Below are 114,038 nucleotides of genomic sequence, written 5' to 3'. Positions count from 1 at the left end.
AACACCATTCTCAGACCCTGTGCATCTGGGTCTGTCTGTAGGAACTATTCATCAGCAGTGCCAGGCAGAACCAGGCACATGCCCTGACCCACCCGTGGTGGAATCTGGTTGGAGTACATTTGAAAGAAAGGCATGTTGGAGGGCAGATCTTTTGGTCACTAGCCCTCTGGGCTGGAAGGTAGTTCCCACTGTGGTTGCCCCCTTCCCCTGTGTGTGGAAGATGCAAATCTGAAAATAATCTAAGGGGGATTACAAGCTGCCCCCCTGAAACCAGAAGGCTGCAGAAAGCCTTCTGCTCAGATAGGAGAGTTTGAAAGAGGGATGTTGAAGCCCAAGAACAGATGTCTTAGACCCCACCTGGCTGACCCCATCAAAGTGGGCCTCCCCTTCTCTAATCAACAGGTGGGGTGACTGTGTTCTGGAGTCAGACAGATCAAGTTCCCATCCCAGTTCTGCCACTTGCTGGCTGTGTGACTTGGGCAAGTTACCTAAACTCTCTGAGCCTCTGTTGCCTGATTTTTTGATATGAGAGCAAGAATATGCAAATTATCAATATTGTGGTTCCAATGAAAAGGTCTGGCCCATCTTTTTTTTTTTTCTCAGCCTCATGTTCTGCATCTCCATGCTTTGAATAGAATTATGTTTCTACAATATCATTTACGGCTTCTGACCTCCATACCTTTGTTCACGCTATTCCCTCTGCTAGAAATTCCCCTTGCTTGTCCTACACCCTACTCACCCTAAGACTCAGCTGGGATGTCTTCTCCAGGAAGGTGCCCATCTCCTCCCTGCTTCACTGGAATCCCATCTATCATCCACAAGGCCAGATTAGGTGGCTCGTCTCTGTGCTCCCTCAAAACCCCCTACAGACTTTATTTACCACCCTGTCTTCCCTGCTGCACCAGAAAGCTCATCTCTGGTCCCACTGCTGAGCAGGGCCTGGTACAGAGCAAGGGCCTTTGTCTGGGAAATGCAGCCTCCCCTGGCGTATAGTCTGAGCAAGTTCTCTCTGACCTCCGTCAAATCCCACTTGAACTCTAAGTGGAGTTTCAAAATTCAGGAGGCAACATTCATTCCAGTGTTTTATTATGGGAAACACTGATAAGAAAGAGAAGAAAACATACCTGTACAGGGCAGCCTGACCTGCCTGCATCCATGGGGTCACCAGGTCTCTTACCTGGCTTCTTGACCTGGGAAGGGGAGAAAAGTCGAGCCTGTTTAGATTTGTCTAGAGCCCCAGGGTGGGAACAGGGATGTGGAGTCATAAGCAAACAGAACTGAGCAGCAGACAGGGCTGGGGATTTTCCTCATGCAGCGGAAGGAACAGAGAACTTGCACCCAGGCACCTCTCTCGGGAACTGTGCTGCACAAACACGATCCCTTTCGAACACCATCTCCTTCACGCTTCTTAACCCTGAGGGGTAGGAGATATCATCTCCAATTTTCAGATGAGTACACTGGGGCTCTGAGAAGTGACTTGTTCAAGGTTGCACAACTGGTGAGTGGTAGCTCTAGAGTGAGGCCTGGCTCCTGGCCCAGAACTCACAGTGGACACAGGACCAAGGACACTGCAGGACACCTGTCTGCCCCATTACAGTAGGCCAGGAAGGGAGAGTAGAGAGGAGCAGAACCTGGCATTTGGGACGCCCCCTTCCTGGGCCTCCCAGACCCTCTCCCCTCAACCAGTGCATGTTCCTGCAGTTGCCTTCCGTCTCCCCTAGAGGAGGAAGCTCTGGACAGGCTCAGCTTCTATCAGACCCCTTCCAACAAGCAAGTCCTCTCTCACTTTTGACCTGAAGAGATTAAGCTTCTTAAAGTTTGCCACAGTCGGAGGTCTACTGGAGGCCCTAGAATAAATTCATAGGTTGTTTTGAATCCAAAAGGCACTTATTTATCATCTGCTCCTCCCTCCAGCTTCAAAAGGTGATTTGCCAAAGGTGACATTGGGCAACTAATGACAGCAGGTCAAGATCCCAGATTTCCTGACTCAAAAGGGTCATTTATTTTTAATTCCTGCCCTGCCCCCACCCGCAGGCTTGGGCCAGTGTGTTAGGGCTACTCTCAAATGGGAGATTTTAAAACAATGCCCTTTGTTCTCTATCACCTTTTAGGGTCAATGATAACCCTAAGAAGTACCTGGGGTGGGACCCCTCCCCTGGCCTCTGGCCCTGACTGATCAATAATTACTGGAAGGTGCTCTTTATTCCCTGAAACCTTCCCCCTCCCCTTTCTCATCAGCCTGAGAGGAGGTTGACATTCTGTGGCCCCGCCAAGGTATAAGGGGGTCCCTCTGATTAGCAGAACTCAGTGTCCTAGGTCACTGATACCTCCACAGAATCAAGACCCAGCCAGGGCCAGTGACCTCCACCTTCCAGGGAAGACTTCTCCACCGTCACAGTGGAGGGTGCAGCAACACCAGCTTTGGCAAAACAGCAGTCATGCTCGGCCCATTCCCCACCTGCAGCGAAGTTCAGTACATTTTCTGTTCCATTCCCCCATTACATCGCCAGCTGAGTTTACCCCCAGAGAAGGGATTTCTAGCACCATTCTCAGAAAGGGGTTGTAAAATTTCTCCCCTTGTAATATTTACAGTGTTATGATTTCATAACTGTTTAAAAGCACAATTAAAATTCAATATGGAATTACCATATGATCTAGCAATTCCTTTTCTGGGTATATATACAAAAGAATTGGAAGCAGAAACTCAAACAGATATTTGTACACCCATGTTCATAGTTATTTAATGATCATTCACCTTATTAACTAGAGGTGAGAGGTTTTCTTACAGACCCTGAGATACTGGAGGATGTGCTGCGAGAAGAAAAACAGAGCTGTAAAAAGATAAGAGACACCTTTGGGCCTGGATGGGTCCATTGCTCAGAAAAGAGAATACATTTTGAAAACAGACAAAGGGCAGGACGGGCTTTGATTTGGTTGCTGTGCCTGGACCCTGACCTCCTCTAGGAGTTGCCTCAGGAATGCTAACCATTCTCTGGTCCCAGGAACTGGTGAGCTGGGTTTTAGCACCACTGAAAATTAACTAACTTGTTGGACTTCAAGATCCTGGAAGGAGACACTCAGACCACAGACCCTGCAGCCATCCTGCCCACCCCCACTCCTACCCCGCTTCCCCCTTGCATGCAGCTTTCTTCTTCTTCTTTTTTTAATATAATTTTATTGATTTCAGAAAGAAGAAGGGAAAGAGAGAGAGAGGGAGAAAGAAACATCAATGATGACAGCGAGTTATTGATCGGCTGCCTCCTGCAGGCCCCCTACTGGGGATCGAGCCCGCAACCTGGGCATGTGCCCTGACCGGGAATCAAACCATGATCTTCTGGATCCTAGGTCAAAGCTCAACTGCTGAACCACGCCTGACTGGGCTGAATATGTTTTAAATTACAGCTCATTATATTACCTATAAAATGAACAGGTTGCAATAGAATTTGGTCATTAGCTACCCTTTGAGGCCCCTTCTAGCTCCCTGGCTTAACAGTGTTCTGATTAAAGAACAATTTTCCAGCTGACTTAACAGTTCCAGCCGGGTTTGCTCCTGCTGTCAACAGTAATCTCTTGTCCCAGCCGGGGCCTCTGCAGCTACTACCCCTGTCTGCCACTTCATCTTTCCTGGAAAATATTCTAAACTTGGACTCCATGAGTTTGTTTTTGCACTTCCCAGCAGGGGCTGCGTTACACTCTGGATGTGGCCAGGAGCAGAACAGGCCCATGGATCTATAGGAGGGAGAAAGCCACAGCAGAGATGCTCAGGCCCACGTGGGCATGGGAGGCGGTGATGGGCTCAGTCAGGAAGAACCAGCCTGCACCTACCTGCGTACAGATATGCCTGCAGGTCTGCAGCTACAGCCAACCGGCTGTGGAAGAGCCAACCATTTCCTCCTTGCTTTCCACATCAGGCTCTGTCCTCCACTCTTAACTGTGGTTTATGAATGGACAGGCCCATGGGGATTTTCCAGTGCCCATACATTCTGCTCTCAGAGTCCCCAAGTTAAACAATCAAGATGCACATTCTCGCTTCCAGGCACCACACCCCAACCTCTTCCTGCAGCTGACTGAAGGGAGAGGAACAGAAGGGAAGAGCTCTGGATTCACTGAATAACTTGAGAGATGAATACAGTCATTCACCTCTTCGTCATATACAACAGTGGTCCCATTAGGTTACAGTGGATTATAAACAAAAAGTTTTCTGCAATGCTGAGAGAAAAGGCTGCACCCAATTAGATGTTGAATTTACGGCTAGCATAGGGTAGTTTAAATAGATGATGAAAGGCACCTTCCCACAGCTGGGGCCCAGCATTACCGAGGGAGCTAGAGGAATGGGCCAGGGACGAGAGGAGCCTGGAAGCCCCCTCCACCCACCCCCACCAGCCCCACCCACCTCTGCACATACACGGGCACACACACTGGAGCCCACAACCCACTTTCCTTCCCTCCATTTCTCTTTCCATTTTTCCTCCTAGTCCTGTTCCTCTCTCCCCTTCCCCCGCTCTCTTTTATTATTTCTCCTCTCGATCTTTATGTCTCTGGGTCTCATTTCATCTCTGCTTCTCTCCTCTCCCTCCACCTTCCTTCTTCCTCCTGACGTCTCTTCTTCCTCCTGTGGGGCCTCCCTCCATAGCCCTTCCTCTGGCCCCCCCAAGGTGTACGTGCACACACACACTTTATCTTTTATATTGTGTTGTACCTTTTCTATGTTTATTGATTTTTTAAAATATGTTTTTATAGATTTTTAGAGAGATAGGAAGGGAGAGAGATAGAGAGATAGAAACATTGAGGAGAGAGAAACATCATTGATTGGCTACCTCCTGCACGCCCCCTACTGGGGATCAACGTGGGCATGTTCCCTGATGGGGACTCAAACTGTGATTGCTTCCTTCCTGGGTCGATGCTCAACCACCTAGTCACACCAGCTGGGCTAGATCCACAAATGCCGTTGTGTTACAGTCGCCTAGAGTATTCAGTACAGTAACATACTATCCAGGCTTGTAGCCTAGGAGCAATGGGCTAGATCATATAGCTTAGGTGTGTAGTAGGCTATTCCATCTAGGTTTGTGTAAGCGCACTCGGCAATGTTCGCACGAGGAAATTGCCTAATGACACATTTCTCAGAACGTATCCCCAGTTAAGGCCCACATGACTGTAAATTGGAAGTTGGCCTTATTGCTTTCTTTGAGAAACAGGAAAGAGCAGTATGAGAAGGACCCAAAAAGCCACTGAGTTGGGGTAGGGCAGGCTCTCCTCTACTCAGCGGTGCCTAGGGGCTCTGGCTTATTCCCAGGACAAGGCTGGCATGCCTTGGCAGAGAAGAGGGTTCTCCAGAAACCACTCCTGCTTTTATCTCTGGCCTCATCTCTGGCCACTCTCTCCTCACTGTTTGGGCTCCGGCCACAATAAACAATGTTCCTGCTTCAAGAATGTTGACTTCACTTGAGTGTGTCGGGCTCTTGCCCTGGGCCTCACACTTAGAAAGACCACAATACACACACACACACACACATTTATTTAATACATATGGGCTCCTCTGTCACTTGCAATCTAATGCTTATTGCTAGCACAGAGCGACCCCAACACCCTAAACCTCTACTCACAGGAGTGGTAGTCACTGTTGCTACTTTTTTTTTTTTAATATATCTTTATTGATTTCAGAGAGAGGAAAGGAGAGGGAGAGAGAGAGAGATAGAAACATCAATGATGAGAGAGTCATTGATCGGCTGCAGCCCACAACCTGGGCATGTGCCCTGACCAGGAATCGAACCCCGATCGCCAAGGATCCTAGGTCGAAGCTCAACCGCTGAGCCATGCCCGGCCGGGCTGCTACTTCTTGACACCCATTCTCCCTCCCTGTACTGGAACAGCCTCAGGGGTTGATGGGATCGACCCCCACCCCCAATCCTAGGGATGAGTCCAGATTCATCTAAGCCAGTCAAAAGACCTCCCCACAACATACACACACTCACACACACATAGGGCACAGCACTTCCCTGGTTAAAGTGCTTGGTCGGGGGGAGGGCATGTGGTTTGGTCTGAGGACAGACATGATAGATGACACAGCAGACACCTCTCTCTTGCTCTGGGTCATGCTGAGTAGGGGTGTGAGGCCTGGGAAATGATATAGCCATTTTGCTGCCAGCCTTGGAACATTGCCCCCTGGCACCCTATCACCCAAAGGACAACTGGAAAAGGCTGAGCTAAAGCCCACTCACCGCCGTGTGGGCTGTTCTGATCCTCCAACTCCGGGTCAGCAAACCCTGGCCCTCATGCCACATCGGGCCTGCTGACTTTTTGTTCAGCACATTATGGATGAATCTCATGAATGTAAAAGAAGCTGGACACAAAATCGGGCAGATTACACAATTTAATTTATATAAAGTGCAAAAACTGGCAAAACGGATCTGTGGTGTGGGGGTCAGGATAGAGGTTACCTTTGGGGACATAGGGGATAGTGTCTGGAGCAGGGCACAAGGGAGGTTTCCTGCAGTGGTTACATGGATAGTTCACTTAATGGAGTTATTTCTAGGTATGTGTTTCTGAAGTTTGTTATAAATATTTTCTTTTTAATACATTTTATTGAAATATATTATTTATAGCCATGAACTGTACTAACCTTAAGTGTACAGTTCAATGCTCCACCCAGGTCAAGATACAGAATATTTCGCCCTGGGTGGTATGATTCAGTGGTTAGAGCGCAGGCGTGCGCACAGAAGGGTCGCTGGTTAGATTCCCGGTCAAGCTCTTCTTTTACATACAGATTTTCTCATTTATGAATATTATTGTTTTATTCACTTGTCTGTCCTTGGCCACTGGCCCAGTGGAGCCTTGGTGCCATGATATCGCATAAGCAACTTTAGACTTCTTTTTTTTTTTATCCCCATCCAAGAATATTTTTTCCATTGCTTTTCAGAGAGAGTAGAAGGAGGGGGAGAGAGAGAGAGAGAGAGAGAGACATCAATTGGTTGCCTTCTGCACTGCCCTGACCTGGACTGGGATGGAGACTGCAACTGAGGTATGTGCCCTCGGCCGGAATTAAACCCGGGACCCTTCAGTACGAGGGCCCACGCTCTAACCCCTGAGCCAAACCAGCCAGGGCTGGACTCTAAGTTATGCTAGAATTCCACAGTTCAAGGGTCTCCATCCCAAAAGCCTTCTACCACTCTTAGACTCTTAGGCAAGAAAGGCTAGCATTCTGGGCCAATCTAGAGCACCGCCCTCACCACCACCACCACCACCGTGGGCCCTCCTCTGGCCTCCCTTCCCATAAATGACCAGTCAGAGGGGCCTAGGGACTTGCCCACCTGGAGCCCACATTGACTCCTTCTACACCAGTGCTCCTCAAAGTGTGGTCCCTTAACTGCTACTGGTCAGCAAACTGCTTGTTACTGGTCCACAACTCACAGTGTAGAAACTGAAAACAAACATTGAGAAACTTTTATCACAATTAGACTTCGCTGCAACACCCAAGCTCCTGATCATACTCCATTTTTCAGTAATGCTGGCACAGTATGTTCTATTGTTAGTACTAATGCTACTAAAATACATTGTATTTTACAAAAGTATCAGTCCATCCCAGTTGGAAACTTAAAAAGCTGGTTATTCACCAGAAGCACTGTTTTAGACTCTGGCATTTTCTGCCCAGATAGTTCCAAGCCCACTTCCAGAGTCTCTGCAGCCTCTGCTTCAGGTGTCCTTAGGTGAGCAGACCCCTCTGCAATTGCGCACACTCGGCCCCCATAGGTGGCCAGGAACTACTATTGTTCACAGGGTGCAGATGGAGCTTGGACTTGTGAGCTGGGTGTCCCTGTGTGCATGCCTGGCCCCTCACAGGGCAGAATGGGGGAGGGGGGAAATAGGAAGAACAGGAGGAAGGCTGAAGGTTGGGGAGCTATGGGGGCAAGTTCTAAATCCTAACTTGGCCTTCCAGGTTGTTATGAAGATTTATCTGTCAGGTAGGGGGACAGAACATACTTTCATAGTCTGTTAACCTGATCTAGAATGCCTGCCTCAGTGCTAGACAAGTGGTATGCAGGCCTCCATGTTTTACCTGCCTTGGGACCCATGCTAAGGTGTCCCTGGATGGATGGCTGAAGCTGCCTTTAAACCGTGTGCGCTCTGTCAATGCACAGGAACATTTTAGTGCATAGCTTTCAAGGGGACCCTGAGCCAACATGGTTAAGAACCACTAGCTGAGATTTGGCAGACAATCTGATGAGACAAATTGGTCTGTACCACCATGCTAGTTCCAAAGACAGGGTCAAGGGCTATCCCTCTTGCTGTGGAGTTAGACCTGGAGGAGACCATAGACAGTGGTCCAGGTCTCCCACATTCTTCCAATAGCCTTTATATCTCCACAGAATAGACTTTCTATGTTTTGAGAAGCCCTCCCTTTGCCTCCAGTAACCCTCTGTCCCCTGCCCCCTGCAGTTCTCAGGTTCTGTAGAAGCTGCTTCCCACTTCTTTCCTCCCAGCGGGGTGGAGCAGCACGGAACCTGGGCCAGTGTCCAGTGTTGGTCACCCACCAGCAGGCCGGGCCTGCAAATCCCAGGCAGTGGGATGTGTGCGGCATGGAAATCAGAGTCTTGGGAATCTCTTCCTGTGAGTGGTTGCCTAACCCAGAGCCCGTGGCACAACAGCCCCGTGGGGGTTCCTGCAGAAATGCCACAGCCCAGGCCTATGTGACCAGAAGACAGGGCACCAGGAGCACCACGGAGCTGCCAAGCCGGAGGAAGAGAGTGGGATACAAAGGGAGTGGGGAGTGGGACATGGTCCTTCTCTTCCACCTGTCACCCCTCCTTCAGGCCCTCAAGTAAACCTAGGCATCCTCTCTGCCTCCTACCAGTACGTGAGCCCACATAAGTCCCTGCTGGGCCCTGGGATACAGTAGAGGGTCCTTCCCAGGGTGGCTCAGGCCTCAGTCCTACAGTCTGAGAAGTTGGAAGGTTTCTGCAGACCCCAGGCTGTCCTAGCCTAGGGGAACTCCCAAGTCCTCTGTCCGGAAACACTCATTTCTTAAGGAGAAACACCCCATCATGAGGTGTTTGTTTGTTGGTTTGTTTATTTGTTTTTATAGACTCTAGGCCCAAGGAAATGTTTTGGAAAGCCCTCCCTTTCTCACCCCAATAAGATGAAGGCCCTGGCCGGGTAGCTTAGTTGATTAGAGCACCGTCCAGATACACTAAGGTCACAGGTTCAATCCCCAGTCAGGGCATATACAGAAAACAATGAATGAATGCATAAATAAGAGGAACAATAAACCTCTCTCTCTCAAAAATCAATCAATAAAATTTTTAAAAAAAGATGAAGGCTACACCACACCCTCCCCAGCTGTCTGCTAGCTGCTCACCAGGGCAGCTCACAGCAAGTCAATGAGCACTGAAATCTTTCCATGGAGTGTTGGGAGAGTCAGACAGGAGGTCTGTGTCTCCTACTGGGGTCAGGACACAGTCCTTAAAGACAGGACGCTGAAGCCCCAGAGAAGAATCTGCCTGAAGCCTGGAACAAACGGCCTTTTCTTTCACTGGACATAGTCATAGCTACTCCACCTCCCCCATCCCTGACCTTAGGCTGGACCTTTCCAAACCCAAACTCTCCCCCACACAATGGGGGAAATATGGGTGCCGCCTTCCCGACTTTGTTCTGAGAACAAAGATAAGGGAGAATTCAGCTCCTCCCTTCAGCTGTTACTACAGGGAACCTCTTAGTAGCTGATCCCTCCTAAGTGGAGACCACAGTCCGTAGTCCAGGGTCTTTATCAGTGACTGTCTCCTTTGTACTCTAGCAGGTGACTACAGCATGAGGCTGCGGCTGCCTGCCTGTCTGACCTGAGCACCCTGGTCTCTCCCTATTTGCTCCTGCAGGACCAAGGAACGTGGTATTATTGATAGTAAATGGCTCCTCCTTGGGGGCAGAAATATGTCTATCATGATACTGCCTGGGTCACAATCACTGGAAAATAGTGGTTCAGGACGTTGCCATTTACTTCATTTCATGCTCAACGTCAAAGAGGGTGAAGTATATGACATGGAGCATGGTGGCACCAGAGCAGTGCCTGGCTTTGGTGACTGGGAAGATAGTGTGACTCTCACTGAAATTGAGGATGCAGGAAGAGCAGGTGTTGGGGAAAATAATGTTCAATTTGGGGCACATTTACTGTAAAGTGCTGGGAGATAATGCAAGTGGAGAGTTCCAGTGGATAGTTGCATACAAGAGTCTGGAGTATGGGGGTGAGGGGGCAGTAGTCCAATCTGGGGGTAAACAATGGTGACTTTCCCAAATCTCATTTAAACCTTGGGTTTGGAAGGGGCCATTCAAGGACCTTGCACAGATCAGAAGAGCCCGGTGGAGAAGAGCAGAGGAAGGCGCTCCAGGAAAGAAGGCTGAGAAGAGCAGCCAAAGAGTTAGTGTTGACACCAAGAGAAGGGTTTTGTAAAAAGCCAGCAGAGGAGACTTGTGGTCAAGATGGCAGAGTAGTGAATGCCATGCTTGTCTCCTCCCATGACCACATCAAAATTACAAGTAGAACCTCCTGAAGTCTAGCTGAACAGAAGTTTTATGACAAAGAATATAAAAAAGTCACACTGAGAAAGGTAGGAGGGACTGAGATGAGAAACAGGCTGGTTCCACACTCACATGTGTCAATTAAGAATCAGGAGGGAGCCCTGGCTGGTGTGGCTCAGTTGGTCGAGCACCATCCTGTGCACCAAAAGTTTGCTGGTCCGATTCCCTGTCAGGGCACATACCTGAGTTGCAACTTCATTCCCTGATTGGGGTACAGGAGGCAGCTGATCAATGTTTCTCTCTCACATCGATGTTTCTCTCTCTTCCTCTCCCTCTCTAAAAATCAATTAAAAAAAAAAAAAAAAAAAAAGACTTTCAGTGATTTCTCAATAGAAACTTTGCAGGCCAGAAGGAAGTGGCACAAAACATTCAAAGTGATGAAAAGCAAAGACCTACAACTAAGATTACTGTACCCAGCAAAGCTATCATTTAGAATTGAAGGAGAGATAAAGAGCTTCCCAGACAAGAAAAAGCTGAAGGAGTTCATCACCACCAAATCAGTATTACAAGGAATGTACATGGAAAGGGGAAAAAATTAAAAATATGAATAAAAAAATATTGCCAAAAAAATTTATTATGTGGCAAACACATAATAAAAGCAGTGGATCAACCAATATTAAAGCTAGTACAAAGATTAAAAGGCAAAAGTAGAAAACTACAACAGTAAATTAAGGGATACACACACATATAAATAATGACAAAAAAAGTAAACATGAAGGGGTGAGTAAAAATGGTAGTGATTTTAGAATGTGTTCAAACTTAAGTAACCATTAACTTAAAATAGGATACTATAAACATAGCTTGGTATATCTGAAGCACATGGTAACCACAAACCAAAAATCTACAAGAGATATACAAGAAATAAAGGGGAAGGAATCTAAACACAACACCATAGAAAGTCATCAACATTCAAGAGAAGAGAGTAAGAGAACATGAAAGGAACAGAAAAGAACTACAATCAGAAAACAATTAAGAAAATGGCAACAACTACATACCTCTGACATGTAAATGGATTAAATGCTCCAATCAAGACACGAAAGAGGACATGTACATATATGCAATGGGATATTAGTTGGCAATAAAAAAAGAATGAAATCTTATCATTTGCAACAGCATGGATGGACCTAGAGGATATTATGCCCTGACTAGGAATCCAACCGTGATTGCCTGGATCATAGGTCAATGCTCAACCGCTGAGCAATGCCGGCTGGGCTGAAATTTTTTTTACTTAACAAAAAGAAAGCCAGCCAGAGGACAGAGTTTCTAGGAGAAAGCAGTCAACATCAAATGACTAAGGGAATGCAAGATCAGACCTGCAGATATCCGCTGGACGTGGCCGCGTGAAGGTAAAGGGTGATTTCGGAGAAGGCATTTTGGGGGTGGGAAAGGAGAAGCCCGACTGCAGGGAGTGGAATGAGGAAGAGGGCTGAGGACATGGACACAGATCACAAAGCAGTTTATAGGGGTGAGGAAGGGGCTAAGTGAGAAAAACCTGAGCATACTTATTTTGGGAAGGGAAGACTCAACAGGGAGGGAAGTGAAGTAGAGAGGACAGTGGGTGGAGGCTAGTGGAAAGCACTGCAGTGGGGGGTAGCGGAGCCAGAGCACAAACAGTGGGGGGCCCGGGCTTTGCTTCTGCCCAGTGAAACTTGTGACAGGAAGGTAAAGAAGCTATTTTCCTCTGTGAAGTAGGAGGCAGAACCATCTGCTGAGGGTAAGGTAGGAGGTGGTGGGAAGGAGCTGAGGAAAGGTGAAAATTAGTAAGAGTCAGTAACTGAGGAGAGAATGGAAGTAACTGGACCATTCCTGGGCAGAGTGGTTCATATCAGACCATAGGCTCTGCGCTGGGCTGGGGTGCAAGCGAGAGCCCACATGAAGGAGCTGGATGACCAGAAGAAAAGGCAGGAGGCTGTATTATGTGTTGGGAGCACAGGTGACAAACGAAAGAACTAAAGGATATGGAGGGTCAAATACTGGATTGTGACATTTCAGAGGCAGAGCTGCCCCCGGGGACAGTGGATGTCCATGGGAGTGAGCTGCAATTGGGGGTGGGGAAATGCTGTCAAAATGAGGAAGAAGGAAGCCAGGGCATCAGACAGACTTTTCATCCACACTGTCGAGGAAGGCACTAGGATGGTGGGGTGGGGACCCGAGACAATCAGACAGGTGCTGAAGTCCTCAGTGAAGGAAGCACATCAAGGGAAGAAAACTGAGTGGCAGGAAACTCAGAGGAAGCATGTTTATACAGAGGTGGAAGAAAAAATGTCTAGAAGTAGCAATGAGCACAAAAGTAGTGTGGGCCACCCCCCATCAGATCTGTGTAATGGGATTGGGTGAGGGGGGAGCCTTAGCTCATTTGAGGAGCAGGGGAGAACATTCTCTCCATGGTTGAATATAACATTTCGTTTGTTCTCTGAAACATCTCTTGTAGGTCAGCACTGGGGGCAAAGTGGGGACAAAAGCACAGGCAGTGTTGAATGAGAGCGCTGAGGGTTTGCCACGGGGAGAGGTGGGTGTCAGCCTTTTGGTCCAGGAGATAGACTGGCAGGGACAAAAATGTCAGGAGCCTGATGGAGACTGATGCTAGATGATACTTGATGCCTGAAAGTCAGGGTTCCAGAAAGATCTAGGCCAAAAGCTGGTTTGTGTCCCAGGAGTCTATGTTGTCCCTGCCCTGGACTATTTCTCCCTAAGAAAACTGGTCTTAACTCCATGTCTTCTATCCAAGCTTAGCACCTACTTGGAACTATATTTTCTCAAGGAAGAAGGGGAAGAAGAGGAAGGATTGTCACTGTGACAGAAAAGACTGGTTAGGTCAGAGTAGGAAACTAGGCTGAGAGGGGAGGTGGGTAGACATCAGCAGGAGCCCCTAGCCCCAAGCTCTCCTGGGACATGGGCCTCTTCCCAATCTCCCATTCCTAGAGGGGCACTCACCTTATTTGCTAACCTTAAACTCCTGCAGTCTTGCCTAGAATATTTAGGTGCCTTGATATTCACTTCTATGAAAAGCCAGGAAGGTGTGCCTGTGAGGCTGGTACCGATGAAAAAGGTATGGGGTGAAAGCAAAAAAGCAAAACAAAACAAAAAACCCGTAAAATATTGACCCGGTACTTCCCCTGCACATGCCCATACATTTGAGAAGTGTTACAAAAGAAAGGTTAGCTTGTGTTTGAAAAAGGGACCAGTTCAAGGTCCTAAGCACCCGGCCGCCGAACACAAAGTCCCTGTGGTGTGTCAGCTCTGCTCACTGCCCCATCTTCCAGCTGAAACTGGGTCTGGGCGGTCTGCAAACAGAGGGGCTAAACCCCACCGGGTCAGACTCTGTCTTCCACTCCGCCCAGATCGACCCATTCCATTCTACTTAGGAAAAGGTTTCTCTCTTTACTTTGACCACCAGTCTTGGTTAAGCATCAGGAAAGAAACAAATTACACATTTCTCAGAAACTGAAATTTTATAAAAAGGCATTTTTCTCTTATACCCATAAAATGATATAATTTTTGCAAGTATAGAAATATGTCATAAATTATACAGAATGTTCCTTAATTACAGTTCAATGCAACTTAGTACTTTCCTCCCTCCCTAAAAAACGAGAGAGAACCAAAAAAATAATATATAACTGTATATATATATATATTTTTTTATATTTATATAATAGACAAACCAAATATGAAAAAAAAATCATTTCCTCTTTGGTATAAAAATCAGACTCTCACCTTGAGAGACGCACAAACAGACATGATGTTGGGTTTGTAAACTGTGTGGCCAAAAGGGATTTCCCTGTCAAGCTTTCCCCTCCTCCCACTGGAGGCCAACCAACCTTGCCTCACCACAGCCCACCTGCAGTTCTACAGGGCTCCTACAGAATAGAATGTTCAAGATATCTGTACCCCACTCCCAGCTCCCCACCATTCCTGAGGACCCCTCCCCTCCACGACCAAAGACGAGGAAAGGATTCTTCCCAAGACTAACTTGGTAGCAGTGAAATTGGGAAACACCTAATTTGGGGAAGAGCTCCCTAGGTATGGAGAGGCAGGATAGTTGTGCTGAGGCTCCAACTAGTCCTGTCCAGGCCAAGCCAGGCACTGAGCAGAACTTCCACCACCCAGAACATGGACTCACCACCTCCTACCAGATTCTGGGCCCAGAGGGGTGGGACCCCTTGTCTACCAGAAGGGAGAAGCAGAGGCCAGCTTCCCCGTTCAGGCCCACCTCAGGTCCTGGGGTGTAGGTGCAGGAAAACGCCAGATGAGGAAGGAGAAGGGAATTCAGAAGGGACTCTGCTCATGGACTTGAGTCTAAATTTAAAATAAAACAAAACCTTTTTTCAGGACTAAACTTCATACCCAGCTTTTGGCCAGGGAATGACAGAGCTACTTTCCCTGGCTCCAGTCCAATACCAGCAGGACTTATGGAATCCAGGAGTTGATATGCGTGTGTTCTGGGGGAAGGGACAGCTCTTCACTCTCAAGGTGAGGAAGCAGACAGAAGCAAATCCTCCTTTACACTCTCCCCACACCCTCTAACTGAAAGGCACCTCCCTCCCTGGTCAGCCTCACTGTCCCTCAGGGGGACCATCCACTGGAGGACCAACCATGAACTGTGGCTCCTCCCTAACCACTCCACATCCAGCCAGGTTTGGGTACCTGTGTGGGCCAACCTCCTTTTCCCCAGGAGAGTTAAGACACCAACCACAAGATAAAAGTCACTTAGAGGCCTCCTCCACTTGCCAAATAAAAAAGACAAAACCAAATAGACACAAACACAAATCAAGGAGAGACATACACGATGTGAGGGGCCCAGAGGCCCCAACAGGTCTCTGGCTTCCCGGCATGATACATTCTTATGTAATTCAGGAACAGGGGCTCTAGGGCCCCTGTGGGGAGTGGGAGTAAAAAAATACAGAGACTATAGTCTCCCTGTGGGTTCCCAGGCAAGGGAGGGGCAGACTCAACCTCTCACAGTTTTTTTTTCTGTTTTTGGTTCCATATCTGGTCCCCCACTGGGACTGGTTCCAGATGGTCCAGCCCTTACTCTGCCCTTGAGGACTGCCCCCTCCACCTTCCTAGCTAGTGGGAGGGCCCCTGGCTAGAAATGCCCCAGACACTTCTGGTGGGACCAGTAGGACAGAGTCTACCAGGGGAGATGTCTGGGAGAGGCAAGAAGGAAGACGGGCAGTTCTCAGACACGGTCCTCTTGGTGGCCGGCCTGCCCTGTGTGCTCTGATCACTGGCACGGGGCATAGAGGTCCCAGCCTTCATCCTTTGAGGGGCTTGTCGGCTCCTCCGCTGGGGCTGCTGGCGCTGTCACTCTTCTTCCTGCGCAGGCTCTCAATCCAGCTGGAGCTGGAGCGGGTAGTAAAGCTGGAGAGTGCCAGGGAGCTGAGTCGCATGTTTTTGCCAGACATTATGAGCTCCCCAAAGCCTTCCTGGTGGGAGAAGGCATAGCCAGAGCGCCGGGATCCTGTGCGACCCACCCGCCGCATGCAGCGGTGCTGGGCCTTCTGTTTCTTCCTCACCAGCTGGGTGTAGCGGACCTGGCAGAGGGTGGAAGAGAAGCACAAGGAAGGAGCCACCTTCAGTGTGGCAGTGTCAGACACCACCACCGAGAAGGGACCCAGAGCCCCCAGGACAGGACAGCATGGGGTGTCTGTCCCAAGGAACACCACCAACACATAAGAGTCATGAAGCCCAAAAGCTGCAGCTGCATGAGTGCTTGTGCCAGAAGGGCTTTCAGACACACCCAGCTTCTCACCGTGTCAGAGAGATCGGGCTTCAGGTTCAGCTTGAGGAATCGAAAAGCAACTACGGGCATGATGCAGACTACCGTGGTAAGCACGATAGTCAGCCACACTGTGGGCTGGGCCAGGGTGTTCTGTGCATTACCTGAAAACACAGAGGAGTCAGAGGCCTTGGGAGTTATAAAGTGGACAGGTCCCCATTTCTAATCCTGGCAGCCCCACTTCCCTAGTCTCACAACCTAAGTCATCCTGGCTTCTTGCCCCACCCTGCTCCCCAAGGAGGTATCTCCAAATTTGACTCTAGCTCCAAACTCTCCCCAAAACTTCAGACCTATTTCTTTAACTGCTTTATTTGACGTCTCTGTTGTACAACTAACAGGGATCTCAATTTCAAATGGACAAAAGTGAACTATTGCTTCCTCCACCCCAACCTGCCCCATCTTCCCCAGCTCCAGAAATGCCACCCCCCACTCAGTTGCTACAACTAAAAGCCCTGAAGTCAACTTTGACTGCTCTCTCTCAAGCTCTTCATCCAATCTGTTGGCTCCATTCCAAAATACCTATGGAATTCCACAACATTTCACTGTATTGCAAACCACCATCGTTCTCACCTGGGTTAATGCTATGGCTACCCTTCCCTTTACACTTTATTACACTTTATAAATAAAGTGTAAAGTGTTTTGTTATCGTCTACAAAACAGTAACGGTGATCCTTTGAAAACATAAATCAGTTTATGGCATTTCCCTGCTCAAAGCCTTCTTAATGGTTTCCTCTCACATTAAGGTTAAAATTCAAAATTCTTAACCTGACCTATATGGGCTTAAATGATTTGGACCAATTCTCATCTCCCCCTACCCCACTGCCCCAGCCCTAGCTTCCAACTTCCATTTCCTACACACACACACACACACACACACACACACACACACGCTCCTCCACTGCCATGACCTCCTGCAAGTCCCCACCTAAGGCTTCTGTATCACTGTTTCCTCTTCCTGGATCATCCCTTCCCTTTATTCAGATTTCTCTGTGCCAATGGTCTGTCCTCAAGAGGTCTTTGCTAACTACTCTTATCCCTCTCTACCCTACTTGATGTTTTTTATAGGATTTATTAGTCCCAGACGTTATATCTATTAACTAGTAAATTATTTCTCTCACTGAAATAGGAAACCCAGGAGGACAATGCTTTTGCCTGTTTTGTTCATTGCTGCATCCCCAGCATCCAGAATAGTAGGCGACCTATCGTAGAAGCTGACTGAAGGCCCACTGAGTGAATAAATGAAAAGATCTAAAGAAAATGCCAAAACTGTAAATGCATCTTTCACCTCATGCCTCCCAACCAGCCCCTTTGCCACCCACCATGGCCACCCGATCATCGCTTCTGAACAGCCTTACACAAAGTCACTACGGTAGTTTCTTCACTGCCCATCACTGCCAGATTCACCTTTCTAAAGTAAAGTAATCCTTTGATGCCATTCCCCTCTCTTCTCAAAAAATAAAAATAAATAAAAGACTCCTGCAAGTCTGATGCAAACCTGACAGCCTGGCATTCTGACACCTTAAATGTCCTACCTTCCATGGTCTTTCTTCCACCACTTCTCAGTGGGTATTCCTGCCCCACCCTGGTTGGAGCTCTCTCCATTCCCTAGAAACAAGTGGCCCTTTCACACTTTCAGCTCTCCAACTTTGAATTTGACTCCCAATCGTGGCGGAACTCACAGCAGACTCCTGTGTAGGACTATCCCTGACGACCCCGCATACAATCACTTTGCTGACCATGACACCTGCCACCCCTTGACCTCCCTTGGGCGCTGACCTCGTACAGCCTAGCAGGGCTAGTCTTCACTCTCATGGACATGGAAGCTCTCTGAGGGCAGCACCTGGGTCAGATACACCCAGCTATCCCCCCAGCACCTTGCAGAACAGCTGGCACATAAGGAGTATTGAGTAAATGCTCATGGAGTGCAGACTGGCTACCTACCCTGTTAGTCCCAGAATAGTCGTGTTTCCTCAGTGATTCAAGAGGAAGCCACCAAGACTCACCCACAAACCGGAACTGGTTGGGAAACATGTCGAAGAGCCCATTGCTATGCATGGCAAAGAGAATGGCAAAGTAAACAGCTAGGCTGCCCCAGATGAAAAAGTGGTTGATGGCCGTCCAGTAGCCTGTATCAAGCCCAATCTGCAAAAATCAGGAGCTGTCACAGGCAGAAGGAGTTACCACCCCAAAACCCTGTCCCCTTCCCAGAAACAGAACTGTAGTGCCCAGGGCAGCCCCAGGGACAGGAGGCTTCCTCCTTCCAGATGTAAGGGCAGCTCCTAAACTGCCTCATACCTGTACGCTGACAACAATGACCAATGAAGTAGCCACAGTGACCGCAAAGGACTGGTAGTCGGCCAGCTGGGTGCCATCATCCCGGGTGGCCTCGGCAAATACCCCATAGGGGATGAAGAACATGAGAACAGAGGTGTAGATGCCCTGGGCAATGCAGATGAAGAATTCCCGCTTGTTGAAGAGGAGGTTCAGCTGGCCTGGCTCATATAGCTTAGGGTACTCCATGCTCCGCTGCTCTGGGACATCCTGTGTGGGGAGGATCAGGTGGCACAGGAGGCCTCAGAGGCTGCCGTTCTGACACCAGCAGACCCTGTCCCTGCCGCACCCTTTCTAAATTCTTTGACAGCTAGATTCAACCTCCAGCCAACTGCCCCCAATTAGTCTATGCTCAGCAACCCAGGGGAGTTACAGGTCAGCTGTGGTTGAGAGGGAGAACCAGCCACACCCTGTCCAGCTGGAAAAACCACCTTCCCAGGGACCACAGGCAGAGGGCATGGATGTCACATGCCGACCACTATCGGTGTGACTCCTTCACAGCAATGTCCTTCTCCCCATCCACCTGACCATCAAACTCCCCCATACCTGATCAAAGACCCCCATAGCCAGGACTGGGAGGGAGGTATATACAATGTTATAAAGGGTGATGAAATACTGGTCATAGACGGTCTAGAAAGAAAATGGGGGGAGAGAAAGGAATAAACATGTAGTTTTTATTCACTACAAATCAGGCAGAGGAAGGCAGCAATGTAGCATACATGGAGACCCAAGGAATTTTCTGGAACTCTATCTCCACTACTTCAACAACCATTTTTTAAATGCGTGAACCTGGCAAAAGCTAGGCCCTAAGGGACTGAACACTGAACAAAACAGATACAATCTCTGCCCTTAAGGAACTTACAGACAGGCAAGCCAGTGGACTATGAGCTCACTACCTGGGCGGAGAAGCCGCAGAAGAAGCCAAACCAGAAGTGGACCATGGTGAAAGCAAAGTTCTTGTAGAAAAAATAGCAGAGGAACTTGCACATGCGCAGGTAGGACCAGCGCCCATGCACCAGCAGGAGGCGCTGCAGAAACTTGAACTGGGAGAAGGAGTAATCTGAGGCCAGGACAGCCTGGATCCCTTCTTGCCCACTGATGCCCACACCAATGTGAGCCGCTGCAGAGACAAGAGGGGAAAAGAAGGTGAAGATGGCTACACACCTGAGAATCCCACCAACTTACAGTTCCCCTTCCTCATTAGTCTTCCCTGGTCCCAAGGCCTCATGGCGCCTTCTGTCCTCCCACCAGCCCCCACACCTGGACAGTCCGTACTCACTTTTGATCATGCTAACATCATTGGCTCCATCCCCAATGGCAAGTGTCACAGCCTTCTTGTACTTTTTAACCAGTTCCACCACCTGTGCCTTCTGCAAGGGGGTCACCCGGCAACAGATGACAGCTTTGCAGGCACAGGCTGTCTCCAGAAACTCCAGCTCCATGTCTGCCTCCAACGCATGGGCCTGCAACACAGAGAGCCCTGAGAGATCAGCCTCCCCCAGGAAAGACACAGGAATCAGCCCTGCCCAGTCCCCTTAAAAACCACAGCCCCTCTGATGTCAAAGGAAATGAGAATAAGGTAATATATAAAAGGCATACAGAGAGAAGTGCTCTCTGGAAAAACACTGCCCAAGCAAAGAATGGCAACACTTACCAGGCTGTGTCCATTGATGACCAGGGCATACTCCCCAGCCACGGCTTCCAGGACAGAAGTAAGCTTGGAAGAAGAAAGTTGCTCATGGTAAGTAAAGCCATTGCCTATGGTGCGGGACGGGTCCATCATCTTCTCCCGGGCTTTCCTGTGAAGGGGAAATGAAACTGTGGTCTCCTGAGACAGGAACAGGGATTCAAGCCCAATCAGGGCCCAGAAAGCCCTGCCCGACCCATGTTCACAATGCAGAGCACCTGCGGTCTCAGGCCTCTTTACCTGAGCTGCTCCCGCACTTCCAGGACGGTGTGGCCAGTGACCATGAACACCTCTGACATGTCATCCGTCAGCATCTTGCAGGAATAGCCAATGTTCACAGCCGTCTCTACCAAGAGAGAATGCAGGAGCTACGAGCAGGCCCCCAACAAAGTCAGCACTCCGCTGCCTGATATCCTAGGCTCATGCAAGGACCCAATGGGGCTGCTGTCCAGATGCAATTTCCTCTGCCCTGCTGGACTCTAACCTTGTTTGTCTCCGGTGAGCACCCAAATCTTGATGTTGGCCAGTGTCAGGAGGGCTATGGTCTCTGGAACCCCTTGCTGAAGTTTGTCCTCAATGGCCGTTGCACCCAGCAGCTGAAACACCACAAGGGTCCCTGGCACGAGAGTTCTAGACACAAGCCTTCCTTGCTCACCCTTGGCCCATTCTGTAGCCCATACCATCATGTCACTTTCAATCTCCTCGTAAACGCTGGCCAGCCTGTCTTCCTGGCTGTCCTGGGCCAGGCTGGCTTGGAGTCGTCTACCAGCCCACTCCTCATAGTATTCTTCATCCAGATCCTTGTAGGCCAGTACCAGGGTCCTCAGCCCTTCCCCTGCATATTCCTAGAGGCAGAGTCAAGAAAGTTACCCCTCACCCTCTCCCACAATACTGAGAGTAGCAGAACCACAGGGTCCCTCCTCTCCTCACACCTACATTCAGGTGGTCAGTGGTGGTGTTGAGCAGCTCTTGGGTGGAGTGGTGGAGTCTGTCCAGCAGAATAGTGTCAGCCCCTTTGCAGTAGAGTCGGATCTTCCCCTCTGGGTTTCGCACTGAGTGAGGTGGGGGAGAAAGTCCCAGAAAAATTCAGGCAGGTGAAGACCCCAACATCAACATATCAACAAGGGTCACCCAGCACACCTCACCCCATTCCAGGCCTGTATGCTGCCCTGAATCCTCTAGCACCTGGTCCTGGCCTCACCTATAACCGACATCCGCTTTCGGATATTGTTGAAGTCCAGGATGGCCAGCAGCTGGTAGGTGACGGCTGTGCCCATCTCATGGACAGTGATGGTCTTGGGAGTACGAGAGCGGAATACAAAACCAAAGTTCCTGGCTGCAGTGACCAGGGCCCCCTCGTCCGGCGACTGGGCTTTGTAGTACAGCTCCCCTGGGTGGGAGGAAGAACACATGTGATGTAAGTAGCCACCCTCTCAGTCACATGTCCCACCCAGGAACCCCCAGCCAGCCACAGTGCAGAGCAGTACCCAAGCTTAAAGACCTGAGTCAGGTAGGGGAGAGCACAAAGCCAGCTCTGCAGCTTACCTTCATTCTTTTCTTCTGACATAACAGTATGACACAGGGAGAGGAGGCGGAAGAACTCATGGATGTAGGGGTCCCCCATCTTAACAGCCTCCAAGAGTGTGGGGTCCCAAAATAAGAACTTCTTGTCAGCCAGAGGATTGAAGGAGAAGTCGATGGGTTCAGGCCTCTGTGGCAGATGAGAGGGCGATTAGCAAAGAGTGGGTCGCCTACAGGCAGTATCCCAAGGACAGTGCTCCCCACCCTATTGTTTCCTGCCCTTCCAATTCTCAGTAGGGGAGTCCAAGATCCTGTCCACTATGGACCTCAAAATTCCCACTGCTACCAATTCTTCCTTAAAATATGAATTTCTTCAAGCAGCTTCCATCTCCTGACCAGATAACACATCACTCCTAACTATACCAACTGTTAATGGTCACCTACCCTATGTTTAATTGGCATACAGAATAACTGTGGAGGCTGGACCTTACCTCTCCCAATTCAGCTTTGTGCCCCAGGACATCGAACACATCACCTACACACAGCCAGGACAGAAGAGAAGCAACATCAGAGCTACAGTTCCCTCAGAGCAAGGGTAGAAACCTCCAGCACAGAACCCCCCCACACACACAGGTTCATGAAACCCACAACCCTAATCGTTGAGCAAATATCACACAGAATCACACTACTGACTCAAGGGGCAGGTGGAAACATGCACCCTGGATCCTCAGAAGCCCAGGACTAAAAATCATGGCATCTGCTGCTCCCCATCCCTGTTCTTATGACTCTGCCCCCACCTGCTTGCCTCCCAGGGCAGCTTCTATTTTACGACCCTCCCCTAAGGGCTCCCAGGCCTCCTAGGTGCCTTTCACCCTTTAGGCCTACACAACAGACAAAGCCTCACACACTGGCCGTAAGGCCTGGGTTAGTATAGAAAGCAGTTACAAGAAGGACTCTCTCTGCATAAAAGTCAGACATCACATGCCCTGCCTCAAGCCATCCCAGCAGCTCAGCCACAAGGCCCCTGCCAGAGGGCCACACTAGAAAGACCATGGTCACATTCCAGAGACTCACAAGGCCCCTGAACAGCAACACAGGGTGAGTCTAGCACTCCACCGGGGCAGCCAAGATCCAACCTGGCCGGGACACTCAGAGGCCAGTGTCTCAGGCTTCACTTCAGACAGCCAAGGTACTCCCTTACTGCCTAGAGCTGAGACCAGGGTGAGAGTGTCAGTGATGAGAGGGAAGCACTGTCAGTGTATGCTTCCTGACATGAAACACAGACTGGACCCTTTCAAAGTCCCACAGACTCCAGTAGGAAAGAAGTAAAAACCCAAATGTCAAGACAACTGTGGGATGCCCAGCTGTTGTGGCTCAATGGATTGAGCATTGTCTCATGTACCAAGAGGTGACTGTTCAGGGCACATGACAGGTTGCAGGCTTGATCCCCAGTAGGGGCCATGCAGGAGGCAGCCCATCGATGTTTCTCTCTTATCGATGTTTCTATCTCTCACTCTCCCCTTTTCTCTCTCTCTCTCTAAAATCAATAAAAACATTTTTAGCCCGGCTGGGCATGGCTCAGTGGTTGAGCGTCAACCTAGGATCCAGGCCATCGAGGTTCAATTCCCTGTCAGGGCACATGCCCGGTTACGGGCTTGATCAATGACTCTCATCATTGATGTTTCTGTCTCTCTCCCTCCCACTCCTTTCCTCTCTCTGTAATCAATAAAGATATATTTTTAAATAAAAAATAAAATAAAAATAAATTAAAAATAAAGTAAAAAATAAAAATAAATAAATAAAAACATTTTTAAAAAATAGAGCTAAAATTTAAAAAAACAAAAAGACAACTGTGGGAGCCCCAGGATCACTCTCCTTCTAGGCAAGATACAAGCCCTTTTCTCCAGTGGCACCACCTACCATAGCTGCGGCCATTGATAGAGCATTTGTTGAAGACCATGATGTTCTGGGTAAGGGTGCCCGTCTTGTCAGAGAAGATGTACTCCACCTGGCCCAGCTCCTCATTCAGTGTGGTTGTGCGGGCCTCTGCAGGCGTCCGCTTCTTCATGCAGAACATCTTCTTGTCCCAGTTGATGAAGTAGCTGTGGCCCAGGCGAATGACCTCCACACTGCACAGGAGATGGAAGTAAGGCTTGGTGGGAAGGGAAGGAGGTGCCCTACCCACACAGGCCTTCACTGCAGGTGCTCCAGCTTGGGAGAAACAAGAACAGAGTGACACCTGGGCATGGGAACCCGGGTGCAGAAGGGCAAGGAGAACCTAAAGGTGAAGCCAGCCACATAGAGCTGGCAAAGGAATCCCCCAACCCGACCCTCTGATGCTCTCCAGATAAAAAGGTGCAAAGGGTCTGGGCAGGCAGGGCAGACACAGGTAGAGGAGAAAGAGGGACTGGAGACAAGGCATTCGACCAGCTCTTACCTCAGGACTAATAATACAGAAACCATGCAGAGAAAACAAGAGAAAATATGAGAGGGAAGGAAGAGAAAAAAGAGAAAAGTAATGAGGGCGCTGCACGTGCCACAGCAACACAGGTGCCACCTCAAAAGGCGTCACAGTGGGGAGAGGAAACCAAAGAGGCTCTAAGCCCACTCCTCGCTGCCCCAACACAGCTGACACTCTCCTTCCACTGGGCTCAGGGCTCCACAACCCCAACTCTGTGGCTTTCAGAAAGAACATGAGGCCAACTCCAGAAGGGAGCGGGGCCTCAAAAATCTGGGCAATACCAGTTCACAGTGGCATGGTGCTTTGAGCATCCCAAGGTTTGTCCACACCCTCTTCTTTGTTAGGCGTTTCCTTTGGGATATGGACTGTCAGTGTTTCAGAAAGGGCTCTGTGTTTAGGTCCAGTATAGCCAAGTAATGGGGCCACATCTGGAATCCTGCTCCTGACCTGAGGCTGCTATCAGGATCCAGTTAACAGGCAATACTGAGCTGGCTGGAAATATCTTTATGGCCTTTTTCCCAATCAGCTGATCAAGCACCAACCTCAACCCCCATCTCCCCTAAACACACGCACTGTTAACTTGATGAGACTTAGAAAACTTTCCTAGGTAGCTACCACGGGCTTGAATACAAAACACAGGCAGCAATGCCCAAAGATGGAAAAAAAATTAGGTTGGAAGAAAACATTTAAATAGTACTGAAGAATCAGAGTTACAATGATAATGATGGACATGCTACCACCCAATATTTGTAGAGTAATTTAATTTTTAAGCTATTTTCCAATCAAGTATCTTATATCAAGACATCCCTATGAAGAAGGTGGGCCAGGTATTATTATTCCCATTTTACATGAGAAAGCTGAGGTCTCCAGTGATTGTGGATTTACCTGAGGTCAAGTGACTAACGAGAAGGCAGGACCAAACCACAAACCTCTCAGTCTCCTCTTAGTGTTCTAGGAAAGCCCTCAGCACAGGAACTCTATCTCCTATCACTGCCACCAGCACTAGGATCCGGGGGCTAGTGGGGAGATTTGAGGACTATCTGAGGAATCTGTATGAACAAAAAAAATGGCATATGGGAGGAGTTCTCAGACTCCATAAAGCATTTCCTTAAAAAGTTGCAGGTTCACTTATCTCAAGTGCAGGGCACTAAGTACAAAAGAAAATCTCTTTCTTTGGCGACTCTTTCTTCCTCCTCTTGCATCTCCCTTTTCCTGTTCATTCTCGCTGGTACAGCCCATTACCATCTCTTTACTGCAAGCATCCTAAATGTCTCCTTGATCCTATTTATGCACACCACTACCTGCCAACACTTCCTAAAATATTCTTAAGAATTTTTTTTAAAGAATCCTTTAATAGTTTACTAAGTACAAAGGCCAGAGGCAAAAATTCAAGACCCTCCACAATCAGGAACAAACTTATGTTTCCATCTCTCTGCCCCACAGCCAAACTGTTCTGTGACCATTCCCAGGTTCCCATATCCAAGCCTGTGTTTCTAGCCCTCTTCCCCAGGCTTTACTTTCACCCATCCCAGCCACCACTCAAAGCCCAGTTCAACAGCCACCTCTTCAGAGATGTCCTTCCTGATTAATTGTGTGGGGACAGATGCTCTTCCATCTCTCATGGCACTTTGTGCCTCTCACATGGTGTCTCAGTGTCTTACACTGTTTGTATCTCCCCTCCCCTACCAGTCTGCTGCTTTTGAAGGCAGAGGCCATGTTCTACATCTCTGCGTCCCCTTGCTGTACACATAAGACTGTAGGTAGAATGACTTCTAGAACACTTGTTCTCATTTCCTGTTATCACGTGTTTAGAACTTCCGTCCTCTCTAAAGTGCTTAAAAGGAAGGAGATTCATTCCTACATCTTTGTATGTGCCATGCACCTAACATGCTTCTTTGCACAAAGTTGGCATGCAACAAACATGTGCCAAATAAATCAGTAGTTTTCACTCTATACAGTCCGAAGCGCCTGGAAACTGTGGTGAAGTTAGCTCTGCACACAAAGATAAAGAGATAATATAAAATGTTCACAGCACAGGAAGAAGAGGACACCACATTCCTTCTCAAGGATTTCATCTTCATAGACAAGGGAAGTTTGCCAAGGGACAACCCGAGCTCCCTGGAGAGACCCCAGGCATAGAAGGCACATACCTGACATAGAGCGATATGGGCACGACGGTGTTAAGGATGATGATGTAGGACCAGAAGGAGAGGAAGCCAGAAAAAAAGGCACTGTCTACTGCCTCATCCCAGGGCAGGTAGACCTGGAAGCGCATCCCGACCTCGTGCTCCCAAATGGCATTGCCAATGGCCAGGATCACCCCCATGCAAACCAAGAATCCAAAAATCTGGGGAGGAATGAGAAGCAGAGGTGAGGCTGCCACTTAGGAAGCCCTCAAAACCAAGTGTGTCCCTGAAGGTCATCACTCATACCTGAACCCTCAAAAGCTCAGGCATCTTTAAAATGGTGGCATGCTCTAGTGGGAAGCGCCCAGAAGTGGTGACAGGTTCTAGTCTGCCACCAACCATCACATGGCCTTCTTTCTGAACATTTTTCCCATCTGGATGATGGGGAAGCTGAAAGTGTTGTGTAGCTCCCCATCTGACATCCTAGAACCCTTATGAGGCCTCAAAGGTGGTAAAAGTGGGGGAAAGCTGCTTTCAACATTCCAAAGAAGCTTACTGGAAATCACCATTTACTTGAGCTAAGCCACCATAAGCCAACAACAATGCCAAATTTCTCTCATGTTCATTATCTCATACAGATTGCCTCCCCCCGACCCCCCACTGTTTTAAACCAGGAAATAAATTGTATTTTCATAAATGTAGATTTCTTGATAGCCAAAAATCTTATAAAGCTTGTAGTCCTTGAAGAAGGATCCTAAGAAAACTTTGGAGGTTAAAAGGAAAAAATGGAGACCACTGTCTGACTTCATACATATATTTGCCATGCTGCCTTCACTCTTGAAGCTTTAGAATAAAATAGAAACCATCCTGGTGCCCAAGGACCGCCAGAGGGCAATGTAAGCCTCTGTGTGATAGACAGCCACTCTCCCTCAGGCGGGGCTTCTACAAGACCTTTAAGGCCAGGATGGAGACCGTCTCACCAGAGGCTGGCCTCAGACTTTGCAAGCTGGCATGTGGGGGGCAGGCAGCAGGCAGTGGGGCACAAGATGGGGAGGAGAGAAGGGGAGAAGAGCCTGACAAGGAGTTCAAATTTCTAGCCAAACAAGAGAAGGATTCAGGAATCGCCAAAAACTAAAACAGGAACTTTTCCTTTGGGATCCTTCGCTCTTAGAAGTCAGGCGAAAAGACCCCATTAGACCCCGTTCTTCATCCTCCAAATGGAAATTTTTCTTTTAATTCCTTCTCCATCCCCATGAAGGCCTCCTTGTCCCAGGCAAAAGCAAACAGAAGGTCACATGCTACACTAAGTCATCATCATAACTGGAATCCAGAGAAAGGAAGACTTGTTTTAGCTTTAAGTTGTTGATTCACACACGTTCCAAAGGTTTTTTAAATAATATCTTCCAAGGAGCCTGAAATAAACACTGCCTTTGAGTGACTGACCTGCCAGTGCCTTTAAAGCCAAAACCTAAAGCTTGGCTACTGATCAGGGAAGAGAAATGGGAGCAAAGGGAACTGCCCCTGGAGAACCAGCAGGGCAGGGCTGGGAAATCATATGTAGGAAGCCTTACCCAAAGCACCAGTGTATTCATTAGGCGATCAATACTTGTTCTCTTAAATTTCGTCCTGCCACTGTTCTGCATCAGCTTAGTGTCAGGACCTACAAAGGAAAAGGAAGGGCTAGGAAAGCCAAATAAGGAAACTGCCTCTGGGCTTCTGCCCAAGTCCCCAGACTACAGGACATCAGAGTGGAAGAGAGACACGGGCTGGATGGACAGGAGGCTTGAATTCAGGGCTGGAGGCTTTTTACCTTATACATGGTACCAGCCCACTCAGTCTCCTCCCACATCCCTAAGGAAGAGCTGAGAAACCAACTCTTACCCTTCTTTCTTTGGATCCTAGGAGGCTCACCTGCAAAGATGACCAGCCCGAAGCACCACTCGGTGTTCCGCAGCACGCAGCCCCGCAGCAGCATGTTCTGGTTGCTCAGGGGGAACTTGTTCTCCTTCCAGTAGAGCATTCCACTGAATTTGTCCAGCTTGTTGTTGGGAGGTTCGCAAATTACTTCACCTGAATAGAAGACAAGCATGACACTGCTCAAGGTGCAGTCTGTAGCCTGACCATGAGACAGCAAAACAGAAAAAGCAGCTGAGGGAGAGGATGTTAGGACATGGGCCTACCTAGTGGGACTGCTAGTGGGACTGTAAGCTGATGGGAAAGGAATGAGACAACATACACTAATATTAAGAATACACGTACCCTTGGACCCAGTAACCCCACTTTGGGGACTCTATTCTACAAAAATAATAGCACAGGTCACAATTTTTATTGAAGCATTATTTAAATAGAAAGACTAGAAACAACAGAATGGTCAAGGAATAGTTGAATAAATTATGATACATCAATTCTATGAAACAATATGCAGCTATTAAAAAGAATGACATAAATTTCTTTACATGGTAACGTGATAAGATAATGATGATGAATAGGTAAAGAAAGACAGGTCGCAGATTATGGTACAGTATGATCCCATTGATTTACGTTCGTATAAACATAGAAAAAAGTGTGAATGAAAACATACTCAACTGCCAGTTAACCTGATTGCCTAAGAAGAGTAGAAGTGGAAGACAGGAGAGCTTTTTCTTGTACACACTGCACAGTTTGTCTTGTTAAAAGGAACATATATCACTATTCTGAACTGAGTAAGAGTAAGAAACAAGAATAAGCTGAGCCACGACTAGTGTTGCTCAGTGGTTTTAGAACATCAGCCCATGCACCAAAGGGTCTTGGGTTCAATCCCCAGCCCAGCTGGGACATGTGCAGGAGGCAACCAATTGATGTGTCTCTCTCACATTGATGTTTCTCTCTCCCTCTCTCTCCTTCTCTCCCTCCCTCCCTTCTACTCTCTCTAAAAATTAATGGAAAAAAATATCCTCAAGGACTAAAAAAAAAAGAAAAAGAATAAGCTGAAGTTTTCTCAATAAGCACAGCAAAGAGGGGGTTATCATTCTTGAAGATCTCTTGAAATGACTGTCAATTCAAAAATAAGTGATAGCCACCTGGCATTCCTGACACCCCCACCCCCACCCCCAAAAGAGTTCAGGGAGCTGTATAATCACAGCAACAAGAAGCCAAAAAGAGGAAGTGCAATTTAAACCCTCAAACCCAACCACCTCCTCTTCCTGAAAGCTAGTTTTCCAAAATTACTCACCATCAAACTTGGCAAGCTTACTGATGTCTCCCAATTCTGAGGTGACTGGAATCGCCTGACGCACTTTCATGTTGGTCTCTCTGGAAGGACACCCAAAGTCTTACTTACCCAAAGTTTTCAAAAAGGTACACATCCAAGACCTGGGAACCCTTTTCCAGAACAAGTTTTTTTACCCCTACAGAGGCAGAAGGAGAGGTATGACAATAAGCATGCAACTCACCCATCGAGTTCTGCTGTCTCTATGTAACACAGCCCATGAGGCTCACTGCTGGAAAGTAGGAGGAGATCCGCCTAGAAAGAAAACCTAATGAAAATCCCAAAAACCCAGTCCTCCACCCCCAGTGGACTCTTTGATGATCCTTCCACCAAGCATTCTTAGCTTGCTTAGTCCCAAGCATGTGAATGGCCAGAAAGGAGCCAGTTCTAATCATACTAACATGACACAGAAGCTTCTCATTCAAGAAAGTTTCCTTCCAAGGGTGTTTAAAAGGCAGCAATAAGTCAGGGGAGACTCATCCTTTCTGCCAAAGGAAACACACTGCAGGCCCTGAGGGGCACCTGGTCCCTTACCGCCACAAACTGGTTATTTTCTAGCTTGATGATATCACCAACACAGACATTCATCCACTGCTCCTGCTGGAGGCTGAGGCAATGAGAAGACAGAGAGGAGGCTGTCAGCAGCTAGATAAGCTCCTAGGAAACCCCTTCCCCCCAAGGCCTTCAGTCACCAATAGGCACTCACATTCCATTGATCAGCACCTGAGACTGACGGTTATTCACCTGGTTATCACTCTTGTGGCGGAACTAAAAAGAAGGAAACTAAGAAAGGTAAGACACCTTTTCCTGCTCCAAGGGATTTAGATGACCAGTGGAATGCAGAGCATGCTGGGTACCACCTATACATATCTGTTCACAGATCTACTCTCTCTCTGCTTCCCCTTCCCTACTCCTGGCCAAGATATCATGAATCTAGCTGGACCAGGTAAGGGATGGCAATGAAAACAACTCACATAGTCATCAGTGGCATCTTTAACAGCTGTGATGGTGAGGACAAGAACCAAAGGCACGATGGTGGTGAACCAGGACAGGGACGAGATCTGTGGGATCAACTGAAAACAGGAAAGAGAAGGCACACCTCTGAGGCCCCATCCTATGCCTTCTTTTCCCCTCGACCTTTCTCTTCCTTGACTGTATTTGACTTTGTGAGTTGCAAAGGGTCTCCCACAGGTTACTTACCTGCAGAATGAGAAGGAACAGGAAGTAGGTATTGGCAACTTCCTGGAACTGCTCAAAGAGGTTGACAGGCAGGAAGGTGAGAATATTGTACTTGGAGGTCTTGATGCAGTTACTCTATGGCAGTGGGAGAGAAGATAATGAGGCAGTCTCCAACCCCAACCCAGAACCAGACTGAGGCTGCCTTCTCCATCTACACTGCCCCAAACCTCAGCCCCCAAAAGCCAGCAACCACAGGTGTGGAAGGGGAAAAGAGCAGAAGAGAAGGGAGCCTCATGGGGTCAATGTAACCGCATCACTGACAAGTGAAGGCATGAAAAATTCAGCACAGTAACAGATGGAGAGTGGTGAGGAGGCTGCCATCCCCTCTCCCAAGCACTCTCCCAGTCATAGGATATTCCTGCACATTTCCCCTTTCCAGCTCAGGAGAAGGGTTTGAACAGGTGGTCTAGAGCCACTCACCGCATACTGGAATTTCTCATTGTATTCTCGGTCATTGGCCCGTGCCCTCCTTTCTTCTTCTGCAACAGAATGATATTGCAATCAGGAGGAGCAAACTAAGGCCTGGACCAACAATTTGTCAGGCCCACCCCACTTTGTGGGGTTTCCACTGAGGGCCCTTGATTCTTTCCACAGTATACAGTTTTAAGGAATTAGCGCCACACCTGAGGTGTCACTAAATTCTTCCCTCTAGTCCACCTCTCACCACTAGCCGGACTGCTGGGCTCTGCAGGCATTACATTCACAGAACAAAATGCCTTCTTCTTTCCTCACCAACAACTGTCAAGGTCTTCCACTGGGGGCACTCAGTTCCTCTCCTCACCCCATTCATTAATGGTCTTAGGCATTAATGGTCTCGGGAATCCCCAGAGGAATAGCAACTGGAGACACAAAGCTTCCCTCCCCTGGGAACCCCTACAGATCTAGCCATGGTACCACCCTCTCCTAACCTGGGGGGTGAGGTGGGGTGGGTGGCACTACAGAGGGTCACAGTGCCCTGGAACTGCTCTGCGGCAGCATCCCAGCCCCACGTGCAGTCTCCTCTACAGGAGCCTCTGCCTGTCACATGTCACCAGAAGTGGCTTCTGACTGGCCCACAATGACATCACCTTATTTTAAAGCTCATCTTCTAGTAGAAGGGGGGTCAGGGATATGGGTCATGCAGACTGAGACAGACATGAAGGAGAAAGGAATGGGACGTACTTGAAACAGCTGCTCTCTGACTGTAATCTTTCTTGTGCCATCTGCACACATTTCCCCTAAATAATATATTTGTCACTAACTGAGTGACAAATGCCCTACACCTATCCAGAACCTCCACAGATCTGGAACTGTAGGCACCAAGTTCAGGTACAGAACATGGGGTCTCTTATGAAGGTTTCTCCAGCCCATCTCCCAGGGTCACAATTACCACAGGCTGAAAATGGGGGCATCCTGGTTAGGCAGTAAACACAATGCCTTAAACCAGTCCTGCAGCCAAACGCAGTATTCCACACCCCCTCCCAAGACCCCTGCAGAGCACACTGCAGTAACAAAACCTCAGACCACAACATCCTCTGCCTACCCAGAGCTCTCCTTCCTTGTCATCACTTTACTGCCAGAAACTTCCCCAGAGGGGACCCCCGGGCTGAGAACTCTTCTAAGTCACCAAAGACCATGCAAAGGGAGAGTTAGGGACCAGACCCTTCCGAGCCAGGACCTCTGGGTCTGGAAAGGAGAGGAACGGGGAAGGTTGGGGGAGGCAGAGGACACGGGAATGTAAGGGTGGGAGAGGAAAAATTATGGGCTCGGGAGAGCTGCCAGTTGCTGCCTCCCGTTACCTGTCCCCCAAGAGGGCTTCTTTCGGCTCCAGGAGGGGGGCGCCCCGGCCCGGGCCCACTTCTCTGGCATCTCCTTGGGGACTGTCATGATCCCGGTTTGAGCGGGGAAGGGCGGCCTGGTTGTTGGTCGGTCCTTGGGCTCAGCAGCGCCGATGGGGCGGCCCCCCTGGGAGGCGCAGGAGCTGCGGCCGCTCAGAGGGGAGCCCGGGCCGTCGGGCGCACGCCCCAACTGCAGCCCCAGCCATTCTCTCAGCCTCCCTCGCCCGGGGACGCCACGCGCCCAATTACGCTGCGGCCGCCAGCCCGGATGCCCCAGCAGACATCGAGAGCTGAGAGGTCCAGAGCCCCAGCGCGAGTCCCGGGCTCCGCCCCGCCCGCTCCCACTGCAGGGCAGCTGCCTGCCAGTGCCGCGTAGGCGAAAGCGCGCGCCCAGCCCCGCCTCCCCGCCCGGCCAATGCGGGTGAGGGGACCACCAGTGCTGTAGGGGGCCACTGCTTCCGTCCCACCCCAATCCCTCCCGCAGGAAAACTTGAAGGACCTGGGTGGATGGGAAGGGAGGGGAGAAAAGAGGGAGACAGGAGGTGTGAGGACAGACGGGAGATGGAAACACAGCTCCCCAGGCCAGAGAATAGGAGCTCCAGGTACCCCAAGATAAGAGTCTGTGTGTTTAGGGCTAAGGGGCAGGTACTCAGCACCTTCCCAGAGAACCCAGCTTAGGGATCATGGGAAAGAATTAGGTTTCCTAGGCTCCCCCAGGATGGGTAAGAGCACCAGTCTACCCTCCTTCAGACTTATTACCAGTTGTCCCTCTCCCTTTTGCTCCCTGAGCCATAACACCCACTCTTGATAGCCAACACCACCCCCCAACTCCTGCCTGTCTTACCTGGGGGGCGCTTTTTTGCACACAGTGCCATCTCACCCAGCAAGGTCCCAGCAATCCCATGGGAGACCCTGCAGGAAGGTGACATGTGGATCAAGAACCTGAGGGTAACCCTTCATTCCCCTCTTCAGATTCCCCTGAAGGTTCTCTTCCCCAGTTCTAACTTTGCCCCTCCATCCCAGCCTTACCCACCAACACCCCGCTCTTAGTGTCCTGATGGGTCCTTGAGAAAGGAGATTTCACCACCACCTCCCCCCATGCCTCTGCCTTGGCTAATAAGTGGGACTGACAGCTCACAAAAACCAAGACCTGCAGGGAAAGGAAGGTGGCAGGGAGAGGAGGCCAGATATTGACTGGAGGGGCACAGCTCTCAAAATACCCATTCCAGGGACAATGGATGCCCCCATGTGCCCTCCTAGAGGCAATGAGTGGTGCCTGTGTTTACTGGAAAGTAGAATTTCCACCAAAGGGTGGGGTTGAGGGAACACCAGCCAGGAAACACCTGGCAGAGCATCAGGAAACAGGGTGGGCAGGCTCTACCCTGCTCGAAAAGTTTATAACCCTCCAATCCCCCTCCCCCCATATTACTGGGGCTTTCATTATCACCTCCTCCAGAGGAGCTCACATTAGAAGCATGGCCTTCACTTTCTGCATAGTCCCCAAACCACTCCTCTAAGACTAGGTCAGTTGCCTTTCTAGACAAGCAAAGGGATCTTCCCAATCCCATGGGTACTTGAGCCTCTCTCTCCTACTCCAAGCCTAGTCCTATCAGTATGGCATTGGGTACAGGCTCAGGGAACATCAGTCAGACGGACCTCTGCTTCCTTCCATCTACCCATGTCCTTCCTTTCACCTAAAAAGGTAAAAGTTCTGGCTTACAAGACAGGGTCACAGAGCCTCACCCCTATTCCCCAGCCTGGTCCAAAGGAAACTGCCAGCCAGGTCCTGGGTCCTCTTGTCACCTCCTCTTTCTTTGTCTGGGTGGAAAGCCTTCCTCCTCCTCAGTTCCCCTGTCTACTGGGCACACCCCGCCAGCCTGTCAGCTCCAAGAGATACTAATTGCCTGTCTGCCCAACCTCTATAATTACAGACTCCGGCCACAGCCATGTCACCCAAACCAGTCCTCTCTTCACAAACTCAGACTCCCTTCCTGAACCCCAGATCAGGCAATACTGAAAGCCAGAAGTCCCTTTCCTCCCTGACCCTCCCCAACTCTGGCAGCCAAGGGTGCCTGGCTCAAGAAGAAAAACCTCATCCACATTTTAGAGATGCCAAGCCCTCCCCCAGGGCCCCCAGCCAGGGTCTCCACCCAGTCTAGTGTGAGTCATGGGAGGGTGGGGTGTGGAGGGAAAAGTCAAAGGAGAGGATGCAAGGGTGGGCATCACCAGTCCCATAGCCAGCCCCACTCTTTCAGGGAGGCAATCAAGAAACACTTATCAGCCCACAGATCTGGGTTTGAGTCCCATCAAAGAGTTAATGAAGGAGCTGCACAGCTTTTAGGAGTCAGGAGTCTGGTCACTGACCAGGAAAGTTGTTTTACCTCCAGGACCCTGGGGAGACTGAAAGCTGGCTTGGTCCCAGACCTCATCCCCTCTAGGGGGTTGCACTAGGAAGGGAAAGGGAGGGGGAGACCTGGGAACAGGGACTCCTCTCACTTCTTCTTCCTAGTCTCACATTCAGGACCATTAGCCGCCATGTAGCCCTGCCCCCCTCACCCTGCCCCAGCCCCCTCCGCAGCCACATTTGGGATAAAAATAGCCAGCTCTGGGAAGAAGGCAATGCTCCATGGAGGAAAACCGCTCCTCCTCTAGGGCTGGCCCCTGCTCCCTGCCAGCCCAAGCCCGGGAAGACTGACCCCCTTCTTTCAGAGGAAGCAGGCAGGGATATTTGTGGGCAAGGCAGGGGAACAGCGGGAAATGGAACCCAGGACCCCCAGCTCACTTGCCACCAACAGCATCCCTGGCCACCTTCCATCCCCGAGGACAGAAGCCAGGACTCACTCCCCAGCTTTGAGCACTCACAGCTACTACCTATCCCTGCACCCTTGCTTTTCCTCGGGCACACAAAGCCTACCGTCCCCAACTCCCTTCTCCTGGCACCCAAACCCGGGGACCCCGGTTACTCCTCTCACCCCCCCCCCCCAACTCTCTGGGCCGCGCTCCTCTCTCCGCTGCTCCATTAGCTGCTCCTCAGCGCTCCCGAGCCCCTTGCCTGTCTCCGCGCGCCCCTCGGCACCCCATCCTCCCGTCGTGCAGACGGCCTTCCAAGCTCCCCATCCTCAGGCACCCCGCACCCTCTTCCCTCTAGTCGCCCTCTCCTCCGTCTCACCGGCTCCCGGCTCCCTGCCCCGTCCCCCCACACCCCCCGCGGGCCCGTCCGCCCGGACTCCGCGTCGGCAGCCTCGTCTGCCTCAGCCCCTCGCCGGAGCTCCGGGGCTGCCCCGCCTCGCCCGGCCTCACCTCAGCGCTCAGCGCTCGGCGCCCGCCCCGGCGGCCCCGTCCGGCCCATGCCGGGGGCTGGGGCGGGGGCGCTCGGCCTGGCTCCCCGCGGGCTCCCGCCCCCCAGCTGCAGCCCCGCTCCCCCCGGGCCTCGGCCCGCTACTTTGTGTCAGTTTCGGCCACGGCGGGGCGGAAGTGACGGATGGGGGAGAGGGCGGGGGGCCGGAGTAGGTTTTGGGGAGAGAGCCGCCATGTTTGTGCGGGGCAGGGGGAGGGTCTTAACCCTTTCGAGGCCCAGGGGACGAGGCCGCGTCCCCGCCCACTGCCATCTCCATCCGGCCTCCAAAGCATCAATGAAACGGTCAGGAGGCGAGGCAGTTCTGAGATTTGTTTTATATGGAAGAAAGGGAACTGGAGAAAGCGGTCTTCTCTGCTAAAAAGGCGTCTCTCGGGGAGGGGCATGAGAGCAGGGGAAGCGGTGGACGAGAATTTTCCTCAGCGCCGGTCTTCCCGTGACGCTCCACTCGTTCCCCTCGCAGCCCTCTGCGCCGTGCCTTCTCTCCTCGCCCGGCTCATCTCTACTGCACCCTATCCTTGAATGACACAGCCCGAAATGTCTACGTATTGGGCTGTGCCTCCGTTTCGCCGCCTCGCTCTCCGGGTCTCTAGGCGCTTGAATGGCTGTTCCACTGCTTGCCCTCTCTTCTCGCCCCCGCCTCCCGCACGCCCTTTAGGTGGAGGCTGTTTCCCCATCTGTTCCTACTAACTAGGGGGGCGGCTGAATCTAGGCGCTGAGGTAGTGAGAGCTGGGAGTCAGGCAGTGGGGACCAAGCTTTGCAGGACGTCCCCAGGGCTATGCGCCCCACTGGACAGTCGGCCCCCACCACCCCGTAGATTCCTACGGTTTTCCCAGTCCGGCTTCCAGGGTGCGCACCCTCTGGTGGTCACTTTGAGGAATATGTTCCTGGAAGCCCGCAGGGTCCCGAAAAACGGGCTTGGGAGAGGAGAGTATGAAGACGGGACCTTATGACCTCCTCTGGGTCTGCCTGTACGGGCATCCTCCCCAGTTTAGGAGGAAGCGATGCTTAGATGAGTAAACACAGAAACTGCCCAGGTCCTGGTGTCTTAATAAAGAGAAAGAATGTCTTGTCACCAGGTCTGGGTCTCTTCAGTGTCCATGAGGGAGGTAGGACTGTTGTGGCATCTGAGTTGAGGCAGGAGTTTCCAAGTCTGAGGCTTTATACTGGGCAAACTCTAGATCCTGGGCTGGCTCTGAATCCTCAGGGTGGTGCACAGCCACCAGAAGTTGGTATGTGGCTGTGCCAAGGGTTGCCCCCACCATAGGAGCCACCACAGGCACCCACCACCAGCCATTACCAGCGCTGCAAGAAAAGGACAGAAGGGAGATATCATGGGTGACTGCCCTAGTCCTCCCCCAAAAGGACTGGAGGCAGTAACAAGAAAACTCCTTTAAGCAGTTCCTAGGGTGATGGACACCAGGAAAAGGGTGTCTTGGCATCAAAGCATAACATTTAGAGAGAAGGAGTCCCCAGGAGAGCTTAGTCCAGCCTCTTGCCTTAGGTATTATCTGAATATACCTGTTTTGCTAATGAGGTCACTAATGCCCAAAGAGGTAATATGGATCCCAGAACACAACCTCTAAACCTCACTTTTTCAGTGAAAAGGGTTAAGGGGGAAGGGCCAGAAAGAAAGGGAAAACTGAGACTTAGAGGGGGGACACTGTTAAGAGGCCAAGATAACTATTTAAGAGGAGAAATATTTAAGCAGGGAACCCAGGGTCAGTGTTTAGCCGAGGGAGATGATTGGAAGGACAGCACCAGGGGAGGCCATATCGCACCTGAAGACTTCAGGGCCCCAGCCAGCCAGGTAGGTGAAAAGCCGTGGGCCCAGGTCCCGGGCAGGGTTGAGTGGGTATCCACAGTTGGCACCCATGGATAGCCCGATGGCCAGGATCAGTAGCCCCACTGCCACGGGCTCCAGACCTGCAGGCACTCCCTTATTCCGTGTGTCCAGGATGGCCAAGATCCCCACAATCAGGATCCCAGTGCCCAGAACCTTAGAGTAGACAGATACAAAAGGGTTCCCATCAGCTGCCAGATACTCCATCTGCCCTCTCTTCCCCAAACAGTCTAGGCCACCACCCTATGTCATCTGACTTTGTCTAATACAGGCAGCTGTGGGGGGTGGGGGGGGCGGCAAAGATAGACCTAACCCCACATCCCATCCGACCCAGAGACTTAACAATAGGTTAGGGTCCCAGAGGGCAGAGGCAAAGGCCAGAGCTCTCCCAGGTCTTCCCCTCACACCTACCTGGTCCAGGAAGCCATTATTCAGGGACAGATAGGGAGCAGGGTAGGTGGCAAAGATGGAAGCTGTCTCCTTGGGGCCAGTCACAGTCAGGTTCCCATCTGTATAGTTCTGTAGGGCATCTGCAGGGGAAGGGAATACCCAGGATTTCCATCTTTCTCATTCAATAATGTTCCAAGGAACCCCTGCCCACACACAGATGCCCCAATGTTGTTCCCTCTGTTACCATAGTAGAGAGCATAAGTGGTTCCAGAGGCACAAAAAGCAGACAGTATCTGCACCAAGCAGTAAATAGGGAGCTTGGCCCAGGGGAGGCGTCCCAGGAGGCACATTGCCAGGGAGAAGGCTGGATTCAGGTGAGCCCCTTCAAGGATCAAGAAAAAAAAACCAATATCCATTAAGTGTCACTGCCAGGCACTAACCAGGTAACACTGCTACTCCTCCCCACAACTCTTTTTTTTTAATTCTTATCTGAAGGTATTTTTTCCATTGCTTTCAGAGAGAGTTGAAGGCAGAGAGAGAGAGAGAGAAAGAGAGAGACATGGATGTGAAAGAGACACATCAATTGGTTGCTTCCTGCACGCCCCGGGTGGGCCTGCAACTGAGGTACATGCCCTTGGCCGGAATCAAACCTGGGACCCTTCAGTCCATGGGCTGACGCTCTAACCACTGAGCAAAACCGGCCAAGGTAGATGTTAATTCTATAAGGTAGATGTTACCATTCCCATCATATAAATTAGGAAATTGAGGCTCAAGACTAAACAACTTGTCAAGGTCACACAGTGAAGCCAAGGTTTGAACCTGGGGCTGTGCTCTTTCCCCTACAGTGCTTGTGTCTCAAGGCTCCAGTCAAGCACAGTGATGCTGTGTGTTTCTGGGGAATAGCAGGTGAGGTCTGGAGCAAAGGTGAACCCCAGAAGGCTTCAGGTGGAGGACACAAGAGGGTAGCACTTACCCTTAATACCTTGCCACAGATCTCTAAGTGAGCAGAGGATTAATGTGAGGAAGGGAGATGGAGAGATACAAAAAGGGGAAGGGCTGGACTGGGCTAAAGGCATATCTCAGTCCAGGGCACTGATCAAGTTCAAGAAGATAATGTCCATGAGTCACCTTTCACCATAACCACACACCCACACTCATGTGCATATCCTACCATGTTTAATGAACAGACCCCCTCCCTCCTTACCTGAGACATTACCACCCACGTAGATGGCTACCACAACAGCCAAAGAGCCAGCTAGAAACATGGTGAAGAAGTTGCCTTTGGTTTCTCCACTGGTGACAGCCTGGGCCACAGCCCCTTGGGTGATCAGCTGGTGGGGAGAGGAGAGATGAGGAGCAGGGAACCAGGAATAGGGAGCCTGGTGGGCCTACAGGGGAGACAGACTGGGAAGGTGAGGGGAGAAGCCAAGAGAGGTGCACAATGAACAAATGCGAGGGATCGGCAAGGAAGGAAGAAAAGCAGAGAGAGGGAAGGGAAAAGAAATGAGAGAAGTGAAAAAAAATTAAAGAAAGGGAAGGGGGCGAAAGATGAAAAGGGACAGTAATAAAAATCAGTAAGTAGAAGAATACAAGAGAAAAGAGGAGGGCGGAAAAGATGGACAGTTGAAAGGAAGCAGGACACCAGGAGAAAGATAAGAACACCGGGGGGGCACCAAAAGCTTTTGCCCACCTCCCATTACCTTCCCCCAATTACCCTGCCTACCATGAGCACAAACACAGCCAGAAACTCTGCCAGGCACTGTCGGGCTAGGAGGCTGCGGATCTGGATCCAGCCCTTGACTTCTGCCAGAAGCTGAATATAAGCCATGGTGAGGACACCCTGTCTCTGGTCACGGCTCCCTCTGTCTGCACAAGCACACTGCTACTTCACAGATATGCCTGCCAGGGGCAAAGATAAGGAAAAGACTTTAAAACCAATTACCTCAGCTCTGGACTGGCAGCTAGTATTTATGCATATGTATATGGAAAATAGAGATAACAGGAGAATGTCCCCGTGGGTAAGCTCTGTGCATCACCAGAGCCTGGAGTTTGCCCAGTCTTCTTTGTCTTTCATCCCCTTTCCTCCCAGGAGTAGCCTCTCCCTACGCTGACAGATTGGGGCGAAATACTGGTGCCCCAAAGAGTATGGTGCCCTGACTCAGACTGTGTGGTAGGATTCCAGAGAAGCCCACCCAGGACCACCTCGAAGACCCAGACCCATGCAAGGCACCAGCAGGGAGCCACTGTGCCCCACAGGCTTCTCCCTTTGCATCCAGTAGACGTGGGTGAGTTTCTTGGATTTCTGGACCTCCTTGTTTTAAGGTAAGAGTCTGCCTTTTTTTTTTTTTTTAAATATATCTTTATTGATTTCAGAGAGACGAAAGGAGAGGGAGAGAGAGAGAGAGATAGAAACATCAACGATGAGAGAGTCATTGATCGAGCCTGCAATCCGGGCATGTGCCCTGACCGGGAATCGAACCCCCATCACAACCGCTGAGCCACGCCCGGCCGGGCTGCTTTTTTTAAATCCTCCAGGTGGAGCTAAAGGTTAAGGGTTGAGAGACCCTAGGCTAAAGATAAGAATTGAGATAACAAAGGACAGGAGGGGAAAAAGGATGGCTGCTTTTTAACTTTGGCTTTTCAATTGGAATCGCTTTCTGAGTATCTGAACAAAACCTTTTGCTGGACAGATGAGAGTCTAAACTCATTTGGCTCGAAAGATAAGGGGCAGCTTCTCTCTCCCTACTAGGCCTCTTAAACGACCAGGGCTCTTGGGACATAAAGGGCAGGGTAACAGGTCACTAGCCGAACAACTGGAGACCAGAGTAGTAGGATGAATTTTTCATCTGAGGTGATGGGAATATTAGGCACCCCTTGTATGGACAGACACAATAAGGGGAACTTCGGGTAAAGCTAGCTAAGTCTGGAGGCTGACAAATAGGGATGCCTCACTTGGGAGTGGCTTTGTGTAGAGTGGAATCCACTTGTCTGAGCGGAGTAAATCCATCGTTACAGTGCCCAGCCATCATTGTAACCGTTGTATGTACTCCACACCCTGGGTATTTCCCGGGTGATATGGAACCTGCCCTACTATGGTTCTCAGACCACAGGACAGCCCAGACTAGCAGGGATGGCTGTAACTCTCGGCTCAGAATTTATCTGTTTCTCCATCATGGGGAACCAGTCCATAGTACCTTGAGATAACCACTTTTGGGATGCATATTCGCCAACTAGGAGAAATTGGGCCTGAGTCCTTCAAGCTTCTTTTGCAACTTAGCCTGGCCCCATTATAAAGTGAGAAATGGAGAGGTTTGGCCACTTAAGGGCACCATTAAGTTTAATACTATCCTGCAGTTAGACCTGTTTTTGCTGTTCCCAAGGGAAGTGGATGGAGGATGAGGCCTCCTGAGATCGATGTGTCTTTTCCATGCAGCCAAACCTTTGTGGCTCTCAAAAATGAACCTCAGCTATGCACTACCGATAAACTAGAACTCTGTAATTGCTACAGAGCCTGAAAGAAAAATATAACTAAATGGAAAGAAACATTCCAAAAATGATTGAATGAATGAATTTGTCAGTCCTATGCCAACATTTGACAATCCTTGAGGTATTAAAAACCACCATCCTTGTTTTACAAATAAAGTCTTTACAGGGCCAGAGGTGTGGCTCCAGAACATCAAAGCCCACTGAATCCTTTTTACCTTCCCCAAACCTCGCCTATTCAGCTCAAAAGGCTTACAGATAAAGCTTCTAGGAGGAGCTTACATTTCTTTCCCTGTACCTTTGAGAAGCAAATACCTAGTCTTCTTCAAGAACTCTTATCTGAGTCCTAGACAGTTTGCTCACTGGTTAGAGCATCAGCCCATGGGCTGAAGGGTCCCTAGTTCTCTCATATGGATGTGTGTGTGTGTGTGTGTGTGTGTCTCCACCTCCCTCCCTCCCTTCCACTCTCTCTGAAAAGCAGTGGAAAAAAGTATCCTGGGGGGGGGGGATTATTAAAAAAAAAACAAAAAAAACCCACAGAACTCTTATCTGAGCCATCTTTTAAAATGCAAGTTTCTGGGAGGTAATCTTCATTGAAAGAAAATAAATTAGCCATCTGAGCAGATCAGTTAACTTGTTTCAGCTGTTAAACACCAATCACTAGGCAACTCTTTTTTTAAATAATATTTTTATTATTTTTAATCCTTACCCGAGGATATTTTTTCCATTGCTTTTCAGAGAGCGTGGAAGGGTGAGAGAGAGACAGAAGCACCTATGTGAGAGAGACACATCGACTAGTTGCCCCAATAGGGGCTGGGGATCGAGCCTGCAACAGAGGTCCTTGCCCTTGGCAGGAATTGAACCCAGGACCCTTCAGTCCACGGGCCAACACTCTAGCCACTGAGCCAAACAGGCCAGGGCAGCAAGTCTTAAGTTCACCTACTTTTGGCCTTGTATTACAAAATAAGCTAGAAAACAGATTTGGATAGTTTCTTCAATAAGTGGTGCTGGGAAAATTGGACAGGTACATGCAAAAAAATAAATAAATAAACAAGACTGCCAACTTACACCATACACAAGAATAAACTCAAAAGGGATAAAACACTTAAATGTAAGTCACAAAACCATAAAAATCCTAGAAGAAAACATAGGCAGTAAAATCTCAGATATCTCACAGAGCAGTATTTTCACAGATACATAGCCTACGGCAAGGGAAACAAAGGAAAAAATTAACAAATGGGACTACATCAAACTAAAAAGCTTCTGCACAGCAAAAGAAACCACCAACAAAATGAAAAGAGAACCTACTGTATGGAAAAGCATATTCACCAATGATATATCTGATAATGGTTTAATTTCCAAAATATACAAAGAATTCATACAGCTCAACACCAGGAAGACAAAACAATACAGTTAAAAATGGGCAAAGTACCTGAATAGATACTTCTCCAAAGAGGACATACAGATAGCCAGTAGACACATGAAAAATGCTCAAAGTCACTAATCATCAGTGAGATGCAAGCTAAAACAACAATGAGGCATCACCTCACACCTGCCAGAATGGCTGTCATCAACAAATCAACAAATGACAAGTGCTGGCATAGATGTGGAGAAAAGGGAACCCTAGTACACTGCTGGTGGGAATGTAGACTGGTGCAGCCACCTCAAAATACCATCACATTGGGGATTAAGTTTCAACATATGACTCTGGGGGACAGGCTACATTTAGTCTATGGCAAGGATCTCTTGTGAGGAGAAATCAAGAGAAGGAAAAAGTCTAAGCTCGGTTCACAGATGAAATGGGGTGGTATGTGGATAAAAACCAAATAGTACTGCCACACTGTGACCCCAGTGGTGAGGGGAAATTCTCCTAGTGAAGAGATTCGGACAGTACATCTGGTCATCCACTTTGTGTGGAAAGATAAAGTGAGAATATACACAGTCATAAGAGCAGTGACAAATGTTCTGGTTAGTTGGTCAGGAGCTTGAAAATACAAAAAGTGGGAGATCAAGGACAAGAAGTTCTGAGGATGAGATGTCAATGGACCTATAGGAGTAGTCTTGAAGTGTGAAGATCCAAGTAGGCAGGATGAGTCAGCCACTATTTGTCATCAGCCACCTAGTTTTAAACAATGGATACACTAAATGGAGTAACTAGTGGTAGGAATAGAGGCATGGACCCAAAGCAAAGGTCCGACTCCCCCAGGCTCAACTAGCTACTGCTGCTGCCAATGTCCAACCTGCCATTAATAGACACCAACACTAAGCCCTGGATATGGTGCTATTCCTTGAGAACAAGCAGCCACTTAGGGGCAAGTTGGAGACAGTAGAGTCTATCACTTTTGACTGGCATTGACACATATTCTGAGTATAGGCATACCTCATTTTATTGTACTTCACTTTTTTGCACTTCACCAATGTTGCATTTTTTACAAATTGAAGGCAGGACCAGCAAAAAGGTTACAACTGGCTTTACTGCAATACTTGCTTTATTGCAGTGGTCTGGAACTGAATGCTGAGGTATATGCCTGTATAGGTTTGCCTTTCCTACCCATAGGGTATCAGCTAGTAAGTACCACTCCCCAAGGATTTACAGGGTACTTGACCCATCAGCATGAGATACACATTACATTACTTCAGACCAAGGGGATTTACATTATAGTAAAGGGGGTGTGGCAGTGGGCATGTGACCAAAGGGTCCACTGGCTTTATACTGCCCCATTCAGAGGCCACCAGTATAATAGAGCAGTTCAGTGGCCTCTTAAAGACACAGATGAGGCGCCAGCTTCAAGGTGAAACTCTAGGAGAATGGGGCACTACCCCCTAGAACATGATATATATCCTAAATCAACAACCATTGTATAATTCTGTGTCCCCAACAGGTAAAATATGTGGACCTGGAAATTAATCACATTAATCTAGATAGCAATCAAGTGGCCCCCACTTATTTTCACTCCCAGTGAACCATATGGGAAATTTCATTTTGCGGTCTAGATGTCCTGAAAACCAAAGATGTAATGCTTCCTCCTGGGATCGAAGTAAGAATCCCTTTTGAACTTTGGGATCTTCAAAAGAACCCCTTTTGAACTTTGGTAGCAAGAGGCAAGCGGACAAGAAAAGGAGTCATCACACTGTCAGGAATGATTGACTGTGACAGAAAAGGGAGGACTACAGCTACACATGGGAGGCAGGAAGAGTATTTTGGCATTCAGGTCATCCACTCATGATACGCCCATGCTGTTTTTCATTTGTTTGTTTTTTAATCTTCACCCAAGGATATTTTTTTCTTTGCTCTTTAGAGAGAGTGGAGCCCGGCCAGGCGTGGCTCAGCGGTTGAGCGTCAACCTAGGATCCAGGTGATTGGGGTTCAATTCCTGGTCAGGGCACATGCCTGGGTTGCAGGCTCGATCCCCAGTGGGCATCATTGCTGTTTCTATCTCTCTCTCTCCCTCTCCTTTCCTCTCTCTGAAATCAATGAAGATATATTTTTTTAAAAAGTACAGAGAGTGGAAGGGAGGGAGGCAGGGGGAAAGAGAGAAACATCGATGTGAGAGAGACATCGATTTGTGGCCTTCTGTATGAGCCCCAACCAGTGCCAGGGATCAAACCTGCAACCCAGGTATGTGCCCTTGACTGTGAATTAAACCCTCGACCCTTCAGTGTGCAAGCCAATGCTCTAACCACTGAGCCACACTGGCCAGGGCCCATACTCAGTTTTAACAGTTAATAGGAAAATAGAGCAGTCACAGTCTGAGATGGGCGTGGTAACCAAGGGCACCCTCAGAGTTGAAGTTCTGGGTCATCTGACTATCCAGCTGTCTAGACCACCAGAGGTGCCCGCCAAAGGTGAGGAAAATCTAGAATCAGTGGTGCAGAAAGGCGACTAAGAAGCCATCAGAGCCTCAAAACCAACTGTAGCAATGAAGGCCATAGACTTTCCAACTGAAGCTTCTCTTGAAGTTTCCCCAAGAAATAAAACCAAATATAATGCCATAGAAGTTTTTCCCCACTGGGTAAACTAACCAGCAGAAGTATGGGCCTGAGCAGTGCAAAGTGGTGAACTGTAGACATCACAGTGCTTCCCCCAGATCCTTTCTTTAGGGTCTTGCGTGTTTCCCAACTGTTAGGAAGATCAGTTGCTGATGGCTCACAGCTGCCTTCCTAACTGGAAATTAACCTCAGTCACTCGGAACTATCTTGCCTTCTCTCAGAAGGTTTCCCACAATGATTGCCTGGTTTAAGGATACAATGTCCTGGCCCCTTTGCCTTAATTTGGAACAACTGAGAATAATTATCTCCATTCCAGAGCTCCTGCAGTAATTCCAGGATCAGCTGAGGACTCAGCTGCAACCACAGTGTCAGCTACTCGCTGTTCGATCCTGTTTTCTTCACTTCTCTATAGGTAGATCTCCCAAGAGCACTCCCAAATAAATCTTCTGCCTGAAACCCTCCATATGAGAGTTTATTTCCTGGGACACCCAAGCTAAGACACTTAGTCTTCCCAACCCTACATATTCTTTCCATTAGCCACCCTCCTTGAGCCTTTCAGGCTGAAGGATACAAAAAGTCACCATATCCCTCCTCTCACTGTCTATCACTTTAAAGATAAGTTTTGGCCCTGGCTGGTTTGTCTCAGTGGTTAGAGTGTCAGCCAGCGGACTGAAGGGTTCCGGGTTCGATTATGGCCAAGGGCACGTAACTTTGGTTGCAGGCTCAATCCCAGGGCACATGCGGGAGGCAACCAACTGCTGTGACTTTCTCACGTTAATGTTTTTCTTTGTCTCTCTCTCCTTCCCACTCTCTGAAAAGCAATGGAAAAAATTATCCTCAGGTGAGGATTAAATAAGTAAGTAAATAAATAAATATAAAGGTAAGTATTGCCCTGGCTGGGTGGCTCAGTTGGTTAGAGCATCATCCCCCACACCAAAAGGTTGTGGGTTTGGTTCCTGGTCAGGGGACATACCTAGGTTTCGGGTTTGATCCCCGTTCGGGTGCATACAGGAGGCAGCTGATCAATGTTTCTCTCTCACATGGATGTCTCTCTCTCTCTCTCTAAAAATCAATAAAAACATATCCTTAAGTAAGGATTAAAAATAAATAATAGCCCGGCCGGGCGTGGCTCAGCGGTTGAGCGTCGACCTGGGATCCAGGCGATCAGGGTTCGATTCCTGGTCAGGGCACATGCCCGGATGCAGGCTTGATCAGTGACTCTTATCATTGATGTTTCCGTCTCTCTCTATCCCTCTCCTTTCCTCTCTCGGAAATCAATAAAGATATATTTAAAATAATAATAATAAAGATCAGTTTTATTTCTGTAGTTTCTAAAGTAATATATGTTCATTATCCTTATACCACATTCATGTTTCCATGTGGAAAAACTACTATTAGACCAGATTCTCAACCAGGAATACTGCCCCCTAGCAAAAACTTTGAAAACTTGTGGGGGCAAGATTTTTGCTGCTTCACAATGATGGTGGGGGAGTTCCTAATATTTAGTGATCAGAATTAAGATATACTAAACATCCTGCAAGACACACAACAAAGACTTATTCTATGTCCTACCAGATGTACATATTGGTGAAAAGCTTGTTTATGACGATGAGCTTAGACTTTGTTTTATATATATACACAAAGTATTTTTTATTTAGCAGTTTTAATGTCTACTGAATCTTCTAGGAATGCAATCATCATGTAAATTGAGGAAAGACAGTATTTTATTTTGTTTAGAAATTTAGCAAGAGCCAGTCACCATTTCAGAAAAACCTGTTAACTAAGGCTACATTTTCATGGCATTCGGGTGGCTATATGACATACCTATATTGGTCAGGATATTTCATTATGGATTCTAGTTGTGCCTAAGCATTTACATACTGAAAAATACTGTTTTCTATAAATTACTTTCCTTTTATTTCTCCTTTATAGAAAATTTAAGAGTATATACACAGCTCCGGCTGGTGTGGCTCAGCTGGCTGAAGTATCGTCTTGTGCACTGAAAGTTGTCAGGTTCAATTCCTGATCAGGGCACATACCCAGGTTTTGGATTCCATCCCTGGTCAGGGTGTGTGCAGGAGGCAACTGATCAATATTTCTCTCTCTCCCTTTCTTTCTCTAAAAGTCAACATTTAAGAAAAAAAATTATAAAAAAAAGTATATACACACACATGTACATGTAATTGTGTGTATAGATAATGTTATCAATAAATTACGTTTCAGGATACTAAAGAGCTTTACAATTTTTGTGTGTAAAAACACACACAGCAATGGTGGGAATCCTAGGAAGATAGCAGCTGCAATGAAAACCTAATTTTTGATCCCTGGCTGGTGTGGCTCAGTTGGTTGAGCATGGTCTCATGCATCAAAAGGTTGCTGGTTTGATTCCCAATCAGGGCACATGCCCAGGTTGAGGGCTCGAGCGCCAGTAGGGGTATGCAGAAGGCAGCTGGTTGATGTTTTTCTTTCCTCCTCCCTTCCTCACTCTCTAAAAATTGATAAAAAATTAAAACAACAACGAAAACTTGTTTTTGGATTTTCTTGAATCCAAAAAGGTAGGACAAACAGACAGCAAATCAAAAACTAATTAAAAACATTTAGACAGAGGAAAAAACAATGATAAAAAAACAGAATAGAACTAGGTGACAACGTATACTTTTAATCCCTGTAATACAAATGGGTAGGGACATCAACAGCTATCAGAACTGTATAGCATGTGTTGGTGGAAGAAGCAGAAAAAAGCAATAGGGTATCTGATAGGCCCAAGAACAGGAGAACCCCAGTATGCCCCTCTGATATTCCCTAGAAAGTTCTGTAGGTGAATTTCAGAACAGCTGAAACTGGCATGGATTTTACTCCTCCACAGTATGTGATTTTTAAGAAGCCTAGAGAAGATGGTCTGAAGGCACTATATATAGCAGTCAGGTTGCCATGAACTTTTAAAACTGACACTCCTGGTCTCCATTCCAAAACAGGGCACCACATTGAGATGAAAATGCTTGTCAATGTCTACAAAAAAATTTACTAGGATTATGATAGAAATTGCATTAAATCTATAAATTTGGGCAGAATTGCTATCTTAATATTAACTGTTCAAATTCATGAATATGGTATATCTCTTTTATTTAGATCTTTTTTTAATTTTTAATATCTTTATTGATTTCAGAGAGAGAAAGGGAGAGGGAGAGACAGAAACATCAATGATGAGAGAGTACTGACTGGCTGCCTTCTGCACGCCCCCTACTGGGGACCCAGCCTGCAACCCAGGCATGTACCCTGACTAGGAATTGAACCGAGATCTCCTGGATCAAAGGCTGATGCTCAACCTCTGAGCCACGCCAGCCAGGCTATTTAGATCTTTAATCATCTCAGCATTTTTTGCAGTTTTTTTTTCAGAGAGTGGAAGAGAGAGATAGAGAGAGAAACCATCGATGTGAGAGAGACACGTCAATTGGTTCCCTCCCACACGAGCCCTGACCAGGGCTGGGGATCGAGCCTGCAACCAAGGTACGTGCCCTTAGCTGGAATCAAACCCAGAACCCATCAGTCCATGGGCCAATGTCTAACCACTGAGCCAAAATGGCTAGGGCTTTTGTAGTTTTCAATGATCAGCTTTTGCACTTTCATCCAAATTATTTTATTCTTTATTATGCTATTATGAATGAAATTGTTCCTTTAATTTCATATTGAGATTGTTTGTTGCCAATATATAGAAATTTCTTGTATATTTCTTATATCCTGAATCCCTGCTATACTCAATTACTGCTAATTTTTTTGTTGTTGATTCCTTATAATTTTTTCTACACGTTAGAAATAATGTAAATTGAATATACATTCCAGACCCCCAAATGATTCCATTTTAACCTTTCTTATATACAGTATATGTCTAATGTACTGTTTAATCTAGAAGTGAACACATTAAAAACAAAAAGGAGCCCAGCTAGGCGTGGCTCAGTGGTTGAGCGTCGACCTAGGATCCAGGCGATAGGGGCTCGATTCCCGGTCAGGACATATGCCCGGGTTGTGGGCTCGATTGATGACTCTCTCATCATTGATATTTCTGTCTCTCTCTCTCCCTCTCCCTTCCTCTCTCTGAAATCAATAAAGATATATTTTTAAAAAAACAAACAAAAAAACCAAAAAGGACATGAAATGTAAATGAAAATTTAACAAAAAGAAAATGAAATATACAATAAAAAATAAAAATCTAATAAAAATAAGTGACAAAAGCAAAAAAACACAAAAATATTCACAGCACAATTTCCTGAGATGATAAAGTGAAGTTTAGTGGTAAACTGATTCATACCCATGCATCCTCTCCTTTTTTTGTCACCTGAGAGGCACAAGCAATCATACAGGAATCAGCATGAAAGGGCTGCTGGGTTGAGAAGCAAATTGTTTGAGATGGGAGATGTTCTAGAACTGAGGTTTTGACTGTATAGGTTTTTGTTGATACCCCTTTCATGTCCAAGTGTCTATTATACCCCCACATTTAATCAGTTTACTTAGGTATACAACTCTAGAATGGAAATAATTTTCCTTTGGTATTGTAAAAGTAATGATCCATTGTTTTTTTCTCTAAAGATTCTTTTTTTAGAGAGAGAGGAAGGGAGAGAAAGAAAAACAACAGTGTGAGAGTGAAACATTGATCATGCCTCCTGCATGCCCCCTACCAGGGATCAAGCCTACAACCCAGGCATGTGCCCTAACTTGGAATGAAACGCACAACCTTCTGTGCACTGGACAGTACCCAACCAACTGAGCCACACCAGCCAGGACCTGTTTATTTTATATAACACTCTGTTCTGGTTTTAGGGATATATAATCTCATATTTCTAAGGACATTAAAGATTTGTCTCCTTGCTAAATTTTCATCTTTCTGTATAGTCTGTTTCTTCTAAGTTGCTTCTTTTGTTTGTATGAGTCTCCATCTTTCATGCTGGAGACTGTCCACAGATGTCTGGTAATTTCTGGCTGCATTTGTGTTTATGGGGGTACTATAAAGCTGATTAAAAATATCAATTGTAGCCCTAGTCAGTGTGACTCAGTGGTTAGAGTGTTGGCCGGTGCATGGAAGGCTCGTGGGTTCAATTCTGGTCAAGGGCACATACCCGGGTTGCAGGTCCATCCCCAGCCCTGGTCAGGGCACATATGGGAGGCAACCAATTGACATGTCTCTCTCACATCCATGTTTCTCTCTCTCCCCATCCCTCCCTCCCTTTACTCTCTCTCAAAATCAATGGAAAAAATAAATATCCTTGGGTGAGGATTACAACAATAACAACAAAATGTGATATGGGCACAAAGACAGACAAATAGATTAATAAAAGAGAATAGAAACACCAGCACAAGGATATATGTTATCTGTATGTGTATTTGTAATATTTGTACATATATAAGAATATTTTTTCCAAATAGAAATAAAACTGGCCCATACCATACTGATTGATACCATATATGACGATAAATTCCAGGTGGATTTAAAAACCTAAATATAAAAGGCAAAACTATAGAACCTGTAAAGGATAATAAAGGAGAGTATACTTTTAACCTTGGGTTAAGAGAGATTTATAAAAATATAAACAGTAACCATAAGTAAAAAGATAAATTTGGCTATAATAAATAAATTTCTATTCACCAAAAGATAACAAAGAGAATGAAAAGACTAAATTTCATTACTATATCTCCCCTCCTTTGTTCTTGTTATATGCCTCTTTAGAAAAATCCCTTTATTTTAATTTTAGTGGGATTTCCAGAGGAAACAAAAGTAAAAAAATCTGGAAGATCTGCTACTCAAAGTCATAGTACTAAAAACTTTTTTAATGAGAAAAAGATCCAGCAATGTTTGTGCTTAATTATAGTTTATCTAACACATATAAAAAAATAAAAGCACAGCCAGCAAAGGAAGAAATATTTTCCCAGGTACTTCCTCAAATTATCTCAGAAACTATCCAATCATAGTGCTCCCACACCAAGGGAAGCAGTTAACCCCTACACCTCCAAACACGCTTCCTTTTTTGGGGAATCTGATGCATCCCTGTCTAGAAATTCTCTTGGGATTATCTGTACTTAACCTATCTCCCCCAAAAGGAAAATTATTTTCTACTGGTACTTGACTCTTACTTATAAAATCAGGTTTGGAAGTAGAACAAAAAATTCAGAAACAAGGAGAAGGTTTGGGGCCAAGAAAATTTAGGAAACCCTGGATGGTGCCAGAAAGTGGAACAGCCTTGACAAAACCAAGACCAAGAAATTAGCATAAATAAAGGTTTTATTGGTCAGTCTGGGCGAATGACATACTGACATACCCCCAATTCACTGTTCCACACACCAAGGCCCTGAGGTGGCAGGAGGAGAAGCTAAGCCGATTGATGGTGAGAAAAGGGTGGGAGGTGGGAAGAACCTGAAGGCCTCTGAGGGTTAACAAGGCTACCGGGACCGGGACCAACGGCCTAGGAATAAATCCAGGATGGAAAAGGCATCATCCAGGGCTGGAGGTGTTGGTGATTCTGGATCTAAGGAAGAAAGTGATACATATAGACACACTAAATGAAAGAGACTGGGCAGAGGCAAAGGATGGGAATAATATTAAAGGGCAGAAGAGTAAGGGTTTCCCTTTCCCAAGGAATTAAAAGATGGATCACTTTAATTCACACGCTTCACTTACCATCTCTAGGATTGCCATCTGCTTCTTGACGGGTTACTGTGGTCTCTGTTCGGCCCTCACTGTCCACCACAGTCCGGCGCTCCTCTACTGTCTACAAGGAGAAGCCCCCACCATAATCCTTAACATCACCAAAGGTGAGTTCACTGGTTTCTTTACAAAGATCCCTCTGTCCAGAGCGTCCTCTGGCCACAGTTCCCTTTTACCCCTCTCCCGAACTCACCCCATCTGGCCTAGTGATCTTGGTCACAGAGACACTCTTGAAATAGGATTTGGGCTGGGGCTGCAGAACTGGGCCAAGACCCTCCTGGGAAACCTGGGAATCAAGATCTAGAAGGGCAGAGAGAGAATACAGGAAAGACTGAATCTAATGGAAAGGGAACAAGTGTGTCAGGAAGAAACTTTAGGGAGGGAGAACAGACAGAACTGAAGAACAACAGAGGGCTGGTAAATATCCTCTCCAGACTCACCCTTGTCCTCTTTGGCTCTAGAATGGGGGGTCACAGGCCACATATCATCAAACTGCAGAAGAAGCCAAAGTAGATGAAATGACACCTTTCAATCTGAAACTTGAGGACCCAAACTATTCCCAAGTTGTAAAACCACCTTTCCCCAGAAGAGATAATCCCATTCAAAATAGGTTTATTTACTCATTATTCCTCCTTCCTAGCTGTTTTATGTACCCTTCTACTAAAAAAGCCCTCCTCCCTGCTGGCGTGGCTCAGTTGATTAGAGCATCATCCTGTGCACTGAAGGGTTGCCAGTTCAATTCCCAGGCAGGGCATATACCAAGGTTGCAGGTTCCATCCCTGGTTGGTTTCTGCAGGCAGCCTATCAATGTTTCTCTCTCTCTCTCCCTCTCCTGTCTTCTCTCTCTAAAATCAATAAAAACATATCCTCGGGTGAGGAAATTAAAAAAATAAAATAAATAAATGAAAGTGGTAACCATGGTAAATTTTTAAAAAAGCCTTCATGAACTGATACTTTCCTGTCCTCCCCCAATAATCCTGCCTTGTCCAAGAATCATGTAGACCAGTGTTTCTTGTTATTTTTTGTTTTTAAAGAAAAAGCAGAACTCTCATCTCCCCCTAAAGAGAATCCTACAAGAATCTTAATATAGGAAACAGATAAATACACAAAGTGGAGGGCCCAGGATTTCACCCCGTCTGTTAGATTCCAACAAGGATTCTAGTCTCTGCACTCTCTTAGTTGTCTCATTTCAGGTTCAGATGTACTCACCCTATGAAAAGGTCTCTGGGAGCCCCAGTCTGGTGCTGTTTTTGGAGAGTCAGTTCTTGCATCACTCTCCAAGGTCCCCCCAAAGATCCTGGGTTGGCGACTATCTGGATATTTAAGCATTGAGTCCCGAAGCGTCTGTCCCTCCTGCAGTCTCTCACTAGGTGTCTCTGACTCAGGACCTGGAAGTTCTGCAGAAAGGTGGCAGGTGCTGGGGTGGGAAAGGGCTTGGGATCTTTTAACCCCCCTTGAAATCATCAGTCTTCTCACACTTCCCACCCCCAACTACTTTCTGCAGGCTCCTTATTTCACCCATCAACCCAATAGAAACCATAGGTTCTCCCTCAGGGGCAGCCACACACCGGGAGGATGGGAAGGCAAGGTCCAGGCCCCCATCTCGCTGAAGATGTTATTAAAATCCCGTACTAGGTCATCAAAGCCGAAGTTATCGTGGAAACGCATCCCTCCTCCAGGGCTGAAGCTGAAGCCGAAGCCAAATTCCTCAGGGGGTTGGGGACCCTCAAACCTCGAGCTCCCAGGGCCCCAGGTGGCTTCTTCTTCTTCTTCTTCCTCATCATCCTCATCTTCATCTCGAGTCATCCCTCCAAAAAAGGGATCTCTGTGGCTGGGGTGGAGGCAGATTGGCCACCAAAATTTCAGCACTCACTACTTAAACCATAAAATCAACTCATGGGTGGCAAAGTGGAACAAGAATAGGTGTCTGGGAAGCTGAGGTGAGGGTTAGAAGACAGGCCATGGGGGTATTGTTTTTAATCAAAGTCAGTCCTCACCTCTTGGCTCCCCCCAAACACCTCCCCTCCGCTTTTCTTCCGTGTCCCCCAGCCCCTCCCTCTCCCAAGGTCCTGCTCACTTGCTCACTGTCCTCTACCCCAGAGCCCCATTGTCTTCCCCACCCGGGCCCTGTTGCATCACCCCAGACTGGAGAAAGGCTTAAGCTGTTTTTCCTCCTCTTTTAACGACCTACTAGGTTACTGTCGAGGAGTGATCAATGTTGTGACTTCTATCCTCTGCACAGGAGTTGAAGGAGTGGGGATAGAGGATGTTTTTCCAAAAACAGGGTGTCTGCGATCAACCTCCCCTCAGAAGACCCCCCCCCCGTCCGACCCGGACCCATTCTCACCTCCGAGGTCCAGAAAAGCCAAAAAAGCCCCGAAAGAGGTCAAAGAGGCTCATTCCCGTATTGGGATTCGAACCTCCGAACCCCACCTGAGGCCCATTCACACCTGAAGAGTAGACTGCGCTACGCTGTCGGAAATTGAGCGGAGTTAGCTCACGCTGCCGGAAAGCAAACCTGCGACCCAGACACCCTGTCGTAAAACGACCGTAAGCGGGACGTGGACGGGGGCGGGGCAGACGGTCCTCTCAAATTCGCACGGTTTTCACTTTACAGCACCGGTTCGTTTGTTTTTTCCGGTAGTTGTTGTTCTGAATTTTCATTTTCCAATGATCACCCGTCTCCTAAGCCGATTCTCCTTCTTGCTGGCCAACCCAGTCCAATAAGGTATTTCGAGGGTTTAATGATAAATGGCGCGGATTAAGCGGCCTGACGGCAGCTCATTTGCACAAATAAACCGGTCCCAGGCCCACCCTCACTGCCGGCTGGCCACGCCCATAGACGACCAGTCTTCCATCTGAAGTCGCCACCTCGCCCCTTCCTCGGCCCCGTTTATTTCTGTACTGACCTGCTAAGTCTAAGTGGGATGGACAAAATTTTTATCAAGCTCCTTCTAGTACTGAACTCCCCAGACTTTAGTTGTTAGACATGGGGGCGCATGCACTTAACCTCATCTCTCCGGTTACTAAGGAGTTTGTCATAACCATAAAGGATTGTTTTAATTCTATGCAGGTTTTACCACCAGCAGAATAAAGGCTTTGTGAGAGACCAAGGGAAATCTAGTGAAGAGTCTTGGAAGAAATAATTTGGGGCTCTAAGTATCCCCCTTTCCCGATCATTCAGTGGCTTTCAAAGCCTCTCTTCCCCTCCACCCCTACCTCATCCCATCCCTGGCCTTCCTCTAGACTCCTTTTCAAGGGGTTGGGTATAGCTATGGGAAATGAAAGCACCCAAGCATCAACTACTGTAGTCTACTCCTAGGTAAACTGGGCCCCAAACTTCAGTTTTGCCTGCACACAGTACATGTTGCCCTCCTTTCCAGTTCACTTGTATGGACCCAGCTGAATTATACTTAGCCATTTCTTTCAGCTACTTCTTAATCCTCTCCATTTCCACCCAATATCCACTATCCCACTCCCTTTACTGCCCAAAATGTGCCTTAGATGTAGCAGTTTGTGAAGGAAATGAAGATTTCTGGTGGTTCTTTGCAGGCAACAGGCTGTGAAATTCTTAGGGGAGAAGGGAAGGGAATCCCCTCAAGGGCACAATACTAAATCATTAAGGTCAGAGGTGTTCTTAAAGGGTGAAGATTTCATTTTATTCCACTGCCTTCGGGGCCTGCTAGAGGAGGCCCAGTTGGTACAGTAATACTTATTCACCAAGCTGGTCATCTGCGAGACTGAGGATGTCCTAGACGGAGCAAGAATGGGCAGAGGCTGAAGGTAGAGGTTTTCTTTTTATATATACAAGACACATTAATCCATTAAATTTGAGGACACAGTACAAAAAAAAACCAAAAAACAAAAAACACTTCAACTAATCCATCTGACAATGCTGTTCATATTCATGACGCCATTTTTTGTTGTTGTTTTGCTTCCTAATAATAAAGGAGGAGACATAGGGCTGTTGGGCTGATATATATTTGGGGGTCCCCCCACCCCACCTCACCCATACACCACCAGGGTGAACAGGAGGAGAAGGAAGGGCAGGGCCCACAGCAAAGTTTCATAATCTTGAATGCAAGGGGGAAGGAGGAAAGGAAAGGAAAAAAAAAAAAAGAAAATACAAATCCTATAATACATACAACAGAGTGGGGATGGTATGGGAATGGACAGACATGAAGCTGAGTCATGGGGTGGGCCAATGGGGGTGGGGGGGCAGCGGAACTCCCCCACATTCCTCTCTCTCTTTGATGCTGTTTCCATAGTTGCCAGGCTGAGAAGCCCTCTCAGAAGATGGGACCAGGAAGGAGAGGGTCAGGGCCTCAGTTGGCCCCCCAGCTGTAGCTGTTGTAGGCAGACTTGTTGGTCTGGGGCTTCTGCGGGATGGAGCTGGTCTGGCTACGTTGCCCGCTGCCCGTCTGCAGGGGAATGGGAGGATGATGGAGAGGAAAAAGGTGTCTAGTTAGTGTGACAAATTTGTGACATCTTCAGGTGGAGATTTGGAAATCATCTTGCTCTCCCATTCCCCTTGCTTAGAAACTACTCTGAAGCTTCTTGACCACAGAAAATTTGGTTGATATAGCTGCTAGAGCACCTCTGACAAAAAAAAAAAACACCTTTAAATATGGGAAAGATGAAAAGAGGGCAAGATACCTTTAGAGATGAAATAGTGAATCAGTACTACTCATTTTCAATTCTACCTTCTCCCCCCACTGCCCCTTCTCTGAGAAAATGCAACTCTCTAGAGAATTATGGCCTCTTGGAGATGAGTGATCACACATGATTTCATTTTCACTGATCCCCAGGAAGGCCTCAATTTGGAAAGCTGTCTTTGAGAGCAAAGAACCCCTTATTCCAGCTCCCCAGCCACCTATGGTGGAGAGGTCATTTATATCACCCCATGGCTCCCCACCCCTACCAAATATATCGCATCTGTGAGCCCATTACAAGCAAGGTAATGAGGCCCCAGGCTCCAGATGCTGCCCCAAGAATCCTTTCCATTCCAGTAAACAAGTGTTTCCAGAGTTGAGGAAGGGCAGAAAGAAAGAGGGCATTGAGGAGGGGAGGACAAGAGAGGAATGGGAGGCCAGAGAGCTCAGCAAGGTGTTTGTGTTTGTGTATCCCGATTTGTGATCGTGCAATCTTTTCTCAAGTTCCCTAAGACTGTGGAGGTGAAATGGGGACTGAAAAGGAGTGGGTTCAAGCATATCATTCAGTTTCATTACCTGCTCCTCCTGCTGGCGCTGGCAACAGAGAATCATCTGCAAATATGGTAGCTGAGGCAGAACCAGGATATATGGAAAATAAAGGGACAAACTTTGACAATAGAACTCCACCATTATTAGAAGGGAAAGCTATAATGTGAGGGAAGGGGGAGGGCTGGGAGAGGTGAGAGGGGAGGTGTGACCCAGGTCTGATGGGATGAGGACAACTGTGCTATGGGAGGAGGTGGAGGAGGAAGGCAGCAAAGGGATTGGGCAAAATTAGGTCTCAATCTGGCCCCTTCTCTGACATCTCCTTTGCCGGCCACTTGTGTTATGTGCGCTTGTGTCTGTAATGTGCTGTGTGCCCATGGCTGGCGCTGGGGAGGATTGGGTGGAAGTGGTGGTGAGGAAGGGTAAGAAAAGGAAAGGGGAGGCAGTTTTAAGGGAAAGGAAGGAAGAGGAAGAGAAAGGAGAGAGGGAGGGCTATTACCTGGCCATCCTGCTGCAGGTGATGGTGGAGGATCTGGGAGTGCGGCTGCTGATGGGGGGTCAGAATGTGCATAAAGGGGGCAGGTGGGTAGGCAGCAGCTGTGGCTGGATTGATGGGCCCCCCACTTCCTAGGGCTGAAGGCAAGTTGAAGGAGGCAGCAGGAGTACCGGAATGAAAACCTTGTTTCTCAAAGGACTGCTATCCAGGAGGATGGGAGAGAGAGTAAAGGGGATCAGCAAATGAATCCTTGGGATTTGGGTCCAGGCTCTCCCACCCTCAAAAAGCAGCATGGTGTTAACAGAAAGAACACTGCACCTGAAGTCAGATATTCAGGTCTCAGTCTCAGCTCTGTGCTTTAATAACTGTGTGATCCTGAGAAAATTACTCCATAAGCCTCAGTTTTCTCAAACATAAAATAGGGATGGTACTGACCTCTCAGTTTTAAGGACCAAATGAGAGGATGGATGTGAAAGCACTTTGTAAAATGTCATACATGAGCATAGTAAAATCTGCTTACTACTCTTAGCACCCCCACCTCTGGAGTTGGGTAGAAATAGGAACTACTTGGATTTTTCCCAAAAGAAATGAGTAAAACTGAGGTATCTTGAGTGCTAAACGTCTTGGCCATGAAGTATTCCACCATAACACTTAATACTTTATATCAAACTTTTAATTATTTATGGTGGTGGGAGAAAAAAACAACAATGCAAATCTGTGGATAATTCAAATGCTTCACTTTAGTTATTTACGCTTTGCCCACTCCTTTCCCACTCTTTGTTATAGATATACTTACAAAGAATGGAATTAACTAGTTTTCCTTCATTCCACACTCATTCTCTTTGAAAGTTATGAAAATGGTGGGAGTGGGTAAGTAAAGGACCAGGACAGTTACACAATAAATCACGACACATTATAATTTTCCAATCTTCCTATGACATTTCTCATTTGTACCCCCGCTCCCTGAAGACTAAATTTAAGCTTCCTCAAGAAATGAAAGTCTAAAGATGAATCATTTTCTAGTAGAATGGTTTTCTTGACGCCTCTATTAGGACACCTGCTCACTTCTGTCACTGCAACTCTCCCTTCTCTATGTCCATCTCTTTCCACTGCTATCCAGAGCCAGGCACCTACCTGGGTTTTGGAGTACACAGAACCCGAGATATCTGGCACGCCCGTGTTACTGGAGGTGACTGACACACCTGAGAGAGGAGGAAACAGATAGGAGGATTAGCTCAACTAGCTGCCTGACCCCTCTTCCTGGGAGGAGGTAAGTGACATGTGCAGTCTTTCTAGCTATAGTACTGCAAGGGAATTTTGGTCTGTCTTTCCAGCTTCAGGTCAGTCCTGAGGGATAAGAGCTCGTGACACAAAGGCTAGCTAAGGGTTCTCTTGTCCTTTCCAGGTGTGTACTGAGTATATGTATAAGAGTGAGGTGAGTTGTTTTTTGGGGGACAAGGGAATAGCCAATTCTCACTAGCATATAGTTTTCAAAACACCTCTGTGGCAAAGCCCAAAAGGAATGTATTAAACTTTTAATGTCCATTTCAAATCAATCCACCCAAACTTCACACAGTCCTGCTCCAGAAGACAGGTAATTCTCTGGCTCTTTCTGTTCAGGAAGAGACACTCCTGGGCTCAAAATCCATGCTTTCACATCATAAGGTAAGAACTAGAGGAGCAGTCCAATTCTGCCTTGAAGAGCACTTTTATTCTCAGAGCTTCAGCTCACTTAGTCCAGCTTCTCCAGTCTTGGAGCTTCTAGGCTGTATACTTACGAGCTGGCATAAAGATCAAGTTCCATTTACACATTTTAAGGAAGGGGGGGGGGATAAGCAAAGTATATAGAAATAGGCTATGTCCTACAGTCTAGGTGAAACACAAAACCAAAATGTTATTTTAGTTTACAACTTTAGCTTCTCCCTGAGATAAAGGCTTTAATCCATACTCTGACAACTTGCATGTTTCCTGTTGAAAAACTCTCTACAACCACTACAACTTAAAGGAAACCAAAGTAATACAATTCCTCATTTTAATTTGTACTCCTTCAACTGAAATACACATACTCTACCTTCTGGGGCAAAAGGTCAAGGAGATAGGACAACACCATCGGGTAAACTAATCTAGTATCTTACCTTACTAAAGAAATTTTATGCAAAGATTTGAGGTAAAGTAACTCAAATTTAAAACTTTTAAAAGATATATTAGTTCTCATGAAATGAGATAAAATGAAACTTCAGAAAAACTTGGCATTTTAGTCTATGTCCTTGGAGCCTTCTCCTGTTAGGAGCACTCTGACAGAAGAGTTTTTTAGAAGCGCTATACTGAAGTGACCAAATCAAATCACAAATGAGGAATCCTCCATTAACCCACAATTCAGCAGCAATCCCCCTTCAAACTCCAGAACCCAAATCCTCCCAATGCCTAGGACAAAGGCAGCCGTCAAAAGTTAAGCCCACCTTAGACAGCTACTTTAGAATCTTCCCATTAGAAGTGGCATCTTAACCTGGAAACCCCTCCCACATCACAAGTCCAGATAGTTCCAGGGAGGAGCAAACACCAACTAGGAAAAAGAACAGAACTACAGAAAGCAAGCATGAGAAAATACTTCCCCGTGTCCAAAGTATCAACTCTACTTTCAAGGCACTGAAGTAAAAGACGGGGACAATACATGAACTGACAGGGTATTTTTCCCCCTTCCCTTTTCAAACCCCAGGTGCCCATCTGGCAAATCATCAGTAATAGGCCTAACTTTAAAAACAAGCTCATTTATGGAAAAGGCTAAGCTGATGAGGTTTGTATGGAAGGTTTGAGAGTAAAATGGAATAGACAGGATATAAATAGAACATTTTTTAGGGAAACAAAATGATGATTGATCTTTAGTGCAAAGCCTCAAACAGCTTGCTGATACCCCTTGGTCATCTCACACAAATGGGAGAAATGGCTAACTTGACACTCAAGCTGGGTGATAAGGAGCAATTTAGTTTCAGTGTGCCTCTACCTGGTGCCATTCTTACCAGAGGCTGGCCTAGCTAAAACCAGTTTATAGTCCAGAGGCCTTAACTTGAATAATGGCTAAAGGGACTGGAAATGCAGGGGGGGGTAAACAATTCTCTTTGTAGTAGTCTTAACAGCCTCAGTGAAAGCATTAGAGGCACTAGAAAATAACGGATTGGTTTCCCCACCTGCCCTTTACCAGTTATTAGAAAGCACCTCAGACTAGAGTTTTCTTGCTTTCCTTCCAAGAGTCAAAATCCCCCTCTATCCCTGATTCTCAAACATGATGGTCATACTAACACCATGTGGACGGTAGGGAGGAGGAAAAAGAACCAATCTCTCCCTTGGAAAGTTGGTCACACCCCCAGGGCATAATTACTCCAGAGGGCTAGGAACAAAGAAAGTAGAATACCTGGGTTTCCAATTAACCAAGAACGGTGTTCTCACTGTGCAAGTTAACTCTGTAAACAAAGGGCTGGTGGTGTACTAGTTGGATTGAGTAGGGATGAGAATTTCCACAGTCAAGGAGATGTCTAACCAAACCTCTCCCACACGTCCTTAGCTACACCCACAAGTGCAAAACACTAATAATCCACAATCCCTGAAGGGACGAAGAACAATGTTCCAGGCTAGCACAGTTTCTCAAGACTTTATCAAATCTCAACCAGCCACTTGGCCTTAGGGAACCAAATGTGGGAATTAAGCCTTGAAGATACTTCCCCAACAACAGCTCTGAACACCATCTCTTCTACCTTTCACCATGACATGACACTTTTTTTCCTTCCCCCCCTGCTTATGTCAGGGGCAGGGGAAGATCTAAATGGAAAGTGAAGAGCTATAATAAGCATGGAGAATCAGGGATTTTCTACAAATAATATTCTTTACCAACCAATCAACAGGTTGGAAACTGAAACTTTCCCCTCCCCCACCTTCATAAAATCACCATACAGAAAAGTTACCAGTTCTTTGGCTATGCTGGGATTTGATTGGAAAGGCCACCCTCCACCCTTCATCCACTGCACAACATTGGATCCTAGTGTCCAGAAAGACATGCACGGAAAGAACGCCAGAGTTAGCTAAAGAAATACCACAGTTTATTGAAGACTACAAATATTTTTGTTACAAGTTGAAACTACATGCCTTCCAGAAAACAAAAGCAACAGCAGGTGTGTGCATTGATGCTTCGGAGGTGCTGCACCGCTTGAACTCGAAATGGGTAAGACAGGGTCAGACACATGGGGGAGAGGGAAATGGGGGAAGGGCAAGTTCAAAAGCCCAGAAGGTATCCACCAACTCATTTCCCCAAGCCCCGCAGGCCATGGCCTCAGCTCAGCAGGCTCTCCTCAGTGGTCTGGTTTCTGAAACAAGACTTCAGTGCAAATTTATACACACACACAAAACATAGCCCCCAGCCTTGGGCCAAATTAGCTCTCTGCCGTCCAGAAATGCTTGTAAGGGGGTGGATATTTTCTTCCTAAAAGGAATCAAATACATAAAAATAAATGAATTTAGAGGTTGATGAGGAATAGGATGACAAGAACCTTCTGTGGGGTTGGGAACTGGGGGTTCTCAAAAGGGCTGTTACAGAAAGTTTCTGAAATCTTAAGGGAGATAAGAAGCTAAGATTTCCAGAATCAGGTATGCTTTCTCTTATTGTCAGTAACCTACCTCTTGAACTTCTTAAACTTGGTCCAGCTAAAACTTAAATCTAATACTCTTGGAACGGGGCCACTCCAAATCAAAAATCTTATAATCCTCCCCACGAGGGATTAGGGTGGATCTTGCTCAGTGAGAGGAATAGCCACAAGGAGCCTAGGTAATAAATCTCAATGGGTGCCTCAGAATTTCTTTAGTTATATCTTGACCTAAGTCATACAACACAATTCAAAGCTGTTAGTTCCCAGACCAACTGCCCTCTGTGCTCAGCTCAAAGTTTCCCAATTATTAAAAACCTTGGGCAATTTATCCACCTGGAGCCCACACAAGGGTGACAAACACAGATGCAGCTCCATCCAAATCATCATGAAACCATAATTGAGCAGAGATTTTTGAAGTACAACCCTCAACCCCATCCTCCTCCCCTACCCATATTCATCTACAAATCACTGAAAAAAGTAGATGGAACTGTTTTACTCCAAGACTCCTTTTCTTACTCCCTGTCCTCCAAAAGAAGAGTGTAGGTGTCAGGTATAGGAGCAAGGGATGGGCTAAGAATCTTTTAGGTCAGTACCCATTCAGAAGGTTCCAACATTTCCCTCCCTGCCATCAGATATGCAAATAGATTTTGTAAACAGACCAGCCATACAAATGAAGGAACCTAAAGGTCCAACTCTCCCAGCCCAACTCTCACTTTATTGAGTACAGGCATACCTCGTTTTTACTGCACCTCACAGGTGTCACATTTTTCATAAAGTGAAGGCAGGACCCTTCACCATCAAAGATTACAACTCACTTTATTATGGTCTGGAAACAAATCCACAATATCTCTGAGGTATGCCTATACTCATGCCCTAATCCTTTCTCTCCACATCTTAGGTCTCCTAGCTAGGGAATAAAAAGGGGTCACATGAAAAAAGCAGTACTACAAAGAGATTTAAGCTAAACCTACTGCAGCATGCTAGCAAAGAAATCATTTAACCCTCCTATTCAGTAAATATATTCCCTCTTGTACAATCAGTACTATACATATTAGCCCTTTCCTCCATTGACATCTCAGTAAAATCCTGGGGACCCTTGACCTGCTTCCCACCCAAATATTAGGACAGCTAGCATATGCTAATAGCCAATAAATGCCCCAGGGCATCCCTGTCATGAGTAGTGAATACATGGTCTAGTATCAAGCTCCTCTGTTGATGCTGCTCAGGCAGACACACAAGTAGTCAAACATTAACAATCATACATGGAGCAGCAGCACACCCTCACCAACGCTACTTTCTCAAGCAAAAGTCTTACTCCCTGAAACTCATTTAAGAACATTTCACAGACACCACTGACAGCTGGGGTTAAGGTAAGCTTACCAGTGTTGTATCCATGAGACCCATATCCACTTGGCTGTTGGAAAGGGGTGGCCGATGCATTCACACTGACATTCACACCATGCTGCTTGGAAGAGGTAGGAGCCACCTAAAGAGCAGAAAGGCCAGAACTGCCGTGAAATGGCATCAGAGTACCATTCAACCCCACCGGTCTTCCTCCAGGGACTGAGCATTCAGATGACTATCCATAGTGATGTAGGCTCACCACAGTTTGCTTAGTGAAATGGACTTCCTACCTAGCTTTCTAAAATTAGTGAAGTCAAGAAATGGTAGTCTGAAAGGGAAAGGGGCAGTAGAATGAATGGCAATCTGTGGGACCAAAGCTGTATGCTATCATATCCTTCCTTTAGCTAATTCTAAGAACAGGTAATCCCTATCCCAACACCCCCCCCCCCCAATTCCAGCCCCAACTCCCTCCCCCAGGCCAGAAACAAACTGTTCCTCTTCATACATTATTAAAAAGTCCTTGAAAGCAGCTAGGATAGTGTCCAGGGCTAGGATGATTTGCCACAAGCAAAGACCAAGCCCAGGTACTCACAGGAAACACAGCAGGCCCATACTGGAAGGTGCTGGGGAGGCCCGGAACCCCTGTATAGTATGGCAGGCTGGTGTAACTGTAGCCAGGAGGCAGCGCCGGGTTCAGGAATGTCTGCTGCGTGGTGTGGTGAGTCTGCGTCTGGTTCTGTTGGGGTTGGGCCAAGGTAGTGGCCGGGGCTGGGGAGGAGGCATCCCCACGGCCGAACTTTGTGAGGTCACCTGTGACAGAAGAGGCTAAATGTACTTGCCTCTTTCACGCTCCCATACCAATGTAGAATTACTACTTCTGGTTTCATATAATTCCAGAAAATCCTGTTAAAGTTCAATTCCTGAATTACATTTCTTTGCAGCTCCATTTAGCATTGCTCAGCACATAGCAAGCACAGTTCTAGTTAAGAACTAATGCTGAATGACTGCAATCCTGTGGCAGAGACAGGCTCCCAGAATAAAGTTCCTGCATGACTTCTTTGCCTACTCATCTTCTTTCACCTCCAGCAACACCCCCTCCATGGGGAACACTCCATGCTGGATTCAAAAAACGATAGCCACAGCTGGTTTGGCTCATTGGTTAGAGTGTTGGCCCAAGGACTGAAGGGTCCCAGGTTCAATTCTGGCCAAGGGCACATACCTCAGTTGCAGGGTGAATACCCTGCCAGGGTCGGGGTACATGTGGGAGGCAACCATTCATTGTGTCTCTCTCACATAGATGTCTCTCTCTCTCTCCCCCTTCCATTCTCTCTGAAAAGCAATGGGAAAAAATATCCTCGGGTGAGGATTAAAAAAAAACCTGATAGGTCAAGAAAATGATAGATCAGTGAGGACAATAGGTCAGACAAAAAAAGAAGGCCCATGGCCAAGTAAGGCAATGGCAATGAGACTGCCACTGTGAGTAGAGTACAGGAGCAGAGATGAGCAGAGGAAGACTAGTTCAACCACTGCATTTCTGGGAAACAGCTGGAGAATGGCTGAGGAAAACCAAGTCAAAATGTCACCTGGAATCACAGGGAGACAACAAAAAGTGAGATAAGGAAAAAGTTGCCACATGCCCATCTTGAGCAGGATTCTGAATCTACCAATACTGATTCATCACATCCACTCTATATTTCTGCCAAAGATCTTAATTGAACTGGGTCCCTTCCTGCTACTAATCAGGTTTTTGCCACTAATCTCTACACAATCTCCCTTTATCTAGTCCTATGCCAGTCCTACCAGAATAAGGGTTGCTGGCCAGGCTACCATCCCTCCCAGTCAGCGGCGTGGTGGGTGTGGGAAATGGGATGCTGTAGTAATCCTAGAAAAAAGAGCGGAGACTCAATGTTATTCATTCTCCAACATGAATAAGTATATAGGTTGAGAGGCAGGAAAATGTTGAAGTAATGCAACTTATCCAGCCACCGAAAAGGCTGGCTAGAGCTGTCACAAACTCCAAATTACTCTTGCATACACTGTCCCCCCTGCCTGGCCATGAGCACAGTCAGGCAAGGTCTACGGGTATGCCCACTGTAAAACACAGGAAGTCCATCAGGACCAGTAATATTCTCAAACCTCTAGATAATTATCCTTAATAGTCTACTACTATTGATAAAGTAAAATCTTTCTAGAATTTGAAGTATCTGAAACATACAGAAAGCATCCTGAGAGTTCCAGGGTACTCTGAGCTATAGATTGCTAAAATTTGTTTACTTCAAAGATGCCACAACTCTGATTTTTTTTTTAAGTTACCTTCTATTAGAACCACTCCCCAAGACCTCATATTCTGATATATCTTAAGTCAAAGTGTGAGTATGAAGGTATGGTTTGGGAAAGAACTATGACATCAACTGAATATTTGAAAACAATCCCCCCAACACTAATGTTAAGATTGCTTTCTTTTCCTAAGCTTTATACCATATACTCACCAATGGAAATCTTGTCTGAAGCATCTGCAAGTCATCATAACCATATACTTGTGGCTGAAAGATACAAGCACGTAACAATACTAATGTGGACTGGTCATGATGCTAGCAAACCAAGAAGCTAGGAGACAAGATTAATCAACAGAACATTCATAAAGAACAGGAGACAGATTATTTCCTTCAATTTCCTTTAAGAGGAAAGAAGTGAAGTACAAAGAGATTAAATGATTCATAAAATGTCTTGAAGTATTCCTGAAGTACATACTGGTGATTCAACTAGACTGGCCTCTGGGCAGCAGTAGAGTAGACGCAAGTCATACATGAATAGCCTGCTCTTACTTTCTGTTCCACCAGTCTGTCTCTTATGGCCTTCAAAATATAGCTCATCACTGGGCCAGTGTGGCTCAGTTGGTTGGATATCGTCCCATGCACCAAAAGGTTGCCGGTTCGATTCCCTGCCAGGGCATATGCCCAGGTGGCAGGCTCAATCCCCAGTAAGAAGCATGCAGGAAGCAGCCAGCCTATCAATGTTTCACTCTCACAGATGTTTCTCTCTTCCTTCCTTCCTCTAAAAATCAATTTAAAAAAAATCTTTTTAAAGTTTAATATATACAGTATTTTATTATTGACAGTAACTTCCATTAAAAACAGGAACAAGACAGGGATGTCCACTTTCACCACTCTTATTGTTGACAGTATTACAGATATCCCACACATTTCCCACCCTTTGCCCCACATCCACCTAGCCCCTAGAGCCCCGCCCCCAGGCCTTCCCCATTCTGTTTGTGTCCATGGGCCATGCACATAGGTTCTTTGGTTTATCTCTCTTCACTCCCCGCTACCCTGAGATATAACATACTGTTCCATGCCTCAGGACTTATTTTGTTGGTCAATTAATTTTGCTCATTAGATTCTACAAATAAGTGAGATCATGTGATATCTGTCTTTCTCTGACTGGCTTATTTCACTTAGTATAATAATCTCCAGGTCGATCCATGCTGTCTCAAAGAGTGAGAGATACTCCTTTTTTATAGCTACATAGTATTCCATGGTGTGACTGTCCCACAGCTTTTTTATCCAGTCATCTACTGATGGGCACTTGGGCTGTTTCCAAATCTTGGCTATTTTTAATAACACTGCTATGAACAAAGGGGTGCATATATATTCTTTCTGACTGATGTTTTGGGGGTTTTAGGATATATCCCCAAAGTGGGATCGCTGGGTGAAACGGCAGTACCATTTTTAATTTTCTGAGGAAACTCCATGCTGTTTATCTCCTTCCCAGAAAGGATTCGTATTTTACTCTTATTTTCTCTAATGTCCGGGTACTAAGGTAGTGTGTCATTAAAAAATATTCACCTAGACTCTCTGGGGACAAGAACAAGTAAGTGTCTTTTTAAAAATTAATAAATACTCTTTACCTAAATAGGCAATGAATACATGAAGCTGACAGAAGATATACCAGGGCAAAAAGCTACTACTCTCAGCCACCTATTTTCAGGTAGTCCCAATAGAGTCAGGGAACTCTGCTCTGACCAGGTCAGAGCCAGCAAAGACCCTCAGAGATAGGGAATCAACTAGAGAAAATAATTCTCTAAGAAACTGAAAAGGATACCAGGTAGACACTCAGGCCTTTGGCTTCTGAGGCCCGGAATATGTTTCACAGAGAAAATATACAACAGAGGGCCTGGCCTCAGTCTATCCTTCCTCTCTAAAAAATGTTTTTTCTCAACACTACAAAGATTAAAGTCTTGCTTTCATGTAACAACCACTCATCTATTCTATATTTTAATTATAGTCTTCCACCTGAACCAGAGCTACAAAAAGTAGCCACACCAGCTTTATCTTTTGGAGAAGACCTTTTCAGTCTCACTTACCGGGTAGGCATGTAACAGCCCTGGAGCCATAATATACGGATTAGGCAACAATGGCGGGACCCCAGGAGGGAGATTAGGAGGAGCTTTTCCTAAAAGAGAAATTACATTTTTATCCTATCACACAATTACTTCTCTCCTTCATCCCAAAGGGATGCCATCCACCTTCTCTACACAGGGATACCTGAAGTTGTAGCAACTGAGCTTCGAGTCGAGGCTGTGACAGTGGAGTTGCTGCCGAGGCTGAGGCCCAGGCTACTGCCACTATTGAGACTGGAGGAGACACTGACCACTGGCGGAGGTGCAGAGACTGTGCTGGACGTGGTGGAGAAAGTGCTGGAGGAAGAATGAAGATTCGCCTCACTCTCCACGCTTGTGTGCTTCAAAAAGAGGGAGTGGTAGAAGAGAGGAGGAGGAAACAGCAATTAGCCTAACTGGTCAGGAAAGATAAACAATCCCTGTTGTTGATTATGTATCATAATGTCAACTTCCCATAAAAAGGCCGAGGGAGTCCTAGAAGGTTTGGCTCAGTGGTTGGTGTGTGAGCCTGTGCACTGAAGGGTCCCGGGTAAGATTCCAGCCAAGGGCACGAACCTCGGTTGCAGGCTCAATTCCCAGCCCCAGTGGCGGTGTGTGAGGGAGGCAACCAATCGATACCTCTCTCACATCGACGTCCGTCCCCCACCCCTCCTCCTTCCACTCTCTCTGGAAAGCAATGGAAAAAATACCCTCAGGTGAGGATTAAAAAAAAAATAAATACATGAATAAAAAGGCTAAGGGAACCTGACCGGCATGGCGCAGTGGTTGAGTGTCATGGTTAGATTCCCGGTCAGGGCACATGCCTGGGTTGTGGGCTCAATCCCCAGTAGGGGTAGTGCAGGAGGCAGCCAATCAATGACTCCCTCTCATCATTGATGTTTCTCTCTCTCTCCCCCCTCTTTCCTCTCTCTGAAATTAATAAAAACATTTAAAAAAAAAAAAAAAAGGTTGAGGGAGGGTATCAGGGTGCCCTCTGCCAAAGTAGTTAAAAGAAATTACTAAATACTTTACAGATACACATTCCCCAAGAGTCATCTGACAAGAATGGTACCCAAAGACCCACTGCACAGCATCACACTGTTCAGAAAGGCAGCAGACAGAGCAGAGACAAACTCCCCAGAAACCAATACTGGTTGGCCAGTAAGAAGACAGATAGTTTAAATATGAAAAATATATCATAGCCTTCTCTCCTATACTTTCCCGTCTCTCTGTCTCTCCCTCTTCCTCTAAGTATGTCCTCACCTTAGGTGAGGATTTTTTAAAAAGGAACAAAAACAACTAGTTGGGAGCCTCATCTCAATGCTGCTAATAACTTAATTTCTTCATTAGTTCAGCACAAGACCAGTTCATGGGAGAGAAAAAAATACAAGTTCTAATAAACTTAAACCTGAAGTAGTATATTTGAGAAACAAAAGACTCCTAAGAAAGCCTTAACTCCCAATGTCTTCCCCTAGGCTTCTGACAAACCAGACACCTTTGCCCAAAATGGGTCTTTTTTAAGTTAGCTGTCTTCCTTACCATCTCAGCTTAAACAAATAATTGTTATAAATCACAAGTGAGATTAATTCTTTGACCACAAGCTCTTATCTGGTTCTACTTTCATAGGATGCTCAGACTCACACTGATTATTTTCAGGATTCATGTTCAGCATATCCCAGACCAAGGAATAAAAATGGGCGCACCAGTTAGGGATATTCTTGTGGAATTTATCATAGCATACTAAGCCCCACTCAGCTTCAGTGTTAAAAAAAAAAAAAGTCATATAAAGATTCAGGAAAGTCACTTCTAGGGCTTTGAGAATTAGCCCACAGCTCTGCAATATTTCTGGATTTTTCTGCCTCTATTGACTTCAAAAATCCTTTCACTCCTTTCCTACAATCTCAGATCAATTATCATCTTGCCACCTCAGAATCCTGTCTTAGGAGAATCTTATGGTTGGACAATTATAAGTGTAAAAAAACACACACGTTTCTTCTCTCATTGCACCATGCTTACCAAAAGAGTGGATGTCGAAGTGCGCCCAGAAGATGTTGATGACGAAAGGGTATTCTGCTGAGTAGATAACGTGCTGTAACAAAAAAGAGGTTGCCATAAACCACAGTGTTATGGTCGCCTGACCTGAAGCTTCAATCAAGAATACAGCAAGAAAATAAGGCAGAATATAGGACCAAGGATATCTGAAATATGGTCAGCACAACAGCCAGACAGGGGTAGTGAGCAGTCAAAGGTAGAAAGGATGTCGAAAAGGCAAAATAATCCTCCTGTCTTTACTTCCCATAGCTTTTAGGTCATCTACTTAGCTAATGTGTCTCTGCGAGGTAGAGAAGATAAGACAGAACCAGAGAGCTCTCACCAACTGCTACTTTACCAACTCCAACCTCCAATCTTCACCCCGAATTACCTGCTGTGTTGTGTGGTAGTAGTATTTGGAATCTCCTCACTGTGGCTCAAGCCACCCAAGGAGGATGAGTGCTGATTGTTTGTTGTCAATAAGGAAGCTGCAGATACCGTTTCACTGAGAGGGGGGATACTAGAAGTGGAAGGTGAGTCAGATTTCACTGCAGAGCCTGTAGCACCTGGAAATGAAGAAAGTAAGTCACCTCACCAGAGGAAAGGGAGTGTCTATAAGAAATGAGAGGTGACGCCCTGGCTGGTGTGGCTCAGTTGAGCGTCATCCCATGCATCAAAAGGTCACTGGTTAGATTCCAGGTCAGGGCACATGCCCGGGCTGAATCTTCAGTAGGGGGCATGCAGGAGGCAGCCAATTGATGTTTCTCTCCTTCTCCCTTCCTCTCTCAAATCAATGAAAACATATTTTTTAAAAACTCTTAGAAATGAGAGGTGACTATAGTCCTAGGCTATCCCAAAGACAAGAGTGTGAGTTACTTAATAATGGATCATTTGTGTTTAGGTAGAATCCTTTTGTTTTTCAGTTCCAAGCATTCCACAGCACTGATCTCATTAATCCAGTGAAGGGAGCCAACGGGATGGGATTATCACCATTTTAAGACAGAAAACCTAAAAGTTAGGATGGTTTGAGATTAAACAAGAAAAAACCAAGCTAAGACTATAACCAGGTGTTTTGATCACTGAGCCAGGGCTATTTTCACTACAATCCAGGATATGCAAAAATACTGAAAGGACAAGAAAAACATACTAAAACTGGGAGGGAAAAACCTGGAGAACACTTACCTTCAACAGATTGCGTGGTCTGTAACTGCGTGGCCTGCACAGAACTGAAGCCATTCTGATAGGAAAAAGAAAGGATAAACAAACTCAAGTGAACAGATTAAGTTAGCACTGACTCTGCTTAATTTCCAGAGAAATCCTGTAAGTTAATCAAAGGGTTAAATGTAGGCTAGCCAAACAAAATAAAAACAAAAATTAAAAACAAAACAAGTACATACCAACCCTGTGTGACCCAAAGCAACAGAAAGCAACCCCCAAACTGCTGAATAGATCCCAAACCCAAAATAGATACAGGAAAAGGCCCAAATCCAGTGATCCCTATGGGGAGGATATGGGAGTAAGGCAGTTCAGCCAAGCCACCTATTTTTCTAGCTGCATCTGACAGTCACTCCACATCGCCTTTGTCATATGCTATCCCCCTCATCAAGCCAAGACATAGCAAGGTGAGGTCTACTGATATGCACCCAGAACTCTAGCAATCAGCTCTTCCAGAAAGAGAAAACAGGTACTGAGACTGATTCTACTAGAGAACGAGAATGACTCTAGTGCAAAGAGAATAGTTTTCTGGTTCTGAGTTGCCAATTTTGCTAAAAATAACTTTATTTCACCAACCACAGAAATGTGCTTTTATCAGCTTCTCAACCAGCACCTCTGAGGTATCTTAACACTATCTGTCAAGAAACAAAACACTAATATTAAACGGCCTCTGCCCACTATTCTAATCAATGCCCAGGGGCTTGTAAAGCTACTACCTTTGCCTGAGTCAGGTCCTTTTGGGGCGATGAAGAGATGGAGCTGGGGTACCGCCGAGTCTGTGTGGATCTCTGTTCATATAGAGGGCCCTGAGCATTGTTTTGGGAGGTATAGGTTGTCGACTGAATTGGGCCACTCTGATAACCGGATTCCTGACTCTGGTTAGATGAAATTGTGGATGAAGATTCACTGTGGGTAAAAAGAAGGAAAATCTCAAGAGAAATGAAATAAAGCAGATTGACTGGTACCAAGGAAACGGTGGAGATTTACTAAAGTTGATTATAATCAAAAAGAAAATTTCCCGCAACAAATAAAAGAAGCCACCATTATTTTCTCCCAACAACTGAAGGCATTTCCACATCCAACAGAGCTAGGTATTTGAATTAAAAATGGAGTTTAAAACATTTCTTGTCCCCTTACATTCTGCTGTTACAAGAAAAAGAGGCTAAAGGTCAGCAGAAAGGATACACTACTCTTAGGTCGTTCATCACAGCATGAACCCTAAGCAGGAGAAAGTTATCTTTTGCTCATATGCATTTTAAAGAATTCTGAGCCCTTGGCTGTTTTTAAAACCCCATTAAATATAAGGTTACTGGTAGAACTCTCTGAGAGGAACTTTTAGGATTGAGAAAAACAGCCCAGTCCCCTAAATCCCTCCAGGATTTTCTATTGCTTCAGATGGCACTTCCTGAAGCTATCAGAGGAGATAGGAAAGTTTCCACTAGAAACATTTCTTTTAATCTGTATATCAATGCTACCTCCTTCATAGGAGTTCAAAGTTATACCCTTTTTAGGCCTAAGTTCCAAACCAAAGGGCTGAAAGTGTCAAAAGCATTTTTAGCTGTGGCAGATGCCAAGATACTTTCCATTAGAGGTACTGTACACATCTGTTAAGAACTGCGCTTGGGCATTCTAGAAGTACTCAAGGAGTATATTTCTATCTGTTTAGAGTTACAGATAATCCTAGTAATATTTTACCCCAAAGTTCAAAGAAAAAACAAGAGAATTAGAAAAAGTGGTAAAAGCCTAATAAAAGAAGTCTTATGACTGATGTTTCCTCTACCTGGCCGTGCTGGTATAGAGGCTATTTGGAGCCTGGCTTGAAGAGGCGCTCGTGGTGGGAGTGGACTCATAATCAGAAAGGACAGGCTCTGACCCAAACTGCAATGCCCCAAACTGTAGGTTTAGCCCTGAGATATCTGCTGAGCCAGGCATCTCCACAGCCAGAGCAGGAATCTGTAGAGAGGAAAAAATGTTTTATTGCAACCTTACTGTAAGACTAATAAAAAAACTCTTGCTTCAATTTCACAAACTATACCCTTACAATCTCAATTCCCAAATCATACACCCTCTTATCCTAAGATTGTATCTAAAAGTTCAAGTACCTTAGAAGTCAAGGAGGCTTTTTTCTTCTGCTGTTTCAGTTTTTGCTGAGCCGGCTGAGGGCTGGAGGACTGGTTGTCTGAAGACCCAGGAGACATTTGTGGAGCCGAGGTGGATTTGCTTGGCAGAGGAGAAGAGGGGGGTGGAGGTGCAGCTGTGGAGGTAGCCACTGCAGGTGGCTTCTCCTGAAGAAACACCTCCATCATGGTTGAAGATGGGGTAAAAGCCTGGCGCTTTGTAAAGGGGCTGTGCACTGTTGAATCATTTGGGTTCTTCAAATCTGCATGAGAAAACCCAATATGTATAAGGCCAAAAATAATGGTGAACCTGAAGAAAATGCTAGTATCCTGCTCTAGACTCATAAGCTAGGTCCTCAGGATCAGAGTATCAAATAAACAGGTCCTCTTTTAAAATATAATTCCATTTTTGTAGGTGACAATCTCTGGACCATATTTGTTCTTATGTACAGCCTAGGAGCCCAACTGAATCAACATTATTACCCTGCCTGTGTAGAACAGGAATCTAGGAACTGCCCATGTTTAGAATATAAAGTCCTAAAATGGCCAAGTCCATGAACCTTTCCAAAGGGGATATGCTTTTTTCAAACATTGAAGATATATCTAGGGAAATCCAAATAATCCTCAGGTCAACAGAAAACTACAACTATGTATATAGGTAAATTTAATGAAATAATTTACAGCCTCGACTTTTTATTATTCCTCAGCTTTCTGAAATCAGCCCATCTAACTAGGGTAAATTAGTGTGGGGAAACTAGCCAGTTGACAGCCCTTCTCCTTACTTCAGGACACATTCTCCACCCCCGACTCCTGCCTGCCTCTTGACAGTAATGCTCCAATGCTTAAAGAATTAAATTCACTTTCCATTTTTCTCACCATACTGCACCAGCGATGGGGATTGTGTGGTAGAGCCCATGTCCCAAGAGGAGGTGGTGGTGGTTCCAGATTGAGAATGCTGAGCTGCCAACTGAGCCAGGGCCTGAGCAGTCTTGAATTGCTCCAAGAACTGAGAGCCTGTGGTGCTGCCACCTTTAGCTTCACTGACATCACCAAATCCTTTCCCTAACATGCTCACCTGTAAATCAACATAGATATTAGAGAAATTTACAGTCAACAACCTTGTTCAGCTACTCAAAAAGACACTTATCCAGGGTTAGAGCCAGTATAAATGAGACAAGTAAAGATTGTCATCAGACTGAGTACACAGCATAGTCCATTTAGAGCACAAGCTCTGGAGTCAGACTATCAAGATTCAAATCCCAGCTATGTAACCATGGAAAGGTAATTTTTCTGTACCCCACTTTCCTCATCTGAAAATAGAAATAAAAGTAGTACTTCATAAAGTTGTATGAGGATTAAACAAATAATGTATGTAAAGCATTTAATATGTGCATAACACCCAGTAAATACTCAATAGAAATGAGAGCTATTAAAATTTATACCTTTATCAACGCTTCCTCCTTCCTCCATGTCAGGAATAAAGCTCTAATGACTAGAGGATTTTTTCTCTTTTTAAAGTTTAAAATCAACCTATACTTGATTATTAAAGTGAAGTTAGTATAAAATTTTATTTTAGCCATTAAGGTCCTTGCCCTTTACACTACATAGCTCAAAAGGAACAAAAACAACTAACTGGGATCCTCATCTCAATGCTGCTAATAGCTAGCATAGAAGCAAAGACAACGTTAGGGGCCATCCAAACTTCTGCACTAGACAATCAAATGAATCAATATGATTTAACTGTTTTCTCTGTGTGTAGCCAAGTTTTACAGGGTAATCGTGATAACAAAGCAAAATTTACCCTTAATGCTTTTAGGAGATTCTCCCCATTGCCTGATATACCAAGTAAAACTATCAGCCTAGTCCAGAAGATGAGCCATGTGACCTTGACTATTCTAAGAAACCTCCAAGGAGATTTAATCTCGTTTTCCTTAAATTCTTATTTAACCATATCATCACCGCCATGATTGAGCAATGCTTTCTCATACAGAACCAGTCTATCCAACTCAAGCTAAGACATTTTCTCCCACTTCAGTCTATTATCCCAAGATTATACAAACAAACAAAACCAGAAGTCTAGTTCAAAGTATGGGATTGTGGCAGAGATGATCTCACACAGCAATGATTACCCAATATTCTGCAAGTGCAAAGCATATTAAAGGCATAGAAAATTACTTAATCTTCACATATTGTACATGACAATAGGGGGCTTCTGTATTATTCACATCTGTTAAATTTTAAGGGAAATCAATTCTCTAAAGGTTATTCTCAATGGAAAAGAAACATAAATAGCACAGTGATTAATACAGGTAATGAGAACAGAATAACTTTAGTATAACATATCATATGACACACATTAAATAAAATGTTAGGGTATATGAAAGTATGTTGAAAACTTCAAAAAGGCAATTTAAATAAGAGACATAGCACACTTAACCACATTTTCCAGTCATATCTCCTAGAGGTTGGTAGTTATTTCCTGATCTGTTTCACCTTCTAACCACCTTTGTCCCATTTTATTTCTTTCTTCTTTATCTTTTTAATCCCCCATCCTTTCCGCGTCACCTCTTTCCTACTTTTTCTCACCTGTCACCTTTCACTTATGGCAGAATATCAACCACCAAATTACTATTAGCACAAAAAACCATTTTGAGACAACAGTTAAAAACTGACAGAACTCTGGATTAGAGGCCAGCTCAGCAGTTTTCTAGTTAAAATAATTACTATAACCCTACTAACGGAAAAATAAAATTACATGCACACACATGGTCTTTTGCCTCTTTAATACTATAGTGTTTCTCCACCAAAAAACAGACAAGAAAGGAAATGCAAAGAAAAATAAAGAGAAAAGACAGTACCTCTTAAGATTTACTATAAGAAAACTGGTCCTTGCATCATCTGTTTAGCTTAAATGATTCCTTTGCCATAGTTAATGACCTTGAATTTTTAAAAAATGTTCTGAATCAACAAGTCACGTGCTGTAAGTGTTCTAGGTTATTAATAAATAACACCACTACTGCCACCACATTTGTACAGCTCTTACCCATTATCTTCCTAAAGCCCTGTAAGATAGGCAGAGCAAGCACTTAAAATTTGGGGGAAAGGGGGCGGGGTCTTGGTGAGGGTGGGCAAAGTGGGGGGAAATGGGGATATCTATAATAGTGTGAACAATAAAGTTAAAAAAAAATTTCAGTTACATGTATTGGGGTGATAGTGGTTAATAAAATTATATAGGTTTCAAATGCATAATTATATAATGCATCATCCGTAGAGCAAGCACTCCTATCCCCACTTACAGAAAAAGGGAGAAACAGCTAAAAGTGGGCAGATTCCGGAAGACCCTTAGTTTCTGGAAACCTAGTCCAGAAATGTCTGGTTTAAATAAACATATATGGCAATTCTGCTCTATCAAGAAATAGGGAACTGCTACAATTCCTTATTGCAAAGGATTAAAATTTGCTGATACCATTGATTTTTCTCTCAAGAACAGCAAACAATGTTCAGCACAATGAGTATTAAATTATGTTAACTCATTTTTATAAGGTTCAGTGTGTCTGAAGCTAACTCCTCTCCTAGAGCTATCCCTAATTACCCAACTCAACATTTCTACACCCAGGGCTGCTTAAGAGGACAAAAGAGGATGCTTTATCTACCCCAAACTTTTGACTGTCAATAGAATTACTGTATATAACGGTAGGGTTTGGCAGAAATTTGGGTTAGGAAACACCATGTTTCCTACTTACCATACTGTGATGAGAAAATGTGTTCCCTGAAGCAGGCTGTGATATGGTACTCTGCTTCGAGTTACTGAACACCAGAGGCTGGGCAAGAGAAGGAGCCTGAGATGGATCCAGACTAGACGAATCATTCTCCATTGAAGATGGTGTCTTCCCCAACAGAACAGCAAGGTCAATTCTAGTAGAGAGGAGAGAAAATCTTGATGAGTAAGACTGAACGTTCTAGCATTCCCCAACACCCAACTCAGATTATGGTTAGATTAAAATGAAGTCACTCCCAGAAACACAAAGTCCTCACTGAAATGCTTAATTTATCAAAAGTAATTGACATACAAGAGCCAACCATAATAATGTTATTTAAATATTTTATTTTAGTGAAGTTAATTTAATGAAATTTCAAATGCTAGTTTTAATACAGCAGCTCAATGATTGGGCCAAAATTTACTAATTTTTTAAAACTGATTTTTAGAGAGGAAGGAAGAGGGGGAGGGAGAAAAACATCAATCGGCTGTCTCCTGCACAACCCCACCAGGGATCGAATCCCCAACCTGGGTTATGTGTCCTGACCAGGAATTGAACCAGTGACCTTTTGGTACATGGGATGACACGCAACCAACCGAGCCACACTGGACAGGGCAAAATTTACTATTTTTACATGTCATTTTTTAATATGGAATACCTGCCATTACCAATATTTAATATGTAAAACTAAATACTAGAATGCTCACATCTTCAAGTGGCTTTGCAACAAGAAAAATTTGGGGAATTTCCCCTACTTTTATAAAATTTCAAAAGTTATCTATGGTATAATAAAAATGTATTTGTACTTTGCCCCCAGTTCTCAGCACAGAGCTCCTAACTTAAAATGTCCTAAGTGATAGAGTGGTCTTTTTTACACATAAGCCCCTTTCAACTATGAGGTTACTCAGGGTGGGGTCTCCCACAGAGCTGCAAAACTGGATCTGGTGACCAGAAACACCAATAATGTGATTAGAGGATTAGAACTTTCAGTCCTACTATACTCCACCCATTTCTAGGAAGGGAGGAGAGCTGTACATTAAACTCAATCATTGGTGACAGATCAATCATGCCTACATAATAAAGCTGATTTTAAAAAACTCTTGGAACAATGAGATACAGTGAGCTCTGAGTAGGTGAACACATCAATGTGCTGGGAGGGCAGCACAACCAGAGAGGGCACGGAAGCTCTGTCCCCACCCCCCATACCTGGCCCTATGCATCTTTTCCACTTGGTTGTTTCTGAATACTGGTTATAATAAACAATGGCAAGAGAATCTCTTTCCTGAGTACTATGAGACATTCTAGCAAATTTTTTTTTTCCTAGCAAATTATTGAACCTGAGGAGGGAATATCCCCAAATTTATAGCCAATAGGGAAGTGTGGGTAGCTGGGGCACCCATTTGCAGCTGCCCTCTGAAGCAAGGGCAGTCTTGTGGGACTGCGGCGTTAACTTGGGTCTGTGCTAACTCTGGATAGTTAGTGTCAGAATTGAATTGTTGAACACTTAGTTGGTTTCTGAGAACTGTAGAATTGGTGTGGAAAAATGACAGATATTTGGTGTGAGAAAAAATACACATTACTGCTAGTAACAGCATCCCTAATACCTCATTCCTATCACACTTTAGGATCTTCTGAGTCAGCAACTATCATACCCAGGTCTAGAAATAATCCAAAAGGCTTTCAGGGGATACAAACATTCTGTGATGAGTGTATCCTCTCTACTGACCCCAATACCTAGGTTCAAGTTCTAAAAAGTTCATTAGCCACATCCTAGGGGAAAAAATGATCACTATATTCCGTGGGCACAGTAGACAGAGATCATAATTATAAAGCAAGAGAAGCTACTGAACAGTTCTGCAAATTCAGAAACAAATGAAAACATTTCCACTTTTAGCTTTTCTTTGCAAGACAAATTATATCATGCTAAGTTTTAATCAATGCCTATAATGCTTACCTATGTAATTAAATGGCTATTTGGGGGGGAGAATCAATTTTAACACTGTAATATAGGGACTTCTATTCAGTAAATTAACTATTATCAGCTCTTATAAATCTATCAATCAACTAAAGAGAACCTAAACTGATTTGGTCATCATTACTACCAACACCATGGAAGCCTGTAAAGGTCCACTGCCACTCTTCCTTACAGCAACCTCAGCAGATCCGTTTGGGAAAAGATACTGAATTTTACCACACACTTGCCTCTGACCAGCAGTGATTGTCACATTCTCTGCAGGCAGAGGCACTGAAGACACATTAGAGGCAGTGAAGATCTTGGTCTCAGAAAGCTGGAAAACAGAGAAATTAGTCACTCCTAGTGTTAGGTAGGTTATAGTCAGAATCCTTGCATAAGTAAGGGGAATTCATTTCATCAAGAAAAAAGGAAAACCCTTTGAAGAGGAAACTACTCTGAAGAATCCTGAATGGATCGACTCTGAAGCCCCTTCTATATATGCTTAATGATTTTTATCAAAAGAGAGGAGAATCAAGAAACCCAAAAATATATAGTAGCTACATAATATGTACACTAAACTTACAGAAGGTGAATATACTTGCTAGACAGAAAAACGGAGAAAACCCCTTTATATTTTCCCATTACAGTTCCCCACTCCCACCTCTATCCAAACCATAATTTATCTTCTACTATTCCTCTCAAAGAAAGGAAAATGACAGCCAAGACGAAGACAGAAATTAAAGAAAAGAAAAAAAAAGTTAATTCTTGGCTTTTGAGTAGTTAGGGCCCAAGTGCTAGTGAGTTAAGGTCTTTTCAGGAATAATTTTAACCATATGCAATTGTTGCCTTCATACTGACTTTATTACACCTAGCCTCTCCACTATAAGACACTAAAATCAGGTAAGCAATTATTGGGAATAATTCTTCATACTATTCAAAAGCTGATTTGGTTTTGTTTTGACTTTCTAAAAAGAAGGGCTCCACCTCCCCAAATACATCATTCTCTGAAAGTTGCTTAGTAGACAAGCCAAATCTCAGAAAATATTCACAATGCAATCTAGCTCAGCTACAATAGAAAATAATCACCCTGATGCTGATGCACCTGAAACTTTTAAAACGCCGACCTAGCCAACCAAAAACAGTTTGACATATCATTTCCTCTTACCATAAAAGCTGTCTTGCCTGAACATATGTGTATAAGTAGATTAAAAATGTTAGAATGGAAATTCATCCAAGATCACCGATAACTGTAATTCATAGCAAAAGCTTGAGGTGAGCAGGAATCAGCAAAATTCTTTTACTGGGGTACTACTCCAGTGAATTAACAGAACTTGTTTATGTACCATCTCATGCCACCCATCTATGAGGTTTCCAAGTTGAGTAAAGCTGGAAGATAGCCAATTCTACATATTCATCTCAACTGCACTTATAAATTTGGGCTTCAAGTAACTTAAAAGGGTTCCAGAGCCAACCAGATTATAGACTTGAGGACTTGGCACTTTAACGCTCCCTTTGTACCCACCTCCAAGCCAATTACAGGACCATACACCAATGCTTAAATGTGAATAGCAAACTGTTCCAAGTAGAGCCACGTGCCACCAGCAGCTATTAATGTGCTACCTATCTAACTCCATTTCCATTGCCCTACCCAACCACCATCTCTTCCTGGGATAAATCCAACAATCAGATATTTGGACTTACACAAGTGCACTTGCCCTTTCCATAGTCTGGTTCCACAGAGTCCTGTTCATGCCCAGTCTCCTTCATATAACATATGTCAAATGTTCTGGCTCAGAACACTATTTTGGATGTAAAAGTTTTGAGTCAGAATCTTAAGGATTAATTTTGAGGGGTAGAAACATACCCATTTTCTATCCCTAAACACCACTTAGGGATAGAAGGCACTAAAGAAAAATGACCTAGAAATACCTACATCTTCATTCCAATCTTCAGTTCCCCACTCCTCTGTTGCAGTCCTCCATGCACCTGAGAATAAAGGCAAAGCAGTGATTTTAAGTGCCAGTACACAGCATGTGCAGAAAACACTAATGTATTAACATTTTTGGCAGCCAAAAGTGTAACCAGAATTTAGTAATCAGAAGGGATTCTTGGGCTTCAGAGGGAGAAAAAGACTATTTAGAAAGGCATACCTCAGAACTACAGGGTTTTAATAAGATTACAATTTCACAGCTACTTTCAGTTTGTTACATGGCTGTACAGCAAAGAGCGAGAGCGAGAAAATGCAAGAGAGTGCAAGACCCCAATGAACCCAATGCTCTAGGCAATCTCTTAAGACACACAACCCTCTGACTTAGTGGTCAATTCAGTGAGATGGCAGCAGCCAACTTACCCCAGAACAAAACTCCTCTTATTTATCTGGTATAAGACAATACTGTAGCCAATCTGAAGATGGCAGCAGTGATAGAGGAACACAAATCGTTGCCCACATGACAGTGAAGGGCAGTGAAGAAAGCAGGCTTAAATTACTACTGACAGCACTGACAATTATCCGCTATTGGAACTGTATTTAAAAATGCATACTTAGCAGAAGTAACATTTATAAATCTTACTGGCCTAACTATAAGGAATCCCTATGGATCTGCTCTTTTCAGAAGATACCAGACAAAACCAAAAAATCAAGTATGTGTGCTAGTTATTCTCCTAATCCTATGCCACAGAATGTGAAATCTGACCTGCCGAGGCCATGGCAGACAACGGAGGTGTGCACACTCCTCATGCTGATAATAACAAAGTTGGGATACAGTTTTTGGTGTGTGTTTTTTGTTTTTATCGTATTTATTTACTATATTATTTTTTAATCCTCACCCGAAGATATTTTCTCCATTGCTTTTTGGGGGGAAAGGGAGGAACATCGATGTGAGAGGGACACATTAATTGGTTGCCTCCTGCACGAGCCCTGGTCAGCGCCAGGATCAAACCTGCAACCGAGGTACATACCCTTGGCCAGAATCAAACCCGGGACCCTTAAGTCCACGGGCCAACGCTCTAACCACTGAGCCAAACCAGCCAGGGGAAGGATACAGTTCTTACAGGAGAGATCCATAGGCAATCAAACCACCTTCCACCATGTTCCCCTTGTTTTGCTTCATGTGTACATATATCCTCAGAAAGGGGAACTGAACTTTCTTAAGGAATATGGTGAAAGTTTCAATGAGAACCTCAATTCTTCCCTTCAACCAAAGGACTACGGTAAGAAATAACCAATTTGTAGAAGGAACAAGAACACTTTATTATCTTCTCTAGGACAACAGTAGATATTGGTATATTGAATAATTTAAAGATTTCTCTCCAAACGGAGAAAGCTTCTTAGAAAAATGAAAGTCTGGCATTCCGATATTTCACTGTCTACTGTCACTGAAAAGAAATAAATTCTAACACCTACAAAAACCATCTGAAATTCTTTTAAACATTTAATAATGAAAAATCCTAATTTCCTAGAGAAAAATATGTTCATCATGCCTTTCCTAGGACAATGTTAAAACTATACCAGAGAAATTACAAACCACTTACTAATGACAATGTTCTCCAAATCAAAATGAAGTCCAATCTCAATTTAGACAAGTTACAAACCACATTTTCCTCTCCCTCTCTGGTGATACCACTCTTCCTGCCCATTGACATCCATCCCACCCTGGCTAAAGGAAACCCAAGATCTGGGTTAATGCATACACACAATCCTAGAGTTGGAAGTGACCTGAGAAATTATCTACCATTGACAGGCAATCTCTCAATGCAAGAATTTTGTTTTTTGCACTCTGATAACTATATCTGGGATAGAAAAGAGTGTAAACTCCTCATTGATCTTTTTTTCTTATGTAGGATGTATGAAAATGACTGAGAAAGAGAACTATATTGAGGAAGCATTAATGAACAGAAAGAGTGCAAATGCTCTGAACAACAGATTAGGGTTTCCACTGCATCAGCAAAAAGCACAAAGTAAATGTTAAATAGTCATTAAATGAATCAAATTTTTAAGAAGCAAAAACGGGCACAGAATATGGCAGAAAAAGGCAGAAAGAGAAAAAGCGGGAAGACAGAAAAATTACATATCCACAGATATTTCAGTTCATAAAAATCTATAAAAATATCCGGGGCAGTTAGGCGCCTGGATGTATCATACCAGGAGCAGTCTCAAATTTTCGGGGATAATTTGACCCCTCAACCCCAATGAAATCAAGTCCTGAAACAAAAAGAAAAGAAAAGAAAAAACAACCAGTGAAATTTTGCTTGTGAATGAGAACATATGCCCCCAATACACAATTCCCAGTGTACCTGTGGATATTTTAAGGGTAGGTTTGAATTTTCTTTTTAAATTAAAAAGGGAATTTGAGTTTGCTATCATGAAAACACAAAAAGAGATCATGCATGAAGGTGAGTTCATATTGAAATTAACAATAATGAGAATGCATGAAGCTATCTATACCCAACACTTTCACACTAACAAGATGACAGCAGCATCACATAATTTTTCATTCAGACACAAACCACAGATTTCTGATTCCAGACCCTCAAACATGCTATTCTCCACTTAGTGAAATAAACATACACTTCAACCTTCTCTGTTTTTCCAACCAGAACCTTGCTGAAAACAGCTAAGGTTTGCAATCCAGGACTGGGACTCCATGCCTGATTTTCTTCCGTCCACAACTGAAAATAAATCCCTTAACTTCTATCATCTTTTCTGCCAATGATAAAAGGCCAAATACCCAAGAACAAACTAGAGCTCAAAAACAGTAGCTTTTGTTTTTCAGACTGCTACCACTGCCTCTACAAAGTCATCAAGAGATGAATGAAGAGCAGTTTTTATTCCCCCAAAGTACAGGAAGTTAAAAGAGAAAAGGACATTTCATAGCCAAATGATCAAGAGAATTCACAAAGATATCTATTCTGCCAAAAACTCAATTTTAGTCTCTACCAGTTAGAAAGTTGTATTCCAAATGAATTTATAAGACAACTTGGTAAATAAAAAGCGAGTAACATTCAGGACCTGAGGTGTATGTAGCATCTTATGGACAGTATATGAGAAGCTGTGCCAAAGATCCTACTAAAGATACAGAGATAAAGATCACCGATCTTTAAAAAGGGGCAAGGCAAATTTAAATGGATAAGGAGTCAAAATGCCTATTTTGTGCTCTATTTTTAACTCATCCCCCCCTTTAGAAGAGGAAAACAGTCTCAGGTTTTGTATATGCCAGTTCAACCAGAAGGAGGTAACTAATCTCATAAAAATAAAGTACTCTGGAGCCCAGAGGCTACGCTTGTTTAAAGCAGTAAAAGCATCTTACTCCCAAACACATCTTGGTGTTTCCCAAGAGCCTAACACATCCTTAAATATATACACCCTACTCAGATAGAGGCACCAAAGTCAGCTAAGAAAAAAAGCAATCTTATTAAAATCCCATAGTACTCTACTACACCCAGAAGACTGTCCAACAAAGAGTGCTAGAAAGTCTCAAGATTTCCTTTGTGCCCAGATATTGAGATTTCCCAAAAATGAAGGGAAAAAAAGATACTATCTCAGTACCAGAAAACAAACTGACAGTGGGCTTTGATTCTCAACCCTCTTCATCTTGATTAATTCTGGATATCCTTTCACAAGGCAAAGCTAGCTACCCTAACAGAAACACGAGGAAATACAATTGGAGCTAACAGCAGCCACATGGTATAATGGAAAGAGCATGGGCTTGTAGGGTCAAACAATTCTGAGTTCAAATACTAGCATATTTCTTCACTGCTCTTTCAGTCTAAGTTTTATCATCTGGAAAGTGATGACAAATGTCTATTTCATAAAATAGTGATGAAAATCACGTGAAACAGTTTGTATAACGTGCGCACAGACATACAGTAAGTAAAGAGAACAAACAGTAATTCAATTGTGATTTTCTCCCTTTCTTCCCCATCTCTGCACCCAAAAAATATTCCTCCACTTTACATAACTATAACCTCAAAAAAATTTATTTCCTTAGGTACCCAAAGACAAGAAACGAATAATAAACAGTCACTCACTCGTCCCATCATCTGGCTCGAAGTGGCCAGTGTTGTTCCACGTACTGCTGCTATTATTGCCATAGTTATCATCAGTATTGGTTGGCTCTGCATAATCAGCTGGGTTAAAGGTTCTGGGGGTGGGGGTGAGGGTGGGGGTGGGGAGGGGGGTGAACAACAACAAAAAAGCTTAAAAGAGTCTCCAACATCTAAGCAGCACCAAGGAAAATTAACTCAAAGAGGAGAACAATCAGAATCTTCACTGACCCTTTCCTAGTACTAATCAATCATGGCTCCTTTCTATAATCTATGCTGTCAACTTTTCCTCACTTATCAGCCTACCTAAAATTTCATGGTATAAGCTCAATTTATATCTACTATCCATTTGGGGTTGGAATACCAATAATCATAATAAAATCCACAGGAAGATTTTGAGTATTAGGTATATGCATTCAAATGAAACTATGATAATGATCCAGGTGGTAAATGCTTTTCCCTAAAAAATAAGCCCTAAGTACACACCTTTCTGGTTAAATAATCTAGACATCTTTTTTCTACATTTTGGTTAAGGCTGCCTACTATTATCCTTAGGATATCAGGATATTAGCCACTCTAAAATATTATGGTGACGCTTAGGGGGGAAAAATGAAAGACTTTGACATAGGATCAATGAAACTTACCCCATTCCTTGAGCAGAAAACCTTCCTCCACGCCTACCAGAACCACCTAAGGAAAGAGAAAAAGACAGAAATGTAGAAGTTAATACAAAACTAACTTGCCAACTGAGGTAGCTCTGGAATATTAGGTGGTTCATATATCAGATGTTCTTTTTCTCATTCTGTAGTGCATCAGTTAATGTAACGTAGTAGGAAAATCATTACTATTGACAGAATGTTCCTTTGCTGATCAGACTGCCTGGTCCTCTAGCAAATACAGTATATCAACAGTAAGACTAGAGGAAGTAACATACCTCTTGTCACTGCCCACCTGGCACCTCCAAAATTTGCATGAAATTAGGTAACTAGAATCCATAAGAATTTGTTTTTAAATAATGTAGACCCTTATAAAACTAGTAAGCACCCCCAATATCCAGCTCTCCCCCCACCAAAATAATCACCTCTGCCTCGTCCACGACCTCTTCTGCCTCTTTCTGTGCCTCTTCCAGAAGGCCCTCCACTCTTGGTGCCATCTAATCCATTTTCCTGACCCCGAACTGGTGGAAACAAAACACAGATGGCCTGAGCAGAGTCAACAGAATATACGTAAACATATAAGTGGTATGTATATAAATATATAAGTGGTGTGTGTATATATTTATGTATGTGTGTACATATATATACACACACATACTGGTGGGAAGACAAAAACGAGAAAAAAATGAGCTGGAAGGATGGAACATGATGGTTACTAAAGGAATGGTGATGAACCACAACAGAGAGCTAAGTCAAACTTTACAAATGGCTACAGGATAATTTCATACCAAACTGGTAGTTGCTGCTAGAAAAGGCTAATGGTAAGAGACACCAAGGTCTCAGAAGAGGTAATGGCAAGAAAAATAAAAAAGGTGATATAATGGTTAGTAGGTCCAGCCTAGCAGGGCCTTGACACCCCTGAAATCTGGACATTACTGACCCACAGCTGGTTTTGTTAAAGCCCCATGCATACATTCTCGTCCACGGCTGGCACCTCTTCCCCGTCTTGGTGGCCCACCACGTCTCCGACTATAGTCCCTGTCCCGGTCTCGATTTTCTTTGCCTTCCTCGTTGGATTCCGTTTGGCCACCATCCTTCTGTCCTGAGACTCCCTTCTTCTTCCCGACCATCTCCCAGGAATGCTAAAGAAGGGCAGAGCATTCATATCTAATCAACATGGATTGATATCAGGAAACCAGAGATAAAAGCAGGAACTGTTAAACATTCTCCTCTCGGCATCCTAATCTAAAATACCTCTAACTAGTTTATATTTAAATGGAGGGTACAAAAAGAACCTTAAAAACAAACTCTACACCTAACACTATAAAACTGAAGTTCTTTTTGTAGGGAGAGGTGCTAACACTGCAGGGATCACTTCCAAAAGGATCACCAAGATCCCTATCCAGTTCAGTTACTTGGCATGTTAGTTAAAGGGCCTAGTTACTGGTCCCTGGCTTTCAAGTGTATTTCCTTAGCTGAAAAAACTAATTTCCTAAGGATTCAGTGATTCCCAACCTTTTATAGTGTTATTTATGTCAAATAAAGCAAAAAAAGAAAACTGAAAGTTTTTTGTTTTTTTTTAAATATATCTTTATTGATTTCAGAGAGAGGAAAGGAGAGGGAGAGAGAGAGAGACAGAAACACCAATGATGAGAGTCATTGATCGAGCCCGCAACCCGGGCATGTGCCCTGACCGGGAATCGAACCCCGATCGCCTGGATCCTAGGTCAAGGCGTAACCGCTAAGCCACGCCCAGCCAGCCCTGAAAGTTTCTAAAAGTTACCTTGAAGGTTTTATACACTGTGTTCTCCCCTACACTTCCTAAACTAATATAATCCAATTCAGCTTTCTCCAAAACAGAGTATTTTATAATTTATTCCAGAAGAAAAATTTGTGATAAAGAAAATAAGCTAAACAGTCTTATAAAACACTCATTCTTTAAGAAAATGAGTTTTATAAATTTAAAGTTTTAAACATATACATATCTTAATTTACACATATTTTTTCAGAAAATACATACAAATAAAAGTTCCAGGACAAACATCCAAACTACCAGATCTTTACTATCCCAGCTACCATCTAACTCAAACAACAATGGCCCTAATGATCAGCAACTGCTATCTAGTATCAAATAGCTTTCAAGAATATGAACCAGGCCCTGGCCGGGTGGCTCAGGTGATTGAAGTATCATCCCATACATCAAAATGTTGCTAGTTCAATCCCCAGTTCAGGCACCTACAAGAGGCAACTGATCAATGTTTCTCCCTGTCCCTTCCTCTCTAAAATCAATAAACATATCCTTGAATGAGAATAAAAGAAAAAAAGGAATATGAACCAGGTATAATATAAAATTACTACTAATTTTCTCAGGGTTGATAATATTGTGGTCATATAAAAGATGACCCTTCACCCTGGCCTCAATGGCTCAGTGGATAGACCGTCTGCCCTCACACTGAAGGGTTGCAGGTTCAATGCCTGGTCAAGGGCACATACCTGGGTTGCAGGTTCAATCCTGGATCCCGGTCAGGGTACCTGCAGGAGGCAACCAATCGATGTCTCTCTCACACCAATGTTTCTCTCTCTCTCTCCCTCCCTTCCACTCTCTCTAAAAATCAATGAAAAAATATCCTCAGGCCCAGCCACTTGAGGCCTAGGATCCAGGTCACAGTTCAATTCCTGGCCAGGGCACATGTCCAGGTTGAGGGCTCAATCCCCAGTCAGGGGCATGCAGGAGACAGCCGATCAATGATGACTCTCTCATCAGTGATGTTTCACCTCTCTCCTTCCTCTCTCCCTTCCTGAGATCAATAAAAATATATTTAAAAAAAATAAAATCCTCAGGTAAGGATTAACAACAACAAAAAAGATTATCCTTGTTTAAGGGAAGCATACTGAAACATTCAGGGAACAAAATATTATGATATCTACAAATTACTTCCAAATAATTCCAAGTATCCATCCATGGATGAATGGATAAACAAAATGTGGCATATACATATACTGGATTATCAAGCCTTAAAAAAAAAAAAAAGGAATTGTGATACATGCCACAATATAAACCTTGAAAACATTATGCTAAGTGAAATAACACACAAAAGGACAAGTATATTATATGATTTTACTTATATGAGGTACCTAGAACAGGCAAATTCGTAGAAACAGAAAATAGAAGAGGTTTCCAGAAGCTGATGGGACAGGGAAATGAGGAGTTACTATTTAATGAATACAGGAAATCTATTTTCGACTCAGTCTGAGAAATGAAAAACTAAAAATGAATAGTAGTAATGTCTGTATGACTTTGTCAATGTACTTAATGCCACTAAATTATACACTTAAAAATGGTTAAAACAGTAAATTTTAAGTATATTTTACCAAAATTCAAAGTTTTTAAGTGCAAAAACCGTAAATTTAAAATTATACTAAAAACTTATCTACATATTCTAAAGTCTACAATAGTTTACATAAGTAATTAAAAAATATATATATATTATCCACCTGGGACTCAGCAGCTCCTTGGTGCCTACTCTTCCAACCCAAGTTGACTCCACATTACAGCTGGTGGATTATTTTATGCTCACAGCAGCTTCAATTCATAAGCTATCACAACCCTATAGCTAAATCTGCATCAGAAACTGTGGAAACCAGACTCAAAACAGCTAGCTTTTAGAGTTTTTGCTAGTCTGTCTCAAAACCTGGCAAGTTTCAGAAACCTGTCACCTTTTCCCTCTGTGGTATACATTAGCTGCTAGCACCAGATGACTTATGTAAGGAAAGAGAATTACTACGATCTTCCCAAAGATACTGCCAGTTTTCTGATATGATCGCATCCACCCAAATACATCCAACATCCCTGGCAGCTGACTTTGCTTCTCATTGGTTTCACTAGTACCTGATTTATTTGTAGCATAAGCCCACATTGTCCAGTTTACTATTTTTTTTTAAAATTTTTAAAAATCCTCACCTGAGGATATTTTTCCCCATTGACTTTTAGAGAGCGTGGAAGAGAGGAAGGAGGAGAAAAAGAAACATCAATGTGAGACAGACATCAATTGGCTGCCTCCTACACATGCCCTTGATCAGAAATTGAACCCACAACCCTTCAGTATACAGGCCGACACTCTCACCACTGAGTCACACCAGCCAAGGCTCCAGTTTACTTTTCTTTTTTGATACTGTAGAAGTTCAAACTTGAAGCACAAGGCAGGAGATGCTGGAAGGTGAAACAAAATGTGACTTGTGCAAAATTAAACTCTTAAAAAGCATAAGTAGCCCTAGCCAGTTTGGCTCAGTGGTGAGAGCATCAGCCCAAGGACTGGGAGGTCCTGGGTTCGATTCCAGCCAAGGGCACATACCTCGGTTGCAGGCTCCATCCCTGGCCCTGGTTGGGGCACATGCAGGAGGCAACCAATTGATGTCTCTCTCTGAAATCGATGTTTCGCTCTCTCTCTCTCTCTCTCCCCCACTCTCTCTGAAAACCAATGGAAAAAATATCCTCAGGTGAGGATCAAAATAAATAGATGATAGATAGATAGATTAGATAGATAGATAGATTAGATAGATAGATTAGATAGATAGATAGATAGATAGATGATAGATAGATAGATAGATAGATAGATAGATAGATAGATAGATAGATAGATAGATAGATAGATAGATAGAGATAGATGATAGATAGACAGATGATAGATAGACAGCATGAGTAGTCAGTCCTACCTCTTCCCCTCCAAAAAAGTCTTGAGACAATTACTCTAGAATAAACTCAAAATGAACCATGTCACTGTTATGTGATTGTCCAGGCAATAATTTTCAAATAAAGTCAATAATGTAAAATCAAACCTGAGACCACACTTTTAAAGAGAAAAAGCCACAAATTTAAATTCAATGATTAAAAAAAGTTTTCCACTATGATTTCCCATTCTCTAAGGGAAACTGACAAACCTCCAACATTTAGCTAAAGTGATACTATAACATCAGTAAGTTGATCACTCAAAGGATGAACTCTGGTTCTCTATCCCGACTAAAAGTCCCAAATGTAAGACCAAGTAAATGAAAATTACCTCAAAATGATACACTGCTCATTAAAAAAAAAAAGTAAAAATAAAGTTCTCTATTAAACACTGCAGAAACATCCCAAATTAGTAAGGCAGAATTCTCTGTTGCAAGCACAAAAACACAGGATTCACATTACATGGGAATTAGAGGAAAAGGTAAAAGCAATTCTAAATTCTAGAGTAAGAGGTCCTCCAAGATATTCCCTTATCATCTCCAGGGATAGTCAAAAGGCTATAAAATTTAGTTCTCTGCTGCCTCAACAGAAATAAGTTCACATGATGAAAAGGTATTGGAAAATACAAATATGATATTGATGGGAATGTGCCGAAATCAAAATCCAGTAGTTTGTAACTTTGCTCAATAGCAGTAAAATAGGTGAGCAGAAGTCTTCCCTGATTAGCAGCTAAGGCTATGAAATAGCACCTCTAATTCAGACTAATCCAGTCCTGAAAACAGTCACTAGCCTAGAATGAATAATTTATTCCAGAGCAATAAGAGCTTGATTTAATCTGTTTTCTCCTGTTTATTGTACATTAATTTTAAGTATTTGCAACCTGCAGCAAACAATCTCCAAGGTAGTTCCCAGTTCTACTTGAATGAGGTACTCTGCTTTAAATTGAGTTACCCCATTTGCTATTTTTAGCATATTACTAGCATCTCAGCCAGGGATCCACTTTCTAAAACATTTTATTAGTACTGTACCGTATCTGGGTTTCCTTCCAGCAGTACATTGATGGCTCTGTTGACATCTCCATTGCAGTCATGCAAAGCAATGACACATTCATCCTGGTTCTTGCCTGTGATATCAATCAACTGAAAAAGAAAGGTCAGCAATGATGATGAACAAGTTTGTACCCCCCGCCCCCCAAAAAAAGCCTAGGTGAAGAAAAGAGAAAACACCAGCTAAGTTTGAAACAGGCTTAAAAATAAAGCAAAGCAGAATTTTGGTGTTCTAGTTCCAAAAGCAAAAAATACCTGTGACCAAAAGTGGGGTCAAAAGGATTTACATACAAAGCAAACAAACAATAAAGCATCTAACAGAAAATCAGACCCAGAAACACACAGACTTCAGCATACCATGAATTTCCACATTTCCTAGATGCCACAACCACTCAAAGTTGCTATAAAAGGGCTTCAACAAAGTCATTCATTAAACAAGAGATTAAAATTACGACAAAACCTCTGAACAAGGTATCTGCCCAAAGGGGTAGGGTAAATCAAACAATAAAAGCACTTATTTATTGGCTTAACCTATCATATTTCAGGTCATAACTCTTTTAATACCTATAATAGAAAGTACCCTGGTAGGCATCTATGCATTAATCCAGAAGTTTTTTTCCCATAGCTTACATCAAATTAGCAATATACTCACTTGTTTCACCTTTTCCTCAAAGTCAGCGTCATTATGGTCTGAAATCATCTGTGCAAGTCGAATTTGTTCCGCAGTGGCCTAAGAATTGAGACAATTTAAAAAAAAAAAAAAAAAGCATGAACAACAGACATGTTTAGAGAAAGAAGGACATATGTAGTCAATATCCACTATACCTCCCACCCCAATTTCCTTCTTGTTACAAATGACCAAGTAATAAAACACTAACAGCCCTGGCCAGTGTGGCTCAGTTGTTTGGAGCGTCATCCCATGCACCGAATGGTGGCGGGTTTGATTCCCAGTTAGGGCACAGGTGGGAGGCAAATGCTTGATGTTTCTCTCTCACATCAATGTTTCTCGTGTTCTCTCAACCTTCCTCTAAAATAAAAAAACATTTAACAAACCAAAACAAACAAAAAACCCACTAATGGCATTTAAGATGCTTAAATCAGCACAATTACAAAAAACAAAGAGTAAAGCTGGTACTAGTTCATTCTACAATCCCTAAAAAAAGCAGGAAGCTTTTCCACCAATGTTCTCCATTAAAGAGGCTTTTATATTGGGATAGCTGCACCACTTTGAAACATCTACACCTTAATTCACATTAATATATTTGCAAAGTCATGTGTACACAAACCCTGTTCCTGTTTCTGCAATAACCAATGCCACCCTCCTATTCCTAAGGCTGACATACGGTTTAGCCTGAAGATAGAGTCAGCATATCTTCTGAGTATCCAGTATATGTTCAAAAATACCACAAATTTTATTGTCCCAATTGAGACACTGAACTACTTGAGTACTAAAATTCTGATAGAAATTCACTTAGAAGGAAAATGAGTAAGAAAAATGAATAAAAGGAAAGTTCTAGTCTTACTCAATTTATCTGACCATAACCAAATGGGAAGTTAATTCATTTACATTACATACCAACACCAAACTGGTTATAGTAAACAGATCATACCTAAATCAAACTTTAAAAAACAAACAAAAACCCATAAACCTCAGTACCCAGGAGGCAAATTTATTCCTTAAAAATGAGCAATACTCTAGGGGTCTCACTGTTAATTTTGAAGGAAAATGGCAAAGATGGTAACTCCTCACGGAAAAGTAAATACCATATTAGGCCTCAATGAGACCAGAAAGAAAGATAACAGATATGTTATGAAAAAGAAGAACAAAGAAAGGCAAAAGGTGGCAAGACAAAGGTGGGCTAGAAAGATGTCAAGGTGGAAGGTCTGGAAAACAAGAAATGTATTGCTAAAACAACCCAGATGAAAGAAAGGAAATGCTATCTTAGAGATACAAAGCACAAGAGCCATTCTTTCCGAGCCTCATAATTCAGTATTAAAGAAAAGAGCATTACATCACAGCATGTCATTAGCAGTTATCAGGCCCCAAGTAAAAAGAGGCAAGTACCTGAAAATAAGAAAAACCCAAATCAAGAATCCAAAGCACAGAATGCTGCTGCATTGGACAGAAACCAGCAAGGCTACCCATGGATCCATAATCCTTGGATTCTTTACCTGTGGCCGTTGCTTGTGCTGTGTCTGGTTTTGGTTTTGAGGTTGTTCCCAGTTTCCCCGGGCTCGGTTAGTGCCCACCGATGTCATCATTTACAGTATATACAAATAACAGTATTTACAAGGTAGAATGCTGAAAGATTAAAAAAAAAAGTTTAGATGTTAAATGTGGGCAAAATATGTTTTCAACCTCTTTCATCAGCACCTTCACTGAACACTTTCATTCCTTCAAAGAAACAAACCAAGAGTATTCACCTGTTCTTCAGACATATTTAGTTTGACAAATTCCTTATGGAACTATGTATGTTAATCCATTTTGTATAATAAGATGTATAAAGTATGTGTTAAATAATGGTGTTTAAGTTATGGACACAGTTTGGTGACTAGTCCCCTATAAGCAGGTTTTATGAAATTTTGCTATCTTGATAGTAAACAATGTTAATCAAAAGCCTTCTACATAGGTAAAAATATCTACAGTCCCCTTGACATAAGGAAAGATAATCAAAGCCTGGAAACAAGTCTTCCAGGAAGGGGATTAGTTCTACACTCCAAATAAAAAAAATTTTAAATACTGTACTCAGTTCACCTATAAAAACAACCTTACCTGCCTTACAACCCTTTAACTTGAGTTGCATGTGACCTCCATCATTTGAAAAAGCATAAGCTCAAGTCTAGCCTCTTTTTCCTTTAAGTTTCTATCTCTCAGCAGGCTGTGGGGGCTTCCATAGCCTTCCACAAGGCATGTTATTAGCCCCAGCAACTTTGCCCACAATCTCTGTTCCCTGGGTAATTCCAACACACTGCTTTTGCTGCTGCTTCTTTTGGTCCCCTAATTCCCAGTCCAAGAAACCAGAATTAAAATTACCCTCCACCACTCACCTTAATATACAGAGAATACCAAATCTGTACCAAACCCAAATTATCTAGCACAAAGTTTTATTTGGAAGAACGGGCTTCTGGGAAATCAGTTTAAACGAGACATTATTGTGGGGCAAGATGACTTAGTAAACAAAAGAAACATTCATCATATGATGGAGTGCTCAAAATAAGAGGTTACTCTGCATTGCTTTATTCCCTCCCAATGAGTGCAAGTTTATGCTTTTATGCTCACTTATTTATTTTTTGGTTAATACTCTATTAACCAAGCAGTAATTCTAGACTGCTCAGAAGACTGCTGGATTTGAGGGAGAGGGAGAGTGGACTCCTAAAGAAATATTGAAGGATTAACTATTAGGGAAGTAACCTGTTTCTTGGATCACAAAAAAAGTTGACTTCTTTATGGGTAAATTCTTCACCAGGTTGGGTCAATAGGTTGCATAGGTCTTTGTTTTGTGATGCAGTCATTAAGAATTAAGAATTCTACATCCTCTATCACTAAGAAAGAGTTTTAAGGGACTAATTTTTAACCCTAACCTCTCCCCTTACACACATGTGCACACAAAGACCTATAAATATTCTAGCCAGTAGAAGATTATTTGCTACACAGTAGTCAAGTTTCCCAGGCTGGCATTATAGTAAAGTTTCAACACTTAATTTGCAAAAACAAACAAACAAAAAACAGTGTTGTTTAACCAAGTACCCCTGGATTCAAATCAAAGCAAAAAAAGAATTAAAATTAGATGAAAACCATTATGCTAATAATTGGCTCTAAGATCTAGTTTCTAATATGGGGGTAGCCACTCCTGTAACTTACAACTATCAACTGCTTTCTACTCTACATATGATTTCAATTTGTGAGCATGATTTACACTACAGCTATGGATTGCATGACTAGTTAGCTATGTGGATGACTGCATATACTGTACCAATCGATGTAAATATATTAAAAGTCATCTTGGAAGCTGCATAATCACTCAGGAAAAGGGGGGAAAATCCTCCTGATCATTCTTGCTATTAATTTCTATTTTTCTCTTACAGGTGCTTTGAAAAATACAACTAAGAAAATTTTACCACCTAGGTAGTAACAACACTGAGCAACAGGTAAGTGACCTGGGATGGATCACTGGGAGGTCACAAAATTAGTAGCCTTTCAGTCGCAAGCACAGACACATACCCAGAGTTATCACAGTGGAGGTGAGGAAGCTTGTTAAATATTCTTTCTTAAAAAAATTAAAATGTTTAAGGGAAATAGGTGAGAAGTATCGGAGACCAAGGGACTAGTGAGGGAACAAATACAGGTTTCAACACAGGAGTGCCCTTAACCATTTTTTGAAAACCAGCTACTTAAAAAAATAGCCAGAGAAATTTTACAGAAAAAAATAAATAACAAGTATTTATTGAGTATCTACTGTGTCCAGTACTTTAGAAAATACAAAAGCAATATGACTTGGTTGCTGCCCTCAGGGAGCTTACAATCTAATATGAGAAACAATTCAGAAACTCTGAAGCTGGATTGGGGTAAGGCTTACTACCTCTAACAGAGTGACTAATTCCCCTAGATGTTTTGTGGTAATGACCCCTTCATCTCCTTCCCATGAACTTGGATCTAATTTTTAAAAAGAGTACTTCCCAGTTAGGACATGTTTAATATGGAGGGAATTTTAAAAATAAAAAACAAACACTACATTTTAAGGTCTTTCATCATTAGTTTCATGCCAGAAATACTTCCTGTTCGTAACGGAAATAATCACTGGCATAGTCTAACCTTTAAAGACAATGGTGTAGGATCTCAAAGCAGTTTTATCAACCCATTCCCAGTCAAAACGTTTCAGTTGTCTATTAATGCTGGTTGTCACTGATCCTCATCACCTCCCGTCAAGTTACATTACATCAAATATCCCCAAAGCAAAATATGGGCGGTGGGAGGTGGATGGGGAGAAACAAAAAAAGGATTTCTCCATCTAATAATCAGGGACAGTCAAAGACAAAACGATAACAAAAACGCCAATTACTGTGGTGGTTTTCTTTCCACAACATCCTACACCAGAAGTGACTACATTTCAAGAATGGTGGAAAAGAAGCAGTCTCCTGTTTGTGACATCAGTTTGCAAAGCAAATTTAGGGGCTGCCCACAGGGTGAAGGGTGTGAAGAAATTTGGAATTACTGTCCCATTATGAGAAGAGTGAACAAATACCCCAGTGCTCTAGTGACGTCCCTTAGGCGTAACGCACCCGATGGGGGCCTCCATGTCCAGCTTCCCAAATAACATCATAATTTTGGGGGGGTACCCTAAACTACAGTATGGACAACAAAAAGCTAAAGACAGCAGCAAAAAATATAATCCAAGAGCTGGGGCAGTGAGAAAGGAGGAAGGGTAATAAGAAGAGCTGACAAAGAAGCTGGAAACGGAGAGGGGACGCAAGCCCACGCGTTAAGGATGAAAGGCTCACCCCGCTCAGCAGCGCCACATCTCCTTACCTCCCACCCGGAACAATTTAATCCCCCGCACTCCAAACTGAGGACCACATGGGGGAGTTTGGGGCAGCTCCACCCCATCGCCCTCCCTCCCCTCCGCCACCCCCAAACCAGGCCGGATCCGGATCAGAAGAGGCCCACAGAGGGTTGGAAAGGGAGGAGGCCCCTCGTCTTCTCCACAGGCACCGGCCGGGGTAGACAGGGCCGTACCTCAGGCGGGGCCCAGGCCTCGCTCGCTCGCGCTTTCTCGCTCTCCCCCACCTCAGGCTCTAGCCGCATGCCCCCCCCTCCGGCTGCCCAAAGCCCCGCCCCGGCCACGCTCCCAAATCGAGGCCCCGGCTCTGGTGAGGCCCACTAGGCCGCGAACCCAACCATAAACAAAACCTCCGGCGGCCGACTCGAGGGGGTAGCCAGGGTTCGCACGACTGGGGGGGTGTACAGTGGGGGAACACACGGTGCGGGGGGGGCCTACCAAGGGAGGGGTACACGGCGGGGGTAGGAGAGAAAGGAGGGAGGGTAAAAGGGGGATCGCGGATTTAAAGGGGCCGCGGACAATACCCGGCCCCGCCGCGCTGCCGCTGCCGCCGCCGCCGCCGCCAACGCCGCTGCGCTCCCAACTTTACCTCAGTCTCCTCCACACTGACACCCCCGGGCCGCGCCGCCCCTGTCACGTGATATAAGGTTCCCTCCTCCCCGCCCCCATCCCTCCTTTTGCCTCTCGCGCTCGCTCTCGCGCCTTCCCCCTCCCACTTGCCTTCCTGCGTCCCCCGGCACGTGACGCGAAAGGCACGCGCACGCTTACGTGCGCGTGCTGCCTCGCCACGAGACACCTCTCCCCCGCCTTCTCCACGGCGGCCACGCCCCCGCCACGTGACGCAAGAGGCCTTCGCTTCCTCTTACTGGCATAGTTCCGCGTCTCCGCGCTCACCACTCCCGGTTGCCATTGCGCGCCCGAGTCACGTGTTGCGGGGGGGGAGCGGGAAGGTGTCGTTCTTCTTACCCAGTCCCCCTCCCCCATCCGCCATGTTTTCTGGCCGGGTCAGCCTTGGTCTTTCCCCTTAAGGAAATGGCCAGGGAACTTCAGAGAACCCAGGCACCGTTGCCTCGGAGGAGCCCGGGCTGACGCGGCAGGGCAGCGGGGTAAACCGGAAGAGTTCTGCCCGGGGTAGGGAGGCCATGGCGTCCGGCAGTAACTGGCTGTCGGGGGTGAATGTCGTGCTGGTGATGGCCTATGGGAGCCTGGTGAGGAGATTCCCCGACCCTATTCCTGCTGTTGCGTGTGACCCAGTAGAGCCCCTCCTCGTGAGTAGTTCGCTGTCCTCATTCTCCACCCACTCACCTGCACTTTCTCTGGGTTTTGACTCCTATGCCTGGACTACCTGGGAGCATGTCACCGACTCGTAGTGCCCCGCCCCTGGCCGAGAATCCTCCCTCTTGAACCCTAAAACCGAGACCCCCACGCCTCTGCGCTGCCCGCTTCCTTTTATCCACCTCATCTCTGATGGCTTTGCTGTCGCAAGTTACACCCCCTATAGCCTCGCTGAGAACCTGAATCTGGGGATTTGAAATGAAGGCATGACTTTTATTTTTTTTCATGGTCTTTTTATTTGAGATTCTTTCCTTTTCTCATATCTTTTGCACAGGTGTTTGTACTGCTATTTATTTTTGTGAAGAGGCAAATCATGCGCTTTGCAATGAAATCCCGAAGGGGACCTCACGTCCCTGTGGGACACAACGCCCCCAAGGTAGGTCCTTAAGGCACTAGATAGGCCTGGTATTCCAGATCTGTTAGGGCCCAGAATGAGATTGCCTTTGCCTGTAGGAACTACTTTAAATCCCCTGTTTTCTTGTCCGGTTACCTTTGAGGATTGAGCAATAACGGTCAGTTTGGGGCCTGGCTTACCTGTTCACTATTGTAGCATAGCATGTAGTTTACCCAGGAACTTCAGCTTTTGCATCTGCAGAACGAAGGGCTTGAATTAAAATTCCCACCTTTTGTGTTAAGATGTTTCCCAGTTCAGATTAAACTACCCAGTATTTTCTGTTTGTTTTTAATCCTGTTTTAGGATGGAGTTAGGGTGGTTAAAATTAGCCCCAGTTCACCCGGGGGGCCTGGCTCAGGGGTTGAGCGTGGACCTAGGATCCAGGCGATCAGGGTTCAATTCCCGGTCAGGGCACATGCCCGGGTTGTGGGCTCGATCAACGACTCTCTCATCACTGATGTTTCTATCTCTCTCCCTCTCCTTTCCTCCCACTAAAATCAATAAAGATATATTAAAAAAAAAAAAATTAGCCCCAGTGCAATAAGAAGAGTTGCCCCTGCAGAACTTTAGATTTATAAGGGCTCCAGAAGTCATCTAGTTCCAACACTCAGGTTAGAAACTGAAACCTAAGAAAATGAAGCAGTTTACCCAAAGATATTTTAGAAAGTGAATAGCCAATTGGTCTGTCTATATTCTCTTCTTAGGTGACTGTCTTCCTTTCCTTGGCCTAGTTATATATCTACTGATGAAATTTTATTTCTATCCCAAACCTTTTTCCTGAGTTCCATACTTACATATCCAGCTGCCTGCCTAAGACTTAGATGTGCATGTCACACCTAACATGTCTACGTCAGAACTTTGATAACCTACCACTTCTCCCATCCTGCTGTTTTTCCCTTCCACTTCTGGGTAAAAGGCACCTGTTGCCCTTACCAACCTCCTTTTGTATGATTCTCCCTTGATCACTGGAACCCAGCTACAATGTGCTGTAACTTTTACATGTGCTGTAACTGTGCCTAGAATGATCCATTGGTGTTCACTTGACTAGCTCTTTTTTTTTTTTTTTTTAATGTCTTTATTGATTTCAGAGAGAGGAAGGGAGAGGGGGAGGGAGAGAAACATCAGTGACGAGAGAGTCATTGATCGGCTGCCTCCTGCACACCCCCTACTGAGGATCAAGCCCAAAACCTGGACATGTGCCCTGACCAGAAATCGAACCACAATCTCCTGGATTATAGGTGGATGCTCAGTCACTGAGCCACACAGGACGGACTTATTTGTTCTTTAGATCTTGGTTTTAAATATTTCCTCCAAAGAGGAGTGCATGTTACCTATTTAAAATAGGTCCTCCTCTTTGTTTTCTCATAGTCCCCTGATTATTTCTAGATAGCATTTTACCACAAATTTTCTTTTATGTTTAATTTTTATTTGTTTAATGCCTCTCTCTTCCATTAAACTGTAAGCTTCAAGAATGCAGTCACCATACCAGTTTTGTTCACCACTGTAAAACCAGGGCCTACACGTATTAGGCAGTCAGTTCCTTTTAAGTGAAATGTAGGTTAGTGTGAGAGCTAGAGCTAGTACACAACTCTCTCAACTCCTAGACCAATGTTCTCTCATTAACCAGTGCTATTAACCCTCCCCTCCTGTTCTTTGCTAGTATAGTTCATGGAAAACAAGGATGTCATGGCCTAAAACATCAGTAGAGCTCTTTCAACAGTCCCTCAGTTCTCCAAATGCCTGCTGACTTCTGTAAAAGGGATACAGGGGTGGCTTCCAGTACATCATGAGCCAGTGAAAACTTTGACTATCTAGAAGCCCCTGGACTAGATGAGAGCAAGGTTCCTTTTGCTTTTAAAAATTATCTAAATTCTTATCTATTGGTGGAAGTAAAAATTAGTTAAGCCACTGTGGAAAACAGGCATTATCTAGTAAGACTACACATGTACCTAATTCACAGTCTAGCAGTTCCACTTCTGCCATAGAGAAATTAACTTTTGCTCATGTGTACCAGAAGACATATACAAGATTATTCATTGCAGCATTGTTTGTAATATAGTAAACCCTCGATTTTGCAGACCTCGATTTAACAGACTTTGGATTTAATGGACAAAATTTCTGGTCCGTATGTCGTAAGTGAAAATTAACACCCTGTTAACTTTAAAAAGCTTTTGACCAAGATTTGCTTATAATTAAATTAACAGATTATTTTTGTGTTAGTCACTGCTATTTTTAACAAATTTTAGCAAATAGGCCATATGTTAGAAAAAAACACTAGTAATTTTGCCAACATAGATATTATATATTTGCAACTATAGTCTACATATTTAACCCAAGAGTCACCACTCATAAACAATGTCTGGCAAGTAATTAGCATGCGATCACACCACATTGCTCCTGGTAATTGGTTCTGTTGTCAAGTGGCATGACTTTCTGTAGTAGTTTTAACTAGTGCACTAAGCCTCTCCCCAGCCGTGTGTATTTGTTTACTCTCCATGACTGGTGAACGAACGCATTTACTAGACCTATACAGTATAAATTTAAAATTACTGTAATACAGCCCTAGCCAGTTTCCACAGTGGTTAGCGTGTCAGACTAAAGGGTCCCAGGTTCGATTTTGCCCAAGGGCACATACCTTGGTTGCAGGCTCCATCCCAGCCCCAGTTGGTGTGCATGCAGGAGGCAACCAATTGATGTGTCTCTCTCACATCAATGTTTCTCTCTCTTCCCCCCCTTCCACTCTCTGAAAAGCAATGGGAAAAATATCCTCGGGTGAGGATTTTTTTTTTTTAAATTTAAAAAAAAAAAAGAAAGAAAGAAAACTGGTTCTCTGGTTTTCCATCAGGAACCTTGTACCTTCTAAACCAGTCCACAGCAGCTTCTAGGTAGCCAGGTTTCAGCCGCTTGACGTTATTAATAGGATTGTAATTGTCTGCATCAGGATCACCCACATTAATTGCAATCACTTTCCAGTCGGTTTCCCCTTCATCAGTCATAACCAATATGCCCAGAACTTTCACCCTGATTATTATACCTCTTGTATATACCTTGCTGCCAGATTCACAGACATCAACTGGGTCATTGTTGCCACAACTACCATCATGTTCGTCATTGTGTCCTGGGTCCTCCCAAGTGTGAGGGATGGCACCATAGTGCCAGATACATCCTTTATAAGGAAACAATTTTGCAACATAATGGGAGTTTTCCTTTTTTCACCTCTTGTTTAATTGGGCTTAAAAGGGTCCTTTGTAGCAATCTCCATTTGTGCATTAGACCAGCATGGTACTTCAGCTACCATATGGAACACATCCTTATCTGTATAAGTTGGAATATCATGAAATGGAGATATGTATTCTTTTTTCTTTTTTTATTGACTTAGACAGGAAGGGAGAGAGGGAAACATCAATTTGAGAGCATTGATCAGCTGCTTCCTGCATGCCCCCTACCGGGGATCAAGCCCAAAACCCAGGCATGTGCCCTGACCAGGAATCCAACCGGCAGCCTTTCAGTGCACAGGACGATGCCCCACCGAGCTACAGCAGCCAGGGCTGCCACAGACCAAACCATACGCGGTGTGGACTGACAAGGAGAGACCATTCTTATTTTTTTAATCCTTACTGGAGGACATGCTCTTTTTTAGAGAGGGGAAAGGAAAGAGAAACATCAATCTGTTGCCTCCCATATGTGCCCTGACCAGAAGAACGCTCCACCTTTCAGTGTATGAGACTACACTCCAACCAACTGTGCCACGCTGGCCCGGGCAAGGAAAGACCGTTTTTAAATTTTTGAGTCTTATCTTGCAATTTTGTTTACCAAATGAACATTTTCTCTGCTTCTGTTGTCTTAGTTGCTCATTTGCTCTGCTCCATTTCCAAACGGATGGAAAGCAGAGTACAGGGTACATGATTGTGTATTCTTTTCTCTCTGTGAACAGGACTTAAAAGAGGAGATTGATATTCGACTCTCCAGGGTTCAGGATATCAAGTATGAACCTCAGCTCCTTGCGGATGATGATGCAAGACTGCTACAGCTGGACACCCAGGGAAATCAGAGTGTGTGACATGCTCTTGGAGAGTACTTCAGTGAGGAGTCCCATAAGTTCAGAATTCCTTTGCTCTCAGAGTTGTAACTTAGCTGCTGGCAAAACCAGCAGCTGTGGGTCCTTCTCTTATTGGGTATATGACATGTGGGAAGCAGTTTATTAGCTTCTTAGAGTTGAGAGACTTTTCTGAGGGTTATGTCTAAGACCACTCTCTTTCTCAACAGATTGTTACAACTATTTATACAGGATGAAAGCTCTGGACGCCATCCGTGCCTCTGGTAAGGGCCAGTTGATGGGCCATCAGAATCCTGAAAGCTCATTTGGAGAAGAGAGGGAGGAACTCAGTTTATGTATGTTAGAATTTGTCCTTTCTGCACAATCCCTGGCTGGTAGGAATTTTGTAGGGTACTGGGTGCCTCTTTGGCATAAGAAAATGATGTAGACAAGTTATTTCTCCGCCAAAGAGTCTAGATTTATTTTGTTCTTTAGACCTTTAGTTTCATGAACTGGATAGTGGTAATTTGCTTGATTTCCACAAAAGACAGGCAATGCATGCTTTTTTGCTAAGCCCCAGGTAGATAGTTCTTGAACTTTTTTTATTCTATAACTATTATATATACTCTGTCTCTACCAAAACATAGTTTATGTCTTAAAGCCAGGGTGGGCATATAGGAGGGTAAATAGGAAGATGACACTGTTGTATATCATTGGTATTGCTTACAGTTGTGTTGCCATCACCAGATGACAACTCAGACACAGCTCTATACCTCTGGTCTCCTTAATTCTTTAGAATTTCCCTCCAACTCATTCACTGGACCTATTTCTAAATTTGGGAAATTAATTAGAGAAACAAATGGGAGAAAGGGTATCATTGCGCTATTTATCTCCTCAGAGATCCCGTTTCATGCTGAAGGCCGGCATCCCCGTTCCTTAATGGGCAAGAATTTTCGTTCCTACCTGCTAGATCTTCGAAATACTAGTACTCCTTTCAAGGGTGTGCGCAAGGCTCTCATTGATACCCTGCTGGATGGCTATGAGACAGCCCGCTATGGGACTGGGGTAAGCTGGGTGGCTAGTATTTTTTTCAGGGAACTAAAGGGATCCCCAGACTGAGAAATCCTCACTCTTTCGTCTTTTTTCCTCAGGTCTTTGGCCAGAGAGAGTACCTGCGCTATCAGGAGGCCCTGAGTGAGCTGGCCACAGTGTAAGTTTAGAGGGAAACATGTCAGAAGGGACTGATTAGAGAATATAGTAGTGCTGGGCTGCTCCCACAGTGAGATGGCCTTCATAAAGCAGTATGAACAAAGTCATGGTAACATGAGAGTTGTCAGGTCCTAGATTATTAGAGTTGCCTCTCGCTTACATTGGAAAGCAGATGCTCCCCTATAGGCTGATAAGAGAGGCTTCTGCTTTTGTACCTCTTCTTTTTTTAACCCTCACCTGCGGATATTTTTCATTGATTTTTAGAAAGAGTGGGAGGGAGGGAGAAGAAGAGAGAGAAACTTGATGTGAGAGAGACACATTGATTGGTTGCCTTCCACAGGTGCCCCCACCAGGACTGGGGATCAAACCCACAACCCTTTGATCCATGGGCCGATGCTCTAATTAGTGTATGAAAGAACGGAGTTTTTCAGCACACACAGATTCCTTCTCTTCCAGGGTCCTACTGTTGTCCTTGTGTCTTGGACTGAAAAAATAAGAATTAAATGTCCCCCATTTATTACCACTTTAAACATTAGTAACCCTCTCTGAAACAAAGGACATCACTATAGAGTCATCTGATGAGTATTTGTGGTATAGAAGAGGAATCATGACTTTTGTCTGGGAATGTTTTAAATGTGTACTAACAGAGCTTCATTATGTTGTTTATGCAAACGTTAAAATGAAAGGTTAAAGAGGATAAGCCAATCTAGAATAAAAAGTTAACAGCCATGAAAAGAAACAATACATCTGTTTTCTGCTGTGTTGAATATGGATCTTTCTAAAACGATAAGGGGTATGTCTGTACTGTCTTTCTCTGTCCCTAAAAATAAACTACCTTGTTCCTAGTAAAAACTACTTACAGTGGTAATGAAAGTGAACATGTGGGAAGTGTGGAAAACTGCATTTGGTCTAGAAGTCAGGCAGAAGACCTGTTCAAAATTATTTGAAAGGCAAATACTGTATGACTCCACTTATTAAGGTGCCTAGAGTAGTCAAATTCATAGAGATAGAAAGTATAATGGTGGTTGCCGGGGGCTGGAGGGAAGGGGGAATAGGGAGTTAATGTGTAGAGGGTTTGTTTTGCAAGATTAAAAGAATTCTGGAGATTGGTTGCACAACAGTATAAATGTATTTAACACTACTAAACTGTAAACATTTAAAAATAGTCCAGCTGGGCATGGCTGAGCTGTTGAGCATAGACCTAGGATCCAGGAGATCGCAGTTCGATTCTGGGTCAGGGCACATGCCAGGCTTGCGGGCTTGATCCTCTGTGGGGGGCCTGCAGGAGCCAGCCAGTCAATGACTCTCTCATCATTGATGTTTCTATCCATCTCTTTCCCTGTCCCTTCCTCTCTCTGAAATCAATAAAGATTAAATAAATAAATAAATAAATAAATAAAGTTAAGCTCTAGCTGGTTTTGCTCAGTGGTTAGAGTGTCGGCCCTCAAGCTGAAGGGTCTTGGTTCAATTCTGGTCAAGGGCACGCACCTCAGTTACAGGGTCTCACATCAGTGTTTCTCTCTCACACTCTGAAAAGCAATGGAAAAAATAGCCTCAGGTAGGGATTTTTAAAAAAAATAATAATAAAACAAAAATAGTTAAGATGGGCCCTGGCTGGTGTGGCTCAGTTGGTTGGAACGCCATCTGTCCTGTGCACCAGAAGGTTCTATTCCTGGTCAAGGGCACATACCTAGGTTGCAGGTTCAATCCCAGTAGGGAGGCAAGTGATTGACGTTTCTCTCCCCTGCTCCCTCTCAAAAAAATCAATAAAATTCTTTAAAAATAGTTAAGATGGTAAATTTTATGTTTCTTTTCCTACAATTAAAAAAAAAATGTAGTCTCTTTGATTTCTAGCTTCTAGAAAGGTTTAATGGGTACAGTGAAAATAGTATAGGCTCTGAAATCTGACAAAGTTAGGTTTGAATCCCAGCTTTCTGTCACTAACTTTGTGACCTCAAGCAAGTTACTTAATGGACCCTCAGTTTCCTAACCTGCAAAATGGAGGTGATACCACCATGTAGGAATATTGGGATGTTAGTAAATTAGATGTTGGTAAAGCATCAAGTTTAATGTCCTAGCATGATAAGTACTCAATAGTTACTTTTCATAGTATTTGACATGCGGTTCTCAAGGGACTCTCTCTGGCCTAGGAGTATACTAGTGGCATATACACATTAGGTGACTCAGCAGAATTAATTATAACTTTTCTTTAATGAAAAGGTTGGGCCAGAGGCAGGGACTCAGTGGGAAAATTGGTTTCTCTGTTATTTCTAAGCTACCAGGTAGGGTTTTAGTAACTAGTTTATAAAGTAGGACAGAGACCATTTGTGCTACAGCTGCATTTGTGGGATGGATGAGCCTTGAATTGTATTTTTCCATTAGTCCTCATTCTCTCCATGACCTGCCCTCTGTATTCTTCAGGGTCAAAGCCCGAAGTGGGAGCTCCCAGCGACAACATCAGTCAGCAGCCAAAGACCTAACCCAGTCTCCTGAAGTTTCCCCAACAACCATCCAGGTGACATACCTCCCCTCCAGTCAGAAGAGTAAACGTGCCAAGCACTTCCTTGAATTGAAGAGCTTTAAGGACAACTATAACACACTAGAGAGTACTCTGTGATAACGCTGAAGGACTTGCTGTTGATGGAGCCAGAGAGACTGCATTGTGCTTGCCCGGCGCCCCTCAGGCCACCTGGATCAACGGGCCCAGGCTGGATCAGCTGAAGCTCCCAATCATATCCAGACCTCTTAGAGCTCATGCATAGAGAATCATTCTCCAAACCTTTCTTACGGCCAGTTTCAAAACATCAGTTAAGACTTTATTTTCCCTTGGTAGCACTTTTTTTGGGGAGTTGAATTAAGATGTTTTTCTTAATGTTTCTGTCAAAGCTTCCTTAAATATCCTCACTTGATTTCGATCATAATTCATCTGCCCTCTTCCAGACTATAAATAATCCCAAGGGTGAGAGAGTTGGGGTGATGGGGCAAGAATGGTCAGACCAATGCACTGGCCTGACTTTATAAATTAATAAAATGAACAATTAAATTATAAAGCATGTGATTCGTGATTCATTTACAGTTGCCTTTTAGTAAAACAGGCATATGATACGTTCTCTGCACCTGCCTAACAGGATAGGGCATGAGGATTTACCTTTAGAGAATTGGTAGGACTGAGGACCCTGGACCTGGGACCGTACAGATACTCCTTGGGATCCCAACAGAAGAAATCCCAAAATCGAAACTATGGCCCTTGCTCACAAAATTGTCTGTGTCACTAATAGAAGACTGGAGAAATAGAATTCCCTTCAAGTCTGGGGCAACAGGCCAAGTGACCAATCAACTCCTGGGTGTAGGGTCATTGTTAAAGGCAGAAATGTTGCTATGACTACTGAAACCTTGGTGACTGAACCAAACAGAAAGAGCCTGCTTAGTCTCCGAAGACCATATCAAACCAAGTCTGTAGACATGTCTTCAGAAAAGCTGGTAGAGATAGAAAAGGTATGCAGGGTTGGAAGGAGGAGCTGAGTTGGAGGGGGTTTCCGTTGATGGGGTTTCCAGATAAGTTTACCAGGAGTGAACCTTCAGAGAGAGGCCCTTGACGTAACAGGATAGTAACAGAAATGGGAGACTGGCACATAGTAGGTATTCAAGTATGCCTGCCATACCAACCCCTACCTATTTGATCCATTCTGAAAGGAAAAGACCTTTCTTCCCACCTCCCCTAGGAAATTGGTGTCTCTCAAAAGAGAAATATCTGTGTCTCCCAGTAGAATAGGGTACTAGGGATGAAGAACTGGAGGACTGGAGGTATAAGGCAGATCAACAGAAATCGCTTTTTTTGCAGAGTTTTCAAAGGGCCCTGGAACTTAAGACGATGGTTGACAGGTAATCTTTACTTCTATTTTTTCCCTTACGCTTCAGCTTGACCTTTTACCCTCCTGTACTACCTGAGCCACCTCTCAGCTCTGTTTCATCTTGCTAGCGGCTCATTAAGAAGGAAAATGGCCTGGCTGGGTGTGGCTGAGCAGTTGAACATCAACCTAGGATCCAGGAGATCATGGTTCAATTCCCAGCCAGGGCATATTCCTGGGTTGCGGGCTCGATGCCCAGTTAGGGGCATGCAGAAGGCAGCCAATCAGTGATGACTCTCTCATCATTGATATTTCAACTCTCTTCTCTCCCTCTCCCTTCCTCTCTCTGAAATCAACAAAGCCACATTTTTTAAAAAAAAGAAAACGTGTAGGGGGCCAGAAGCAGACCTTTTCTCACTAGCAGAGATCATCTCCTAGTGCCCACTAGGTTAGGCTATATAGACAATGGTGGTTGTTTTTTAATCCACCCGAGGACATGCTTATTGGTTTTTAGAGAGAGGGAAGGAGGAGAGAGGAATATCGATGTGAAAGAGAAACCAGTTGCCTTCCCATACGCACCCCAACTGGAGATTGAACCCTCAGCCTAGGTGTGTGCCCTGACTGGGAATTGAACCCACAACCTTTTGGTGTATGGGGCAATGCTCCAACCAACTGAGCCACAGTGGCCAGGGCCTAGACAATGGTTTTTATTGCCCCTTGCTTACCATTCTCTAAAGGAAAATTGGAGTGAGTTTTTGTTGTTTTATTTTTGAAGGAAAATGCAAGTATTTGTTGCCTGGCATTGTACTAACCATGTGGTAGGTATGTAGTATTTGTTAAATGAGTGAGAAGATTCAAAAGACTAGGCTGTATATCTCCTTTACCTGAAGGAGCCTTTTAAAAAAACACGTACGTAGCCTTGGCCAGTGTGGCTCAGTTGGTTGGAGTATCGTCCTGTGCATCAAAATGTGGAGGTTTGATTCCTGGTCTGGACACATACCCAGGTTGCAGTTTTGATCCCTGGTCTGGGCACATGTGGGAGGCAACCAATCAATGTTCTCTCTCTTTCTTCCTCTCGCAAACCAATCAATAGATCAAAAATAAAAATAAAAAACACATACTTAAGTTCAACCTAGAAGATTCTGACTAAAGTAGTCTGGGATTGGATAGGATAAGACTGTTTTTTAAGGTTTCATAAGTTATACCTAAAGCTAGCAAGGATTTGAGGCAACAAGGATGCATATAATTTAGTGGGATTCGAGATTTTTTTAAAAAAAGATTTTTTAAACTGATTTTTAGCAAGGGAGAGGGAGAGAGAGAAACTTTGATGTGAGAGTGAAACATCCATTGACTGCCTCCTGCACAAGGGAATCAAGCTCACAACCTGGGCATGTGCCCTGACCGGGAATCGAAGCTGCAACCTTTCAGTACATGGGACAATGCTCAACCAACTGAGCCACTCTGGCCAGGGCACAACTCCTAACCTGGCCAGTGTAGCTCAAAGGTTGAATATCAACCTATGATCCAGGAGATCAAGGTTTGATTCCTAGTCAGGGCACATGCCGGAGTTGTGGGCTCAATCAGTAGGGGGTGTGCAAGAGGCAGCCAATCAATGACTCCCTCTCATCACTGATGTTTCTATCTCTCTCCCTCTCCCTTCCTTTCTCTGAAATCAATAAAAACATATTTTTTTTAAAAAAAAGTACTTGCTGGTATCTGATAGAAAATTTTTCTGGAAAGATACACAAGAAATTGATAACTTTGTTGAGGAGGACTGGGGCAGAAGAATGGAGCTTTCACTTTCCATTTACTACATTTCTTTATGGATTTAATTTTCTAGTCATCTGTAAAAAATGCTTGATTTTTAAATCTCAGTGGGGTTATCTGAGCAGAGGATACATATATGTATGTATATATATATGACATATATGTATATTCCTTTTATGTACTAAAAAACCTTAACAAATCATTCCAAAATGTATCTAGCTGGGGTTGAGAATCACTGGTATGATGGAAGGAATTAATCCTTAGTTTGGATTTGATATCCAAGTCTGCCATTAAGTGACCTTGGACAACTCACCTGAAATTTTAGTTTCCTTGTCTATATAATGCAAAAATTAATATCTATGACACATACTTATGATGATGATTAAATGACATAATGTACTTTATACTAGATTCTGCGTCGGTTCTAGTTACCCTTTCAAGGAGTTTGCAGTCTTCTGACACTGTCACAGAGACTTTGGTGAAGAAGTAGACTCACTAATGGGGCTTTTATCTCCACTCCTAGCTCTAACCCATTCAACTCCTATCTCTATACCTGAGGCAGGTGGCGAAATTCACACACTCACTGTCTGTGGCAGATGACATTGAGCCAGAGGAGAAACCCTTATGCTACCCTAAGGATTCAGGATTTCATGGTACAGGAGTTGGCACTGGCCAACAAGCAACTACTGATGGTGAGTTCTAGCAAGGGTGACCTTAAGTCTCATTCACTACTCCTCTGTGCCTATGCCCGCTGGGATTCCCACTCTCTTATTCATCTCTGAGGTTTTCACTGTTACACCAGAGCAATAACTCTTTAACTCTAAATGCCTAAACTCTTTTTCATTAAGTGATGCTTTGCATTCAGCTGCAGATGGAACATTACAAAGTTCCAAAGTTCAGTTTAACCCTTGCTCCTCTCATCTTGGTGAGACTCAAAAGAGCTTTAGTGCCCAGCACCCGTCTCCCAAAAACTCTCTCTCTCTGGGGTCCTCAATTGTTGTCATGTCACCATCTTTGAATCCCAAGTGCCTAGCAGAGTTCCTGGTTCATGATATGTTCTCAGCAAATATTTGCTGAACATGGGGCTTCACCTTGGAGGAAAAAATTGGGTAAGCTTCTCCTCCGATGGTTTAGCCTCTATGCTACTGCCTAGCTCTACGTCACAGCTAAGTCCAGATCCAAGAGAATATTATAGAGTAGTGGGAAAGCAACCTGGAAGAGAGAATGAGGAAGGGGGGTGAACAGAGGGCAAACATCATACTGTGGATGAAAAGGGGCCACATATCAAACCTGACAAGCTCAGGGAAGGCCTTGCAAACCCAGAGACCTAAAGTAACCACAAAGGATGGTCTGAAATTAAAACTTTTTAACTAGCCTGGCTGGAGTGGCTCAGTTGGTTGAGCATTGTCCTGTGCACAGAAAGATTTCCAGTTTGATTCTTGGCCAGGGCACAAACCTGGGTTGTGGGTTCAATCCCTGGTTGGGGCACATACGGAGGCAACTGATCGATATTTCTCTCTCACATTGTTGTTTCTTTCTCTCCCCCTTCCTCTTGGGTGAGGATTTAAAAAAAAAAAAAAAAAAAAGGCTTTTTAACTAAAAGCAGTTTATAGTGGGTAGTAATGTCCTAGGCTAGAATCTTCCCTAACATTGGTCAATTTTCACCTCAATTAAGCCTGTCTATTGTCTTTTTGCATCTTTGATAACATTCTTTTGGAATGTCAAAATAATTTACTTTTTCATGATCCCTCCAAGCACGGGTACTGAACCAGAGCGGAGACCACAAATCCCCTCATGTTATTGAGTTCATTGTTGACTGTTAACTTTTTATCCAATCCCAGAGCTTCCCCCATACCGCACCACCCCCACTTTGCTTTCTCCTGCTCCCTAATCTATCACCAATGGATTTCATATAACCCACTTATGTCTTCTCTTTGCTTGTAATGTATAAAATAAGGTGCAAAACTGGCATTCTCTGGAGCATTTTCTCAGTCTGTTGAGATTTTGCTTTCTGGCAATTGTCAACAGTTTGGCTCAAATAAACTCACAAAAAGGTCTCTACAGGTTTGAATGTTTCTTACATTGATGATATTGTATTCTGCCCTCCCCACCAGGTCCGTCAGGCCGCCCTGCACCAGCTGTTTGAGAAGGAGCATCAGCAGTACCAGCAGGAACTGAATCAGATGGGCAAAGCTTTCTACATGGAGAGACTCTGATGCCACTGTCCTTCCATTTTCATCATGCCCACTAACCTAGCCTTCTTGAGACCCTACCACCTTGCTCTTCCTTCCCAAAACACACCTGGATCTAGTTATGATCCCAGGACTTAAAATGGTGCTCCCACTCTCACCTCTCAACACCCAGGTGCTATTTGGAAAACCATCTGTGAAAACAGTGGAAAAAAACAAGAGTGACACCTTGTGGTCAGGGTGAGATATGTAGTGTTGATGTAAGACCAGCCTAGGAGGTGGAGAGATGGACTATGTGTGAGAATCCTCACTTGGTTTAACAAATAAAGCTAGTTCACACTTAGCTCCTGGCTGGTGTGGCTCAGTTGGTTGGAGCGTCGTCCCATACACCAAAAGGTGGCGGGTTCGATTCCTGATCAGGGCAACATACCCAGGTTTCAAGTTCGATCCCTGGTCCAGGTGCATGAGGGAGTCAAAGGATTGATGTTTCCCTCTCACATCAATGTCTCTCTCTCTGTCTCTCTCTCCCCCCCTCATCCTCTCCCTCTCTAAAAAATAAATTAAACCCTGACCAGTGTGGTTCAGTTGGGCTCAGCTGAGCATCATGCCATGCACTGAAAGGTCACTGGTTTGATCCTCATTTGGGGCACATGCCCAGGTTGTGGGCATGCAGGAGGCAGCCAATTGGTGTTTCTCTTTCACATCAGTGTTTCTTGATGTTTCTCTCTCAAAAAAAATCATATTAACAACAGAGCAAATTTTATAAAGGGTTCAAACTTAGACCACTTGGCTCATTCTTTCAGTCCTAAGTCTTGATTTATTTCAAAAGTGCTTATTCACAGCTGCCATTATCTTAATATAGCTTCCTGGAGTTTGCTTATCACCTCTCAGATCTGACCTCCACTAATTTGTGTTGTTGTTGTTAATCCTCACCTGAGGATATTTTTTCCATTGATTTTTTAGAGCAAGTAGAAGAGGGGAGAGAGAAAGAGTGAAACATCGATGTCACATCAATTGGTTGCCTCCCAACAGGGATCAAATCTGCAACCCAGGTGAATCGAACCTGGGACCCTTCGGTGCTTGGGTCGAAGCTCTAACCACCGAGCAAAACTGGCCAGGGCTCCACTGATTTTTTTCTGTACACTTGGACAAAGTGCTTGAGTATCAGGAATCCTGGGTTTTAGGTTTTGAGCCAGCCAGTTATTGTGAAACCTTGGGATAAGTCTCTTTCCTCTGGGCCTCAATTCCCACCTCTGCAAATGACAGGGTTCCAATCTCAAATGCCTTCATGGATCTGGCAAGTAATATAACAGAAATAAGTAGGTGTGGAATTTTAGGGGATCAGAAAAAGCATTAAATCTAAAAACATTAAAAATTTGAAAAATACTGGAAAGTACTGATTAATCATATGCATCTATAGGCCACAAAGAACCTTACTTTACATGCAAATGTATGTAAAGATCCACTTTACATTCAAATGACTACCCAAACCAGAGAGACCCCTATTTTAAAACCCCCCCCCCCCACTAAAATTCCCATCTCCCACCCCCTCCCCTTTGGGAACCATTAGCTTGTTC

The 114,038-nt window shown here is 44.8% G+C and overlaps 5 protein-coding genes and 1 pseudogene across 41 annotated transcripts; 2 read left to right on the top strand and 4 right to left on the bottom strand.

Annotated features, from left to right (window-relative positions):
* Positions 1 to 14,012: 14,012 nt before the first annotated feature.
* Positions 14,013 to 36,226, bottom strand: ATP8B2 (ATPase phospholipid transporting 8B2). Of its 4 annotated transcripts, XM_081122243.1 has the most exons (29): positions 36,075 to 36,226; positions 33,619 to 33,686; positions 32,736 to 32,901; positions 31,378 to 31,436; positions 30,919 to 31,032; positions 30,693 to 30,791; positions 30,425 to 30,486; positions 30,253 to 30,325; positions 29,903 to 29,973; positions 29,683 to 29,762; positions 28,383 to 28,541; positions 28,043 to 28,131; positions 26,496 to 26,692; positions 23,805 to 24,013; positions 22,376 to 22,419; positions 21,909 to 22,074; positions 21,565 to 21,753; positions 21,300 to 21,415; positions 21,044 to 21,208; positions 20,848 to 20,959; positions 20,604 to 20,709; positions 20,331 to 20,475; positions 19,956 to 20,139; positions 19,573 to 19,796; positions 19,223 to 19,306; positions 18,641 to 18,886; positions 18,349 to 18,487; positions 16,319 to 16,449; positions 14,013 to 16,100 (listed from the first exon to the last, which is right to left on the bottom strand). In XM_081122243.1, exons 2-29 carry the CDS (start codon positions 33,676 to 33,678, stop codon positions 15,822 to 15,824), a joined length of 3,768 nt encoding a protein of 1,255 aa, XP_080978369.1. In that variant the 5' UTR covers positions 33,679 to 33,686; positions 36,075 to 36,226; the 3' UTR covers positions 14,013 to 15,821. The 4 variants fall into 4 exon arrangements, with proteins under 4 accessions (XP_080978369.1, XP_080978371.1, XP_080978372.1 ...); XM_081122245.1 differs by lacking the exon at positions 32,736 to 32,901; XM_081122246.1 differs by lacking the exons at positions 32,736 to 32,901; positions 36,075 to 36,226 and adding an exon at positions 34,518 to 35,802.
* A 201-nt stretch (positions 36,227 to 36,427) lies between these two features.
* LOC308549257 (HCLS1-associated protein X-1) lies at positions 36,428 to 55,061 on the bottom strand. 4 transcript variants are annotated; one of them, XM_081121724.1, is made up of 7 exons: positions 52,504 to 52,586; positions 40,087 to 40,262; positions 39,568 to 39,694; positions 38,608 to 38,745; positions 38,385 to 38,503; positions 37,912 to 38,129; positions 36,428 to 37,435 (listed from the first exon to the last, which is right to left on the bottom strand). In XM_081121724.1, exons 2-7 carry the CDS (start codon positions 40,189 to 40,191, stop codon positions 37,222 to 37,224), a joined length of 921 nt encoding a protein of 306 aa, XP_080977850.1. In that variant the 5' UTR covers positions 40,192 to 40,262; positions 52,504 to 52,586; the 3' UTR covers positions 36,428 to 37,221. The 4 variants fall into 4 exon arrangements, with proteins under 4 accessions (XP_080977850.1, XP_080977851.1, XP_080977852.1 ...); XM_081121726.1 differs by lacking the exons at positions 36,428 to 37,435; positions 37,912 to 38,129; positions 38,385 to 38,503; positions 38,608 to 38,745; positions 39,568 to 39,694 and adding exons at positions 52,724 to 52,830; positions 52,971 to 53,022; positions 53,740 to 53,927; positions 54,099 to 54,361; positions 54,878 to 55,038 and having other exon boundaries at positions 52,504 to 52,594; XM_081121727.1 differs by lacking the exons at positions 36,428 to 37,435; positions 37,912 to 38,129; positions 38,385 to 38,503; ... (1 more) ...; positions 39,568 to 39,694; positions 40,087 to 40,262 and adding exons at positions 52,090 to 52,351; positions 52,724 to 52,830; positions 52,971 to 53,022; ... (1 more) ...; positions 54,099 to 54,361; positions 54,878 to 55,061 and having other exon boundaries at positions 52,504 to 52,594.
* A 1,108-nt stretch (positions 55,062 to 56,169) lies between these two features.
* On the bottom strand, positions 56,170 to 98,396 carry UBAP2L (ubiquitin associated protein 2 like). 28 transcript variants are annotated; one of them, XM_081120614.1, is made up of 29 exons: positions 98,273 to 98,315; positions 94,298 to 94,427; positions 92,778 to 92,855; positions 92,108 to 92,218; positions 87,327 to 87,495; positions 86,779 to 86,874; positions 86,342 to 86,387; positions 85,683 to 85,795; positions 83,797 to 83,856; positions 81,589 to 81,641; positions 79,904 to 79,989; positions 77,687 to 77,858; positions 74,820 to 75,018; positions 73,929 to 74,206; positions 73,607 to 73,779; positions 72,543 to 72,732; positions 71,794 to 71,848; positions 71,003 to 71,177; positions 70,597 to 70,669; positions 68,747 to 68,942; positions 68,566 to 68,654; positions 66,692 to 66,745; positions 66,003 to 66,084; positions 64,795 to 65,012; positions 64,239 to 64,344; positions 59,359 to 59,426; positions 58,228 to 58,425; positions 57,759 to 57,809; positions 56,170 to 56,281 (listed from the first exon to the last, which is right to left on the bottom strand). In XM_081120614.1, the coding sequence occupies exons 2-29, from the start codon at positions 94,385 to 94,387 to the stop codon at positions 56,243 to 56,245; spliced, it is 3,318 nt and encodes a 1,105-aa protein (XP_080976740.1). In that variant the 5' UTR covers positions 94,388 to 94,427; positions 98,273 to 98,315; the 3' UTR covers positions 56,170 to 56,242. The 28 variants fall into 28 exon arrangements, with proteins under 28 accessions (XP_080976740.1, XP_080976737.1, XP_080976751.1 ...); XM_081120611.1 differs by having other exon boundaries at positions 98,208 to 98,299; XM_081120620.1 differs by lacking the exon at positions 56,170 to 56,281 and adding an exon at positions 56,315 to 56,951 and having other exon boundaries at positions 98,273 to 98,347.
* A 123-nt stretch (positions 98,397 to 98,519) lies between these two features.
* On the top strand, positions 98,520 to 107,707 carry LOC308548697 (protein C1orf43 homolog). 3 transcript variants are annotated; one of them, XM_081120606.1, is made up of 7 exons: positions 98,520 to 98,951; positions 99,293 to 99,394; positions 103,347 to 103,464; positions 103,679 to 103,732; positions 104,347 to 104,513; positions 104,600 to 104,658; positions 107,079 to 107,707. In XM_081120606.1, exons 1-7 carry the CDS (start codon positions 98,826 to 98,828, stop codon positions 107,272 to 107,274), a joined length of 822 nt encoding a protein of 273 aa, XP_080976732.1. In that variant the 5' UTR covers positions 98,520 to 98,825; the 3' UTR covers positions 107,275 to 107,707. The 3 variants fall into 3 exon arrangements, with proteins under 3 accessions (XP_080976732.1, XP_080976733.1, XP_080976734.1); XM_081120607.1 differs by having other exon boundaries at positions 98,538 to 98,891; XM_081120608.1 differs by having other exon boundaries at positions 98,662 to 98,891; positions 103,347 to 103,494.
* Positions 102,153 to 103,316, bottom strand: LOC308549300 (inorganic pyrophosphatase pseudogene; annotated as a pseudogene). Its single transcript has 2 exons — positions 103,308 to 103,316; positions 102,153 to 102,773 (listed from the first exon to the last, which is right to left on the bottom strand). The product of its transcript is annotated as an inorganic pyrophosphatase pseudogene (transcript).
* Positions 107,708 to 108,070: 363 nt separating the features above from the next.
* CFAP141 (cilia and flagella associated protein 141) lies at positions 108,071 to 113,822 on the top strand. Its single transcript, XM_081121054.1, has 4 exons — positions 108,071 to 108,152; positions 108,499 to 108,539; positions 110,835 to 110,964; positions 112,387 to 113,822. Exons 1-4 carry the CDS (start codon positions 108,120 to 108,122, stop codon positions 112,486 to 112,488), a joined length of 306 nt encoding a protein of 101 aa, XP_080977180.1. The 5' UTR covers positions 108,071 to 108,119; the 3' UTR covers positions 112,489 to 113,822.
* The last annotated feature ends 216 nt before the right edge of the window (positions 113,823 to 114,038 follow it).

The sequence above is a fragment of the Miniopterus schreibersii genome (genome assembly GCF_964146895.1).
Source record: "Miniopterus schreibersii genome assembly, chromosome: 19".
Taxonomy (NCBI): domain Eukaryota; kingdom Metazoa; phylum Chordata; class Mammalia; order Chiroptera; family Miniopteridae; genus Miniopterus; species Miniopterus schreibersii.
Note: the sequence above shows the minus strand (reverse complement) of the source record. Positions and strands in the feature narration are given on the sequence as shown.

Coding starts and splice junctions, on each gene's coding strand:
- ATP8B2 (XM_081122243.1), bottom strand. CDS start 33,678: ATGGGATTGCTGGGACCTTGCTGGGTGAGATGGCACTGTGTGCAAAAA. Junction 28,132..28,382: donor CGGGCTGGTCATCTTTGCAG/GTGAGCCTCCTA, acceptor TTTCCTTTGTAG/GTCCTGACACTAAGCTGATG. Junction 22,075..22,375: donor ACAAAGCTGAATTGGGAGAG/GTAAGGTCCAGC, acceptor CATCTGCCACAG/AGGCCTGAACCCATCGACTT.
- LOC308549257 (XM_081121724.1), bottom strand. CDS start 40,191: ATGGCTTATATTCAGCTTCTGGCAGAAGTCAAGGGCTGGATCCAGATC. Junction 39,695..40,086: donor TGGCTGTGTTTGTGCTCATG/GTAGGCAGGGTA, acceptor TCTCCCCACCAG/CTGATCACCCAAGGGGCTGT. Junction 38,746..39,567: donor CGTGGGTGGTAATGTCTCAG/GTAAGGAGGGAG, acceptor TGATCCTTGAAG/GGGCTCACCTGAATCCAGCC.
- UBAP2L (XM_081120620.1), bottom strand. CDS start 94,387: ATGATGACATCGGTGGGCACTAACCGAGCCCGGGGAAACTGGGAACAA. Junction 66,746..68,565: donor GGCTGTTACATGCCTACCCG/GTAAGTGAGACT, acceptor TGTATCTTTCAG/CCACAAGTATATGGTTATGA. Junction 66,085..66,691: donor TTCAGACAAGATTTCCATTG/GTGAGTATATGG, acceptor TCTTTTTTCTAG/GATTACTACAGCATCCCATT.
- LOC308548697 (XM_081120606.1), top strand. CDS start 98,826: ATGGCGTCCGGCAGTAACTGGCTGTCGGGGGTGAATGTCGTGCTGGTG. Junction 98,952..99,292: donor ACCCAGTAGAGCCCCTCCTC/GTGAGTAGTTCG, acceptor TCTTTTGCACAG/GTGTTTGTACTGCTATTTAT. Junction 99,395..103,346: donor TGGGACACAACGCCCCCAAG/GTAGGTCCTTAA, acceptor CTCTGTGAACAG/GACTTAAAAGAGGAGATTGA.
- CFAP141 (XM_081121054.1), top strand. CDS start 108,120: ATGTCTTCAGAAAAGCTGGTAGAGATAGAAAAG. Junction 108,540..110,834: donor CTTAAGACGATGGTTGACAG/GTAATCTTTACT, acceptor TACCTGAGGCAG/GTGGCGAAATTCACACACTC. Junction 110,965..112,386: donor CCAACAAGCAACTACTGATG/GTGAGTTCTAGC, acceptor CCTCCCCACCAG/GTCCGTCAGGCCGCCCTGCA.